At 43.5% G+C, this 144,179-nt stretch overlaps 1 protein-coding gene across 3 annotated transcripts; it reads left to right on the top strand.

Annotated features, from left to right (window-relative positions):
- Positions 1 to 38,983: 38,983 nt before the first annotated feature.
- LOC137321270 (SWI/SNF-related matrix-associated actin-dependent regulator of chromatin subfamily E member 1-related-like) lies at positions 38,984 to 80,753 on the top strand. 3 transcript variants are annotated; one of them, XM_067983620.1, is made up of 10 exons: positions 38,984 to 39,135; positions 44,925 to 45,006; positions 46,520 to 46,646; positions 48,929 to 49,135; positions 57,603 to 57,723; positions 57,974 to 58,011; positions 58,777 to 58,858; positions 65,093 to 65,308; positions 74,415 to 74,550; positions 76,483 to 80,753. In XM_067983620.1, the coding sequence occupies exons 2-10, from the start codon at positions 44,984 to 44,986 to the stop codon at positions 76,493 to 76,495; spliced, it is 963 nt and encodes a 320-aa protein (XP_067839721.1). In that variant the 5' UTR covers positions 38,984 to 39,135; positions 44,925 to 44,983; the 3' UTR covers positions 76,496 to 80,753. The 3 variants fall into 3 exon arrangements, with proteins under 3 accessions (XP_067839721.1, XP_067839722.1, XP_067839720.1); XM_067983621.1 differs by having other exon boundaries at positions 48,926 to 49,135; positions 58,780 to 58,858; XM_067983619.1 differs by having other exon boundaries at positions 48,926 to 49,135.
- The last annotated feature ends 63,426 nt before the right edge of the window (positions 80,754 to 144,179 follow it).

The following is a 144,179-nucleotide window of genomic DNA, read 5'->3' as shown; positions in this document are numbered from 1 at the left end:
ATGTAAAATTAAATTCTGCCTTCACCCATGGGGTTTCTTTTGGTGCTGATACTCACTTCCTTGTGAAAAATGAAAGAGACAGTAGTAGTAACTCGAACATTTGAGGGTATACATTAATAATCAGAACATCTCAAGGTCCAGGTCCAAGTCAGCTGCGATTCAAATGTGCCTAACTTAGTTGCCAGCGTTATCTCACTTCTGAGCTGTACTGCTGCATGGTTAGAAGGAAGAAAAGAACTTGCATTTATATAGCGCCTTTTACAACCTTAGGATGTCCCAAAGCACTTTACAGTCAATGAAGTACATTTGAAGTGTAGCCACCGTTAGAATGCAGGAAACAAGGCAATTAATTTGCCCACAGCAAGGTCTCACAAACGGCAACGTGATCATGACCAGGTAATCTGTTTTAGTGATGGTGGTTGAAGGATAAATATTGCCTAGGACACCAGCAAGAACTCCCCTGCTCTAATTTAAATAGTGTTATAAGATCTTTTACATCCACCTGAGAGGGCAGACAGAGCCTCAGTTTAACATCTGATCCGAAAGACAGCACAGCACTCCCTCAGCCCTGGAGTGATGGCCTAGATTATGTGTTTAAGTCTCTAGAGTAGGACTTGAACCCACAACTTTCTGATTTAGAAGCCAGAGTGCTACCCACTGAGCTACACTACATTGTATAAGTGTGGTGGAGGGAGGTGGGGATGGGGTTAAAAAAACTGATCTAACTCTGCTCATGAGGAGTTTGTTTACACTTATTAACCTTTTCGCAACGTGTTAATAAACTAGTCATTCAAAATATGTCAGCAAAATATTGGCTGATTTTGTTTCCATGGTGCCAACCAACCTTAGCCCCAAGTCACTGAACTAATGAACAAATTCTACTTGTACCAGAGACAAAATAATAGGGCCGATTTATGAAAGCGCACTCCCAGTAGAGAACCACCCCTACCAGGGAGCGCATATTGATCATGTGATTTGGGCTACTGTCAATTTGGAATGGCTACCATGAGCATTCTTCAGTTATTCTGATCTGTTCTTCAAATGCCATAGCACCTATTGGGAGAGAGATGACGGAGGGCTCAGATTTAATACTCTGCCTTAAAATCATTATTCCTGTGGAATGACAAGTCCAGTTTACTGACTCTGAAGCCCTGTCAGCTCTGTGAAGCCCCCAAATCAATGACTTTTTTTCTGGAATGGAAATGATTCCTTTCTTCCCTGTGAATCTTGGTCTCCAATCACACAGCTCAATATGATCAGTTGGTAAATATGTGTGAACAGAAGAATTGTGAGTGGAAAGTAAGAATTTTCAGTGTAAACACAAAGATCTCCCAGCCAAAAGTTTGTCTGAAAGAACTGAGTGCCCTGCTGCAATAACTCACCTTTTCTCCCCATCTGTCAAACAAGCATTTGAATGTCTGGCTGAAACACGTCTGGTAGAACATGGAATGTTTCCCACAGCACGGGAAACACACTGAGGATGTTTGAAAATTAGACCCCTGCCTCAATGTGGACAAAATTAAGTACTTCAAGTATCTAAGTGTCTTAACTGTCATCCCGCCGGCTTTAATTGCCGGTGGGACTCCCGCTTTCGTGAGGCGCGCCCACACCCAGACACGTCAGTGGGGAACCCGGAAGACTGTGGGTTGGAGCTGGGTTCCGAACCCCATCGGGATTTCCCCGACTTTCAGAGCCCCCCGCCCACAACGCACCCGCACTTGGATTCCAAAATCGAGCCCAAGGTGTTGTTTGTCAACTAAATTGATTAAATGCTGCCTCTGGTCTGAGTAATAAATACAAAAATAGAAGACAGATGTTAATCATGTTCAATTGTGGTTATTTTAGCCAATGTATTTGAATATAGAGAGACATTTCAATGAAACTTGAAGTAGACATCAGTAAACAGGGCCCCGAATATCCATAGGGCCAATTACGCCGGTGTAATGCTCAGGAGGCAGCAACTCCGGCCAATGATCCTCTCCAACGTCGACCCCATTGTAAATCACAGGGTCAGCTCATTTTTTGTATATAGTTTGGCATCCTGTGTAACACAGAAGTACTGCACTGGAGGAATGGAAATTGCAGGTGTGAACTTTTAAAGAGGCTAGAATGGCTGAAGATTGCAGCAGTAGGCTGGGGAAGCAGCAGATAAATAGTGAACAATTTGCCGGACTGAGGTTACTGTTGGGTATGTAGTATTAGATGGGTCATGTGAGTTTTTGTGCCACTTTTAAGGATATCTCAAGTGGAGGACCTGGCAGAGACACCGAAAGAAGGGATTAGGGCATTGGAAGGAGAGCACAAAATTTTAATGAGGCCGACCTACAAATCCTCCTGGACGTGATTCAGCAAAGGGGAAAAGGATTGCTGGGTGACCATGGGAGCTAGCCACAAAAAAAGTGTCTCGCATACCATGGAGGAAAGTAGCAGTGGAACAAAGTACCATATCTCTCACCCCTAGAACTGCAAACCAGTGTTCTGGGCTACATGGAAAGCAGCTGCCACTGTCTCTCTGAATTTCCAATTTCCTCAGAGTTTATGCCGGGCAACTGAATGAGAGAGAATTCCCTGCAGCTTGAACATAGTGGACACACGACTTGAACACATAATCTAGGTTGACACGTCCCAGTACTGAGGGAGTGCTGCGCTGTTGGAGGTGCGGTCTTTTGGATGGGACGTTAAACCGAGGCTCAATCTGCCCTCTCAGGTGGACGTAAAAGATCCCATGGCATTATTTCAAAGAAGAGCAGGGGAGTTTTCCCCAGTATCTGACCAATATTTATCCCTCACCCAAAATCGCGAAAAACAGATAATCTGGTCATTATCACATTGCTGTTTGTGGGAGCTTGCTGTGCGCAGCACCTCCCAAACCCGCGACCTCTACCACCTAGAAGGACAAGGGCAGCAGGTACATGGGAACAACACCACCTGCACATTCCCCTCCAAGTCACACACCATCCCGACTTGGAAATATATCGCCGTTCCTTCATCGTCGCTGGGTCAAAATCCTGGAACTCCCTTCCTAACAGCACTGTGGGAGAACCTTCACCACACAGACTGCAGCGGTTCAAGAAGGCGGCTCACCACCACCTTCTCAAGAGAAATTAGGGATGGGCAATAAATGCCGACCTCGCCATCGACACCCACATCCCATAAACGAATAAAAAAACTTGGCTGCTGCATTTCCTACATTACAACAGTGACTACACTTCAAAACTACTTAATTGGCTGTAAAGCACTTTGGGATGTCTCAAGGTCATGAAAGGCGTTATATAAGTGCAAGTCTTTCTCTTTTTTGTCAGGGTGCCGCTAGCTTCTGATGTATTCCAGAAATGATTAAAAGTACTTCAGGAAAGCGGTCCAGTTCACTGGATGCAGAAGCTGAAAAATCGCATTCCTCTGTTCGATCTAATATTAAGTGTAATTCCGTGGTGGATGGAATCCCTCCCACTCGGAGATCATCCCAATCAACGGCAGTGGGGGAGAGGGGCAGAATGTATAGGCCACAGTGTTGAAGTGTTGTTTGTTTGTATTAGTAGGAAGCAATTAGAAAACAAAATACACCAAGCTATAAAGAACCTGACTGAGGGAGCTATAAACCAGAGATATCATCACAGTATCTATTATTCTATTTACAATTCAGACCTTTACTTTCATTTTCTTAACTACAAGACTTTTATCAGAAAGATGTCATTACCAATTCTGTGCTTTCTCCAAGACATTCCTCTTAACTTTGCTTTGCATCCAGAATAACCTTGCCCTCCAGTATTCAGTTTTAGTTATGCATACTATCCCTGATATTCTTCTCCGTGCGTGGGCTTTAATGCACTTCACAAACAACACTTTTACAAATTTGTTAAAATGCATGTACAGAGGAAACACTGAGGCCTGTATTTCATCATTGATTAGTTGCTGTACCTTGGAAATAATGTTTACCTGACCTTCAATGCCACTTAGTACATGGATTGAAATGAAGTTGGAGACTGCAGGTATTATACAGAACACACATTACATTGGCTGCATGCTAAATAATCAGTGGTGGCAGTCATTTGGGAGAACACTGCAGGATTTATAATTAAATAGCTGTGGAGAATTTTAAACAGAAAGAAAAACTTGGCTGGAATTCTAAATGTATCAATACAGTACTATCTAAATTTTTACCCCATCAGTTCCTCTTCTCAAGGAATCAACACATGCTGGGGTGCAGTTATACAAGGGATGGTCGCTCTCCAGGACTTTGGCCCTTGCGGCCATTCTTCTAATGAAATAGTGGGAGGCTATTTGACTGTGGTGGGCATCACAGTCAAGCCAGATTCTGCTCTCAACTTTCCAGCAGGATGCATTAGATGATTTAATACCATACCGGGCAGTGTATTAACCACTCAGGTTACTTAAGCTGGTACTAGATTTTCCTTCTTGTGCCTCTGTTTAAATCAGTATGAGGGAGTGACATCATGCCATGTGATATTAGTGTATGAAATTCATTTCTCTAATATTTTTTATAATTCAGGTTTCTCCAGATATTTTTTCCCGGGCCCAGGCACAAAATCCAGCTGCTATAGTCAGGCTGCTATAGTGACTTTCTTTGAACTGAAGTGAGACCTTGTACGCAAAGTAATGCACCCTGGAAAACAATATACAAATTTACTATCTCTGAATTTACATGTAAGATTTCCATTATTTGTCCATATCACTTCAGCAGACAATTAATATATGAAAATGTTGGACAGGTAATGCCAGCTGGTCCATCTAGCCTGTCCCATGCAGTCGTGATGCCTCATCCTTACTTAGCACAGTAGATTAAGACTATCAAACGATTTGTTCACAGTCACTTCCAGTCAGCATGTACAGTCTCCACCGTTTATAGCGGGCGCGTTGGTAGCCAGTGTAATAAAAACAAACGATTGTGTGAAGTAGTGGGGGCATAAAAGAATGTGATCCTTCTGTTTTAGCACATACAGAGGGTGATTCAGTAGCCTGCATTGACAACCGTTGAATCTATCAACTTTGACTGAGATTAAAGCCCTGGAACCGTCAGGGTGTCTGTAGGGGCGTGAGTTAAACAAACCAGGTGCAACTCTCTCATCCAGAAACGGAGCCGGAATGTATCATCTCAATTCTTGGTTATTTCATAAGTTGTATCATACTTAACCCCAGAGAGAAAAAAAAACTCTTTCCAAAGTTTAAAACGTACCCGGAACGTGTCCAGCTCTTCAGCCGGTAAAATCCCTGATATAACATGGGAACCGACAGCTTCCCCATTCAGTAACTACTATGGCCATGAAATGTATTGGTAGGGTTCTCCCGCTGTAACCTCACGGCGAAACCCCCTGAGAAGCTTGTGACCCCCGATGTGAGACTCGCACTATTGTCACCCCTACCATTAAAAAAAACGCGAAATCATATTGAATGATTACTCACTAGTTCCGATCTTGTGAGACAGTCAAAAGTAGGATTGTGAGACAAAAACTGAAAATGCTGGAAACACTCAAGCGCAACGTTTGTTGAAAGAACAAATAAGTTAATGCTTCAATGTGTAACTCTTCGTCAGACCTGTAAAATATTACAGATGAATAGCATTTTAAGAAAAAACAGGACAAGGGGAAGGGGAAAAACACACACAAACAGTGGGGGGAAAAAAGACCTGTAAAGTGTTTAAGTGGAAAACAGGAGATAGTTGAATGGCAGAAGTGATATAAGCAATGAGACAATAGGAGGCATAGTGAGAGATAGTAAAGAAATAAAAAACATATACAAGACATAGATAGTGTATGAATGGCTAAAAGAATGGAAAATGGGCAGGTGAAAGGATAACATGGAAATAAATAAGGGAACAAAAAAAATATATACTTGCATTGGAGGCTGTTCAGAGAAGGTTGATTCCGGGTATGGAAGGATTGTCTTATGAGGAAAGATTGAACAGGTTGGGTCTATACTCATTGGAGTTTAGAAGAATGAGAGGAGATCTTATTGAAACATACAAGATTCTGAGGGGACTCGATAGGGTGGATGCTGAGAGGATGTTACCCCTCATGGGGGAATCTAAAACTAGGGGGCATAGTCTCAGAATAAGTGGTCGCTCGTTTAAGACGGAAATGAGGAGGAATTTCTTCTCCCAGAGGGTCGTGAATGTTTGGAATTCTTTACCCCGAAAAGCTGTGGAGGATGAGTCATTGAATACATTCAAGGCTGAGTTAGACAAATTTTTGATCAGCGAGGGAGTCAAAGGATATGGGGAAAGGGCAGGAAAGTGGAGTTGAGATAAAAATCAGATCAGCCATGATCTCATTAAATGGTGGAGCAGGCTCGAGGGGCTGAATGGCCTACTCCTGCTCCTATCTCTTATAGTCTTATGGTCTCTTATGGTCTTATGGAGCAGGCTTCAGTGTCCCAGGAATAAAAACAGAAAATGCTGGAAATACTCAGCACGTCAGGCAGCATCTGTGGAGTTAATGTTTCAGTTCAATAACTTTTAGTCCCACGAGCCTAGTAGAAGAAAAAAGGAGGTTGACAGCAAGGAGTTGAACTGGCCCAATATGCAGCTACACTTAGCACAGGGATGGGTCACACCAAATGTTGCGATATAAGGCCTGCAGCTGGGTCAGAGCCCTGTAACATTTCCCCTAATGTGTATACCACAGTTATTCCAGAAATCAGGATGGAAGAACCTGAAACGAATCCAATCCAAAAATAAAAACAACTCAGCCCAACTCAACTAAAATTAAGGCCATTTAAACCCCAGGCCAACAGAAAACGTATAATTTGTTGAAATTGCAGCTTTAGGGCTTTTGTTGGGAAACAGGAACTGCATCAATCTAGCCCAAAGTGAGTCATGATTCAGTATTAAAAATATACTGTGGTGCAATCTAGGCTTTGTGACAAGCAGCTCCTGAATTAAACATTCCCTGATTTGACACACATTATTAATGACTCCCTCGTTAATAGAGAAACTACATTAAATACTCTCTGCAGCATAAGCCTTGCATTCCACACTTCGGCAAAACTCTCAAAAGCCAGCTTGTATAAAAAAAACCTCTAGTTCATTGCCTTTTCAATTTTTATAAATCATGTATAAGTTTGAGGTTGTACAGCACTTGTACCTACAGCAAAAAATAAAACCCTGGATGGCAAAGGCATTACTTATCACAAAGAATGCTGGGATAGAACACTAGAGCCAAATATAAAAAGGCAAGAATCAGCTAAGTGATAATTAGAGTCATAGAGTTATACAGCACGGATAGAGGCCCTTCGGCCCATCGTGTCCGCGCCGGCCATCAAGCCCTGTCTAATCTAATCCCATATTCCAGCATTTGGTCCGTAGCCTTGTATGCTATGGCATTTCAAATGTTCATCCAAATGCTTCTTGAATGTTGTGAGGGTTCCTGCCTCCACAACCCTTTCAGGCAGTGAGTTCCAGACTCCAACCACCCTCTGGGTGAAAAAGTTCTTTCTCAAATCCCCTCTAAACCTCCCGCTTTTTACCTTGAATTTATGCCCCCTTGTTATAGAACCCTCAACGAAGGGAAAAAGCTCCTTAGTATCCATCCTATCTGTGCCCCTCATAATTTTGTACACCTCAATCATGTCCCCCCTCAGCCTCCTCTGCTCCAAGGAAAACAAACCCAATCTTCCCAGTCTCTCTTCATAGCTGAAGCGCTCCAGCCCTGGTAACATCCTGGTGAATCTCCTCTGCACCCTCTCCAAAGCGATCACATCCTTCCTGTAGTGCGGCGACCAGAACTGCACACAGTACTCCAGCTGTGGCCTAACCAGTGTTTTATACAGCTCCATCATAACCTCCTTGCTCTTATATTCTATGCCTCGGCTAATAAAGGCAAGTATCCCATATGCCTTCTTTACCACCTTATCTACCTGTTCCGCCGCCTTCAGGGATCTGTGAACTTGCACACCAAGATCCCTCTGACCCTCTGTCTTGCCTAGGGTCCTCCCATTCATTGTGTATTCCCTTGCCTTGTTAGTCCCTCCAAAGTGCATCACCTCGCACTTTTCCGGGTTAAATTCCATTTGCCACTGTTCCGCCCATCTGACCAACCCATCTATATCGTCCTGCAGACTGAGGCTATCCTCCTCGCTATTTACCACCCTACCAATTTTTGTATCATCAGCGAACTTACTGATCATACCTTTTACATTCATATCCAAGTCGTTAATGTAGACCACAAACAGCAAGGGACCCAGCACCGATCCTTGTGATACCCCACTGGCCACAGGCTTCCAGTCACAAAAACAACCTTCGACCATCACCCTCTGCCTTCTGCCACTAAACCAGTTTTGTATCCAAAGTGCCAAGGCATCATGGATTCCATGGGCTCGTACCTTCTTGACCAGTCTCCTGTGCGGGACTTTATCGAAGGCCTTACTGAAATCCATGTATACCACATCCACTGCGTTACCCTCATCCACACGCCTAGTAACCCCCTCAAAAAATTCAATCAAATTAGTCAGACATGATCTTCCCTTGACAAAGCCATGTTGACTATCCCTGATTAATCCTTGCTTCTCCAAGTGGAGACTAATTTTGTCCTTCAGAATTTTTTCCAATAATTTTCCTACCACTGATGTTGGGCTCACTGGCCTGTAGTTCCCCGGTTTTTCCCTACTCCCCTTCTTGAATAATGGTACTACATTAGCGGTTCTCCAGTCCTCTGGCACATCCCCTGTGGCGAGAGAGGTTCTGAATATATGTGTTAGAGCCCCCGCAATCTCCTCCTTTGCCTCACACAGTAGCCTGGGATACATTTCGTCCGGGCCTGGGGATTTATCCATTTTTAGGCCTGCTAAAACCGCCAATACCTCCTCCCGCTCGATGTTAATATGTTCGAGTATATCACAGTCCCCCTGCCATATTTCTATGTCTACATCGTCCTTCTCCATAGTGAAAACAGATGCAAAAAATTCATTTAGAACCCCTCCTACATCTGCCGGCTCCACACACAGATTGCCATTTTTGTCCCTAATGGGCCCTATTTTTTCCCTAGTCATCCTCTTACTCTTAATATACTTATAAAACAACTTAGGATTTTCCTTTATTTTGCTCGCCAGTGTTATTTCATGGCCCCTCCTTGATCTCCTAATTTCTTTTTTAAGTATCCCCCTGCACTTTTTGTACTCCTCTAGGGCTTCCTCCGTCTTTAGCCTTTTGTATCTGCCAAAAGCCCTCCTTTTTTTCCTAATCCATTCTCGTATATCCCCTGACATCCAAGGTTCCCTGGAGTTCTTGGAACCACCCTTGACCTTTACGGGAACATGTTGCCATTGTATGGTCTCAATCTCCCTTCTGAAAGACTCCCATTGCTCCGATGCGGATTTTCCTGCAAGCAGCTGATCCCAGTCCATTTTGGCCAGATCCTGCCTTATCCTATTAAAATCGGCCTTCCCCCAATTTAGAACCTTTATTTCCGGCCCCTCCCTGTCCTTTTCCATGACCACCTTAAATCTCACCGAATTATGGTCACTGTCACCAAAGTGCTCACCTACTAGCACTTCTTCCACTTGGCCGGCCACATTCCCTAGAATTAGGTCCAGTACCGCCCCTTCTCTTGTAGGACTTTCTACATGCTGGCTCAAAAAGCTCTCCTGGATGCACGTTAAGAATTTTGTACCCTCTAAGCCTTTTACACTCTGAGTGTCCCAGTTAATATTGGGGACATTGAATGTCACATACGGAAATTATCGACCCCACTGCCCACTTCATGCTGCATGCAAGATTCCTGCCCTGCTTGCCCATTTTTAGTGCTTTTTCTCATGCAAAATGTGCAAATGCTTTAGTAGGCAGCTGAATTTTATTCAAATTAGGGTGCAATTCTCCATTTTCCTGCCCATTTCTGCCCAGCATTTAACTCACCCATTTGAAATGGGCATAAAGGGCAACTAGGTCATTGCCTGTCAGGAAGGAGTGCCTTATTTATTTTTTCTTGCCATTCCATGGCAAGGTATGAAGATTGCTTTTAGCGTTCCCCTATCTCAGTATTTCATGCAAGAGGATGGCGAAAACAAAGAAGCCATGTCCAGCGGATTAAATGGCACTACAGTCAGACTGTCCACACTCTCTATAATGCAATCAATCATATCTACAGGTCTAAGCACTGCTGCCCTGCAATATTTCCACAAGCTCAGGCTGAGCAGGAGGCAGTTGCAGTTATGTCCTCTGCTGCAGGGAGACCTGTAGCTAACTTTCAGCGTAGGGATGGCACTACCAGTGACCATCAGTGTCACCTCTGCTCTCAAATTTAATGCCTCGGTCTCCTTCCAGGCTAGCACAGGGGACATCTGTAGAATCAGACTATTTGCTGGCAACAGACATATCAAACAGGTGACTAATGCATTTTTGAGGTGAACCAATGCTTTCATCTCCTTTCCCACTGATTAGCAACAGTAGCGTAGCACATCTACCCAATTTCACTGCAATCAAAGTACAAGGCCCCTTCAAACAGATCTTGCATTTCAATATAGTGTGTTTAATGTTTTGGTAGTTGAGTGTATGCCTCTGAGTGAGCAAGTGACTGAGTGAGTTGGGGGGTCAAAAAAATAACCAAAGCAGTACTAGCCCCTGGGCATGGAAGAGGCTCCAAATTCACCCCCCCCACCCTCCTCCCCACCTCTCTCCCCACTTCCTTGATGCTTTCATTGCTAAGGATGTCAAGAGAAGCCTCAAAGGGAATGAAGATCTTGACATTTATGGACCCTTTCCCAGTTCAGGTCTATTCTGTTTTATCATGTTTCATCTTTTCACATCAAGTTATATTGAGTCTACAGCAGAAAAACAGGCCATTCGGCCCAACTGGTCCATGCCGGCGTTTATGTTCCACACAAGCCTCTTCCCTCCCTACTTCATCTAACCATCCGCATACCCTTCTATTCCTTTCTCCTTTGTGTGCTTGTCTAGCTTCCCCTTAAATGCTATTTGCCTCAACTACTCTTTGTGGTGGCGCATTCTACAAGAAGAGAAGTAGTCTTGAGATGTTGCAAGTTTAAGGAGTACACACAATAACAGACATGTGCCCAATCTGCATCCCATGTTGTCACTAACTGAACTGCATCAGGCAGACAAGAATTGTTGTGAGACTTTGTTGTGTGAAGTCTCGTTAAGATTTTAGTGTGGCAGCAGTTTCAAATGTTGTCACTGGCTCAGTCAAAAGCACTCTTGCCTTTGAGTCAGAAGGTTGTAGGTTCAAGTGGAGATTTGAGCAGATAATCTAGGTTGACATTTTAGTGCAATACTGAGGGAGTACTGCATTGTTGGAGCTACTGTCTTTAGGCTAAGATGGTAAACTAAGGCCCCATCTGCCTGCTCAGGTGGGCTTAAAAGATTCTATGGCACGAGGTGGAGCAGAGGAGTTCTCAGTGTCCTAACCAACATTTATCCCTCAACCAATACCTCTAAAACTAGATTATGTAGTCTCAATTTCATTGCTGTTTGTGTAACCTTGCTGTTCACAAATTGGCATATGCCTATATTAAAACAGTGCCTTCACTTCAAAAAGCACTTGATTGTCTTTAGGATGTTGTGAGGATGTGAAAGGTGCTATGTAAATGCAAGTTCTTTCTTCCCTTCTATTTTATAAGACCCATTACTTCTAGATAGACTGAAGTACTATTGGTTGTCTCTCAGAGCCCACATAGCACAAGACTCTGCAACCCACCTTGTCTGTGTTACCATTGTTTAACTTAACAGCTCATCAGTCAATGAGAATTCAGGGAAAACAGCCAAATTTACAATTATTTTTTACTTACTTAAGAGTTTGATTCAGATTTTAATTTCGAGGGATCACCATAATAGGGCTTCAATGTTTAGATACATTTTTTTAGGTACTTAGTTTTGTGTCAGATTGACCTAATTTCCTACTCCTATTCTTATCCTGCTAGCCTTTAGTATAAAAATAAAAATTTGAGCAAAATTTTCCCCCAAGTTCAGTTTTTGGCAAATTGTGACACCAGCCATAGGATATTAGGAAATAAAACACATTTTTGCATCTAATATTTAAAAATCGTAAGTTAAGGGGGCAGTTAAGCACTATATTAAATTTGGGACTGTTGCATGATGGAAAATTTTACCTGAACATCCTTTTCCATTCAACAGTCACATTTATAATGTGGAACTTGCTACCACAAGGAGTAGTTGAGGCGACTAGCATAGATGCATTTAAGGGGAAGCTTAATAAACAAATGAGGGAGAAAGGAATAGAAGGATATCTTGATGGGGTTAGATGAGATAGAAGGATGGGAGGAGACTCGTGTGGAGCATACACACTGGCATGGACCTGTTGGGCTGAATGGCCTGTTTCTGTGCTGTACATTCTATGTAATTCTGTGCTTCTAATTGATAAATTAAAGCTCACCATCAAGCTCACCATGGACTACTCCTCAGAATCAGTTTCTTTCTTGGACACACGAATCTCCATCAAAGACGGGCACCTCAGCACCTCACTCTACCGCAAGCCCACGGACAACCTCACGATGCTCTACTTTTCCAGCTTCCACCCTAACCATGTCAAAGAGGCCATCCCCTATGGACAGGCCCTGCGAATAAACAGGGTCTGCTCAGACGAGGAGGAACGCGATGGACACCTACAGACGCTGAAAGACGCCCTAGTAAGAACGGGATATGACGCTCGACTCATCGATCGACAGTTCCGACGGGCGACAGCAAAAAATCGCATAGACCTCCTCAGGAGACTAACACGGGACGCAACCAACAGAGTACCCTTTGTCGTCCAGTACTTCCCCGGAGCGGAGAAACTACGCCATGTTCTCCGCAGCCTTCAACATGTCATCAATGACGACGAACACCTCGCTATGGCCATCCCCACACCTCCACTACTCGCCTTTAAACAGCCACCCAACCTCAAACAGACCATCGTTCGCAGCAAATTACCTAGCTTTCAAGAGAACAGCGTCCACGACACCACACAACCCTGCCGCGGTAACCTCTGCAAGACATGCCAGATCATCGACACAGATACCACCATTACACGAGAGGACACCACCCACCAGGTGCATGGTTCATACTCCTGTGACTCGGCCAACGTTGTCTACCTCATACGTTGCAGGAAAGGATGCCCCAGAGCATGGTACATTGGCGAGACCATGCAGACGCTGCGACAACGGATGAACGGACACCGCGCAACAATCGCCAAACAGGAGGGTTCCCTCCCAGTCGGGGAACACTTCAGCAGTCATGGACATTCATCCACCGACCTTCGGGTAAGCGTACTCCAAGGCGGCCTTCGAGACACACGACAACGCAAAATCGTCGAGCAGAAATTGATAGCCAAGTTCCGCACCCATGAGGACGGCCTCAACCGGGATCTTGCGTTCATGTCACGCTACACGTTACCCCACCAGCGAACAAATGTTATCTGTTTTTAATATAACGGGTCAGTTGCTGTCTTTTCTATGTTTCTACCTCTCTATCTCTGTTTTTTTTTGTTTGTTGTTTTTTTTTGGTGATTTGTATATTCTGAGACCTGGCAGGTAACACCTGTCTGTCTGCACACTGATTGCCTTGGCAACGGGCAGTTGAAAAAACTGTCTGTAATCACCAAGCATTGTTCTGTGAATTATAAATGCGATTTCATCTCGAGGATTTCATTTCCACATCGTTCACCTGAGGAAGGAGGTAACCTCCGAAAGCTTGTGAATTTAAAATAAAATTGCTGGACTATAACTTGGTGTTGTTAAATTGTTTACAATTGTCAACCCCAGTCCATCACCGGCATCTCCACATCATGATAAATTAAAAGGGAAGATTTTCCTGGGTCTGTGCTGAGGTTAATTGGATCATTTGGGTGGAATGAATATCTGAGATTTGGGTGGATCAGAGCATGCGCCTGTAAAAGGAACCTGCCTGATGGAAGGAAAATTGGGCAGATTTCTTTAAAGGCCTGCGCTCTAATACACCCGATTTTATAACACTCACTTGTGCCTCGGAGATCCAGTGCGCCTGAGCACAAACCCAGAAACATCTCCCTTACTTAATTAGCAAAGTGTCAACTGAAGTTGTGAACTGATTCCCATTAGTATTGTGAAGTGACAAATACAATATCAGCTATTCTAACACAAGTATACAAACAGGGGAATGTCTGAAACATTCACAGCTTGAACCTAATTAAAAGCCTTTAAGCTGACTAGAATGGTGGTGCTGTGTTTCTGCCAGTGTAGACGTAAGACTTAATCACCAGATGCCACCTGCTGAAATTCCGTAAAACTGCAAACACTCTTTTGGAATGATGTGAGCTACAGTAAAAGACCTTTTCTTCCTAAAGGCCCGAGTTTTAGTGGTCCAAAAAGTTAGTTCCTGACGTTTCTTATGTTCTTGTACAAACTGTGACCAGCCAGAAGGTTCTGTACTAATCAATTCAATAATAAATCAAAACAGCTGAATCTACAGCCAGAGCAGACAAACAGAGATTGGAATTAAAGGTGATTGTGCAATGTTTTAATTTGTTTTTGGAAAAGTCCCTAAAAGAGATTATTTGTGAGATTATTCTGTTCTTTGCATCACTTAAACTGGTTGTACGCAAAATAGTTCCTCATTTTTGATTGTTCTAAAAATGTGGAACGTACCACTTTAATTCCCCCCCTCCCCCCCCCCCCCCCCCCCCCCCCACTCAATGACAAAAGTCTTTGAGCCTGAAGTTCTGCTCTGGGCCAAAGACGATAAATAAATATTTTGTATTTGTCTTCACAGTAGAAGACACAAAAAACATACTGGAAATAGTGAAGAACCAAGGGTCTAATGAGTGAGGAACTTAAAGTAATTAAGATTAGTAAAGGAAAAGTACTGGAGAAATCAATGGGACCAATAGCCGACAAATCCCCTGGACCTGATGGCCTACATCCTAGGGTTTTAAAAAGTGGCTGCGGAGATAGTGGATGCATTGGTTTTGATCTTCCAAAATTCCCTAAATTTTAGAACGGTCCCCGTGGATTGGAAGGTAGCAAATGTAACCCCACTATTCAAGAAAGGAGGAAGAGAGAAAACAGGGAACTATTGGCCAGTTAGCCTGACATCAGTAGTAGGGAAAATGCTAGAATCTATTATTAAGGACACAGTAACAGGGCACTTAGAAAATCATAATATGATTAGGCAGAGTCAACACTGTTGTATGAAAGGGAAATCATGTTTGATAAATCTATTTGAGTTTTTTGAGGGTGTAACTAGCAGGGTAGATAAGGAGGAACCAGTGGATGTGGCATATTCGGATTTTCAAAAGGCATTCGATAAGGTGCCACACACGAGGTTGTTACACAAGATTAGGTCTCATGGGATTTGGGGTAATATATTAACATAGATTGAGGATTGGTTAATGGACAGAAAACAGAGAGTAGGAATAAACAGGTCATTTTCGGGTTGGCAGGTTGAAACTAGTTGGGGTGCCACAAGGATCAGTGCTGGGGCCTCAGCTGTTTACAATCTATATCAATGACTTAGATGAAGGGACGGAGTGTAGTGTATCCAAGTTTGCTGACGATAGAAAGCTAGGTGGGGAAGTAAACTGTGAGGAGGACACAAAGAGTCTGCAAAGAGATATAGACAGGTTAAGTAAGTGGATGAGAAGGTGGCTGATGGAATATAATGTGGGGAAATCTGAAATTATCCACTTTGATAGGAAAAATAGAAAAGCAGAATATTTTTTAAAAGATGAGAGATAAGAAATGTTGGTTGTCAGAAGTATTTGGGTGTCCTTGTATATGAATCACAGAAAGTTAACATGCAGGTACAGCAAGCAATTAGGAAAACAAAGCGTATGTTAGCCTTTATTACAAGGGGGTTGGAGTATAAGAGTAAGGAAGTCTTGCTGCAATTATATAGGGCTCTGATGAGACCAAACCTGGAGTACTGTGTACAGTTTTGGTCTCCTTACCTAATGAAGGACATACTTGCCTTAGAGGGGGTGCAACGAAGGTTCACTAGATTGATTCCTGGGATGAGAGGGTCGTCCTCTGAGGAGAGATTGAGTAGAATGGGCTTATATTCTCTGGAGTTTAGAAGAATGAGAGGTGATATCATTGAAACATATAAAATTCTTAGAGGGCTTGACAGGGTAGATGCTGAGAGGCTGTTTCCCCCATCTGGAGAGTCTAGAACTCGGGGTCATAGTCTCAAGATAAGTGGTCTTTTGGAATCCTCTACCTCAGTGGGCTGTGGATGCTCAGTCATTGAGTGTATTCAAGACTGAGATCGATGGATATTTGGACACGAAGGGAATCAAGGGATATGGGGATCGGGCGGGAAAGTGAAGTTGTGAAGTTGAGGTTGACGATCAGCGATGATCTTATTGAATGGCGGAGCAGGCTCGAGGGCCGTGTGACCTACTCCTGCTCCTACTTCTTATGTTCTTAAAGGTGGAGAGTGAGTGGATCAGGTGACGATTGTTGGAATTTGGAATGGATTCTGTTCCATTTTTATTGATCGTCATTTTCCAGTTGGGTGGGGGGAGGGTGATTCCTCTGCCCACCTTCCTCCACATCAAAGGGGTGTGACTGTGAGTGTCCCCTAGCTACCCTGAGAATTGCACCAGCGCACCCTTAAAAGGACACTGCAGAATTTTCGTTGCTGAGTGTTAGCTTGAGCACTGCCGATGCCCCAGCAAAAGACCCATACCTTTAGCAGGTAAAGGTAATCAATCTTGAAGGGTATCAATATCTTTGTTCTGCCAGGAAATCAGGAAATGGCTCCTTTAGGAGCTGAAGACACTTCAAACTGCCAGTTTTCTTTGGCTCAGAATGTCCCCTGAGGACTTCGAGGGGAGTGATTATGCAAGTGACCGAAACTAGGGTCCTAAATCTAAACAAAGGAAACTACGAAGGTATGAGGAGTGAGTTGGCTATGATAGATTGGGAAGCTTCATTAAAAGGCATGACGGTGGATAGGCAATGGCTAACATTTAAGGAAAGAATGCATGAATTGCAACAGTTATACATTCCTTTCTGGCGCAAAAACACAGAAGGACAAACAGCCCAACCGTGGCTAACAAAAGAAATTAAGGATAGTATTAGATCCAAAGAGGAGTCACATAAAGTTGCCAGAAAAAGTAGCAAGCTGAAGATTAGGAGCAGTTTAGAATTCAGCAAAAAAGGACCAAAAGATTGATTAAGAGGGGAAAAATAGAATATGAGAATAAACTTGCAAGGAACATAAAAGCAGACTGTAAAAGCTTCTACAAGTATGTGGAAAGAAAAAGATTAGTGAACACAAATGTAGGTCCCTTACAGCCAGAAATGGGAGAATTTATAATGGGGAACAAGGAAATGGCAGAGTAATTAAACGCATACTTTGGTTCTGTCTTCACGGAAGAGGACACAAATAACTTCCCAGAAATGCTAGGAAACCAAGGGACTCGTGAGAAGGAGGAATTAAGGGAAATTAGTATAAGTAAAAAAATTGTGCTGGAGAAATTAATGGGACTGAAAGCTGACAAATCCCCAGGGCCTGATGATCTGCATCCCAGAGTAGTTAAAGAGGTAGCCATGGAAATAGTAGATGCATTGGTTGTCATCTTCCAAAATTCTACAGATCATGGAACAGTTCCTGCGGATTGGAGGATGGCAAATGTAACCCCACTATTTAAAAAAGGAGGGAGAGAGAAAACAGGGAACTACAGACCGGTTAGCCTAACATCAGTAGTAGGGAAAATGCTAGAGTCTATTATAAAGGATGTGATAACAGGACACTTAGAAAATATCAATGGGATTAGACAAAGTCAGCATGGATTTATGAAAGGGAAATCATGTTTGACAAATCTACTGGAGTTTTTTGAGGATGTAACTGGTAAAATAGATAAGGGAGAACCAGTGGATGTGGTTTATTTGGATTTTCAGAAGGCCTTTGATAAAGTCCCACGTAAGAGATTAGTGTGCAAAATTAAAGCACATGGGGTTGGGGGTAATATACTGGCATGGATTGAAAATTGGTTAACAGACAGGAAACAGAGGCAGGCGGTGACTAGTGGGGTACCGCAGGGATCAGTGCTTGGGCCCCAGCTATTCACAATATATATCAATGATTTGGATGAAGGAACCAAATGTAATATTTCCATGTTTGCTGATGGCACAAAACTAGGTGGGATCGTGAGTTGTGAGGAGGATGCAAAGAGGCTTCAAGGCGATTTAGACAAGTTGAGTGAGTGGGCAAATACATGGTAGATGCAGTATAATGTGGATAAATGTGAAGTTATCCACTTCGGAAGGAAAAACAGAAATGCAGAGTATTATTTAAATGGTGATTGATTGGGAAATGTTGATGTACAAAGGGACCTGGGTGTCCTTGTACACGAGTCACTGAAAGCAAGCATACAGGTGCAGCAAGCAGTTAGGAAGGCAAATGGTATGTTGGCCTTCATTGCAAAAGGATTTGAGTACAGGAGCAAGGATGTCTTACTGCAATAATACAGGGCCTTGGTGAGACCACACCTGGAGTATTGTGTGCAGTTTTGGTCTCCTTATCGAAGAAAGGGTATACTTGCCATAGAGGGAGTGCAGCGAAGGTTCACCAGACTGATTCCTGGGATGGCAGGACTGTCGTATGAGGAGAGATTGGGTCGACTCGGCCTGTATTCACTAGAGTTTAGAAGAATGAGAGGGGATCTCATTGAAACATATAAAATTCTGACAGGGCTAGACAGACTGGATGCAGGGAGGATGTTTCCCCTGGCTGGGGGGTCCAGAACGAGGGGTCACAGTCTCAGGATACAGTGTAGGACATTTAGGACTGAGTTGAGGAGAAATTTCTTCACTCAGAGGGTGGTGAACCTGTGGAATTCTCTACCACAGAAGGCTGTGCAGCCCAAGTCATTGAATATATTTAAGGAGGAGATAGGTAGATTTCTAAACACAGAAAGCATCAAGGGGTATGGGGAGAAAGCGGGAATATGATATTGAGATAGAGGATCAGCCAGCTCGAAGGGCTGAATGGCCTACTCCTGCTTCTATTTTCTATGTTTCTAAGTGCACCTGTCTCCACAATTTAGGATGGGGTCTGACTCCTTGCGCATGGGTGGATGGGGTTCCACTTGCATGGACAGAGTGGGGCCTCTGGAATTTCAGCCACGTGGAGTGGCTCCTGAAAAATTTCCGGCCCATGTCCACTCAAGTTACAGCAGGTCCCCCTGTAAAATATCCACGCTACTAACTAAGGGGTCAGAGAAAACCCACCGTCCCATTCTATCTCCGTAACAATGATGGACCAGGGCTTCTGACTCACCCGAGAAGGAAGTGCCTGACCCTGTCATATTTCCTGTGGTCAGGCAACTGGTGGACATCTGAACCAATGTTGGTACAGCCTGGGCCTATTGCAGGCGTGCAGTATGGTGGAGAACTGGAGGCAGGACTAGCAGGATTTCCAGGATTGCCCCGTTAGCAACGTGAAGCTGCTGTCAGGAGTGTGATGGAATATTCTCCACTTGCCTGGATGGGTGCAGCTCCAACAACACTCAAGAAGCTCAACACCATCCAGGACAAAGCTGTCCGCTTGATTGGCACCCCATCAGCCACCCTAAACATTCACTCCCTTCACCACCGGCGCACCATGGCTGCAGTGTATACCATCTAAAGGATGCAGTGCAGCAACTCTCCAAGGCTTCTTCGACGACACATCCCAAACCTGCGACCTCTACCATCTAGAAGGACAAGGTCAGCAGGCACATGGGAACAACACCACCTGCACATTCCCCTTCAAGTCACACACCATCCCGACTTGGAAATATATCGCCGTTCCTTCATCATCGCTGGGTCAAAATCCTGGAACTCCCTACCTAACAGCACTGTGGGAGAACCTTCACCACACGGACTGCAGCAGTTCAAGAATGCGGCTCACCACCCCCACCCCCTTCTCAAGGGCAATTAGGGATGGGCAATAAATGCTGGCCTCACCAGCGACGCCCACATCCCATGAACAAATAAAAAAAAAAGCGGGTGGACACAACGATTTCCTGCTCCTGCCCCCAACAGTAAATGCAACGTAACTTTCAACAGGTCCTGCCCCAACCTCACTCGCCACTGTGTCCAGTGGTAAGGATGTAGATTTTCCAGATTAGATTTCCCTCATGTTTTTGCCTGTTTTTGAGTGGATTGGGATAGCTAGAAGAGGAAAATGGGTTAGGGAGGCTTGGAGCCCAATCCCCACTGGTAAAAATCTCAGGTAACAGCTGCCGATACTGGCAGCTAGCGAGCACCCACCCAAATACTGCCTGCCATGCGCAAATGTTACTTAAATGATTTGTTCATGTGATTCCTCCCTTGGCCTGCCTCTCTAAATTAGTGCCGATATAAAAGAAGTATTCAGGGTTGCCAGTAGGTTGAAGTGGATTCACAGGCCACCTCCTAATGATGCTGTATTACCTCCAACTTTGCTGCTGAAGACTCAGGTCTTTTTTGGCGCTTTTTCCATCGCAATCTTGCTGATAGGTTCAACATTGCTCCTCATGCTGTGGTCCTTCATTGTTTTCACCTCAGCACAGGAAACAATTGTATTTCCCTTAAAGAATCTCCTTTGCTATGAAAAGGAAGACGAGGAGGAGGGTGAGGAGGAGCATCAGAGGGAGGTCACAGCGATCAGGCACCAAAGCAGGTACCCACACCTCCATATTTACAGATCAAGTCAATCATATCTGAATCTCATCAATCAGCAATACTTAAGAAGGCTGCGCTTCCCTCAAGAGGCAGTAGAGCAATTGTATCCCCTGCCTGCCCTGGTTTGTACCCCAAGTCTATATTGCCAATGCCAAAGTGCTACTCAAGTTCAACATCACTAGTTCTTTTAAGACTGCTTTGGGGACATATATTGTAACAGGAAAATGACAGATGCATTATTTGTGAGAGCAGGCCAGTTCATTATCTTTTCTATGGACCAAGTGTATCAGCGTGAGAGGGCTGTCAATCTATAGAGTGGCAGGATTTCGCCAGGCGCGAGATGCAATCAACTGCCACCACATCACCAGTGGCCCCTCGAGGACCTAATCAACTTTGTCAACAGGAAAGGGATTCACTCCATCAATGCACAGCTGGTGTGTGATCACAACCATCTCATAATCCATTATGCAGGGACTTGCTATGATTCATCTATTTTAAGAGAGTCTTTAAAATGATGAAGCGGCTTGTTAGGTTAGATGTAGAGAAGATGGTTCCACTTGTAGGGGAGACGAAAACTAGGGGCCATAGATATAATTGCTGGCCAGTTCATTTAATCTGTTGAAGCCACTTAAATGCTACAGCAGTGTCATATTTTTCTACCTCTAAAGTTGAGCTCCCAATAGGAGGCACAAATACCACCCTCAATATTAAAACTGACCAGACTCATGAAAATGCAACTGGGTTAGAGCAGGGTTGCACTGCCAGAAAGCAATGCAATCCTGATGCATTTCTTACGTTAAACCTGCCACAGATAAAAATCCAGCTCGTGGTGTTGCTTGTCTTTTACAGAGTATTAGTAACACTTCCTTTAACCTATAAACCCCAAGGAAGAGATTCCATGGCTCTGTTGTGTCAATGGAAAAGCAATGGGGCAGGATTTCTGCCCACCGCTATGGCCTAAGAACATAAGAAATAGGAGCAGGAGTAGGCCATACGGCCCCACGAACCTGCTCCGCCATTTAATCAAATCCTGGGTGATCTTCGACCTCAATTCCACTTTCCCGTCCGATTCCCATATCCCTTGATTCCCCGAGAGTCCAAAAATCTATCCATCTCAGCCTTGAATATGTTCAATGACTCTGGAGTAGAGAATTCCAAAGATTCAGAACCCTCAGCGTGAAGAAATTCCTCCTCATCTCAGTCTTGGATGGCCGACCCCTTATCCTGCAACTATGCCCCCTAGTTCTAGACTCTCTAGCTCGGGGAAACAATCTCTCAGCATCTACCCTGTCAAGCCCCCTTATAATCTTATATGTTTCAAGAGATCACCTCTCATTCTTCTAAACTCCAGAGAGTATAGGCCCATTCTACTCAACCTTTCTTCATAGGACAACCCTCTCAACCCAGGAATTAATCTAGTGAACCTTGTTGCACCATCTCCAAGTATATGCTTCCTTAGATAAGGAGACCAAAACTGTACGCAGTACTCCAGGTCAGGTCTCACTAAAGCCCTGTACAACTGTACTAAGACTTCCTTACTCTTGTGCTCCAACCCCCTTGCAATAAAGACCAACATGCCATTTGCTTTCCTAATTGCCTGCTGCACCTGCGTACTAACTTTTTGTGTTTTTTGTACGAGGACACCTAAGTCTCTCTGAACACCAACATTTAATCGTTCCTCACCATCTGAAAAATATTCTGTTTTTCTATTCTTCCTACCAAAGTGAATAACCTCACATTTCCCCACATTCTACTTCATCAGCCACCTTCTTGCCCACTCACTTAATCTGTCTAAATCCCTTTGCAGACTCTTTGTGTCCTCCTCACAGCTTACTTTCCTACCCAGCTTTGTACCGTCAGTAAACTTGGATACATTACACTCAGTCCCTTCATCTAAGTCATTAATATAGATTGTAAATAGCTGAGGCCCAAGCACCGATCCTTGCGGCACCCCACTAGTTACTGCCTGTCAACCTGAGAATGACCTATTTATTCCTACTCTGTCCTTTAACCAATCCTCTATCTGTGCTAATATATTACCCCCAAACCCATGAGCCCTTACCTTGTGTAACAACCTTTTATGTGGCACCTTTTCGAATGCATTTTGAAAATCCAAATATACTACATCAACTGATCCCCTTTATCTACCCTGCTAGTTAAATCCTCAAAAAACTCTAATAAATTTGTCAAACACAATTTCCCTTTCATAAAACCATCTTGACTCTGCCTAATTATTTTCTAAGTGCCTTGTTACCACTTCCTTAATAATGGATTCCAGCATTTTCCCGACGACCGATGTCAGGTTCACTGGCCTGTAGTTCCCTGTGTTCTCTCTCCCTCCCTTCTTGAATAGCAGGGTAACATTTGCTACCCACCAGTCCACTGGGACCGTTTCAGAATCTAGAGAATTTTGGAAGATCAAAACCAATGCATCCACTATGTCTCCTGGTAACTCTGGCCCACATCCCAGCTGTCAATTGGGGGGGGTCATTACCATAATATGGATGGGTGAATTTGGGGTTATACTCACCTGTGACACAGTCAATTCATGCCCCATTGGTAGTAGGGAGAGCTGACCTTGCCGAATTTTGCATTGGAGGCTCTGTTGCAGGACGTGCAGTGAAGGAGGGTGACCCTTTTTGGGAACTGAAGGCCATCAACCTGTTAAAGCAGCCATATTGAGGTCGCAGATTGAGTCAATGGATCTTCCGGATGTCTCATACCTGGAAGCAAATGAGGACAAAGTTTGCTGGTATCAGGAGAAGTGTTAAGACATATGCGGGGTTAAATTGGGCCGTGTGGTGCCCGTTATGTAGGCGCTACGCAGACTCCCAAGCCCTAAAAATGGCGTCTCAGATGCGCACGCACAATTCCGGCGTGATGTGCGCAGGATGCCATTTTGGTAAAGGCAATTGTGCACGGGCACCTAACGAACACTGGCAGCATGTAAAGTTGGGAGATTATGACGTTAATCAGTGTGTAATGCTGATTTGAAGCAGCCCTGCCATTTTGGAACTCCACGCTCCAGCCAATGCACTGTCTTAACCTCGCACAGCCAAACAGGAGTTAAAAGGCATGAAGGAGCCCCCACCAGCACTATTTAAAGAGATCACGCAGGAGTTACAGGTTAGTTGCTGGATTAGTTATTCTGGCTGCTGTACAGTTGTGGGTGTTTGTGGAAGTTTCCCATACTTCGAGAAAGTTGCAATATTATATAGAGAGTGGTCTGGCTGGTCTTGCAGTACTACTGTTAGTGGCATTTAAAATATTGTGCTGAACAAGGTTGTTGCCAGACTTGGGTGGTCTGCTAGGGCTTCCTCTGGGAATTGAACATGACTGGGAGAATGAAGAGAGGCCAAGCAGAACAGGATAAGCTGCTAGAAGAGGGAGGAGGAGGAGGAGGAGGAGGAGGAACAGGGCACTCAGCAGGAGGCCATATCCATTGGCCTCAGGGACCAATCCTCTTACCTCAACTTCAGCGACGACCAGTGCATCCGACAGCTGCAGTTCACTAAAGAGGTCGTGATTGAAATTTGTCACCTGCTGCAGCCACAACTGCAGCCTCATAGCAGGGCAAGGACAGCATTGCCTGTGGCTGTCAAGGTAACCCTGGCGCTTACCTTTTATGGCTCTGGCTCCTTTTAGGCTGCTGCTGGCGATATAAGCAACATCTCGCAGTTTGCAGTGCACTGCTGTATAAGGGAGGTCACTGAGGCTCTGTACACACTCAGAAACAGATTCATCACGTTCCCTCTGAACAGAGACAAGCAGCGGGAGCGAGCATGACTGTTTGCTCGCATTGCAGGCTTCCCCATGGTGCAGGGTGCCATTGACTGCGCACGTATTGCCATGTGCTTCATATCTGAACTTGGCCATTTTCAGGAACAGAAAGGGATTTCACTCCCTCAATGTGCAGCTGGTGTGCGACCACAAGCAGGTCAATGCCCGCTATTCCGGCAGCAGTCATGACTCCTTCTTTTTGAGGCAGTCCAACGTGCCACCTATATTTCAACAAGCACGGCAAGTCAAAGGCTGGCTACTGGGCAACAAGGTTTATCCCCTCACGAAGTGGCTCATGACTCCGGTCCTGAATGCACGCACATGTGCACAGCAGGCGTACAACGAGAACCATGCTGCCACATGGAACATCGTAGAACACACCACAGGCAACCTCAAGCAACAATTCCACTGCCTGGTCCGTTCTGGAGGAGCCCTGCAGTACTCAGCTGAGCGGGTATCAAGATTTGTCGTTGTATGCCGCATGCTGCACAACCTCGCCAATATGAGGGAACAGCCCTTGCCACCGCCTAACCGGCGAGAACTTGAGCAAGAGTAGGAGGCAGAGGAGGAGGAGGACGAGGCGGAGGAGGAAGTGCAGCAGGAAGTGGAGGAAAAGGCAGGGAGGCAACAAGGTAGACAGGCCCCATCTGCCAGGGCTCTGCGTGATCAGATGATTAGTGAGCGATAATGGTAACCTCAATGTCAACATACGTTCATACGAATTAAGAGCAGGAGTAGGCCATTCGGCCCCTCGATCCTGCTCTGCCATTTGATAAGATCATGGCTGATCTGATTGTGATCTCAACCCTACTTTCTCATCTACCTACTATAACCTTTGACTCCCTCGTTAATCAGGAATCTATCTAACTCAGCCTTAAAAATATTCAATGACCGTGCCTCCAGCACTCTCTAGGGAAGGTCTCATGATCCTCTGAGAGAAAAAATTTCTCCTCATCTCCATCCTAAATGGGCGACCCCTTATTATTAAACTGTGACCCCTAGTTCTAGTCTTTCCCACAAAGAGGGGGAAACATCCCTTCAGCATCTACCCCTTCTAGTCCCCTCAGGATCTTCTATGTTTCATAAGATCACCTCTCATTCTTCTAAACTCCAATGTATACAGGCCCAACTTGTCCAACCTTTCCTCATAAGATAACCCCCTCATCCCAGGAATCAGACGAGTGAGCCTTCTCTGAACCGCCTCTAAAGCAATTATGTCCTTTCTTAAATAAGGAGACCAAAACTGCACATGGTATTCTAGATGTGGTCTCACCAATGCCCTGTACAACTGTAGCAAAACATCTCTACTTTTATATTCCATTCCCCTTGCAATAAATGAAAACATTCCATTTGCCTTCCTAATCACTTGCTGTACCTGCATACTAACTTTTTGTGATTCATGTACTAGGACACCCAGATCCCTCTGTACCTCAGAGTTCTGCAATCTCTCTCCATTTAAATAATATACTGCTTTTCTATTCCTCCTGCCAAAGTGGACAAGTTCACATTTTCCCACATTATAGTCCATCTGCCAAATTTTTGCCCACTCACTTAACCTATCTATATCCCTTTGCAGACTCCTTATGTCCTCTTCACAACTTACTTTCCTACCTACCTTTTGTCATCAGCATATTCAGCAACCATACATTGTAAATAGTTGAGGCCCCAGCACTAATCCCTGTGGCACTCCACTCGTTACATCTTGCCAACCTGAAAATGACTCATTTATGCCTATTCTCTGTTTCCTGTTAGCTAACCAATCCTTTATCCATGCTAATATGTTACCCCTTACACCATGAGCTCTTATTTTGTGTAGTAGCCTTTGACGTGGCACCTTGTCAAAAGCCTGCTGGAAATCCAAGTACACCACATCCACAGGATCCCCTTTATCCACGTTGCTTGTTACTTCTTCAAAGAACTCTAATAAATTAGTCAATTCACCTTCCCATTCACCAACAGTCTCACACTCCTTAGCTTTCCACTCCCACATGACCATCAAATCGTCCTCCTTATGATTACACATTGCTTCCTCCCTCAGCCCATTGCAGAAATGAAAACCACCACCAAATACAAATTCAAATCCAAATTTCTAAATTAACACGTCATCATTCAAACAAAATAAGTCTATTCATCCTTATGCATTCCCTTAGTGTCTCTTGTTCGTGTGCCTTTACCTTTCCTATAAGGTGCATCCCCAGTGGCTGGAGCATGGGTGGTGGGAGGCTGCTGACCTTCAATGGAGGAGCGTGCAGATGGCCTTGAGCAGCTCTGCCTGGAAGGGCCAGGCTGCAGATTACACCATCTTGGCCTGGGCTGCAGCAGTCTGGCCTGGCTGGCTGACAGGCAACAGCAAGAGCACTGACAGATTGGCAGGGGTGGGAGCAGGAATGCTGTCGCCCTGAGAGAGGACAGCAGGTTCGTCATCCATGGCGCCACTGCCACTCTCCCAGGGGCGGCGCCTCAGTAATCCTGGTGATCTGCTGTAGAACGGATTGCTGTGACGCTCTGGAAGTCCCGTTCCACAGTCGTACCCACAGCCACGATAGCAGCAGTCTGAGCTTCCAAGGCAGCAGTATGAGCTCCAAATGCAGCAGTCAGACCTTGGATAGCAGATGTTTCTACTGCAATGGAAGCTGTGACATCGATCATCAGATGCTGCATCACGGTGGGCTCCACAGGTGTGCTGACAGAGGTGACCACCCGTTCCACGTAGGAAAGGATGGGCTCCAAGCCCTGTGCAAAGCCCTGTGTCAAGTTGGAGCTGGACTCCTCCATGCCCCTGGACATTTTGCGCAGGCTTTCTGGCAGGTTTTCCAGTACACCAAGCATTTGGTGGTGTACGCCCATCAGACTTCTACTGTAGCCTGGCCCATCGAAGTCATCATCTGATTACTCTGCAGCAGAACTAGTGAGCGACCTCGCCCTCCGGTGAGCTGGCACCTGTGGTATCCGTTCCCCCCGCCCCGGCTCCTGTGCACTTGTGCTCGGTGTCTCACCATGTGCAGATCCCTCCTCTAACCTAGCCTCTAAAGTAAACGCAGTGTCAGTCTCTGAGCTGGTGGCTGCAAGTGTAAGATCGAGTGATGGTTTGTCTGCATCATCACTGTCCTCTTCCTCTGCCTCCTCTGATGGTACCAGGTTATAGTCCAACAAATTTGTTGGACTATAACCTGGTGTTGTAAGATTCCTTACATTTGTCCACCCCAGTCCATCACCGGCATCTCCACATCCTCTGATGGTGGCAGTTCCAGTTCTTGGGTATCTGAAATGACAAAGGGACACGGGTTGTGTTGTGGTGAGGGGAAAGGAGACAGGTGTGCTCACACCATCTGCAGCACATTCGTCAGAAAAGATTGTGGGCTGAGGGAGAAGTGGGAAGCAAGAAGGAGGATTAAGTATGCAGAGACCCTCATCATCGATACCTCCAGTGGCCACGGCCGCAGCCACGGCAACTTCATTTTTGGCAACTCATAAACTGACTGGTTAATGATTTCTCCGAAGCTACACATACCCCCTGCCCAATGATGGAGAGCACTGTCTCCTCCACGGGGATGAGGACGTGTAGGCATATCTGTCCTCCCCCGGGTCTTTCCTGCTGCCTGTTGTTATGCGCCACCTTCTCTTGCAAGGAAAAAAGAAGTTTCTCAGTGAATGTCCTGCAAGATATTTGGGTGATGTGGCTGTCATGGTTGAATAGCTGCCAGTGTGTGTGACCTGTAAGTTGTGGGTGTGTGGCTCGCAAGAGTGGTACTGTGTGCGGGTGAGATGCAACATCTGATTTGAAGAGTTGAGTACTGATGGAAAGATTTTGTTGGTAGGTGGGTGATGGGGGGGTGTAGTGTGTGGAGCAGTGGATGCGGTTAATGGTGCAGTTGGTAGGAGATGTCACTTGACAGTTGAAGCCACTCACCATGACCACTCGTGTCAAATCATTGAACATTTTCCTGCACTACATCCACATGCATGACGCGATGCTCCTGGCATTGACCTCGTCCACCACGACCACCCACTGCCTCTTCAGCACATGTCTGGAGGGCCTCCTGCGGGTAAAGGATGCCACTCCTTGGGGGTGATTTTAAAACCCAAGAACAGGTGGGTTGGGGGCGGGTGGGAGTTGAAAATAGTTGTTTTTTTGGGTCGCGACCGCAACGCGGCTTTATTTCCGGGTTTAACGTCGGCGCGGAAAAGTACAGGCTTCCCGCTGGGAATGCCAAGTCCAAAGATTTTGCGGTGGCGACCCGAGAAAACAACTGTTTTCAACTCCCACCCGCCCCCAACCTACCCGTTCTTAGGGTTTAAAATCACCCCTCTTGTGTCTACCTCTTGCACCAAGGCCTCTAGGGCGTCGTCGGAGAACCTTGGTGCACGGTCTCTCAAAGGCCCAGCCATTCCTCAGTATATTCCAGGATGTGAAGATGCCTTTTTCATTTCCACACCGCCTGAGGAAGGGGAAAGCCCCCGAAAGCTTGTGGGATTAAAAATAAAATCGTTGGACTATAACTTGGTGTTGTAAAATTGTTTACAAGTATATTCCAGCACAGAGATAGTTGCCACACCAATTCCAGGCCTCCCTGCAGCCACAGTGCACATCCCCTTTAAGAGATGCAGGCTGCCTTTAAGTGGTGCTAGCCACTCCCGGTATCAGGGCACCCTGCTTGTGCAAGCAGCCAATCAAAAACACAGGTAGCGCTGGCTGCATGCAGCAATCACTGAAATCACCAGGCAGCACGAATGTTACATGCTGCCTGGTGTCAATATTTTTGCCCTTTGGGAGATAACACATAGAAATCATTTACCCCTCCTCACAACACTCTTTCATAAAACAGATGGTGGAGGACACAATCATAGAGGGGGTACAGTAAAACTCTGCACATAGTAGATCATACTTAAACCCTCAAAGTGCCCGACCCTCTGAATGCACTCCAACTCCGAACCATTTCGCTGGGTTTGGGCTTTTTTCTGATGTACAGTGAGCTCCGGTGAGATTCCCACTGCCAAGATGGAGTCTGCCAGTGTCTGGCTGCAAAATTACAGCCAGCAGGACCATTGCAGTAGAACCAGAAGAAGCAGCTGGGCATTTAAAGGGGCAGAAAAGCCCTGGAGATTGGCACATCAGGAGGGTCCGAGGCCTACAAAGCAAGTTAAGTGGGGGACCTCAAGAAGATTCCCACCACTTTCCGGGGCCTACAGCCATCTTCTATATGGTGGACCCGGGAAGCAGCAGTAACTGGGGCGGCATGACAGAGGAGAATTCAGCCTGTTGTAGCGACCGTCTCGCTCACCATTCAAATCACCCACGCTGAGTCCAGAGAGCCTTTCGTATGCAGAGTTTATTCAAGCATATGCAGGGGAGAGCCTTCGTGAGCCAAGGATCTCTCTGATTAAACAATTACATCAGGCTTTATACACAGTACGGTTGATTCTGACAGGTAACAGTCTGTTGGCCTCAGGCATGTGGCCAACTAGGTCCCGCCTATACCTTGCCTATAGTCATCATGGAGTCTCGCACGTGCGCGGGAGCAGATGTTCCTGTTATCTCAACTGTCCCTGTTATCTCAACCATCTTAAGCTCTTACGTCTGCCTTACTATGGTTTACAATTCCCCTTACCTGGTGTCCGAGGTCTCCCATTATCATTATCTTAGTCCATTGTTCTTGTTACAAGGTTTCGTGAAAACATGTTTATGACAACGGCTATGGTTAAACTGCTGACACCATGCTTTAGTCCTTTTTGGTCAAGCTCCCCATTATGCCTTGCGGTCACACTGGTTGTCTCGTAGCTCGCGTAACGTCAGTATACATGTAAAGATTATACACTCACACCTCTTACACCAGCATTAATATCGCAAAGCCCGTAATTCTTTAGTTGCCACAACACAACCCCAGATGTTTCTTATCTCTTTTTATTTTTTTTTTTCCTTTTCGCTTCCGATAGGAGGCAGCAACAATAGAATCGAAAAGCACAGAAGGAGGCCATTCGGCCCATCGTGCCTATGCCGGCTCTTTGAAAGAGCTATCCAATTCGTCTCACTCCCCTGCTCTTTCCCCATTGCCCTGCAAATTTTTCTTTTTCACATATTTATCCAATTCCCTTTTGAAAGTTACTATTGAATCAGTAGCACCACAGACCCAGGCACATCACAGCATTTTGTGTCAAGCATTGCCCCTACCCCCATCACCAACACAGCTATGAGCACCCAGGAGAATTTTGGCAGTGAGTTTGAGGAAGGGGCACTGAGTGAATCACAATTCACAAGCGAGGAGGAGCTGGTAGAGGTGGCAGAAGAGGAAGAAGAAGGAATCTGACCAGGTTATGAGCCCATGTCCTTTGTTAATTTTAGGCACATAGGCATTAGTATCCTACTGGACTTAACTTAGGAGTTGGTGCAGGAGGAAAAGGGGTTTTCTACATCCTTTGTATCCTTCAGCAGCTGGTGGAGAATGCACCCAGGGCACCTCTAACATCACTGCAGTCCTACAGGAGAGATTTACTCGAATGCAAAGTATTATGGAGAGAACGGCACCTTCACAGCCACCTCAGGGGAGCCTGAAAGCAGTGAGTGAACAAGCCAGAACAATATTCTCTCAAAAGCCCTGTGATTGATGCTATTGAGACCTTGAACAGCAACTTACGTTGCCAGGTTTGGCAGATTGAGAGATCACTTGGAAAGAGCAGTGATGGCGGGCTTTATCCACATTCAAGAAAACTTACAGACGGCTCTCGCACGGATCATGGAGCTATCTTGGGACTTCCAGCACTGGAGGTGTTACAGGAGAAGGGTCCAATGAGGTGACATCCTCTCACAGTGTCTTCATATCCTCTTCAAATGATTGGCAAAGTGCCTGCTGACTTTTATGCAGCACTGGTTATTGATCCCAATCAGCAAGCCCCACAAAACATCACAGTGCAGATAGAACAAAGCCATTGCCATTACTAGAGTTACTGTGGTACATGAGGGATACTTAAGCAACAATTTCATTGTTTCGACTGCTCAACCAGGGAATTGCTCTACAGTCCAACCAAAAGCTCCAAGACATGCTGACCTTTATGCAACCAATGCTGCATAAAGGTCAGCATGTGACTCCAGCTGTTGCAAGGCTATCACGAACAGGGCTTAGAGCACCTCCGCACTGTAAATAGCACTGAATAAATAGAGATTCTTTGTACTGCCCCTTTGGATGAACTATATTTTTAGGGTTGGGCCGTGAAAAGGGAATCAACCGTTGGAAGAATTGAAAGATGGAGGGCCCGATTTTAGCAGGGCTGCGGGTTCTCGGCGGATGCGCTAGCGCGCCCGGTGAAATTAGTGGGTTTCCCGCGCGATTGTAGCAGGCAAACCACTAATTGGATCCACTTACCTGCTCCTCCGGGTTCCCCGCTGCTGATCTGCGCGTCGGGCGGGCTGCACATGCGCAGTAAGATCTGTCAGCTGGAGGCGCTCTATTTAAAGGGGCAGTCCTCCACTGACAGATGCTGCAACCAATAGCAAAGATGACTGCATGGAGCAGCCCAGGGGGAAGGCAGCTCCCAGTTTAATGATGCCTCACCCCAGGTATCAATACATGGGGTGAGGAGGAGGGGGAGGACAGAGATCTTCCACCCGGCGTGCGGGAGGAAGCGGCCTGCCTCCGCCACCAAGAAGGCCTGGCTCGAGGTGGCAGAGGGGGTCACCTGCGCCACCAACATATCGCCCACCTGCACACAGTGCAGGAGGCGGTCCAATGACCTTAGTAGGTCAGCCAAAGTGAGTACACGGAGTCTTTCCCCTACACTCCGTCTGCCACATCACTGCCCCCACCCCACATCTCCTTCGGCACTGCCAACACTACTCTGTCACATCACTCCTCACACCCACTCAAACCTCATCCTCATCTTACCTGCACCTACTCACCTCGCCAGTACTCACCCCGCCACTACCACGCAACCCAATCCTCATACAATCTCATGGCTCTATCCCATACTCACCCTCTAGTGCATCTCTCTCACGGCCAGCCTCACTCAACCTGCCACCACCTGTGCTGCAGCCACAGGGCATGCATCACATATGTGCAGTAGGCAGCGTAAGGCAAACGTGTCGTGAACATGAAGGGGATGCACAAGGGTGTTTGAGGGTTTGTCATGGTTGTTACTTATATTGAATTTCAGAACAACTCACATCACACATTATATTGGCACCACTACTTCCTGTCCGGTTTGTGCAATAATGCCCGCTCCTGGGTATCACTATGAGGACCCACCACTGATGCCACCCATTGTGTCACTGCAGAGTGGGTGTAGGTGTATTTGCAGGGCTCTTCTGTGCAGACGACTGAGAGACATCGGCGATGTCCCCGGTTGCACCCTGGAAGGCTGCGGAGGAGAAGTTCGGGAGGGCAGTGGTGACTTTGACAGCGACAGGTAGGAAGATGGTGCACAGGCCAGCCAGGAGCAGCTCGGCATGAAAGAGGCTGCAGATGTCCACGACTACATGTCGAGTGACTCTGAGCCTCCGTGTGCACTGCTGCTCAGAGAGGTCCAGGAGGCCGAGCCTCGTTCTGTGGACCCTGTGGCGAGGGTAGTGCCCTCTGCGACGCATCTCTCTCTGCGGTAGCCCTCCCTCCTGCTGTACAGGTGGATGTGTCACAGCACTGTGTTGTGGAGCTCCACGTGTCAGAGGTGAACGGCGTGGATGGCGAGGCTGGTGATGCTGTTCGCCCTCCGAGGAGGTCATGACTGCAGCTACGGCGGCCCCCATCCGCAAGATGTACATCTGAGGGGATCCGCAAGGTAGGTACATGTCTCCGGACCCCGGGGTAAGTGTGCAGGTTGGTGACTTTGACTGTCAGGAGGAGGGTGGTGGAGGCCAAACTTTGTCCCAAGTGACAGAGTGGCCTCCTGCAATGGGTGAGGGTCTCCTCCCCCCACCTGTCAAATGGACCTTTGCAGCTGCCACAGGCTGACAGCTGCAACACGTCCATTCGAGCTGGGAGTGTTTCCCCCAGTGTGGTAAACAGTCCCATGTTGTTCAAAAATCCCACATAGTCCCTTAATCAGGTCAGTTAATGACCTGAAATACCTAACTAAATATTGTCAAGTGGCATCCCGCTGGCTTTAATCGCCTGCGGGATTCCCACCAACGGGGGCTGCGCGCGCGAAGCCGGCGCATCAGCGGGGAACCCGGAAGTGGGCGGGATCGAGGCAGGATCCGGTCCCGCTCCTGGATTTCCCAATTTTCGGGGCCCCCCCGCCGAGAACGCACCCGATAGCGGGTGCTAAAATCGAGCCCGGAATGTTAGCTTGAGTGCAAGGAATGAGCACTATGTCCTTGGAGCTACAGTGTGTGGGTTTTCAAATGGAAGAGTAAAGTTGGTCAGGGACAGGTGGTGTCCATCATTGGAAGTAGTTCAATCTTCAAAGCTCCAGTCTTCCTGCCAGGGCATCCTCTCTATCCATGTCACCCTCTTCCTCTTCCTCTTTCTTTGGAAGCTCTTCCTCGGCTTGCTGCATGTTCACTTCTCTTCAAATGGCAAAATTGTGCAGCATGCAGAATAGAGTGATGTCTTGGAGATTTTGGTTGGACTGTAGAGCAATTCCCCGGTTGAGCAGTCAAAACAATGAAATTGTTGCTTAAGTATCCCTCGTGTACCACAGTAACTCTAGTAATGGCAATGGCTTTGTTCTATCTGCACTGTGATGTTTTGTGGGGCTTCCTGATTGGGATCAATAACCAATGCTGCATAAGCAGGGAGTTGGTCCAGTTACAGTGTGGGGAGAGGAAGTCTAGTTGTAGGGGAGTTGGTGGGATGACAGTGGTGATGGAGGGAGATGTATTTGTTGAAAAGCTTTTCTCATCAGTGAGGAAACTTGTATTACTTAAAATAAATGCTCAACAGTATTTATTTAAAAAAAGGTTTCCCCAGTCACTGAGGCAACCCTTTTTTTTTTATTCGTTCACGGGATGTGGGCGTCGCTGGCGAGGCCGGCATTTGTTGCCCATCCCTAATTGCCCTCGAGAAGGTGGTGGTGAGCCGCCTTCTTGAACCGCTGCAGTCCATGTGGTGACGGTTCTCCCTTGCCCCTTCTCTATCACACGCACCTCCCTCATTGTCCCCAGTACTCTCATACTCCAGGGCCTCAGTACTGCCACATCTTACAACCCCCTATAAACATTGCAAAACCACCTCCATCCCCCAAACTCATACACAATACCCACTTCTCCCACATCCCATCACCATTCTCCTCACATTGCTACATCTTGTAATCCTCTTTCTATCACTAACGCATTCCAACACATTACTCCCAGACCCAGCGATGGTCCTCCCACTAGTCAATAAATAGAATGGAATTTAAGGTAGTAAGGAATAGTTTAAACTGAATTAACCAACTATTTAAATATTGACCTCTATAAACACATACTCAGAGATTCCACCTATGAATCAGGGCAGGAAATTTTATGTAAATTGCCAAAATCTGGGCAGGATGCCAAGTACACAAAGTGGGAACTAGAACTTTTCATCGAGGAGGTCATGCCTAGAAGTACTTCTTCAATGACACAAAGGACCCAACAGCATATATGCTGTGTGAGTTGTATCACTGGTTGTTGCTCCCTTGTGTCCTTAAAGCAGCCAAAGAAAATAATTAAGCAATTTGGGAAACCTGCTCAGTAGAATTAATTGTACGTGACTGTTCAATTTTGGCTGTTGAGCGTAAAATATTCTCCCTGGCATCCTCCTCAGCAGATATGCATTTATTATTTCAACATTTCAATTAGCAACACTGAGGGTGGAAGGAGGAAAGTTGCAATGAAACTTGCTGATGCTTTGGTAAAAAATAATGGCTTTGGTTTTTGAGTGTAGTAGAAATTTTGTACATTAACTGCAAGAATTAGTCAACACCGTGTAATAATGCAGTGCTAGTAAATTAATAATGCAGTATAAAGGATGGTTCTAAATTAGATCTACAGAGCATGAGGTCTACATTGTTAAGAGTACAGGTACTGTGTTTATAACAGTTTAACGAAATTTCCTGAATCTTGTGTAATTCAGTTTCAGACCACATTTCTAAAAGTTTGTTTTTCTTGTCCCAGTAAAAGTAATGCTAACTTTATTTAATTCCACCATATCCTTACAATTTCATATAAGGCCAAATATATAGATTTAAAAATAGAGGTAATATCTTTTATGAGGCTATGGTTGAAAAATGATATTTGTTGGTTATAAATGCAAATGTTCTGTGATCTCAGAAAAATCATGCAACATATAATTCCACTTTATAGCCTTAATCTTTGACAAGATATTCCTCTCTACTAAGTACAACGTGCTTCACTGAGTGAGCAGTTTAATGATCCGGCCACCCGGCCATAAACCATTTGTGCTTCAGGTTAATGGAATGTACAAAATGATGACATCTGCTTTCTGAGCAAGGTGACTTTCCAATAAGTCGCTGTAGACGATCAGCACAATCTCTACCGACCCTACATTCAGAATGCTAGGAACACTGGCTATATAATACAAAGTGGAAAGTTACACCTTACACACTATAATTTTTCATTCAACATTGCAATTGTTTACAGTGAAAAGTATCAAATAAAGGTACTGGGAGCATTTCCACTTGAGCAGAGAGGTCTAAGAACAGATTTAATAGAGGATAATGAAAGGGTTTGATGGGGCGGTTAGGCATTAGTGACAAGGCGTCATCAATTTAAAATTATCACTAAGAGAATGTGGTGAGATGTTAGGAGAACTTTATTTATGCAGAGAGGTGTTGGAGCCTGGAATGCTTTGCCACATGGAATATATGAGAGAGAGACTGTTGCATCTTTTAAGAGAAGAGCAAATCAACATTTGAAGCAGAGGGAGATACAAGGCTTTAGGGGGAGAGAAAAAAAAGCAGAAAAAGTTAGAAACGCTCAGCAGGTCAGGCAGCATCTGTACCGAAGACAGAGGAGTTAACATTTCAGGTGTGGGCCCTTCATCAAAACGACAAGAAGAGAGCTAGATAGTGTAATTAGTTTTGGATTGCTGTAGCGAACAGTGGGCATGGACACAGTGGACCAAATGGCATTCCTTCTGTACTGTAAACTTCTACGGTACTAATTATTAGAATTAATTTCAGTTAGTTGATGCACTTTACTGCCATTTTAAACACCTGTCACCAGAGAAAGAAGTCCTATTGAACCATACTTTTTTTTTACCTTATGACAGACTTAAGCCAATATACTTGGCCTATTAAAAAAAAAATTCACAAAAAGCAGGATAAATTCAACCTGGCCAATTACTGCTCCACCAGCCTACTCTCAATCATCAGCAATTTGATGGAAGGAGTGATCGACAGTGCTATCAAGTGGCACTTACCAATGACCTGCTCACCGATGCTCAGTTTTGACAGGACCACTCGGCTCCAGACCTCATTACAACCTCGGTCCAAACATGGGCACAACAGCTGAATTCCAGAGGTAAGATGTAAGTGATTGCCCTTGCCATCATGGCACCATTTGACTGAATGTGGCACTAAGGAGCCCCAGTAAAACTGAAGTCATTGGGAATTAGGGGAAAACTCTCCAGTGGCTGGAGTCATACCTAACACAAAGGAAAATGGTTGTGGTTGTCGGAGGCCAGTCATCTCAGCCCCAGAACATCGCTGCAGGAGTTTGTCTGAGCAGCGTCCTAGGCCCAACTATTTTCAGCTGCTTTTTCAATGACCTTTCCTTCATCATAAGGTCAGAGTGGAGCTGTGCGCTGATGATTTCAGTTTTCAGCTCCATTCACAATTCCTCAGATAATGAAGCAGTCCATGCCCGCATGTAGCAAGACGTGGACAACATCCAGACTTGGGCTGATAATTGGCAAGTAACATTCACGCCACACAAGTGCCAGCCAATGACCATCTCCAATAAGAGAAAGCCTTACCATCTCCCCTTGACATTCAAAGGCATTCCATCGCCAAATCCCCCACTAACATTCTGGGGGTCACTATTGACCAGAAACACAACTGGACCAGTCACGTAAATGCCGTGGCTACTACAAAAGGTCAGAGGCTGCGTATTCTGCAGCAAGTGACTCACCTCCTGACTCCCCAAAGTCTCTCCATTAGCTACAAGACACAAGTCAGGAGTGTTATGGAATGCTCTTCACTTGCCTCGATGGGTGCAGCTGCAACAAGACTCAAGAAGCTCGACACCGTCCAGGACAAATCTGTACCCTATCCACCATAAACATCCACTTTCTCCTCCGCTGCCGTACCGTGGATGCAGTGTATACTATCTACAGGATGCAAGATATCAAAGTTTCTTCAGCAGCATCTCCTAAACCTGCGACCACCACCACCTAGAAGGACAAGGGCAGCAGATGCACCATACTGACTTGGACATATATCGCTGTCCCTTCATCGTCGCTGGGTCAAAATCCTGGAACTCCCTACCTAACAGCACTGTGGGAGAACCTTCACCACACGGACTGCAGCGGTTCAAGAAGGCGGCTCACCACCACCTTCTCAAGGGCAATTAGGGATGGGCAATAAATGCCGGGCCTTGCCAGCAACGCCCACATCCTGAGAATGAATTTGTAACAAAAATGGCTACTTAGATCATCAAACGTTTGTCCAGCATTATTGTAAGAGAAGTACAAATGGCTCTTCCATTGTGCATCACTGTGACAAATTAGATTTTGTTTTGGTCGCCTAAACTGGATCTTTATAGTTTATAATGTTTCTGTAGTGCTAAATTCAGCATTTTTCTCAATAATGAGAGTCAGGAGCATGGGATTGCTCTCAACAATAGTGAATTGAAGTTTAAATTAGGTTTTCAAATGGAAGGTCACTGTGTACAGTTTCTGACTATTGTGAGAAGATCACTCCTTGTGACACCTGAGGGCCGGGAGTCATTCCATTCCATTTTATACAACTTAACTAAAGGGGCTTAGCTAAAACAGACCCTTGAACCATCCCACTCACACATCACAGAATAGGCAGTCACTGTAGGTTAGTAACTGCGGTTGTCAGCACAGTGGACCAAACCGCCATCTCATAGATCTAATGCAAACTTTGGATAGTGGGAGACTAGTGATGCTGAACCCAAGAGAACATCAAATGCAAAAATCCAAAAGCTGTGGTAGTACATTACAGCACACTTGAAGTTTGAATATAAATAGCACATTCCAACATGTGAGCTATAACTCACGGAAATGAAAAAAATGTATTCATATTTCATGCAGAAGGATTTCCAAGCGTACCAACCACGTTTACTTTTACCATTAAGAGCCATGAAAACATTTTTAAATCAAGATGAGTGAGTGTCACTTTCAATGGCAAGGTCCATATGATTATTTGATTGGTGAAAGGGTGTTGTCTTACTGCGGTTGGGCCTTTATATGTAGGTTGAGATTGTGCCAGACAAAAAAAAAAATCAAGGAATGTAACTGCAAAAGTTGTATTTATACTTGTATAATTTGTTGCAAACATGCTACTGCTCACATGTGTGCCTATAGCAACAGTTAAAGCATTGCGGGCTGCTGGAGGGAAGGGCTCGGGTTCCAGGCACGAACTCCTCCCACCAGCAGGGGCGCTCGAGAGTCACTCTCTCTCTCTGGGGTTGCGGATCGCTGACCTTTGCCTGCCCGCCTTCCGGTGCCCCGGAAGTAAAACAGTTAGCTTGGCGGCGGCTGAGTTGTGTTGTTTACGGATGGATTTAAACAGAAAAGACCGGTAAAAGAGAGCAACGGCCGGGGAGTGAGAGAGAGTGAGGGAGAGAGTGAGGAGAGAGTGAGAGCCGCCCAGCCCCGAGCCACGGTGAGTGACCGAGTAACAGCCACATATACACATGGTGTACCGCTACAGTGTATATAACACAACAACAACACATGGAGAGAGGTGGAGTGCACATCACAGAGCAACAGAGCGTACAACACATACACATGATATAGCTCCAGTCTATGTAACATTGTGGCTTATAAACATGGATATAGTTCTGGTATATAAAACATAACAACATATACACATGGATATAGCACCATTGTATAAAACATAACAACATATACACATGGATATAGCTCCATTGTATAAAACATAACAACATATACACATGGATATAGCACCATTGTATAAAACATAACAACATATACACATGGATATAGCACCATTGTATAAAACATAACAACATATACACATGGATATAGCTCCATTGTATAAAACATAACAACATATACACATGATATAGCACCATTGTATAAAACATAACAACATATACACATGGATATAGCTCCATTGTATAAAACATAACAACATATACACATGGATATAGCTCCATTGTATAAAACATAACAACATATACACATGGATATAGCTCCATTGTATAAAACATAACAACATATACACATGGATATAGCTCCATTGTATAAAACATTACAACATATACACATGATATAGCTCCATTGTATAAAACATAACAACATATACACATGGATATAGCTCCATTGTATAAAACATAACAACATATACACATGGATATAGCTCCATTGTATAAAACATAACAACATATACACATGGATATAGCACCATTGTATAAAACATAACAACATATACACATGATATAGCACCATTGTATAAAACATAACAACATATACACATGGATATAGCTCCATTGTATAAAACATAACAACATATACACATGGATATAGCTCCAGTCTATATAACATTGCAGCATATACGTGTGGATACTGCAGTGGTGGATATAACATAGCAACATGTACACATGCATATAGTTCCAGTATATAAAACATGACATATACACATGGCTATAGCTCCAGTGTATATAACATATCAACATATACATGATATACCTCTGGTGTATATAATATAGCCACACATACACATGCATATAGTTCTAATGTGTCTTTAACATAGCAACATATACACATGGATATAGCTCCACTGTATTTGGTGTCAATGGTGACCCGCAGGATGTTGATGGTGGGGGATTCGGCGATGGTAATGTGTTGAATGTCAAGGGGTGGTGGTTAGACTCTCTCTTGTTGGGGATGGTCATTGCCTGGCACGAATGTTACTTGCCAATTATCAGCCCAAGCCTGGATGTTGTCCAGGTCTTGCTGCATGCGGGCTCGGACTGCTTCATTATCTGAGGGGTTGTGAATGGAACTGAACACTGTGCAATCATCAGTGAACATCCCCATTTCTGACCTTATGATGGAGGGAAGGTCATTGATGAAGCAGCTGAAGATGGTTGGGCCTAGGACATTGCTCTGAGGAACTCCTGCAGCAATGTCCTGGAACTGAGATGATTGGTCTCCAACAACCACTACCATCTTCCTTTGTGCTAGGTATGACTCCAGCCATTGGAGAGTTTTCCCCATGATTCCCATTGACTTCAATTTTACCTGAGCTCCTTGGTGCCGGACTTGGTCAAATGCTGCCTTAATGTCAAGGGCAATCACTCTCGCCTCACCTCTGGAATTCAGCTCTTTTGTCCATGTTTGGACCAAGGCTGTAATGAGGTCTGGAGCCGAGTGGTACTGGCGGAACCCAAACTGAGCATCGGTGAGTAAGTGCCGCTTGATAGCACTGTCGACAACACCTTCCATCACTTTGCTGATGATTGAGAGTAGACTGATGAGGTGGTAATTGGCCGGATTGGATTTGTCCTGCTTTTTGTGGACAGGACATATCTGGGCAATTTTCCACATTGTCAGGTGGATGCCAACGTTGTAGTTGTACTGGAACAGCTTGGTTAGAGGCGCAACTAGTTCTGGAGCACAAGTCTTCAGCATTACAGCCGGGATGTTGTCGGGGCCCATAGCCTTTGCTGTATCCAGTGCATTTAGCCGTTTCTTGATATCACGTGGAGTGAATCGAATTGGCTGAAGACTGGCTTCTGTGATGGTGGGTATATCGGGAGGAGGCCGAGATGGATCATCCACTCGGCACTTCTGGCTGAAGATGATTTTCAATCATTAAAAATTGCACCATTACTAGAAGGCCAGTGAGCAATGCTCCTTGTGTGCATTTGAATGTGCACATAAGAACTGCCCCCATCCCTCAACTTCACAGTGATGTAAGCATGTAGTGAAAGTAGTTTCCACTTGCACTGATGTGAAATGCATCTTTCCAGCTCCCCCAAAGGCTCATACAATCATAGAAAAGTTACAGCACGGAAGGAGGCCATTCGGCCCATCGAGTCCGCACCGGCTCTATGCAAGAGCAGTCCAGCTAGTCCCACTCCCCCGCCCTTTCCCTGTAGCCCTGCAAATCTTTTCCTGTCAAGTACTTATCCAGTTCCCTTTTGAAGGCCATGATTGAATCTGCCTCCAGAACCCCCTCGGGCAGGGCATTCCAGATCCTAACTGCTCGCTGTGTAAAAAAAGTTTTTCCTCACGTCACCTTTGGTTCTTGCCCCTTCCACCAATGAGAACAGTTTCTCTCTATCTACTCTGTTTAGACCCTTCATGATTTTGAATACCTCTATCAAATCTCGCAACCGTCTCTGTTCCAAGGAGAACAACTCCAGCTTCTCCAGTCTATCCACGTAACTAAAGCCCCTCGTTCTTGGAATCATTCTAGTAAATCTCTTCTGCACCCTCTCTAAGGCCTTCACATCTTTCCTAAAGTGTGGTGCCCAGAACTGGATACAATACTCCAGATGTGGCCGAACCAGTGTTTATAAAGGTTCATCATGACTTCCGTACTTTTGTACTCTCTGCCTCTATTTATAAAGCCCAGGATCCCGTATGCTTTTATATCCGCTTTCTCAACCTGCCCTGCCATCTTCAACGATTTGTGCACATGTATCCCCAGATCTCTCTGTTCCTGTACCCCTTTTAGAGTTGTGCCCTCTACTTTATATTGCCTCTCTTCGTTCTTCCTACGGAAATGTATCACTTCGCATTTTTCTGCGTTAAATTTCATCTGCCATGTGTCCACCCATTCCACCAGCCTGTCTATATCCCCTTGAAGTCTATCACTATCCTCCTCATTGTTTACTACCCTTTGAAGTTTTGCGCCATCTGCAAACTTTGAAATTGTGCCCTATACACCTAAGTCAAGAAAAGCAGTGGTCCCAGCGCTGATCCCTGGGGAGCACCACGGTATACCTCATCCCATATAGATGCCGAGTAGGTAAACCTTGCAGACTAGGCAGGTTTTGGGTTCAATCCCCCATCATTGTTGAGCTCGGAAACAACATGGCTGCTATGATTGACCTCCACGTCCCTCGGTTAGAGTGGGGAATCAGCCAAGGTTTCCAATCCTATTGCTATCTAGCGACCCCTGGTGGAGGTGTGGGTGTATGAGCCATTAGGTGAAGATGGGGTTGTTCTTGGCTCTTGTGTTTACTGTCATGGCATGTACATGAGTATAGGTCACTTAGGTAGGATGCTGGCGGGTGTGTGATTGTGAAAATGTGTGTCAGGCAGGAGTGAATGCTTTCAGAAGAGAATATAAAGAAAATGGTGAGGACAAAAAGTGAAAGTGTAGCATAAAAATGGTATTAGAAATATTTTTCTTCTCTCTCATCTTCCCTTCCTTCCAACAGCTTAAATGCAATTTACACTACATAGATTCTTACCATCACCAATTTAAGTATGTGTATATAAGTAATTTAAGTACATTTTCTTGACTAAAGTGCCACTAAGCTTGTTGAACACCAGTAAGGGCGTCTGTAGGTGAATAAATGTTCTCTTGCAAATTAACAGTCACTACCACCCACCTTGTTGACTTCAACAGCTTTACTGTTTGCAAAAGTACTGAAGTTACCAAAATAATGCATCATACACATTTCTTTCTTCTACTTATTTGCATTCATACCATTGTATATTTTAAGATGCTGTTTTAACAGAGTGCAGGATGAGAACTTCTTCACACTGATGCTCATGCACTTCTTTATTTTCATTGGTGAAATTTGTCATTGTTGTTGTGTTGCAATCAAAACAAGTATTTTTTGAGTTTGCCCTTTAGTCACCATTTTACATTGCTGGTTCTCACCTGCCATATCAATAGTTGGATCACTATTTTTGTAATATTCAGAAATAAATTGCAAAAAACACATTGGTTACTATCTAGATTTTCACAATTAGAGCTATGTATTTAAAATTAAGGATGATCCTTCTAAAGAAAGGCAATACAGTGCCACCTATGAGTAGTTGTACGGTTCACAATCAAAATTCAAATTAGTATTACTATGCACAAAAAAGTCCTTTTCTCTTGTTAGGTATTTTTGAGCAGGAGAATTGCTTTATTTAATTTGCTATCCACATATCTCTATATTAATCTAAAAGTGTTGCATCTGGAATGCACCCATAGTGTCACATCTCAATGTTTCACATTTTAAAGCGCCATACTGCAATAATGCCCATTAGGCTCAAACCACCACTGGCTGTTAAGTTAAACATACTGATTGGTTCAAGCACTGACTATATGCAAACCAATCAAAAACCAGTTCTACTCACTAGACAGGTAGGAAAAACTACCAATTAACAACCAGCATTCACTTCAAAACCAACCAACCAAATTGCTCATTTTTTAGTGGCCATCTTAGGTCACAAACCCCAGTACAAACACACACAAAATACAAACTCATTAAAATTTCTTCATTTTGGGGGGGGGGGGGAAACACTAAATTTACCCTTTGAGCTAGCTGTTGTATATCAGAAATGCTTTTAATAAAGTTTTCCCTGCATGTCCCTGCTCCACTTTCTGCAGCCTGGAGATTGAGCTGTGCAATGTTAGTGGAGCTTGGATTCTTTATAGATGGGGTGGGGAATTCCAGCTCCCTTTTAATTAAACCATGAGCGTGGTGTGTGTCTTTTGAGAGACAGGTGCATTATATCATTTTAATCCTTGTGTGGAACTACATTGCCCACAATGCACTGTTGCAGCCCACTGCATACATCACAGCCATGCAGAAAAGAATCCTTCTCCTGGTGTGGGTGAGACGTTCTTGTCCCGTTAATGAATTGTGTTTGTGGATTGGTAGCCTTTAATTCTAAAGTAGTAACACTTCTGTGTAGTAATTGTCCTTCTGTATTACTTTGGAGGAAGCTCGCAAACATATTCTGACATTAGAAGTAGAATCATACAAGTTATTGTGAAATCAAATGTATTTTAGGTTGCTGTTAACATCTAACACCTATTTCAAACTTTTTCGATGAGGGTGGCTGGTTTTATCGGTTTAACACAACCCGAAAAAGCTTAATCATGTCTAAATAAAAACCATATATGTCATGCAGTGTTAGAACAAAGGGAGCTGTACACAATTAATGAACGTATTCCCATAAAAACTGGTATACACATCAAATGCTTTTTTATGGTACTAAAATTACCCATTTTGCCCAAATTCTGCAGTATATTGTCATTCACCAGCAAATGTTAACGTGCCAAAATATTCAGTAGTAATTTAAATGAGCACTTTAAGTTAGATAAGGATTCACTTGTAGAACTTTTCCATATGCTTGAAAGGAACAACACAAACCTAATAGTTATGACTTATACACTTTATTTTATTGAACTATAACCTGGAAGATGAAACTTTAACCTTCAGGTAATAAGTTGTTTTAATATTCTCCTTCCAGACATTTTAAGGTAACCCCAACTTTTCTGGAACTTGTTGAAACGAGTGTTTTTACCAGTGATGGACAGCGCACCAGACTCTGGGTATGTTTGTTATTTATCATGGAAGTATCAGGGCAATTGCAAGAGTGATTGTGTGTGAAGTCTTAAAGCTTTGTTCATCTGTAATGTTTAATTGTTTTTATCTTGCATTTCACAGCTTTTACTGTACGATCACAAAACTACTTTGCCATATTGGACTTATTTGCTAAATAAACATCTCCTCCTTTAAGACCCTCCTTTAAAATCCACCCCTTTGATCGAGCTTTTAGTCACCCCTCCTAATATCTCCTTCCTCGCCTCTGTCAATTTTTTGGTCTGATTACGCATCTGTGAAGTGCCTTGAGATGTTTTCCTTTGTTAACATGCATTTATATAGCACATTTGTTGTTGACACATGCTACCTGACCTGCTGAGTGTTTCCGGCATTTTCTGTTGTTTTATAAATAGCCTGATTGAAAGTTACTCTTAAATTTTTTTTTAATGAATAACAGCAGGCTATTTGTTGGAACAGTCTGTCCATGAATCCATAGGCTATCACTTGCTTGACCTCAAAAATGCTCTCTAAATTACCCCAAACTTGACAAATTAAGAAACTCTCATTTCTGAATTGCCTGACCTTCCTTTTAAAAATGGGTCACTTGGGAAGTGACTAATCATCTTTAGTCATACAATCGCAATCTAAGAATGCATTATTATAGTCTTCATCAAACTTTTTTCTGTAAAATTTAATGCATTTCCATTATGTTACTTTTGCTTGCAAAATGAACATGCTGTCGTGTTTTTCTCATGAAACATTTCTCATGAAATATGAAACATTTATCCTGAAGTACGTAACCAGACTTGTATGTATAACTATTAAAGGAGAGGCACAATTTAATCAAAAAAGAGTCATCTTTTCTAAGCATGTTTTCAACAAGAGTTGGAATTGCCGGTCAAATACTCAGTGCCCAATGCAATAGTTTCTGTAGGACTCTATGCTTGGGAAATGGGATCTGACTGCAGCTGGGTGGGAATGTGTGGGTGTATATCCCTCAGCCCAGCAGCACTGCGAATAGTAACTCTAGCAGTCGCAGAATGACCCCTTTGCTTTTCCTGAAATATTTTTAAAGAAACTCTATTTGCTATATTGGTAGTAGGATTGCAATGTTAGGGATTTTGCTACCAACGATGCAGTGCTGAGGCATGGGACCTCACCGGCTTATATTTACAATTACATTTCGCTAGCCATGTATTCCCCATGTGAGTAATTTTTGAGAGTAGTGGTCACTTTTCCAGTTACTAAGTTTTTCTTTGCTAAATGATGTGTAAAATGTATTTTATTTGTTTTCATTATTAAGTTTGGTAAAAGTTACCGTGTTCCTGTAAAAATGCATTGAAAGACTGATTATACTTCAACGTAAAGCCGTATAAGCAAAAAATGACATTTATGAAGTGGAGCCTATTTAGATTTGGCATTGCAGCTTTCTTTTAATGTGACATTGAACATCTGAGTGTCTTTTTTTAATATCCATTGTGAATATGAAAGCACGATCATTCTGTTGCACTGGTTTTATAGATGCTCAACTACTCCAGGATCACCACATGGAGTGAAACAGGAAGGAAGCGAGCCATCCAAAGGCCAAGATACCTACTATAATGGATCACAGAAAAATAAAAAGTGTGGTGAAAAGAAAACTGAAGAGGCAAGTAGTGATATCTGAAGGGCATGGTCATCTGGCAGCTATTCTGGTGGAACATCATACAACCTATGTTACTTTTCTTGTTTTTGTTCCTCATTCTGCTTCTGTTCATTTGCATTTCCAGCAGTGATCCCTGGATAGTGAACCTAGGTGTTTTTTTTTAACTTCCTGAACATAGGGGGGCACACAGTGGTAGTGCTTCCATTCTCACCCTAAACAAATGGGTTAACTCAGCTGATGGATTTAGCCTAATCAACTGAGGACTGTACCCCACCAGGCCAGTGAACAGGATTTGTTTAGCAAAGGGCCTTACAACTCCCAGCTGTAGCTAAAACAGAGTGGGTGTTTTCCTCAGTTAGTTTTGCTCCTGATCTAAGACCAAATGCACACTGTTGCCATGTTTTTCTCGACGATTGCTTTCCAGTTTCATTTGGGTCAAAAAGTGCTCTCTCCATTTTGTCGACAGCCACATGGGTCAGAACTAGATTATCGATTCTGCTGTGTAGGCTCTTTAAGGACCCAGAGTTGTTATTTTCCTTGCTTAAACCAGCTAGCCGTTCTCAACGCTTGCTAGTTTCTAATGGTGAAGGGATTTAAGGCATCATATAGGTGAATGAATAGTTCAGTGCCACCGTCTTGCAGAGAAGAAGCCAGAAGGGCAGGCTAGGGATCATTCCCCTATTCTATAGCTGCTTCCTGGCCATCAGTCGATCAGAGTCCTATTGATAACATATGCAAGGCTGCCACATGGAACAATCCTCACACTTTTGCTATTCATAACTGTCTAGATTTAATAGCAGCACTTGATGGCCTTTGGCAGATTGCTCCTGAGAGTTGGTCTTGTGGTCGATGTTCAGGACCCTGCACCCTCCTCAATTTTCACCACTTCAATATGTTTCTGAGGAGATACAGAATTAAGAAGAAAAATGGATGAGAACCATCTGGTCCATCGTGTCTGTGCTGGTGATCAAAAAATAATCTCACCGCCCTGCTATTTTCCCCCATAGCCGTGTGCCTTTCTTTACTTCAAATGTTTATCTACTCTTCCTTAAAAGATGCAACGGTCTCTGCCTCAACTATTCCCTGTGGCAAAGCATTTTATGCTCTAACAGTTATCTGTGTAAAGAAATTTATCCTACATTCTCTCTTCCCTCAACCCTGTTACCTACCTGGTAGGATCATACTGATTTTTTGAATGATCTACACACGTTTCACACACAACTCTATCCATGCAACCCTCAGAGCTAATAGCTTGGGGTTAGTGTTAAGTGGTTGGTTAGTTTTAGGTCCAAATGAACTGGTGCAATGACTCAGGTCCTGGGGCTTTATAAGACACCTGAGTCATAACATTTTTGTGTGTGTTCTCAACACATTGATCCCTATAAACTATCAAGCTAGTTTTTCCTCTTGAGGTGTATGCAATAAAGTAAAAACTTAGTAAATTGGTATGAAATGTTGTGGGGAGAGCTGATAGTCCAAATACAGCTCATCAGATTATTACCTGGAATTTTCTTTGAAATGAGGATGGCAGTTTTGTCATATAGTCTGTTGAGGAGACTCTGTGGAACATTGGGTTGGCATGGAAAGCTGTCAACTCAATTTAACTCTGACGAAGGCTGATGGAATGATTGTCTCTCTCTGACTGTTGTAAGGGTCCTAAGTAAATGGAGTTTAGGTAGTCTGAATACAGTTCCTATTGCTGTGGGTCCACAACACAAATCTGTTTAATAAGTTCAGTATGAGGTTGTCAGATTCACAGAGTGGCCACCAGGACGGGAAATGTCGTATTCGTTCCTTGGGATGTTCTGAGATTGGAGTTAAAACGGTTATTGGGACAAAGTATAAGGAGTTTCACAAGGCAAATGGCCACCCTTTACCTGATCTTTGAAGACTTGCTGTTGTCGCTAAGTGGATAAAATGGATAAGCACAGATACTCGTCGTCTCCTCTTTTTAAAAAAAAAAAAATTTTTTAGTTTTTTTTTTGTATGGTTGAGCTGGCATTGAACATGTACTTGTTCCCTTGGCATGGATATGAACAGATGCACCTAATCAAATCAGTTGTAAAGATATTTGTAACGAATGCCAGTTGGTTTAGGTACTACTAGCAAAATTCAACTTGCGAGTACACAAATTAATTGATGTCCTCATCTGGCACCTTTTTATTTAAACTTAAAACTGTCATTTGTAGGACGTCCTGTTTTAAGTACAAAACACCAATCAAGCAAACATTTCACACCATGTTTTATGCTGGTAATTCGAACATTTTTTTCTTTCTTGTCAGCAGCGTGTGGCCAAGAAGAGAGGCTGGCCAAAGGGCAAAAAGCGCAAAAAGAATATGCCCAATGGTCCCAAAGCCCCACTGACAGGCTACATGCGATTCTTGAATGAACGGCGTGAACAGTTACGGGCACAGCAACCAGATTTACCTTTTCCAGAAATCACCAAGACATTGGGCAGTGAATGGAGCAAACTCCCACCTGAGGATAAACAGGTTTGTGGCATTTAGTGTAGTATCTGATTGTACCACAGCGCTCTTTGTTAGCTACCAGAAGTGGTGGTTATAGATAGTTTTAATTCACTAGGCAGTGTGCATAATACTGGAAATTAATCCTTAGCAATTTTCTTTTTGGTTATGGGTTCTGCCTGAAGTTGCAACTTTTTCAATCCCTTCAAAAATTTTGTCGTCTTTCTCTTAACACGAGAGTGGTTTCTTAATTTTTGTATGGAAAATGCCATGGGTGTTGAACTAAAGCTTTTTTTAAACTTCATTCTCAGGATGTGGATGTTGCTGGCAAGGCCAACATTTATTGCCCATCCTTAGTTGTCCTTGAGAAAGTAGTGATGAGCCGCCTCCTTGAATCGCTACAGTCCCATGTGGTGAAGGTGCTCCCACAATGCTGTTGCATAGGGAGTTCCAGGATTACAAGTCAATGTTGATCCAGCGATGATGAAGGAACGGCGATTTTATGTCCAAATCAGGATGGTGTGTGACTTGGAGGAGAACTTGTAGGTGATGCTGTTCCCTTGCACTTGTTGCCCTTGTGACTTCAACCACCCAGAAGGTCGTGTTTGGGAGATGCTGCATAGGAAGCTTGCTTCTGTCCATGTTCACACCAGAATTTAGGTTCGGCATATCCTATCATGGGGAATTTGCTCCGAGGATCGTCAGCGTTGCCTGTCTTGTCTTCCATAAGGCATAATTTAGTTTCACCAGAGTAGCAAGTTGGGAAGGATTGAAAGGGTGGAGTATGTCCTTTGAGAGCAGGATAACTTTCCAACTAATGTTCAGAGACCATGATGACCTATAATTGGACAAGAATATTGGCCTCTGAGTAAAATCCTTCTTTGTGGAGTGACTTTCTTTGATGCCAGCGGTTGTGAAGGATTTGATATCTTATAAAGCTATACAGTTCTTGGCCTTGGTATCACTGATTCCTTAGTATTAGCTTCAGCATCTCCAAATTGATCTTTGTCAGGGCTGGATGAACCCATTGCATAGTGTATTCAGAGGTATCTAGATCTTCTGAATTTTGGCAGCAATAGGCGTTGTTACAGGTTGCTTCAACACCCTGGTCCAAGGAGAGTAAGAGTGGAAGAAGATTCCTCAGCCATTCATGTGCCAATAGCTTCTGAGCAGAACTTATTTAATTAACTCTGTGCATAATTAACATTCATTTTGTGTGTGCTTGCCATTGCTAACATTGTAGTAGACCATGGACTTACTCGAATTTCCTATGACCTTTGGATTCCCAAAAATTTCTCTCCTGCGTCCTTCGTATTTGTGCCTAATTTTCCTAAATTCTTACTGGTGTCAATGAAGATCTTCTTGTATTGTTTCAGATTCTTCTTATATTGTATTATTTCATATTCTTCTGCATTGTATTGTGGTATCCTCTGTAATATTCTTTGTACAGACAAAGTATAGGAGGTGCCTCGTAAAGGCTCTGTCGTACGTACCTCCCCACCACTTCCTTAATCATCTGTGTGCTGTCGATCTGACTGTCTGACCTGAAGTTGTAGATGAGTCAAACTTTCCTCCAACTAAATATTGGAAAGACCGATGCCATAATTTTCAAACCAAGCCATAAATTCTGCTCTCTTGTCACTGACTCCTTCCCAGCCTCTGACTGGTTCAGCCTGAGCAAATGTGAAACCTTGGTATCGTGTTGAGCTGAGCTTTAAACTCCATATCCATACCATCAACAAGACAGCTTATTTCTATTTCTGCAACCTTGTGCACTTCTGTCCCTGCCCCGAACCCTACAGTGACTAAAACCCTTATCTACACATGATTTCTCCAATGTTCTCCAAACTCCCATCCTGCTCTCTCCATAAATTCTAACTTGTTCAAAACTCAGATGTCTATCCTGTGCTCTACCAAGTACCATTGGTCATCACTCCTATCCTCACTGACCTAAATTGACTCCCAGTCCCCCAACACATTTCATTTAAAATCCTTGCCCTGATTTTCAAATCTCTGTGGTCTTCCCCCACCCTATCTCTGCAACCTCCTGCACACTTAGTCTTCTGACTCTGGCATTTAATGCATTCCCCTCCCTCCCTTTGCTCCATCATTGATGACACAGGCACCTTGTTCCTCGCTCTCTGGAATTCCCTCCGCTTCTTTTCTCTCCACCTTTTAAAAAAAAAAATCTTCTCAAAACCCATCTTTTTGACTTAAACTTTTGGTCTTCTCTCGTAACTCTTGCACCATGGCTTGGCATCTGCTCCTTTATCCCTTTTATCTATTTCCCAGCCTCCCTACCCCGATGAAGCAACTTGGGACATTTTCTACATTAAAGGTGCTACATAAATGCAAGTATTTGTTACCACTCCTTGGAAACGCAATGTGGGGAACATCTAACTTAGGCGGGGGCATAAAACTGAGTTTATCAGACCGGCTGCTCGTTGTACGCTCCGCCTGATTTAATTTTTTTCAATGGAAAGGAAAACCAGGTTGAGTGTACAACGTGCAGCAGATCCGATACCGCCAGTTTTACACCCCTGCTGAAGTTGAATGTGTAGGGCAGGAGCATGTACTTCGGGCTGTCATACAAAAGAGGGTGCTGCATGCCAAATGCACCAGTAATTGGCACATATTCATTCTGTTGCCAGGCCAGCCCATGTGCTATGAGGGACAAAACACTTCTTCTGGTGCATAATACTGTGTTTATTTTTTTCAGTTCATGTTTTGCTCCCCATGCGGGGAATATGGTTTGCTGCTCGGGGCGTTCTGTTTCAAAAGCATGTCCAATTATGTATTTGACGTCTGCTTGTGCCCCTCCGTGTGAAACAATTGTAATTCTTTTATAAGGGAAACAAGTTCAGAAGATGCCAGAGCTCTTTAAGAAACGCAACAAAGGACTACCCCATTGAGTAAATGCATCACATGGTGTGATACCAAGATATACAGATCAGGGACATCCCAGGTTCCATCCATGTCTGCACTGGTGTTAACTCATCTCAGTTGGGAAACTGTTGTTGGCCACAGTGCCTCTGTACTAGGGAGGAAAATATCAGCCAAGATTTCTGCTCCATATTGCTATCTACAGACTCCCTGCTTAAAAAGTGCACACTATGGACATGTGATGAGACCAAGACTACAATGTCACCTTTGGTTTATTGGTATGCCAGTGGTAACTACCTAGATCATTAATGAAGAATTACCATTTGGGCAAGGTACCAGAGGGCTGCTGGTGCACTAGGAACTGTACCCGGCACGAGCAGGCACCTTCAGGAGAGGAGGGGACAAAAGAACAATAAAAAAGGAAAAGAAACACCAACACAACCTCAAAATCTGGTATCACCTGATAAGGGGTGACCAGCTTCTAAAATTATTTGCTACTAACCCCGAAGACCAAAATGCTGCTTTTCTGGGTCAGAAAGGCTCCTAGCTTGGGTTTGGGAGGTCTAAGGTGGAAATACCTACAATGTGTTTAAATTAAAAAGAACCTCCTTACCCTCCAGTCTTCCTACCATGATACTCATTTACTACTATGTGTTATTCTAAGTTTCTTGCAGGTACATAAGAACATAAGAAATAGGAGCAGGAGTAGGCCAATCGGCCCCTCGAGCCTGCTCCGCCATTCAATAAGATCATGGCTGATCTGATCCTAACCTCAAATCTAAATTCATGTCCAATTTCCTGCCCGCTCCCCGTAACCCCTAATTCCCTTTACTTCTAGGAAACTGTCTATTTCTGTTTTAAATTTATTTAATGATGTAGCTTCCTGGGGCAGCAAATTCCACAGACCTACTACCCTCTGAGTGAAGAAGTTTCTCCTCATCTCAGTTTTGAAAGAGCAGCCCCTTATTCTAAGATTATGCCCCCTCGTTCTAGTTTCACCCATCCTTGGGAACATCCTTACCGCATCTACCCGATCAAGCCCCTTCACAATCTTATATGTTTCAATAAGATCGCCTCTCATTCTTCTGAACTCCAATGAGTAGAGTCCCAATCTACTCCACCTCTCCTCATATGTCCGCCCCCTCATCCCCGGGATTAACCGAGTGAACCTTCTTTGTACTGCCTCGAGAGCAAGTATGTCTTTTCTTAAGTATGGAGACCAAAACTGTATGCAGTATTCCAGGTGCGGTCTCACCAATACCTTGTATAACTGCAGCAATACCTCCCTGTTTTTATATTCTATCCCCATAGCAATAAAAGCCAACATTCCGTTGGCCTTCTTGATCACCTGCATACTAACCTTTTGATTTTCTTGCACTAGGACCCCCAGATCCCTTTTTGTACTGCAGTACTTTCCAGTTTCTCGCCATTAAGATAATAACTTGCTCTCTGATTTTTCCTGCCAAAGTGCATAACCTCACATTTTCCAATATTGTATTGCATCTGCCAAATCTCCGCCCACTCACCCAGCCTGTCTATATCCCCTTGTAGGTTTTTTATGTCCTCCTCACTCTCTACTTTTCCTCCCATCTTTGTATCATCTGCAAACTTTGATATGTTACACTCTGTCCCCTCCTCCAAATCGTTAATATAGATTGTAAAGAGTTGGGGACCCAGCACCGACCCCTGCGGAACACCACTGGCTACTGGTTGCCATTTATCCCAACTCTCTGCTTCCTGTTAGATAACCAATCCTCCACCCATGCCAGAATATTACCCCCAATCCAGTGATTCTTTATCTTGAGCAATAATCTTTTATGTGGCACCTTGTCGAATGCCTTCTGGAAGTCTAAATACACTACGTCCACTGGTTCCCCTTTATCCACCCTGTACGTTATGTCCTCAAAGAACTCAAGCAAATTTGTCAGACATGACTTCCCCTTCATAAAGCCATGCTGACTTTGTCCTATTAAATTATGTTTATCCAAATGTTCCGCTACTGTCTCCTTAATAATAGACTGCAAAATTTTACCCACCACAGATGTTAGGCTAACTGGTCTATAATTTTCAGCCTTCTGCCTACTACCCTTTTTAAATAAGGTAAGAGGGGAGAATCTGAAACCTTAAGACTGAATGAGACCTCATGTTTCAAGTTAATGGGAAATTTTCCCTATTCTATTCTAAAGCGCAATTTTCACTGGTCAGCCTGTTGCTTACAAGTGGTTTGTGGCCTCCGAGCTAGTGACTTTACTGCTTTCCGAGCTATAGGAAAGGTTCCTTAAGGTCATATATTAACACAAATTACACAAATACTTGGACCGAAATTATTAGAGATTCAGTGAGCAGGGGGTAAATTAGCACAAAGTTGCATTAAGTGCTGATCAGTAGTATGGCAGTCTTCAACTGGCACCTACATTTCATCTACTTGTTAGGTTATTAGTTTCAGAGGTCTGCCCAGAATATCTCTATCACTAGATCATTCAGGACAATTCAACACCATGTGCACTAAGTGCCAGTGCCAATTAAGTCATAGGGAGAACTTGAACCTTCTTGCTCGGTGGCCTCTAAAACACTCTTATTAACTCAGAATTTGAAGATTAACCTGGAATCAGTGAATGGCTGACCTGCTGGTCTCAAACGACATGTACCAGGCTTATTGAAATTACAGACTCCACAGTGACTCTCAATCTGGTAATGGATGCTTTCTTCAAAAGTTGGAATGGATCTTCAATTATCTCATTATTGTATAAATTCTCTTTGATCCTGAGAATTCTGCAGAAAGTTCAGTCAAACTTATGACTCCCACGCTGATCTAGGAGAGTTTATTTTCAGAAAATATAGGCAGGTGTCAGTTACTCGCAAACACTTGAGTTCTTCGATGAAGTAACGGAGAGGGTTGATGAGGGTAGTGCGGTTCATGTGTATATGGACTTTCAAAAGGCATCTGATAAAGTACCACATAATAGACTTGTTAACAAAATTAAAGCCCATAGGATTAAAGGGACAGTGGTAGTGTGGATCCAAAATTGGCTAATGGACAGAAAGCAGAGCGTAGTGGTGAACGGTTGTTTTTCAGACTGGAGGGAAGCATACAGTGATGTTCCCCAGGGGTCGGTATTAGGACCACTGATCTTCTGATATGTATATTAATGACCTGGACTTGGATATAATTTCAAAGCTTGCAGATGACACAAAATTCGGAAATGTAGTAAACAATGCGGAGGATAATAACATATTTCAGCAGGACATAGACATCCTGGTGAAATGGGCAGACACATAGCAGATGAAACTTAATGCAGAGAAGTATGAAGTGATACATTGGTAGGAAGAATGAGGAGAGGCAATATAAACTAAATGGTACAATTTTAAATGGAATGCAGGAACAGAGAGACTTGTGGGTTTATGAACACAAATCTTTGAAGGTTGCAGGACGCGTTGAGAAGGCTGTTAAAAAGCATATGGGATCCTTGGCTTTATAAATAGAGGCATAGAGTGCAAAAGCAAGGAAGTTATGCTAAACCTTTATAAAATACTGGTTAGGCCAAAGCTGGAGTATTGTGTTCAATTCTGGGCACCACACTTTAGGAAGGATTTTAAGGCCTTAGAGAGGAAGCAGAAGAGATTTACTGGAATGGTTCCAGGGATGAGGGACTTCAGTTCATGTGGAGAAGCTGGAATTGTTTTCCTTAGAGTAGAGAAGGTCAAGAGGAGATTTGATAGAAGTGTTCAAAATCATGAAGGGTTTAGATAGATTAAATAAGGAGAAACTGTTTCCAGTGGCAGAAGGGTCAGTAACCAGAGGACACAGATTTAAGGTGATTGGTAAAAGAGGCGTGAGGAGACAGTTTTTTTTTATGCCACAAGTTGCTATGATCTGGAATGCACTGCCTGAAAGGGTGGTGGAAGCAGATTCATTGTAACTTTCTAAAAGTAATTGGATAAATACTTGAAGGGAAAAAATTTACAGGGCTATGGGGAAAGAGCAGGGGAGTGGGACTAATTGGATAGCTCTTTCAAAGAGCAGGTATGATGGGTCGAATGTCTCCTACTGTGCTGTATCATATGATACTTCTAACAGTTTGGATCTGTTGTCTCAGATGGACAGATGTGATCTACAGACAAGATGTCAGGTTCCACATGTGTGCTGAAAACACCCAGCTGTAGCTCACCTCCACCTCTCCTCTGCCTCTGTGTTGTCAGACTACTTGTCCGACATCTAGCCCTGGATGAGCCTCAATTTCCTCCACGTAAACATAGGGAAGACCGAATCCTTTGCCTTCGGTTCCTGCCACAAACTCCGTTCCCTCGTTACTGATTCCATCCCCCTCCCTAGCCACTGTCTCAGGCTGAACCAAACTGTTCACAACCTCGGGGTTCAATTTGACCCTGAGCTCAATTTCCGACCCCATAATCGTCTCCATCAGAAAAACCCCCGACTTCCACCTCTGTAACATCGCCTGTCTCCACCTCTGCCTCAGCTTATCTGCTGCTGAAATCTTCATCCATGCTTTCGTCGCCTCCAGATTCGAATATTTCAATGCTCTCCTGGCCGGCCTTCCATCTTCCACTCTCCATAAACTTGAGCTCATCCAAAACTCTGCTACCTGCACCTAGCCCCATTCACCCATCACCCCTGTGCTCGCTGACCTACATTGACTCCCGGTCTGCCAATGCTTTGATTTTAAAATTCTCATCCTCGTGTTCAAATCCCTCCATGGCCTTGCCTCTCCCTATCTCTCCCTACCTTCTGCAGCTGGAGGTAGAACTCCTCCGAGAACTCTGTATTCCTCCAACTCTGGCCTCTTGTGCATCCCCCACTCCCTTCACCCTATCATTGTCTGGCCGTGCCTTCAGTCGTCTAGGCCCTAAGCTCTAGCATGCCCTCCCTAAACCGCTTCACCTTTCCTCCTTTAAGACTCTTCTTAACACCTGTATCTTTAACCGAGCTTTAGTTATCTGTCATAATATCTCCTTCTTTAGCTCGGTGTTGCTATTTGTCTGATTAGGGCCTTGTAAAACATCCCAAGGTGCTTTACTATGTTAAAGGCGCTATATAAATGCAAATTGTTGTTGTTGTTTAAGTAATCCCATGTCTAAGCAATGCACTGCTAGATGTGTAGTGGATTATACAAGAAATGTTTTTTTCTTGTGCCTATCTATTACTTTCAGAAGTTTAAATTCCCAAATTTCCTACACCTTTTCCCCTCTTCCTGTGGGGCAAGAGGTATATTTGTTAGAACTCCTGGCTGTGTCATGCTTTTTTTTTGTTTTCTTTTAGCTTGCATTCACTTTGGTCTATACCACAAATTATTTTGAGCAGATTTATTTTTCTTGAGTTTTATTCTCAGCCTGTGCAGCCACTGGTCCTTCAAACCAGTGAGATGTTTTCTCTTTTTACATATGAGCTAAAACAGCAGGTCCTGGATATGGGAATCAGTGGAATATGGGGATAGGGCAGGAAAGTGGAGTTGAGGTGGAAGATCAGCCATAATCTTATTGAAAGGCGGAGCAGGTTCGAGGGATCGTATGCCCTACTCTCTGCTCCAGTTCTTATGAATCTTTACCCCCTGTACATATATTTTTTTAAGTGTGTCTTTTGTTCACTTGTAAGTGCTACCTTGATGAAGCTGAACGGGAGAAGCAACAGTACATAAAAGAACTACAGGAGTATCGACAAACAGAAGCTTACAAAATGAGCACGAATGCAGTCCAGGAAAAGAAGTTGAAGAAAGGTAGCCCTGCCTTTTGTTTTAGCATTAATACAATCTACTAACTACAAAATATTTGATTCGTTTAAGAACTGGATTGTTAGTAGCAAACTAAAAATAGATGTTTACTGATGCGTATCTTTTCATTGTATGTCAGATTGCAAAGAAAAAAAAACTAAGGTACAGTAAGACACTGGTGGAAATTTTATGGATCAATGTTTTTCCATGATTGTGTTTTTCCCAATTAACTAGCATCCTATGCCTTTTTTTATAGAAACCTCTCATTCAATGTCAAATGGTATGCATGCTGAGGTAAGAGCTTTTAGAATGTATTTCTTTATTATAATAAATGGCTCAATTGGATTATTTTTAAAAAGAAAGTTCAGCTTTATTTTAAAATACTTGGTAGTGTTTTTTGCTTATGGTATCTTAAAAAAAAAACTTGAACGATCTTGGGGCATCTTCACCTCCTGCCAAACATTATTTGCACTAAAATCTACATTTAAGTATTGCAAAATTGTGTCTAAGCTAAGTTGCAGCTTAGGTAGGCAATTACAATTGCTAGCTCACTGAAATGTGCAGTAATTGATAATGCACTATAGGAAACTGACTCCAGATGGCTCTATAACACAAGTTAATTTTGCCTAGAAAGGAAGGGTCCAAACAAAGAAAGCTATGTATCTCAGCTAATACGCAGAATTGTAACCTTTTCTAGATTAAGTGAGTCCTTACAGAGAACACACAGGGCAATGACCGTGAAGTAAACTATGTCCTACAGCTGCAGCATGTGTCTAGTGCTTGGTACTGCCGAACACAGCTTTTAACTCTGTGGTTAGGCCAGAAGTACATAAAGAAAACAGCATAGAAAGACTGCAAAAGTGGTATAGGCTGCTGTTAAAAGTCAGTCTTGCATAGCAGTAGAAATCAGCTATAGTAATGTGCGAAGCATTTTCAAAAGAATTGAATACTCAGCTAGCTTTCAAATTGAGAAACAAGACCCCGATACATTAAATAGGCTTATGATTTTTTTTAAAAGAACCCCTTCTTTGAGTTAATTTGCCTGTTTTCTTCCCTCAGAAGCACGACAACGAGCAGCAAGGAAGAATGTCTATGTTTAATATTCCAATATTTACAGAAGAGTTTCTCGATCATAACAAAGGTAGGGAATGGTGTCTGTCAATTAACTTTTTTTAGCTTACGCATTTGTATTCAAATACTTGAAGTCCAAAAAAAACCCAACTTGCATTTATATAGTGCCACTGATGGCAAAAAATGTCTTGAAGTGTAAGGAAAATGGACACTGAGCCAAAGGAGGAGGTGGTCAACAAGGTGGGTTTTAAGGGTGGTCTTAAAGGAGAAGCAGAGGTAGAGAGTTGGAGGTGTTTAGGGTCGGCATTATGGGATCCCTGTGGCTGAAGGCATGGTTGCGAATGGTGGGGCAAGAGGGGGAGGAATGTACGAGGCTGGAATCAGGGGAACAAAGAATATGGGAGGCACTAATGTAGCGATAGAGGAGGGTAGAGAGATAGGGAGCAGTGTGGCAATGGAAGGATTTAAATATAAGGGTGTAAATTTTAAATTTGAAGCATTGGGGGACCAAGAGCCATTATAAGTCAGCGAGAACAGGTGTGATGGGCAAGTGTTACTTGGTGTTGGATATGGGCAGAAAAGTTTTATAGAATCATAGAAGTTACAACATGGAAACAGGCCCTTCGGCCCAACATGTCCATGTCGCCCAGTTTATACCACTAAGCTAGTCCCAATTGCCTGCACTTGGCCCATATCCCTCGATACCCATCTTACCCATGTAACTGTCCAAATGCTTTTTAAAAGACAAAATTGTACCCGCCTCTACTACTGCCTCTGGCAGCTCGTTCCAGACACTCACCACCCTTTGAGTGAAAAAATTGCCCCTCTGGACCCTTTTGTATCTCTCCCCTCTCACCTTAAATCTGTGCCCCCTCGTTATAGACTCCCCTACCTTTGGGAAAAGATTTTGACTATCGACCTTATCTATGCCCCTCATTATTTTATAGACTTCTATAAGATCTCCCCTTAACCTCCTACTCTCGAGGGAAAAAAGTCCCAGTCTGTCTAACCTCTCCCTGTAAGTCAAACCATCAAGTCCCGGTAGCATCCTCGTAAATCTTTTCTGCACTCTTTCTAGTTTAATAATATCCTTTCTATAATAGGGTGACCAGAACTGTACACAGTACTCCAAGTGTGGCCTCACCAATGCCCTGTACAACTTCAACAAGACATCCCAACTCCTGCATTCAATGTTCTGACCAATGAAACCAAGCATGCTGAATGCCTTCTTCACCACCCTATCCACCTGTGACTCCACTTTCAAGGAGCTATGAATCTGTACTCCCAGATCTCTTTGTTCTATAACTCTCCCCAACGCCCTACCATTAACGGAGTAGGTCCTGGCCCGATTCGATCTACCAAAATGCAGCACCTCACATTTATCTAAATTAAACTCCATCTGCCATTCATCGGCCCACTGGCCCAATTTATCAAGATCCCGTTGCAATCCTAGATAACCTTCTTCACTGTCCACAATGCCACCAATCTTGGTGTCATCTGCAAACTTACTAACCATGCCTTCTAAATTCTCATCCAAATCATTAATATAAATAACAAATAACAGCGGACCCAGCACCGATCCCTGAGGCACACCGCTGGACACAGGCATCCAGTTTGAAAAACAACCCTCTACAACCACCCTCTGTCTTCTGTCGTCAAGCCAATTTTGTATCCAATTGGCTACCTCACCTTGGATCCCATGAGATTTAACCTTATGTAACAACCTACCTTGCGGTACCTTGTCAAATGCTTTGCTGAAGTCCATGTAGACCACGTCTACTGCACAGCCCTCATCTATCTTCTTGGTTACCCCTTCAAAAAACTCAATCAAATTCGTGAGACATGATTTTCCTCTCACAAAACCATGCTGACTGTTCCTAATTAGTCCCTGCCTCTCCAAATGCCTGTAGATCCTGTCCCTCAGAATACCCTCTAACAACTTACCCACTACAGATGTCAGGCTCACTGGTCTGTAGTTCCCAGGCTTTTCCCTGCCGCCCTTCTTAAACAAAGGCACAACATTTGCTACCCTCCAATCTTCAGGCACCTCACCTGTAGCGGTGGATGATTCAAATATCTCTGCTAGGGGACCCGCAATTTCCTCCCTAACCTCCCATAACGTCCTGGGATACATTTCATCAGGTCCTGGAGATTTATCTACCTTGATGCGCGTTAAGACTTCCAGCACCTCCCTCTCTGTAATATGTACACTCCTCAAGACATCACTATTTATTTCCCCAAGTTCCCTAACATCCATGCCTTTCTCAACCGTAAATACCGATGTGAAATATTCATTCAGGATCTCACCCATCTCTTGTGGTTCCGCACATAGATGACCTTGTTGATCCTTAAGAGGCCCTACTCTCTCCCTAGTTACCCTTTTGCCCTTTATGTATTTGTAGAAGCTCTTTGGATTCACCTTTGCCTGATCTGCCAAAGCAATCTCATATCCCCTTTTTGCCCTCCTGATTTCTCTCTTAACTCTACTCCGGCAATCTCTATACTCTTCAAGGGATCCACTTGATCCCAGCTGCCTATGCATGTCATATGCCTCCTTCTTCTTTTTGACTAGTGCCTCAATCTCCCGAGTCATCCAAGGTTCCCTACTTCTACCAGCCTTGCCCTTCACTTTATAAGGAATGTGCTTACCCTGAACCCTGGTTAACACACTTTTGAAAGCCTCCCACTTACCAGACGTCCCTTTGCCTGCCAACAGACTCTCCCAATCAACTTCTGAAAGTTCCTGTCTAATACCATCAAAATTGGCCTTTCCCCAATTTAGAATTTTAACTTTTGGGCCAGACCTATCCTTCTCCATAGCTATCTTGAAACTAATGGAATTATGATCACTGGTCCCAAAGTGATCCCTCACTAACACTTCTGTCACCTGCCCTACCTTATTTCCCAAGAGGAGGTCAAGTTTTGCCCCCTCTCTAGTCGGGCCATCCACATACTGAATGAGAAATTCCTCCTGAATACACTCAACAAATTTCTCTCCATCCAAGCCCCTAATGCTATGGCTGTCCCAGTCAATGTTGGGAAAGTTAAAGTCCCCTACTATTACCACCCTATTTTTCTTGCAGCTGTCTGTAATCTCCTTACATATTTCATCCTCAATTTCCCGTTGACTGTTTGGGGGTCTGTAGTACAATCCGATCAAAGTGATCTCTCCCTTCTTATTTTTCAGTTCTACCCATATAGACTTAGTGGGCGAACCCTCGGATATATCCCCTCTCACTACTGCCGTGATGTTCTCCCTAATCAAGAACGCAACTCCCCCTCCTCTCTTACCTCCTGCTCTATCTTTCCTATAGCATCTGTACCCTGGAACATTGAGCTGCCAGTCCTGCCCCTCCCTTATCCATGTTTCAGTAATAGCTATAACATCCCAGTCCCATGTACCCATCCATGCCCTGAGTTCATCTGCCTTGCCCATCAGACTTCTTGCATTGAAATAAATGCAGTTTAATCTAGACTTCCCTTGGTCTTTGCCCTGCTTTCTCAGACCATCTGTCCGGTCATGTTCTGTGCACTCTCCCTTACTGCCTTTTGTTTCTGTCACCACTTTATTTCCCACTGACTTCCTGCATCGGTTCCCATCCCCCTGCCACATTAGTTTAAACCCTCCCCAAGAGCACTGGCAAACACTCCCCCTAGGACATTGGTTCCAGTCCTGCCCAGATGCAGACCGTCCAATTTGTACTGGTCCCACCTCCCCCAGAACCGGTTCCAATGGCCCAGGAATTTGAATCCCTCCCTCTTGCACCATCTCTCAAGCTGAAGTGTGTGTAAAGTGGAGCATGGGAAGCCAGCCTGGAATAATTGAGTCTGGAAGTGACAAAGACATCAATGAGACAGATGGGCTGAGATAGGGACAGAGGCGGATGATGGAGGTGGAAATAGGCAGTCTTTATGATGAAGAGGATATGTGGTTGGGTGCTCAACTTGGGAGTAAACGCGACACTGAGGTTGTGAACAGTCTGGTTCAACCTGAGACAGTGACCAGGGAGGGGGTTGGAGTGAACGGTGGAGGTGCAGCGTTTGTGGTGGGCACTGAGGACGATTGCATTGATCTTCCCAATGCTTAGCTGGAGGAAGTTATGGCTCAGTTAAAACTGAATGTCGGGCAAGCGATCAGATAGCACAGAGGCAATGGAGGTCCATGCAGCATTCGTGGAATTCAGGATAGTCTAGCAATTTGGCAAATTAATTGTATGAGAACTTTTTATAAGACCTCTAGAAATCCACCCTAACTATAAACTGGATTACCTGAATATCTTTTTTTTTTATAAAATATTTATTTTACCTGCATTCAACAGAACAATTTATGTTAGGTTGATCATCATGTCGGTACCACTCTTGCCTCAGTACTAGGCAGTGCTGCACTGTTAGAGATGCCATCCGTCAGATGAGATATTAAACTGCGGTCTTGTGAAGCCTATTCCACTGGTTCAGGTGGATGTTGACAATCCCATGGCAATATTTGAAGAAGAGCAGGGAGTTCTCCTGGTCTATGTTCTTCCCTCAACAAACACTACCAAAAACAGATTAACTAGTCATTCATTTCATTGTTGTTTGTGAGATTGTATGATGGACAATGGCTGATGTGTTTGCCTACATTAGAACAGTCATTGTACTTCAAAATAACTCATTGTATGCGATGGGCTTTGAGATGTTTCTGAGAGGCATAAGATGCTATATAAATGCAGGTCATCTTTTTGAATAATGTCCTTGGGAACCACACAAAACCATATGATAAAGGAAATGTTTAATAGGCATCCTTATTTGTGGGGAATCCTAAAAAGCACGACACACTTGGAGACGTTGATATATCGGAAGGTTATTGTTCCATACAATGTCAAAATCGATCTACTATAAATGAAAATCCGACGCATGTAATGTTTACCAAGGTCCAGGTTGTTCTAGCAATGTGTTGTACAAGTCATTTTATAATCACTTTGTAAGTATGTCCTCATCTGTTGAAAATGCATCCATATTAAATATGTTCTTTACAAATTTATGATTGTGACAATTTAAATGTATTTCTGAAATGGTACGTACAAATCATGTGCTCCATGAAATTTAATTCAAAGATCTTGGCATTAAAGGACAGATGAGTCAGATGATTCTGGAAAGTTGTCAATAATTAAACATTGCCATTGTACTGGAAGGTATAATTCATGAAGATCATTTACATAAATTATGAAGAATAAAACTATTGTGGCCAAGAAAGAGGATGCAAAACAAAGGAGTGAATGATGCAACTCTATTTTAAATAACATAGGAAGTGTTTATGGTAAGTGAAAAAACTTGCTTAATAAGCTGATCAAAATTAGATGAATTGTGGCATTATTTAATTTTTAAAAATATATAAACAAGAGTGAAATCTTATAAATATATTTTAAAAATCTGAAACAAAAATAGAAGACGCTGGGAATGTATACATTTTATCTATAACCTATTGTCAGAACTGAAAATTGAAATATAAGCAAGCCCTTAAGTAGAGTTGGGGGGTAATCAAAGAGGGGAGGTGCAAAAACAACCGATACTCCAGTGACAGAAAATTAATGGATTGAATGGTCTGTAAACTGATTCATTTTTTTTTTAAAAACTGATTGGTGATATAAAAGTTCATCTCAGTGTGGCAATGGTAGTACATTAAATAAAAAAAATGTGCAAATAGCTAAGAGGGTAAAAAGACAGAGGCAAACACAAGAAAATAGTGCTAATTGGAGAAGGAAAGAATGGGGAGCAAAAGTGTAATTGTAGGAGGCCTGAAATGAAAATAAAAATGCTGAAACCACCCAGCTAGTCTCGAGAAGAGGGAAAAAAAAAACAGGCCAACATTCTTGTAAAGAATCGCTCACCCCTGCTAGAACTGTGTTCTGATGAAGGGCCTACACCTGCCACCCCTCACCAGGCACCGACAGACTCATGCTGCATCACCAGTAACCCCATCTGTAAAGAAAATGAGGGATATAGTTATGGTCTGATGCCACTAAAGTCAATGATCAGACCAGAGGACTGCAATATTCCTAGCAGAGAGATGTGATACAGTTCCTGAAGCTTGTGTTGAGCCTGGTTAGAAAAGTGTAGGAGGCCAAAGACTGAGAGGTCAGAGTGGGAGTGGGAGGGGATGGGAAATTAAAGTGATGAGCCACAGGCAGTCAGGTTCACACTTGTGGACAGATGGAGGTGTTTGGCAACGTCCCAGTCAGTGTTTGGTCTCCCCAATTTAGAGGAGGCCACACTGTGAAGAACAAATTAAAAACGCTAGAATTTGCTGAATTATTTTATTTTACAGCTCGAGAAGCAGAGTTGAGAAAGTTACGAAAGACTAATATTGAATACGAAGAGCAGAACGCAGTCCTACAGAAGCACATTGATAACATGAGAAGTGCTAAAGAAAAGCTGGAGGAGGAGCTGGCTGAAGAACAGAGCCAGAATGCAACTCTACACAAGCATCTCGAGAATTTACGGCAGATGTTAACAACGAGCTTCACTAATGTCTCTCTGCCAGGTCAGAACCAAGAATATGTCAATATTCTTCTTCACACTTCTTCACACAAAGTGGAACTCTGGACCTCTCCCTCAAAAAGCTGTTGAGGTTAGGTCAATTGAAGCTTTCAAAACTGAGATAGATAGATTTTTGTTAGGCAAGGGTATTGAGGGTTACGGAACCAAGGCGGGTAGATGGAGTTGAGATACAGATTGGCCTTGATCTAATTGAATGGTGGAACAGGCTCGAGGGGCTGAATGGCCTTCTGCTATGATCCTATGTAACCCATCCAACCACCACACATTTGCATCCTGTGTAGAAAATGTCAGGTATCGGGGGTTTCAGTGATCTCACTAGTTACATAAGCTCTTTTTGTACGACAAAAGCCAGGTAGAGAGATGCCGGATTTCATAGAATCATAGAAAGGTTACAGCATGGAAGGAGGCCATTCGGCGCATCAAGTCCATGCCGGCTCTATACAAGAGCAATCCAGCTAGTTCCACTCCCCCGCCCTATCCAGTTTATCCAGTTCCCTTTTGAAGGCCATGATTGAATCTGCCCCCACCACCTCGGACAGTGCATTCCAGATCCTAACCACCTGCGGCGTAAAAAAGTTTTTGCTCATGTCAACCTTTTGTTCTTTTGCCAATCACCTTAAATCTATGTCCTCTGGTTCTTGACCCTTCTGCTAATGGGAACAGTTTCTCTCTATTCTGTCTAGACCCTTTATGATTTTAAATATCTCTATCAAATCTCCTCTCAACCTTCTTTGTTCCAAGGAGAACAACCTCAGCTTCTCCAGTCTATCCACGTAACTAAAGTCCCTCATCCCTGGAATCATTCTAGTAAATCTTTTCTGCACTCTCTCTAAGGCCTTCACATCTTTCGTAAAGTGCGGTGCCCGGAACTGGACACAATACTCCAGTTGTGGTCGAACCAGTGTTTCATAAAGGTTCATCATGACTTTCTTGCTTTTGTACTCTATTTATGATGCCCAGGATCCCGTATGCTTTTTTTAACCGCTTTCTTAAACTGCCCTGCCACTTTCAACTATTTGTGCATGTATACCCCCAGATCTCTGTCCTGTACCCCTTTTAGAATTGTGCCCTCTAGTTTATATTGCCTCTCCTCGTTCTTCCTACCGAAATGTATCACTTCGTGTTTTTCTGCGTTAAATTTCATCTGCCACCTGTCTGCCCATGTCACCAGCCTGTCTATATCCTCTTGAAGTCTATCACTATCCTCCTCACTGTTCACTACACTTCCAAGTTTTACCAGACTTCTTTTTAGAGCTGAAAAAGTTTGTCATATGCTTGATAAAGCTTCTCTCACCACTAGTCTCCATCCTCTCTCTTTTTTTCTTCCTTTGACAGTCTTTCTTGTCATTCTTTATTTTATCTATACCACTATGGTCAGTACTCCTGTTCACCAATACCATAGTTGCATTCTCAGCCACACGAAGGGCTGCACCACTAGAACCCCTATCCTCACCAAACTCTATTGGCTCCAACGTCCCACTGAATTACCTTTTAAAATCCTTATTCTTAATTTCAAGTCCCTCTATGACTGCCCATCCCACTACCTCAGCAATCTCCTCCAGCTACATGTCTGTGCACACCTTGAGTCCTCTGGCACCATCCTACTCCTTTTTATGCACTCCCTCTCCTCCACCATTGGTGGCCACTCCCCTCAGCACTGTGCTTCCACCCTCTGGTATTCTCTCCCCCACCAGTTCTACCTTGTTGCCAACCTCCCTGCCTTCAGAAATCTCCTTAAAGCTTTCTCTTCGACTAAGTCTATTTAATCTCTATCATATTTGAGTTAGCGTAGCCAGACTCGTGGGACAAAAAGACAATGCTCAAAAATCATCAAAAATACAACAAATTGCAGTTGTGTAGTCCTCCTCAAGTGCAGGAAAATGTCTCTGAGCATGTTACAATTAGGAGAAAAAGGATAGTTGATGCCAAGCACAGCAAAAGGGAAAAATATAGAGAGGCTAGAATGAGGAACCAAGTACATGGTGGAAGAAGGTGGTTTTGAGGAGATTTTTAAAAGCAGAGAGGAAGGTGGCAAAGCAAAGGCAACTGTGTAGAAAGTTACAGAGGGCAGATTTATAGTGGCTGAACATACAGTGGCTGCCAATGGTAGAATGGAAAGGGCAATGTGTGAGACGATCTGTTAGAGGAGTAGAGGGTAAGTACAGGCATCTAATATTTTTTATTAAGAAGGACCAAGAACCATTGTGTGGAACCCTACTAAAGCAGATAATAGTAGGACAGAAGAGACAGTATATCAATACGTTTATCTAGGAGAAGAATTTGTTTTAAATGCATATGCAAATTTAGGACTCGATTGTATGTGGAGAGCGTAGATATTTTAAATATATCCATTCTATTAATGTTAAAGTATGGAGTTTTTGCTACTAGAAAATCTTCGTGAGAATAACAGTTTCTTCTTGTGGTAGAACACAGTCTTCCAGCATTACAATTTACCTTACCTGTTCCTTATAGTTTTTTTTATGCAAAATGTTTTCTGCTTGTCTTTGACTTTTGATGTGGCATTTTCTATCCCTGGATATAGCCATCCTTACATTGACTTCTTTTATACAGAATTAGTAACACTTGATCCTGGTCCAGGCAAAATGATTATGTATCTTTTTGGCGTTTTTACTGCTTAAATCTGACTGCAAGGGACCATCTTGTAAATAGTGATCATAATATTGAATAATTTGATACTAGGTTTGAGAGGGAAAGGAAGAGTCAGAAACCAAGGTTTTAAATTTAAGTAAGGCAAACCACAAAGGGATGAGAAATGAATTGACCGCAGTAAACTAGGCTGAACTGTTAATGGATAAACCTACAGACAAACAGTGCGAAGTGTTCAAAACTGTATATGATATGATACAAAACCAGTACATAACCTTAAAAGTCAAAGCTCCACTTGTGTGGTTCAGCAACCGTAGTCAACAAACAAGGCAAGGGAATGTTGCAGATTTTCCTGGGGTCTTTACTGCATATGGGCCCATGAATGGCGCAGAAGAAAGAGTAGGTTACTTACGCCACGCCATATTTTCCTGTGACTATTGCTTAAATCTGACGATAAGGGAACATCTTGTAATTTGTAACAACTGGTCCGTCGTTAACCCTTGCAGAAACAGCAACAACTTGCATCTATATAGCGCCTTTAACGTAATAAAACCTCCCAAGGTGCTTCACAGGAGCGTTAGCAGACAAAAATTGACACGAGCCAAAGAAGGTGACTTTAGGACAGGTGACCAAAAACTTGGTCAAAGAGGTAAGTTTTCAACAGTGCCTTAAAGGAGAAGAGGTGGAGAGGCAAAGAGTTTTCGGGAGGAAATTCCAGAGCATAGGGCCTAGATGGCTGAAAGCGTGGCTGCTAATGGTGGGGCGAAGGAAGTGCATGATACATAAGAGGTCAGAGTTGGAGGAACGCAGAGTTTTCGGAAGGTTGTAGGGCTAGAGGAGGTTACCAAGATAGGGAGGGGTGAGGCCATGGAGTGATTTGAACATGAGGATGAGAATTTTAAAATTGATGTGTTGGTGGACCGGGAGCCAATGCAGGTCAGCAAGCACATGGATGATGGGTGAACGGGACTTGGTCTGAGTTAGAATAGGGGCAGCAAAGTTTTGGATAAGTTGAAGTTTACGGAGGGTGGAAGATGGGAGGCCGGCCAGGAGAGCATTGGAATAGTCGAGTCTGGAGGGAACAAAAGCGTGGATGATGGTTTCAGCAGCAGATGGGCTGAGATGGGCGGAGAAAAGTACTAATACGAAAGTGGAAGTGGGAGGTCTTTGTGATGGAGAGGATATAGGGTCGGAAACATAGCTCTGGGTCAAATGGGACGGCGAGGTTGTGAACAATCTGGTTTAGCCTGAGACACTGGCCTGGGAGGGGGATGGAATCCGTGGCTCAGGAACGGAGTTTGTTCAATGGGCCAGAAATTGCTCCCGAAATAACGGAGGAGCTCAACGGCGTTCTCTGTCTTTAATGGCGAATTAAAGGAGCAAATTCCTGCGTTGGGACATGTGAACTAAAACACGAAAATCATGAACTTGCTGGCAATTCGACAACTTTGAATTAAAGGGCCATCGCACACTGCAATCGGAGAAATCATTGAAAAATCGCCAACTTGCTTATCTGCCCAGCTGGAAAGTAACTGATTACGCCACCAAACAGGTACGCGTAAAAATACCAGGTCTAAACTAAGTTTCAAAAGCCCGGTTAGTCTTAATGACTGCCAAACAACTAAAAATTAAATTTTTAAAATGTGGAGTGTCATATTACTTCTTATTTTAATAGTTTTTGGTCATTTAAAAAAAAGTTTAAAAAATTAAACTTTTTTTTATTTCTCCTTTCTGTCTCTTTACTTTAGTTCAATTATTTCTTTGGCTTTTTATAACAAAAATGTTAAGTTTTTATTTACAATGACATCCAGAATACTAACTTTAAATGAATGAAGCCTGCCGGCCTGCTTGGGCAACGCAGCCTGAATTTGTGGGCGTGACTTCTATTCTCACAGACTGTTCCATGCACGTCAACTCGTGCTGCTCAGAGGCTGGGTTGATAGCGCACAATTTTTTAAAAGTTCAAAATCAAGCAATTCAATGCTTCAGAGCCCGCGGTAAATATTTTCGTTACTTTAATTCGCAGGAGCTGCGGTGAGCGTTGCCTTGCCGCTCTGCATGATTTCTGGCCCAATGGCTTTGGTCTTCTCATTGTTTAATTGGAGGAAATTTTGGCTCATCCGAGACGGTCAGTCAAGCAGTCTGACAACACAGGCTGGGGAGGTGGTGCTGAGAGTACAGCTAGGTATCTTCATGAAAACAGTGAGAAGATAATGGCGATGACTATTTTCCTGCATTTAAGTCAGTTTTCATGCCACTACCACTTGGACTTAAAAATAATGGTGCTGGAGACCTGGCAGCGGTGTGATTAATGGACTTGAGGGAACAGGAAGTTTTATTTCCCAGGCTTTGAGAGTCTTTGCCGAGCTCAGCAGTACAGGCCGCACACAAATTCTTGCCTATTGACCAAATTACGTAAGAACATAAGAGATGCGAGCAGGAGTAGGCCATTTGGCCCCTCAAGCCTGCTCCACCATTCAATGAGATCATGGCTGATCTGATTCTGGCCTCAACTCCACTTCCCTGCATGTTGTCCAAATGCTTTGACTCCCGTGCTGATCAAAAATTTGTCTAACTCAGCCTTGAATATATTCAGTGACTCAGCCTCCACCGCTCTTTGGGGCAAAGAATTCCAAAAGTTAAGAAATTAGCATGTAATGAGAAATGATACAAGCAATCCTGATCTTTCTCTTAATCAATACAAAGCTGTCGACTCAGGAAGTAGCCAGATTCTTTGTGAGATATATTCGTGTCTCCTAAATCCAAGAAAAATCCTGATCACAACACGTCACTTTTATGCTATTGGCCACTTGAAACCCTGCCCTTAAGGAGACAGTAGCCATTTTTTATGTGACCCAACGCGCTGTTGGAGATACCTGAAATTAAAAATCTACACACATAAGTAATCATTTTAATTATTTATCAGATTTTTTAAAACTATAATTTTCATCTCGGTGGTATGCATCCAATTTCAAGAAAGCAGCACGTAAACATATATAATTTCTAAATGAAGACAGATACAAAATACCTTAGCAATAAAATTGAATTATTTATCTCTTTAAAATGTTATCCACAGAACTAAATTTAAGTGGTACATTTCTAATTACTGTAGCTGAAGATGTGAGGCAGGAATGAAATTAGCAGTAATTACTTGTCTTTTAACTGTGTGGTCCTTTTGATCAGCGGTAAATTAGCTTTCGCTCTATCAAAGCCTGTACAGCAAGCAGCTGTAAATAAGACTGCTCGACCTCCCTTAATATCTTTTCCGTTGTCAATCACACCTCTGAAATTCATTGCTAGATTAACCTTTATGTGCAAAATTCTCCCCCAAAAATCTTTGCCTACTGTAAATTAAATTTCAGTTTAATTAACCAAAGTGTCAGAAATCCAGCCCAGTTTTTCAATCAATTTCAAATGAGTTTGCGCCTTGATAGTAGAACAAGTAATAATGTGGGCAAGATTTTTTTTAAATTAGTTTTTCCCCTTTTCAGCCACTCCGGTTTGCTGCTATTATACTTTAAAACACGCATGATAAACAAATCGCCTTACTTTATGTACTTTGGTCTCATTTTTTATCACATTTCGGAAGAAAGACATTTTTCATAGTATTGCTGATGAGTTCACAGATAAATCGCGCCATTAGCGAGGATTGGTACGTTGTCCGCTTCTGATTCACCGCTATGCTCATTGCGGCATATTCTAATTAGAAAGGCAGGAAACTATGGAGTAAGTTATTGATGGTGAGATTGGCGTAGTAGACGGCGACACTTATGGTCTACGTTGCCCATCTGACTGTTGCAGGAAAATCTGGGCCACAGTATCAAGCTAAAAGAAAAGGCTTACACAAACGCAAGGAAAAGTGGAACTGCAGCAAACTGGGCAAGCTATAAGAAGCATCAAAGGGATAAAAAAGAGACCAATAAGGGCAAAAAGGGAATATGGAAAAAAAAACTTGCAAGGGATATCAAAGCTCACGGCAAAAGTTTTTATGAATATATTAAGAGAAAGAGAGTGATGAAGGGGGAATGTGGGTCCATTAAAGACAGATGAAGGCGAGACTGTAATGGTCAATAAGGAAATGACAGACTTGTTACAATGGAGAAAGAGGGCAAAATATCAGGAGTATAAGGGAACCTAAAAGTAAGTCAAGGGGAGAAACTTAGTGGATTTAATATGTTAAAGAAATGATAAATAAAATAATGGGACTTAAAATTCTCCAGGACCAAAGAAGGTTTCCACCCCAGAGTATGAACAAAAAATAGTTGAGGTAATTGCAGGTGGATTCGTTATAATTTTCCAAATTTCTAGATTCAGGAATTGTGATTCGAAAGTTGCGAATGTATCTCCATTATTTAATGAGGGAGAGAGATACCGGGTAACTACAGATCCGTCAGTTTAACATCAGTTGTGGGGAAGTTACTGGAATATATCATCAGTGACTGAGCACTTGGACAGGTATGAACCAATCAAAGAGTCAGTGTGGATTTGTGAAGGGTAGGTCATGTCGGACTAATCTAGTTGATTTTTTTTGAGGAGGTCATTTGCATGATGGATCGGGCTGTGCCTATGGATGTTGTCTCTATGGACTTCCAGAAGGCATTTGATAAGGTTCCGCACAAGTGATTATTAGTAGGGGTAAAAGGAATGTTCTCTGATTGGCAGGATGTGATAAATGATATTCCCCGGGCTTCTGTACTGGGGCCTCAGCTTTCACCGTATAGTAATGACTTGGATGAAGGGATAGAAAGTTGTATATCCAAGTTTGCAGATGACGCTAAGTTAGGAAGCATAGTAAATTGTGTAGAAGGGAGCAGTAAGTTACAAAAGGACATAGACAGACTAACTGAACTCCATCTGCCACTGTTTTGCTCAATGTGGGGAAGTGTGAGTCATCCACTTTGGTTGCAAGAAAGATAAATTGGAATTATTTCTTAATAGTGAGAGACTAGGAGGAGCAAAGGGATTTAGGAGTCCATGTACACAAATCAGTAAAAGCTAGTACATAGGTTTAAAAAAAAGTAATCCAAAAGGCTAATGAAATGTAGGCCTTTATCTCAAGGGGGTTGAAATACAAAAGTGAGGAAGTGAAGCTTCCATTGTACAGAGCCTTGGTCAGACCCATCTGAAGTACTGTGTTTAGTTTTGGGCACAACCTCAGCTGAGATATATTGGCTTTGGAGGGGGCACAGTGCAGATTCACCAGGACAATATCAGGGCTTAAAGGGTTCAATTATGAGGGCAGGTTTCATAAACTTGGATTGTACTCCCTTGAGTTTAGAAGATTGGGGAGTGATATAATTGAGGTCTTTAAAATTATTAGATATGGTAGATACAGAGAAACGATTTCCTCTATTGTGAGAATCCAGAACAAGGGGGAAAAAAACTTTAAACTGACCCATAAATATTTTCCCTAACTAAATTTATGTGATGCTTTGCTGCTGACCAACCCATGGAGTCGCTAGTCTTCGTTTATTTATGAAGGCTTCAGAATGACTTCTAAGCAGGTCAGAGGCTGCCAAATGTAAACCTACATCAGGCAGCTCCTGGCTACAGAGCTTTGTCAAATAATCCATCCCTCCTCTCCTTACAAACCTTGACTCAGGACAAAAGGGATTTAAAACAGTTTCTGCCAACACAAATACATCTTCCACTTGCAGTAGCGTTCAAAGATATTTCTCGGTTTGAGCTTGAATTGAATGGCTGTAACCTATTTCTGGGAAATAAGTTAATCTATGCCAAAACACTCTGGATGGCCTTTGAGATGGGTCCCCATCTGAAAACGATAGCACCACTAAACATCTGCATTTGAAGGCCATCCTGAATGATACTACTTCTCTGCCCTGTCTTGATGTATGTATCAGCCAGATGGGGTCATATTCTGCAAGTAAGCCTAATTTTAATTACATATGATCAGCTAGATAACGGTCAATAAATATAATCCATCAAAGACAAAAATGTTTAATTTTCATCGCGAACAATTTTCAGAGAGTGTATTATATGTCAGTCATTTACCAGAGACTTCTGTTATAATCCCGGAACATAAGAACATAAGAAATTGGAGCAGGAGTAGGCCAATCGGCCCCTCGAGCCTGCTCCGCCATTCAATAAGATCATGGCTGATCTGATCCCAACCACAAATCTAAAGAACACAAGAAGTCGGAGCACCTTCTCCCAAATGTGACCAAAAACCTTAGTTTTCAATCCTACTGAATATTTTTCTGTACGAACAGATCACAGAATAATGAAGACTAACCTATTAATAATGAGGATTAATTGACAACAAAACACAACAAAGAAAGTCTGGGAAATACTTAGACTGGTCATGAGAAATGAACGTTTCATCGTTCTTAAGGAAAGAATTGTGGATAAAGCCTATTGCAGATCAACACCATTTTCAAGAGCCATGAGTTATGTTTATTATTGTTTTTCTACTGCAACACATTCCAACATAACTTGATTTTGTGTCTTTCCTCAATCTTTAGGTAGTGGAGAAAACGTAACTTTAGACACGGTTGACTCCTATATGACCACACTCCACAGTATCATAGATGAAGACCCTCAGCAGAATGTGAAGCTTGTGAGAAAGGTGCAAGAGATAGTCAACAGTCTAGACAACAGGTAAATATATCTAGGCATGGACAGCAAAACTTTAATCAAGTTAGTTGCCGTCCCCATTTGTTCAGTTTACGCAAGACTGCCAAGTGTGCTGCAGTTAATAAACTTTTTATATTTTCTTTTCCGCAGAGCTCTTTTAGGAAAGGCTGAAAAGCATGCTCTTTGTATTTTTTTATGCACTGTTAATTGAGGGATGGTCTATGATTCCATATCTTTCTGCTAACCCACTTTGTAACATCAAGATTTAGAAATTTACAAAAGAAGTTCTTGTACCTGTTTTTGATCAAAAACAATTCAGCATTAAAAGAAGTTAGGGAAGAGATAGCAGAGGCACTATTTTATAGGAATAGTGCCAGAGGACTGGTGGACAGCTAGTGTGATTCCTATATTTAAAAAAAGGTGATAGAACAAGTCCAGGGAACTATAGACCAGTTAGCTTAATGTCAGTGGTAGGAAAGATAATGGAATCCTTACTCAAAGATGTAATAGACAAATATCTAGAAACCGAAAACATAGTAAAGAATAGTTAGCACGGATTTCAAAAGGGAAGGTCATGCTTGACCAACCTTATTGAATTCTTTGAAAAAGTAACAAAGAATAGACAAGGCTAATGCAGTAGATGTAATATATTTGGATTTTCAAAAGGCCTTCGATAAGGTACCGCATTGTAGACTCATGACAAAGGTCAGAGCATGTGGAGTCAGGACAAGTAGCAGAATGGATAGCAAGCTGGCTACAATACAGAAAGTAGGGGTTAAAGGTAATTACTCAGACTGGCAAAAGGTAGGAAGTGGTGTTCCATGAGGATCGGTACTGGGACTGCTGTTGTTCACCATTTATGTAAATGATTTGGACTCTGGAATCGGAAGTAGAATCTAAATTTGCAGATGACTCCAAATTGAAGTGGGGGGAGGCATGGTTAATACTGAAGACTGTGACAAAATACAAGATGATATTAATAAACTGCAGAATGGGCATGTAATTGGGGATTGAATTTCAATATAGCTAAGTGTGAGGTGGTGCATTTTGGTAGGAAGAATAAGGAGGCCACACACTCGGAAAATAAGAGTCCAAATGTGGTAGAGAAACAAAAAGGCAAACAAAACACTGTGGTTCATTTCTAGAGGGATAGAATTGAAAAGCAGAAGTTATGTTAAACTTATATAGAACCCTGATTAGACTACACTTGGAGTATTGTGCACAGTTCTGGTCTCCATATTATAAAAAGGATATAGAGGCACTGGAGAAGGTGCAAAAAAGATTTACTAGGATGATACCTGGTAGGTATAACCTCTCAGTTCTATCAGGAAGGATGTTGATGCATTTCATTTGACGTGGGTAGAATCCAAATGTCCACAGATGTTTTCAATTCCATTTTTATTTACAGTTTTGATGTGCTGTTCCAGAAAAGGTATGGAAACACATTTTATTAGGTGTAACTTAAAAAAATACAATTAAGGGAGGCCATTTGACTCATCTAGCTCATCCTTCATCAGAGAAACTTCTGATTAGCTCATCATAACATCTAGCTGCTTCTTGAATGGCTCCACTTTCCCACCTGAAAGACTATTCCAGGTATTAGTCACTATTTGTGTGACGAAATTCTTCTAACATCAGTCCTGAACTAGCCTTTTGCCACTTTGTACCTATAATCCCCAATTCCTGCAGTTGTAGTTTAATTTGAAATATTGCACCAGATTAACCTTTTCTATTCCACTTTGTATCTTGCATAAATATATAAAGTTTCCTCGAGGACAATGTCAAACATGGTAGTTTATTAATATGCTGTATCTAACACTACATCAGACCACCAGATTTTTCTCTCCTGAGACATTACGAGGAATTAAGAATATTTCGATCCAAAAATGTTTAATTTTTGATTTATTCAGATACTTATGTTAATGTATTGCCTCAAGTTATCTTTTCTTGTTTTAGCGATGGGCCTTAAAACACCATGAACTTCATCAGAGAAGATGGTACTCAGATGTCCATGTTGGCTGAAATCCCAGACTCCTTATCTTTTTAGAACTTTATCAAGAGAGAGCTGCAGCCCGCTGAAGAAGGTGCAGTTATTCCTTTGGACTAGGGGCTAATTTTACAGACCTACAAGCCTACATATTGTTCAAGATCAAAGCAAGGGGATTTAAATGGAATAACCGACTACTCACTAAATGCTTTTAAGAAGAAAGCTAAAGTTTAATTAAAAGAAACAGATAGGATTATTGGTTGAAGTTATAGTGACTAGGCTACTGAAAGCAATTTATTATTACGTTTACAACTTTTTTTTGTCAACTATGGCATCATGCAGGTTGTGACATCAGAGTTGATTTTGTAGTTTTTCTTAACTTTTATAATTAGTATGTCTTTGTGCTTGCACATTCTATAGAATTAGAAACTGCATTGTAAAGTTGATTGTTACCATTTTACTATGGTTAAGTTACATTTGTATTAACGGTTTGTGGACAAATCTGAAACTCTGTTCGATAAGGAAGAGAGTGTACCAGGTTTGAAAGCAACTATTAGTCGTGTGAAGGGAGGGGATGTAGGCAGTGCCATTTCCATGTCGATATAGTCATACTTGTAACAGATAAATAAAAGCTAATCTTTTATTTCTTGGAGCCAGCTTAAGAGAGAAATTCTGGTAAGGTGAAATCCATCACAAATTCATTCCTTTTTCAAATTTCAATCCTAAAATCAAATTATTGTTGAGAATAAAATTTTCTTTAGTAAAACAGAGTTGATCATCTTACACGCATCCTGCGTGTACAGTAACAGTTATTTGCATGTGTGGGGTCTCTATAGGAAAAGCTCATATTTTGGATTATTTTGCAAAGTGATACACACTGAGGTCTGGTGACACCATAAAGTATGAAGGTGAACCTAGAGTGGTTTTCCAACTTTAGCAGAACTCTGACATGTGTTGCTATCTTGAGACCAATCCTTTCAAGTATTCTGTTAAACTAAGATACTTATTTTATTAAAGTCAATAGCACAGTTCAGCGATAAGTTCCTTTGCAGAGTCCTGCAAATAATGCTGTTCTACCATGTAACTCATATGTACCACTAGGTGGACCTTTATTTCAATGACGCATACATGGTAGTTCCATAAAATGTAGTAGAAGGCCGTGATCCAATTTGAGGAGGTTGTGAAATAGAAGGAGACCAAAACTCAATTAGTTTGTTTCTGTCTGAATCTTCAGATTCTGTTACAACCATTAAATAGTGCCAGTTAGCTGTTGTTAAATATAATTTATACAACGGAGTTCGGGAATGTTAGCTGAAAAGATGAACTCTACAGCAAGTTGCTATTCACAGCTGGGTCATCTCTGGGATGGGTACTTTACAAGCTGAATGACAGGTCACTGTGCAGTCACCTAATGTTGTTTTACATGTCATAGAATTCTGTTACAGAGAGACCGAAGCCTTGCCTGTATCTGTTGAGTCTTGCTGAAGTATGGTTCCATGGGCGTTGAACAACTATCTGGTACCTCGCCTAAGTGCTCATTCTTCATGTTAGCCGAGACAGAGGGCCATCAGATTATTTAAATGTGGGGCATCGCAGCCAAGTGTAATTCTGTTTTCTTTTGACATGTGTGCATACACGTTCCAGCATATGCCACTGGTTAGATTTCAAGAGTAGAACCCTGGATATTTTTTTTTTCCCCTTTCCCAGCTCAAGGGCACTGAGGTCTGTAATGATGCTCTTGCTTTCTCAGCCGAGATCAGCCAACTCTGCAGAAACCAGCGATCAGACATATTAACTTCCTGCTGCTGTGATGGTGGAAAGCACTGATCAGAACTCTGCCCACGGGAGAGGGAAGGAACATTGCAGTGACAGTTGACCGTAGGATTCTGTCGTGTTTCTCCTCATGTCCAGCTCACAGAGGTCCGGGAACAGATCACCCACCTTCAGAGCCTCACTCCGTGAATGGCCTTAGGACAGCAAAAAATACAGAGATTTTATTCTTGGGAAAATAACAACAATTAAAAGGATGTTCTTAAATGCGATAACAACACTTAAAAGGATGTTAAATTCTGTAATAACATTTTAAGGATGTCCTTAAATGCTGTGATAACATTTTAACAAGAATAATTACTCTTTGTGTAACTCCCACCACAGTCAGGCACTTGTGGAGTAGTGTCTCACAGATCCGCTTTAATAGGCCTTTTTTCCAATCAACAAGTAGCTTCAAATTAAGCAGTTTATTGATATGAATTATTCAAAAACAATCTTTGAATTCATGGAACAAGATATTTTAAAAACTTGGAAGTGGAGGTTGAAATGGCCCGATGGCTTTATTACCTTGTTTTAACGTGACACATGAAGTGCAGCAATATTATTGGAATATTAAAAATAAGTGGAAAAAGTAGATTAAGACCTCTTGTATGAAGAGTACACAGTAAGGATGGTGAAATATCCAACTTATTCTACTACTTTCCATCATGCCTCCTTGTACAATGTATAAGTTACCATGTTAATGTTTACTTTCTGTTGAGCAGTATGTTTTGTTTGTTTTACCACTGTAGAGAATGTTTCCAGTTTTGGTTCATATCCTCTGCTACTGCTGCAAAGTTTTGCCACTTGGATTATCTGTTACGACCATGAGATTTTTAAAAATAAAATCAAGCAAATTACAGCAGCGAGGGAGGCCATTCAGCCTATTGCACCTCTATTAGTGCTTGCTATCTAGCTCTAATCCCATTTCCTGTACCCTTTTAGTTTCTTCACTTTTAAATACCAATCTAATTTCCTTTTAAGTGATGATATTGCCTGCCTGAATAGCCACTTTTTGTAATTTTTCCTGACTTTCGACAATCCTGAGTCTTGTTAATAATTCCCCAACACTACATAACACCTCAAAAAATGTCATAAATTTTAAATCCTGTATTGGGTCCCTCCATAACCTTTGTTGGAGAGGGGATGGGGTGTGGGGGGGGGCGGAAGAACTAATAATTTTTGAAACATAACTAATCTAATTTCTAATCTAATCTGAATTTTGCTGCACCCTTTCTATGGCTAACATCCTTCCAATAACGAGGTGCCCGTAGCTGCATGCAGTATTCCAACTGCCGACCTAATTCATGTCTTATACAAATTCAACTTTTTCATAATCCCCGTGACTCCGAACCCCATTTGCCTTTTGTATGGCCTTACATACCTACACTCACACCTTTAAAGATCTGTGCATCTGCATTCTTAGATCGTTGGGCAGATTTTCCTTTTTTGGTGCTTGGGTGTGAAGCATCACCTTGGTGGAACACACAGAAAAAAAACATAGGACGGGGAGGGTAGCAACCAACAATGGAACCCATATGATTTTTTTGTCCATTTTAGATGGAAAATCAGACAGGCTCTATTGCAGGTTTGTGATCCATCCCACCTGATCTTCCTCTTTGTGCTCTGCCCAGAAAATGCTTTATCCCCAAGAGCTAGAAAGGAAAATCTGCCACCTACTGCTTAGGTTATGTGTCCTTTCCTTGCTCTTATTTCCAAAAATATACGACTTCACATTTTTCTACATTGAACTGCTGTTGCCGCCTGTCTGCCCAATCCACTACGCTATCTATCTCTTCCTGCAGTATCTTCCTTTCTTCTTCACAGTTTGCCATGCCTTTAGTTTGGTATCATCACCAATCTTCAACATCATTCCTCTTTTGCCTATTTCCAAATAATTTAGACACATGTAACTTTAGACCTTGTGATGGGTTAAAAGAGGGGTAATATAAACCTAGTAGTAAAAACCTTTGATTTATCTTGATTACATAATGGGAGCAGAGAGAGTGCTGCAAGATGACTTGTTATTGTTACATTGTTTTTTTTAACAGGTGTATTCACTGCTGTGTATGATGTAGTATGTACATGACACGAGGAAGACTTGACTACATAGCAAGTAAAGTTTGCTTGTGACCACAGTGTAATCTTTGGGATCAGTTGTATAATCTCTAAGATTAATTATGTTCTGTTTTGCATTCAGTAAGAACACCATTCAGTCTTGTGATTGATGTACTGTTCGAGGAGTGTAGTGCATTTGATTAATTCCAGTTAAGTGAATCTCTTTTACTTCAAGCTTACTGGTGTTCATATTAACAAACTGTTTTATTAGAAATATTTGTCTATTAATTTTCTAATGTAGTTCAGTATGTTGGTAAAATGTAGCAGTTGGTTATACAACATGCAATAAACATCTGATACTGTTTGTCTCATCTGTGCCAGGCTTGATGGTAGAAATGAATTATACTCAAGTCCAATTATATATATATTTTTTAAAAACACCTTTTGATAAGCCTAGTACAATAACTATTGAAAGAAACAAACATAGATGTCTACTAAGGTTAATACATGAATGATTACCTAGTAGAATGGCGATCTTTCCTGGATTTTGTTTGGTTTGATTTACTGAGGCATAGTTAACCCATTTTTCCTAGTTAAAGTTGTAATGCTGTGACGAGCCTCTTTCACTCAGTGTTTAGTATTCCTCGGGATTTTCTATTTCTTTATGCATAAGGTTCGTTCTTTGTTGTACTGATTTTCATCAAAATAACATCTACGGTTGCCAACCTTGTACGATTTCCCACTAATCTTTAGACTGTTGTGTGTATGGTACACACTGCAGCCACAGTGCACCAGTGGTGAAGGGAGTGAATGTTTAGGGTGGTGGATGGGATGCCAATCAAGCGGGCTGCTTTATCTTGGATGGTGTCAAGCTTCTTGAGTGTTGTTGGAGCTGCACTCATCCAAGCAAGTGGAGAGTATTCCATCACACTCCTGACTTGTGCCTTGTAGATGGTGGAAAGGCTTTGGGGAGTCAGGAGGTGAGTCACTCACCGCAGAATACCCAGCCTCTGACCTGCTCTCGTAGCCACAGTATTTATATGGCTGGTCCAATTAAGTTTCTGGTCAATGGTGACCCCCAGGATGTTGATGGTGGGGGATTCGGCGATGGTAATGCCGTTGAATGTCAAGGGGAGGTGGTTAGACTTTCTCTTGTTGGAGATGGTCATTGCCTGGCACTTATCTGGCGCGAATGTTACTTGCCACTTATCAGCCCAAGCCTGGATGTTGTCCAGGTCTTGCTGCATGCGGGCTCGGACTGCTTCGTTATTTGAGGGGTTGCGAATGGAACTGAACACTGTGCAATCATCAGCGAACATCCCCATTTCTGACCTTATGATGGAGGGAAGGTCATTGATGAAGCAGCTGAAGATGGTTGGGCCGAGGACACTGCCCTGAGGAACTCCTGCAGCAATGTCCTGGGGCTGAGATGATTGGCCTCCAACAACCACTACCATCTTCCTTTAAAATAAAAACTGCTTTCTCCCAGTGGCATGTGGCGGATGCATACAGGGCAAGAAGATCCCTGGTTCGATTCCCAGTCTGCTGAGTTAGCTTATCTCAGCTGGGATGATTGTAGGATTGCTAACATTGGCCTCAATGACCTTGCGCTAGGAAGAAGGAAAGTCAGCAAGGTTTTTCCTTCTCGTCATTATTCAGTGACCAGTGCTGGAAAGGGAGGACGAAATCAGGCTGAGCTATGATACCCGCACAAGCAAATAGTCTGTTAACACATGAAGAATGGCCACTTCGGAAATGTGCCTGTGGGTTACAGTCACCTCTGGAACCTCACCTAGGAAGGAATCAGTGTCTACAAAAGAGAACAAAATTGGTAAAAATACAAATAACTAATTAGAATAAAAAAATTCTGGAATAAAACCTATTCAAAAAATGCCAGGACCTTGTGAATACATTGTTTCATCTATATATAACACATGAAGGGGCAAGCACAGGTTTGAAAACAGGATGGTTGTAGTACTTAACAATACTATGTACAGGTATTCAAGTAGTATTTCTCCCTGGGAATTGTTGATGGGAGAATCCGGGTAAGATCCTCAATGTTTTAAATGGCAACAAAGTATGGATTTTCCTGTATTTTGAATTGTAGCAGAAGCATTAGCAATTAAATTCTGAATTACATTTCATTTAGATTTCAATGTATCTATTATTCTGATCATAACAGGAGTGTCAGTTTGGCTTAATTGGAAGTAGCTGAGTCAGAAGTTTCATGGCTCCATAAACTTGAGCACATAATCTAGATTAACATTTCAGTGCAATACTGAGGGAGTGCTGCATTGTTGGTGGTACCATCTTTCAGACAACTGCAATGAGGAAACAGGCATGAGGCAATGTGCATGAAGATGGCGAGTAAGAGATCGTCCTCGTCTCTGAAAACAAAACTTAAAATCATCAATGATTTGGACCATAAAGGAAAATCCCAAGCCAAGCCAAAATCTGCAAAGAACTTCATCCGTGTGGGCCAACGAAGGAAAAATAAAGCCTGCAATCTTCGAAGATGAAACGTTAATCCTGAGTCAACAAATCCGTACTGTGACTTGATGGAGGAGCCTATCGCTGGTTAAAAACAAACAGTCAGAGAGAGTAACATTCCAGTGTTGGTCGACATGTTACACACAAAGGCCGAAAAATTTGCCTGTTCTTTAGGTATCGAAAACTTCAAATGTCCAAGTGGTGGCTGGATCACTAAGCAGCAGCATGATTTGAAATTTAAGACAGTCATTGGTGAAAATGGATAATATGGAGGTGACCAGCACACGGCAGATGGATGTTTTTCCATCTCTCGTACAGCACTACAATCAAAGAGATATTTATAATGCTGACAAAACTAGACTTTTTGAACAGCTCTTTCCCAATAAAACTCTGGCCAATGCTGGTGATGGTGACCGGAGACATCTGGACTGAATGGATCAGATCAATTGGCAGAAAAATGCAATCTCAATGCAGTAAAGTGCTGCTTTTCATCAACAATGCCCCTGCACATCCGAAAGGCAACAACTTGAAAGCAGTCACCGTGCACTTTCTCCTACCCCCTGCAACGCAACAAGTGTTCTACAGCCCATGGACTAGGGTGTTATTCAGTGCTACAAATCGTGGTACAGAAAGGCCCTACTGAGGGAGATAAGATGCATTGACAGCGATTAACAAAATCCAGATGGACATTCTGCAAACCGTGCACTTCACACTCATCAGCTCTTATGCAATATCAGAAGCATTTTTTGTGAACTGCTGTCTGTTAGGAATAGGAAAATGACAGGAAGTTGAATTTGAAGAAAACCAAGCCCCTACACAAGCAACTATGAACAATGTGGACGTTATTGAATCGGTGACATTGAGTCGAGGAGGATGAGTATGCTTGTAGTGATGAAGATGCGGAAGGCACAGAATCAGTTATCCCTTCGCTGGATGAGTTCAGAAATACAATCGCAACTGTATGAAATTATACACACTCATTACCTGGAACTGAGGATCTTTTTGGACTGGTTAACAAGATAGAAACAGTGTGCATTGAGAAAAGCATGAATAATATGAAGTAGTCTACACTGCAGTTTTAACAGAATAAAATGATGTTCAATTTAAATTGATCATTTCTTCATTTTCCTGATGCAGTAAATTGCCAAACCCTACTATAGTGAACATCCTGATATAACGATTTTCTGTTGGTCCCGAGAGGGTTTGTTATCGTGAAGGTCGACTGTATATAATATCACATGGGTCCTATTTGCCTGAACATGTAGGGTTTATAGAAAGCAAAGGAAATATTAGAACTTTTTCATCAGCATCTATCACATATTACAGATGTAAATCAAATTGATAAGTGGGGAAATGATGGATGGCACAATTGTCTTAAGACATTTGAACACAGGCTTGTTGCTACATTGTCTTCTGGTCTCATGCCTTCTAAAGAACTCTCTCCTTGGCTGATGCACCATCTCTTCAGCACTGTAGGCAGTTAGGCAATCTTTAGATCATTCACGTATAAGGAAAATTGATTGTTTTTTCTCCTGACAATATGTGGGATCCACTGAACCTGCTTTTGAAGATGGTAGATTCATTTAGTTCCAACTGCAAGCACAATGCTAAATGCTCCAAAGCATTTACAGTGGCAGATAGCCATTTGTTTCTCTATTAGGCTTGGGCTGGTAAGTGGCTCCCCAAAGCCTTTCCACCATCTACAAGGCAGAAGTCTGGAGTGTGATGAAATACTCGCCACTTGCCTGGATGAGTGCAGCTCTAACAACACTCAAGAAGCTCGACACCATCCAGGACAAAGCAGCCCGCTTTATCAGCACCCCTTCCACCACCCTAAACATTCACTCCTTTCACCACCACCAACGCACCAGCAGGCGCATGGGAACACCACAACCTGCACGTTCCCCTCCAAGTCACACACCGTCCTGACTTGGAAATATATCGCCGTTCCTTCATCGTCGCTGGGTCAAATCCTGGAACTCCCTACCTAACAGCACTGTAGGAGAACCTTCACTACATGGACTGCAGCGGTTCAAGATGGTGGCTCACCACTACCTTCTCAAGGGCAATTAGGGATGGGCAATAAATGCTGGCCTTGCCAGCGATGCCCACATCCCATGAATAAATAAAATAAAAGCTTGAACATGTATCTTCAGTGTTGGGAAGCCATTGTAAACATAATATTTGTGTTGACCAGAGCAGCTTGTGTACTTCCAAGTACACTCTAGCTGTAGCCCTTTGTATATCCATTCTTTCAGTAGTAGGAACATTGCTGTCTTGTTTCCTGTCATCAAAGGATTTGTTAAGTTGTCTCTGAAAGTAGGGTAGTAAAAGTCAGGGATGTTAATTCTGGAGAGTAGGAAACCATAGGAACCTAAATAAAACGATGAACTTGTACAGCCCGATTTACTGGCGTGGCCAATCCTGGATTTTGAAGAATGGATTTTCAGATCTAGAGTTATTTGAAGTAAAGTATCGGCTCTTATATGTGTAATCATCCTCGAATTTAGAAATCAAAACCAAAAATTAAACAGCATGGTGAAAATGTTGATACGGCATCAGCCCCAATAGTGCTGCATTACTATCTTTGTCAGGAGTCTATATCTTAAATATTATGTACAATATTATGTACAATCCCTGACTTCATCTGATATGATTTTAAATCTGGGATATTACTGGATGTGAGACAAGTATTTTCTTTGTACGTTCCTGCTTATATGTACACAAGAGAAATACAGAATGAGAGTGGGCAGCATTGGGGTTACCACTGACACCCATACCCAAGCAAAGGCAGGTAAAAGGACCTGAGATACAGATTAGCAATGATCTAATTGAATGGTCGAACATGCTTGAGGGGTTGAATGGCCTCTTCTAGTTCCTATGTTCCTATATCCCAAGAATGAATTTTTAAAAAGGGAACATTGATTCTTGGATTTTTTTTTTATATGCTGTCCTCTTGGACCAAATGATGATTCACCTTCAGTGCTAAACATCATAGATATCAGGACTGTTTTTAACTTTGGGCAGTGAGGGAAGATGGGCGATGGCAGATCAGCCCCCCCCCCCCCCCCCCCCGTTTTGCATCCTACCCAATTTTCCATTCCTTGACTTCAACTGGTGCAAGAGGCGATTAGTTAGCTGGCTCACAGATCCTGCATACTTTCGTCCATGGCTGCAATCGCTTGAACGAACCTGTCCAACCGTGCTCTCCCAGCTATAAGCATAGGTACTAAAAGCAGAACGTGTTTAAACAGGCAGTCTCTATGATTTTAAAGTCAGCTGAGATTAGGGCTGTGACGAGCGCTGACAGTGGAGGCGAGCGCAAACTACGTTTTTCGTGCTGGGGGACTGTGGTTGACAATGGGGAGCATTTTTGGCTGGCTGTCTCTATGGGTATAGCAGCTGAAGCCATGGGTGGGTTAATGGAGGAGCAACTAGCCCTGAAGCTGATCCACTGCTGCAGTGCAGTGCCAGCATATCTTAGCATCGGGAGTAATGGCGATGAGTGCTGCTGGACCGAATGGGTGGGGAGAAATATAGCAATCAACAGCGTACTGTAATTTGGGGATGCTGTACCAATTTTTTTTTTTGAAGCATTTATTTCTGGCTCTCATTCTGTGAGTTGAAAACTGAAAAATGGCTGGACCAGAGAGCCTCGAATTGCTGTGCACCTGCTAGCCCTTCAAGGGTTAAAATAAAATCTGAATCCAACTAACTCAATAAAACCAGGTCAGGTATAACAGGTTAGATATAAAGTAAATTCACGTCTGCACTGCCTCAGTGACTTAACCCCAATTTCAGAGGAGCACTTGTGAGAATTTTTCTATTTTTCACAACGGTCATCTTTGTGACCTTTCTGATTCAGCCTGGTAATTTGGTGCTAGATTGTGAACAATTCTGTGCTGTTGGTCAGCATTCAAGATGAACTGGGTTACGACTGCGCCAAACTCATTTTAGGTTGGACTCTTTAAGCAAGCAATCTGGGCTGGATTCAAACACGAACCCTAGAGGTATTGTATTAATTGACTACATCACCCCACTCTCCATTCACAGCAGTTGTTAAGTGTTTTATTTTCTTACTTGCTGCTCCACCAGAATTCAGATCCATATTTGCTATTTCTTTGAAGAAAGCCTGGGGCAGAGATAAAGGTAATGGAATACGCCTGTCCATGCTGACCTCTAGTCCCATATCTTCAATCAACTGTACCACATTGTTGTGAGCCTTACTGTCACAGATTTCATATGTATTGAGTAGCTTTGATTTTATGTCAGGCAGCAGACTGAAATTGTAAGACACGGTGACAGCAATCTGCATGCAGACATAGAGAAAAATTTGTGATTACTTCATTCAATAAAAACATCTTTATTTTGCATGTTGCAGAAACTCCACTCTCACACAGAAATCGCTACCACAGAACCAGAGGAATTTGCAGCACAGGAGGAGGCCATTTGGCCCACTGTACCAGCTCTTTGCTAGAGCAATACGGAACTAATCAAACAGCTCTGTCTTCTCAAGCTAGCTTAGTATCTTCCGGCGATCCAAATATATGTACACTTTTTTTCCTTGAAAGTTGCAATGGTCTCTGCCTCAACCAATAATTCTGTAAAGAAATTTCTCCAAGCTCTCTCCTCATTCCGTTGGTGACAGTTTTAAATTGATCACCCCACGTTACTGACTCACCAACCAGGGAAATAGCTCTTCACTATTCGCCCTATCAAAACCTTTTGTAATTTAAAAACCTCGATTAACTCTTCTCGTAGACCTCTCTTGCTTCAGTGTTCATAATCTCAAACTCTCAAGCGTCTCCTCATGACTACCGTTTCTCATCCCTGGCGTCATACTGTTGGATTAATGCTGTACAGTCTCTATTTTTATTATAATGGGATTCCCAAAAGTGCAGATGGTACAAATTTATCATCATTCCTTTGCTCTTGTACTCTATACCCCAACTATAAAACCCAAATTGCTACAAGCCACTTTATCTACCTGCACAATCAGGGAATTATGTATTTGAACCATTAGCTGTCTATTCATCAATACCCTTCAGCATTTTTCCATTGAATGTATGTTCCCATTTCCTCATTTTTCCTCCCAAAATGTATCACCTTACACTTCATTGCATTAAGTTGCATGTACCATATATCTGCGCATTCTAGTAACCTGGCTATGTCCTCCTAAAGTCTTTTACACTCCACCTCACTTTTTTTCCCAAACCTACTACTTTTGTGTCATCAGAAAATGTTGATATTTGCTCCCTGTGCCCAAGTCAAAATCACCAATATAAATATCAAGAACAAAAGCAGACCCCTGTGAGTTACCACCTCCAACCCTTCTCCAATCCAAGCAAAACCCATTTATCCTAACTCTTTGTTTCCTATCCATCAGCCATTTCTTATACTATACTCCAGATATTTTTGTAATAAGCATCTTGTGACACACCTTACCTGATGCCATCTGAAAATATAAACACCTTTATCTATCTAATTGGCATCACTCCTTCAAATAAAACTCTAATAAATTTGTCCAAAACCATTTACATAGAATAAATCCATGCTGGCTGTTCTTTTTTATCCCATGCATTTCTAAATCCTCACTAGTTTGATCTTGAATTATGGATTCTTAGAGTTTGCCCACAAACTGGTCTATAGTTACCCAACTTACCCTTTCTCTCATTTGTTGAATAAAGTTGTTAAATTGACTACCCTCCAATCCCCCAGCACAATTTGCATACTTAAAGGGGTTTGAAAAATTGTGGTTAAAGCCTCTGTTATCTCCTCTCTGAATTCCTTCAACACCCTAAGGTACATCTCATTAGGGCCTGATGACTTAGCCACCTTAAATTCTGCTACTTTTTTTTTCAAAACCAATTATTTTTCTTCAATTATCTCTAGCTATTGTTCCACATCTTTCTCTAATACACCTCCATTTTCAATTCTTCCATGATTTGTAAAAACAAGTAAAATATATATTTAATATCTCTGCCATACCTTTATCCTCCACAAACTGATTCCCCCTTTCATCTGAGTTTTCCACATTCTCTAATTATTCTTTTACTTCTTTGATGCTTGTGGAAGTCCTTACTCTTTCATTTTATATTATATGCCAGTCTTTTTCTATATTCCCTATTAAACATTTTAATCTTCCACATGTTCACTGAGGACTCCCAGTGCTACCCTCTACAGCAGCTTTCTTGCCCCCCCCCCCCCCCCCCCCCCCCAACTGCCAGTCTTTAATGAACCACAATTTCCTTCAGCTAAGCATTGGGAAGATCAAAACCATCATCTTTGTTCCCCGCCACAAACTCCATCTCTCTCCTGGCCACTGTCTTGGGCTGAATTAGACTATTTGAACATTGGACATCCCCTTTGTCCTATTCAACTCTGAGCTGTGCTTCCAAACCTATATGCCCTCCATAACAAATATCACCTACTTCCACTTCCAAGATATCACCTGTCTTCATCCCTACCTCAACACACCTGTCGCTGAAGCCCTCATCTATGCCTTTATCATTTCCACACTTAATTATTCCAATGGTCTCCAAACCACCCTCCCACGGCAAAGTTGATTCAAGTGGGCAAATGCGTACACAAGATCCCCATCAAGTTTTCAACTGCTGGTCACCCGTTTTTCAGGCGAGGAAGAGGCGGCTGCCAGTTGAAAGTCTCTGCCAGTATGTCACGGTTCCGTGGCATAAAATAAAAGGTACGCTAGAGAGATTAGCAGGCACCAGAACCAGACTGCCCACACCCGACATTATGCTGCCAACCATATCCGCAGGCCTTGGCACACCTACCCCGCGATAACTCAGGGGAATTGGCTCTACAGGCTCTGGAGTAGCAGGAAGACGTATGGAAAACTGTATCATCTGCTGCATCGACCCTTATAACCAGCCTGCATCATAGGGATTCCACTGCCAGGGGCAGTCAAAATCACTCCCTCCTTTAGCTGGAGTGCCTCTGGCTCCTCCAAGGCTAACTGCAGTATCAGCTAATGTGCTGCCCTCACAAGCATCAGACAAGTGACTAATGCATGGATATATATGAAAAGCACATTCATCTCCTTTCCCATTGAATAGCAACAGGCAACGTGACATGGCGGCCCGTGTCACTTAATTCCCTGAAGGCAAGGGGTCATTGATGGCAGCCGTGTGGCCATCTGTGCATCAGCTTTCTGCTCCTTCTGAGGAATCGCCACTTATTCCCCGTCACCTCTGCAATCTAACTTATCCAGTGTTACTTCCTCAAGCTCACTAATTGCATCCTCTAGAATGTGCGTAGCTGTGCTGGTGCTTGCGACAGGGACGTAGCGTGCTGTGAGGCGCTGCCTGGTTCTGAGCTCCTGGCAGAGTTGGCAGGCTACTCCTCCAAACCTTCAATAATAGAAAAGGAACAGATATCAGAATGCTAGCTCCAAGACACACCTTCAAATCCAACCTGTATTATAAGATACTGCGGGGTAGATTTTTGCTCTTTGTGCCAGGGTGGAAGGAAATTCTGATGGGCTCCATTATGGGTATATGATCCTCCTTGCCCAGTTTTCCTCTCTAGTACAGTTGGATAGTCTTACCGTGACAACTTCCTCGAGGTCTATCATCTTCTGTACCTGTTCTCAGGTCATGCAAGTAGTGTCCACAGCAATGAGCTTAGCCGCCACCTCCTGCCAAGCATGCTGTATTACTGTCCTCTGAAAAGCATTCCTTGGAGTGCCAAGGGTCTTCATTCTCACCTCAAGTCTGCAGCACCTCCACTTTGGCAGCTATCATAGGAACAGCAGTGTTAATTGTATCATGTGATTTATATCAATTAGTGTTAATTGTATTCAGGTGGTGTGTGTCAATTGGGGATGTGCTTGTATCCTTTTTATATGAGAGCTTATCTAGGGTGTGGTGTGTGTGTGTGTAAGGGGAATTTCTGGTGAATAAAGGCTTGGAAGCAACTGAATACCAGGCTCTAGTATTCTATCCTTTATCACTTGGCTATCCAATTAATAACAAGGAGTGGGCCATTCAGCCCCTTGAGCCTGTTCTGCCATTCAGTTAGATTATGGCTGATCTGTACCTTAACCCCATTTACCTGCCTTGGTTTTATATCACTTAATATCCTTACCCAACAAAAATCAATCAATCTCAGGTTTGAAATTTTCAATTGACTTAGCTGCAACAGCTTTTTGAGGGAGAGAGTTCCAGATTTCCACCAGGTCTATGCCACTATTTATGCTCCACACGAGCCTCCTTCCACCTTACTTCATCTAATCCTATCAGCATATCCTTCTATTCCTTTCCCCCTTAAATGTATCTATGCAAATCTCCTCAACCATTCCTTATGGTAGCAAGTTCCACATTCAAACCACACTCTGGATAAAGAAGTTTCTCCTGAATTACTTATTGGATTTATTAGTGACTATCTGATATTTATAAGAACATAAGAAATAGGAGCAGGAGTAGGCCAATCGGCCCCTCGAGCCCGCTCCGCCATCTAACAAGATCATGGCTGATCTGATCCCAACCCTTATATTTATGACCCCTAACTTATTTATATTTACATTTGAAATATTTTTACAATTTTTTTCCAAGTGCCAAAAAGCACTCCATCCTATTCCTTGGTTTTAAAGGTCAAACTGAAAGTTTCCATGATCTTTAATGGTTGCGACATATCCAGCTGTATGCAGGAGTCTATGTTAGAAAAATGTATGCCCTTCTCCATCTGGGAAAGAAATAATATTCTGATGTTCTGATGAAAGGTCATTGACCTGAAACGCTAACTCTGTTTCTGTCTCCACAGATGCTGCCTTTCTTTACCTGCTGAGAGTTTCCAGCATTTTCTGTTTTTATTTCAGATTGCCAGCATCTGCAGTATTTTGCTTTTGAAGACATCGTGCTCATAGATTACATGTCGCAACCAAATTCTTATTTAACTTTTGTACTGCCGAGGAAATGACTACCTCACTGGGACAAACGGTATTTCAAGTTTTCAGCTCATGTATGACGATGCTGAAACAAACACTAATTGAATAATAAATGCCAAGAGCAGCTTTATTAATGGTCCAGAGACTCAGCTGGTCAGATCATCGATGCAACCGAGTCAATCTCTGAGGGGTTTTCACACACCATATAGAAGAGGGTTGCTAATGATTGGGTGTACTTGGACCAATATTCCCAGATGGGTAAACTTGTCCATGGCACATTGAGGGTCAATAACTACTGAGCTTCTAAAATAAAAATGCTTAACGCTACTAGAGAGACGCTAGGCTATTGTACACAAGCTGGCAGATTCCATCCTGGAATAGAGCATAACTAGAATATTTCAAAAGGGAGGAACTAAGGAGAGTGAATATCATGCAACATTTGTGAATATTGAGCACATGTGAAAATCTTGATTATGATTAGAAAAAATCAAATGAGGACCAAGCACAAATAGCTGTAATGCCATCAGGAGAGGGCACTCAGGTGAATTGGGAATTAGATTTGGATGTGATAGCTTCAACAAGAGCCAGAGTCCATGTTAATCTCTTGATTGCCAAATAACATAAATACTTCTTTCCTTCCACCATGTACACTCAACAACAACTTGCACTTATATAGCACCTTTAACATAGTAAAACATCCCAAGGCGTTTCACATGAACATAATCAGACAAAAATGGACACCAAGCCAAAGAAGGAGACATTAGGACAGGCAACCAAATGCTTGGTCAAAGAAGTAGGTTTTAAGCAGCGTTTTAAAGGAGAACAGAGAGGTGGAGAGGCAAAGATGATTGGGGAGAGAATTGCAGAGCTTAGGGCCTAGAGGGTTGAAGGCACAGCCACCAATGGTGGGGTTTTTCAATTCGGGGATGCATAAGAGGCCAGAATTGGAGGAACACAGAGATTTCGGAGTGCTGTAGGGCTAGAGGAGGCTATAGAGATAGGGAGGGATTGGAACACTAGGATGAGAATTTTAAATTTGAGGCGTTGATGGACTAGGAGCCAATGTAAGTCAGTGAGCACAGGGGTGATGGGTGAACGGGACTTGGTGCAAGTTAAGATACAGACAGTAGATATTTTTTATTATAGTTAGAAGAATTCATGTAAAGGACCAAGCACAAATAGCTATAATAACATCAGGAGAGGGCACTCAGATTAATTGGGAATTAGATCTGGATATGACAGCTTTATAAAGAGCCAAAGTCCATGTTGGTCTTTTGATTGCCAAATAACATAAATGCATCTTTCCTTCCAGAGAGAAGTTCTGTCTGCTCCGTTGATGGCATGATGTCAGGAAGGAGATGGAGTTGGTGGGAAGGCATCATCTGCCAGAATTTCTATTGCTCCCACTTCCTTTTCCCCAAGCTACCTGTGCACCCCCACCATTTGCCCCATTGGCTGCTGTTTCTTCAGCCACGTAGGTGTCATTCTCTGAAATTCCCTCCCTAAACCCTTCTGCCTCTCAACCGCTATCCTCTTCTTTAACACTCTCCTGAAGATCTACTTCTTTGATTAAGTTTTTGGTCACTCCTCTGAATCTTTCCTTATTTTGCTCGGCATGCATTTTTCCTCACGACTCTGAATTGCCTTGGAACATTTTCCTACGATAAAGGCACTAAATAAATCATTTGTTGATGAGTCACTGGACAGTGATCAGAAGTGGGAACCCTGACTGATTTCCCTATGTCTGGGTGCTGATACCAATTGTAGCACCCTGACTGAAATCAGCTAATTCAACACAAACTCGGAATCAAACCTGGGACCTTCTAGACTGTGGCTTAATAAAATGTACTGTAAGGTGCATTTCACAATAGCTGTTTGAAGACTGTCACTTATTTGCAATTGCTCTATGGATCATAATTGCCTTTCTATATGTTATGGTGTCAGCTTTGGCTTAGTTGGTAGCCTCTGAGTCAGAAGGTTGTGGGCTCAATTCCTAAATCCAGAGCTTGAGCTTAAAATCTATGCTGACACTCCAGTACAGTTCTGAGGGAGTACTGCATTATCGGAAGTGCTGACTTTCAGATAAGGCGTTAAACTGAGGCCCCGTCCGTCCTCTCAGGTGGACGTAAAAGATTCCATGGCACTATTCGAAGAAGAGCAGGGGAGTTCTCCCCAGTGTCTTGGTCAATATTTATCCCTCAACCAACATCACTAAAACAGATTATCTGCTCATTATCACATTGCTGTTTGTGGGAATTTGCTGTGCGCAAATTGGTTGCCATGTTTCCTATACTACAACAGTGACTACACTTCAAAAATACTTCACTGGCTGTAAACAGCTTTGGGATGTCCTGAGGTCATGAAAGGTGCTATATAAATCAATGTTCTTCTTCTTACATTAGTTGCAATGGAGCTTCAGAAGATAAAATAAATAATAAAATCACAATTTAATTTTTGTTTTTTTAAAATTAATTTTATACAGCCTGCTGCTCACTTAAAACAAATTCAAATATTATCAGTTAGTTGCAATGGAAGCTGTGGAAGCTCCTTATGGATTTGCAATGTATTACATTGCTGCTTGATGGATATTGTTGAGCATGAGATGAGACTGCTTGCCCCTTTCGTGTTGCATGATAAATGACCAACACCTCCTTTCATTTCGCAGAAAGAAATGGTCATGAATGAAAGGTGAAGGTAGAGGTGGTGACATCATTACTGACTGCAAAATTAAAACAACACCAATAAAATTGGGATGATGACAAAAACGGTGGATTATTGTTAACTTCTAACATTATTGCTAACTGTATTTTTAAGCAATTCTGTTTCACAGGAGCAGAGAAAAAGTTATTTGACTGGAACTGATGCGTTTTGGGGTAGCTTTCCATTATTATCACCTCTCCACATGACTTTTTAGTACTCTCAGAATCTTGCAGAAGTTAAACAATACCAGCCCTTTTTTTGCTATCTGTAAGGAGTTATGATCTGGAATGCACTGTGAATAGGCGGTAGAAGCTGATTCAATGGTAACTTTCAAAAGGGAATTGGATATATACTTGAAAAGGGCCAATATTTATCCCTCAACGAACACCACAAGAACAGATTATCTGGTCATTTATCTCATCGTTGTTTGTGGGACCTTGCTGTGCGCATATTGGCTGCCGTGTTTCCTACATTACAGCAGTGACTACACTTCAAAAGTACTTCATTGGTTGTAAAGCGACTTGGAACGTCCTGAGGACGTGACAGGTGTTATGTAAATACAAGTCTTTTTCTATGGCTGTGATTGAGTTTTCTACATTATATCATGGGCAAACTGAACATTTAGCTCACCACCAGGCAGAAAATCAACAGTGGAATGTGCCGCTGGTGGTCACTTGTTTATATGTATTGATGGTGCCGCGATTACCTCTGGTGGAATAGCTAAGCACCATTGCTGGGATGTAATGGAAGCTTAAGTGCAGTCACAGATGGGTAGTGTGATCATTTTCAAAGGAATATTTTTTCTGGTTTAAAATTCATACCCCGTCTAACTTGAGTAAGCCTTACCTCAGAGGTACAGGTGTTGCCTCTAAGTCAGAAGGTTGTGGTTTCAAGTCCCACTCCAAGAGTTGAGCACGTACTCTAGGCTGATACCTCAGTGCAATACTGAGGGAGTGCTGCACTGTTGGAGATGCCATCTTTCAGACGAGATGTTAAACTTACCCTCTCAGATGGATTAAAAGATTTGAAGAAGACCTGGCTAACATTTATCCCTCAGTAACACCATCCCCCCTAAAAAACAGACTAACTGGACATTTATTTCATTGTTGTTTATAGGAATTTCCTGTGTGCAATTTGGCTGCTGCATTTCCCTACCTAACAACAGTGACTATATTTCAAAAATAATTAATTGGTTGTGAAGTATTTTGGGACATCCTGAGGATGTGAAAGGTGCTATATGAAGGCAAGTTATTTTTTTCTTCATTGCAAATCACTGCACAAGATATTAAATTTGAGTTTTGCATGTGTTAGTTAAATTTATATTTTTGTAACTGCAATGACAGTACGTACAATACATATCAAATTAACAACTCATTCCTCTCTTTGTTAATAAAAATGATTGCATGAATAAAACCTATTTTTAAAAAAAGACGACTGTAACTATATTCAATTGTTTAGGGTTGACTAGAATAGGTGTTTCCAAGTGTAATTAACCTCGGCACTCAGACTATTATCTTTGCACAGAGTATAAGAACATAAGAAATAGGAGCAGGAGTAGGCCAATCGGCCCCTCGAGCCTGCTCCGCCATTCAATAAGATCATGGCTGATCTGATCCTAACCTCAAATCTAAATCCATGTCCAATTTCCTGCCCGCTCCCCGTAACCCCTAATTCCCTTTACTTCTAGGAAACTGTCGATTTCTGTTTTAAATTTATTTAATGATGTAGCTTCCACAGCTTCCAGGGGCAGCAAATTCCACAGACCTACTACCCTCTGAGTGAAGAAGTTTCTCCTCATCTCAGTTTTGAAAGAGCAGCCCCTGATTCTAAGATTATGCCCCCTCGTTCTAGTTTCACCCATCCTTGGGAACATCCTTACCGCATCCACCCGATCAAGCCCCTTCACAATCTTATATGTTTCAATAAGATCGCCTCTCATTCTTCTGAACTCCAATGAGTAGAGTCCCAATCCACTCAACCTCTCCTCATATGTCCACCCCCTCATCCCCGGGATTAACCGAGTGAACCTTCTTTGTACTGCCTCGAGAGCAAGTATGTCTTTTCTTAAGTATGGACACCAAAACTGTATGCAGTATTGCAGGTGCGGTCTCACCAATACCTTATATAACTGCAGCAATACCTCCCTGTTTTTATATTCTATCCCCCGAGCAATAAAAGCCAACATTCCGTTGGCCTTCTTGATCACCTGCTGCACCTGCCTACTAACCTTTTGATCTTCTTGCACTAGGACCCCCAGATCCCTTTGTACTGCAGTACTTTCCAGTTTCTCACCATAAAGATAATAACTTGCTCTCTGATTTTTCCTGCCAAAGTGCATAACCTCACAAAATGTATATATGTGTCGCTTTGGTATGCATTATACTCTTGTATCAAAGTAAAAGTTGACAGAAGCGCACCTATACCCATTTATTTGCTTTGCTTAAACAACAAATAAAAAATGTCCTCCCAGATCAATTCTGTTGCAGGGATTGTAACTAAAGTCAAATAATCTTTAATTGTGTGAAGGTGAAAGGCAATAGGCTAAACATTTTCCAAATGCCATCTGCAGGTAAGAAGATGATATAGTTCAACGCAATGCATGTCTTTAGACTTTCTAGCACACCCTCCCCTGACCAATCTGTGCCTTGGGCTTTTCCATGACCATCATCACTATCTGGAGACTTTCAGGAAACTCACCCAACTAAAGCAGGTGGATTTGAGTGACAGGATTTCTTGCTAAGCAAACACTAAAGCTTTCTGTCTGGGAGGCAACACTCCACCACTTGCACAACTGCACCTGAAAGGTCCTAGGTATGACTTGAGATGGAACATTGATTTTCCACAGTACAACTCAAACCAGAGCAGCTTTCCATCCCTCACCTTTCCAAACATCAGGCCACACTTTCATTCTTCAGACTCTTTATCCTCAGGGCATCACTGAATCAGACGCCAAATTGGTGGGTGTGCCCAACAGTGAAACTATTCGGATGTCCAGAACTCAATGCACTTTTGAAGTTTAGACATCAGTGGAAGGAAATCCAAATCCCTTTTCCGTCAGCTGGATTTTCAAGAGTTACAACAACTCATTATAATAATGCGTGACCTGGGAGGCAGCCAGAAATGCTCAAGAAAATTGGCATCTAGTGGCTTTATTAAATCGAGACAACCAGAACTCAATTCACTTAGGAACCTCGGCAGACAATAAAAAAAGACCCAAATCTTCTTTCAATTAGACTTCCAGTAATTAAAGGATAGTCTATCCATGTTATAATAATGCACTCTGTGAGACTCAGCCAAAAACACTTTGAGAAGTGTATTATAACTAAAGGCTTCAATAGTGAGCCATAGGACAGGAAAGGACATTAGTTCAGTCTTAGTTTTAAAACCTAATAATTAAGTAATTTTAACCCATGAGTCAATTAACGTGGAACAATTGGACCACTATATGCCCTTTCTATCAATTATTACACAGAACTGAATATTTTACTATATTTTGTACAGAGTGCTGCCTGTAAAATCTTCCACAGTGAAAAAACAGTTTGAGAATTGCCTGACACTGTCTCCTTAGTGTTCCACAGTCATTGATTCATGGGTAAAATGTTTTACTTTTTAATCAATACGCTTTAAAATTGAATCAGAATTATCGAGCAAAAGCAGAATGTGGTGGACACACACAGATTGGTTAATGCTTTGGATAGAGCCACTTCATATGAAATGAGAAAAGGCAGACAGGAGTTCTTGCTAGGACTGGCCAATGTTATATGTCAAATCTGCTAAATACTAAACCCATTAACTTTTTCTTTGTCCAGCTACTTAATGTATTTGAGTCATGAGCAGCACTTTCTGTTATTATTTAAAATTCACAGCATTTACAGTTTCTTCTGTTTTTGGTTGTGAAGACCACTATATGCCCTTTCCACTCATTAATTGTTTTACTGTATGTTGCGCAGTATTTGGTGTCTTATCTCAGATACAACAAATGCTGTCTGTGAAATCCTCCAGAAATAAAGATTATATATGAGGTAGCACATCTTCCATGGCGTTACTCACGGTGAGTTAGAGAGTATCCTGTTTTCTAACCATAAGGATGTTATGCCATGTAATACAGGGCCACTGGTTTATGGTATTTGACATGGCATTCTGCCCCAGCGAGCAGATCAGAGCTTCGGCCTGTGAATACTGGGTTGTCATCCAGTGGGGTACTCGTGTTCAATAGGAGTGGAGTGGCGACCCCTGACCCACTTCGTATCTAGCCGGTCCTCCCCGGTAGGAGGTTGTGAATCAGGCTAACGACCTGAGTATGTAAAAAGGGTCTTCGTCAAAGAAACAACGCAGAGCACAGTCCCTGCTGGATGTAAAAGCATTAGAAGAAATGGGTTGGCTCGTGTGCCACTAGGCATGGAAGAAAGAAGAAGAATGGTATTCTAGAATTTTTATTGCTGATTTGAGCATTGAACTTTATGACTGTTCATTTTCCTGTGAAAACTGCCTTCTTGTATTCACAAATGCGTGGTGTGTGTGTGTGTTTTCCACATTTCAAATCTACTATTACCCGCCTCTTTAACCTCCCCCTTCCCCAGCCCTTCTGTCACTGCCAACTATTGCCTTATCCTGAAACTCCTTTTCCTCTCTAAGGCCCTTAAAGTTATCATTGCCTCCCAGTTCTGTGCCCATTTCTCCTATGACTCTCTGTTTGAATCTTTCCGGTATGACTTCCACCCTCTCGCAGCATCAAAATGGCCCTAATCAAAATCACAAGAAACATCCTCTGTGTTTGTGTACATGGTGCTACGACCTCTCTGTAATGCTCGCCATGGTTGACCATGCAATCCTCCTCTAGCATCTGTCCATCCAGCTTTATGGGATTGTTTCCAATCTTAACTATCTGAACGTAGCTTGCGCGGCTCCAGCAACGGCTTCCCTTCCCTCCCCTGCACCGTTCCCTCCAGAATGCATCAAAGCCCCCCCTTCCTTATCTATACGCTGCTTCTCAGAGACATCATTGCAAATATGGGGTCAGCTTCTACATGTATGTCGATGACACTCAGCTCCATCCTTTTAGCATTTCCCTCAATCCCTCAACTGCCTCTGCACCATCAGACTTCTAGTCCAACATTGAGCTTTGGATGAGCCACAACGTCCTCCAGCTCAACTGGAAGACTGACGCCATTGTCTTCGTCCATCTCCACAAACTCTGCACCATTGCCACAGATTCTTTTCTCCTCCCCAAACACTGTGCCAGGCTCAACCAGAACATCGGCAATGTTGGCATCCTGTTTGATCCTCTGCTGAGTTTCAGAAGTACAATTTTAAATTTGCAGATGTCACCAAATTGGGGAGTGCAGTTAATACTGAAGAAGACTGTGACAAAATACAAGAAGACATTAATAAACTTACAGAATGGGCCGGTAATTGGCAAATGATTTTCAATACAGATAAGTGTGAGGTGGTACATTTTGGTGGGAAGAATAAGGAGGCCACATACTTCTTGGAAAATAAGATTCTAAGTGGGATAGAGGAGCAAAGGGATCTGGGGGTACAGATACACAAATCACTAAAAGTAGCGACACAGGCTAATAAGGCCATAATAAAAGCAAATAAAGCACTGGGGTTCATTTCTAGAGGGATAGAATTGAAAAGCAGAGAAGTTTTGTTAAACTTGTATAGAACCTTGGTTAGACACCACTTGGAATAATGTGCACAGTTCTGGTCTTCATATTATAAAAAGGATATATAAGTACTAGAGAAAGTGCAAAAAAGATTTACAAGGATTATACCTATCAGGAAAGATTGAGCAGGCTGGGGCTCTTTTCTCTCGAAAAAAGAAGGCTGAGGGGTGACCTGATAGAGGTCTTTAAAATTATGAAAGGGTTTGATAGGGCAGATGTAGAGAAGATGTTTCCACTTGCGGGGGAGACCAAAGCTAGGGCCATAATTATGAGATACACCAATAAATCCAATAGGGAATTCAGGAGAAACTTCTTTACCCAGAGAGTGGTTGGAATATGGAACTCGCTAACACAAGGAATAATTGAGGCGAATAGCTTGGGTGCATTTAAGGGAAGCTAGATAAACACATGAGGGAGAAAGGATAGGATTAGATGAAATAAGGTTTGAGGAGGCTCCTGTGGAGTATAAACACTGGCATGGACCATTTGGGCCAAATGTACTTCCAAGTAGTTCTATGTAAAATCACTTACTTTCACCTCTCCAACATTGCCCGTCTCTGCCTCTTCTTCAGCCCCTTCACAGCAGAAATCCTTATATGTGCCTTTGTCACTTCCAGACTTGACTACTCCAATGCACTTTGCCTTCCTTCTCCCAACCTCCATAAACTCCGACATGTCCAAAATTCTGCTGCGTGCATCACACTTAATCCCACTTACTCATCACCCATGTCCTCTTTGACTTATTTTAGCTCCCATTCCATCAACACCTTAAATTTAAAAATCACATCATGTCTTTAAATACTGGCACAGTCTTGCCCCACACTGTGTCTGCCACATCTTCCAGTTCTATATTCCCCATCTGAACACTCCGTTTCTAACTCTGGTCTTTTGTACATCTCTTTTTCCTTTTCTTCACCATCAATGGAAAAGCCTTCAGTTGCCTGGGCCCTACTCTCTGGAATTCATTCCCTAAACCCCTCTGCCTTTCCCTCCCTCTCCTCTTTTATAAACCTTCAGAAAACCTATCTCTTTGAGCAACCTTTTGGACACCCCTCCTTTGCTTTGCATCTGTTTTTCTTATGCCTATCTATGAAGTGTAAAGGTGCTATATGAATGTAGGTTGTTGCTGTTGAAATACTCCTTTGCCTATGTATTTAATTTTCATCCCTTTCCTGCAGTGAGTGACTCACCTCCTGACTCACCTCACCTCCTCCATCGACAAGGCACAAGTCAGGAGTGTGATGGAATACTCTCCACTTGCCTGGATGAGTGCAGCTCCAACAACACTCAAGAAGCTCAACACCATCCAGGACAAAGCAGCCCGCTTGATTGGCACCTCATCCACCACCCTAAACATTCACTCCCTTCACCACCGGCGCACTGTGGCTGCAGTGTGTACCATCCACAGGATGCACTGCAGCAACTCGCCAAGGCTTCTTCGACAGCACCTCCCAAACCCGCGACCTCTACCACCTAGAAGGACAAGGGCAGCAGGCACATGGAAACAACACCACCTGCATGTTTCCCTCCAAGTCACACACCATCCCGACTTGGAAATATATCGCCGTTCCTTCATCGTCGCTGGGTCAAAATCCTGGAACTCCCGACCTAACAACACTGTGGTTATGTTACTGGGCTAGTAATCCAGAGGCCTGGACTAAAATCCAGAGTCATGAGTTCAAATCCCGCCACGGCAGCTGGCGAATTTAAATTCAATTAATTAATTAAATTCAATTAATTAAATAAAAATCTGGAATTAAAATACTAGTATCAGTAATGATGGCCATGAAACTACCGGATTGTCGTAAAAACCCATCTGGTTCACTAATGTCCTTGAGGGAAGGAAGCCTTCCGCCCTTACCCGGTCTGGCCTATATGTGACTCCAGACCCACAGCAATGTGGTTGATTCTTAATTGCCCTCTGAAATGGCCTAGCAAGCCACTCAGTTGTAAAATCTCGCTACGAAAAGTCATAATAAGAATAAAACCGGACGGACCACCCGGCATCGGACCACTAGGCACCGGACACGACAAAGGCAAAACACCAAGCCCAGTCGACCCTGCAAGGTCCTCCTTACTAACATCTGGGGACTTGTGCCAAAATTGGGAGAGCTGTCCCACAGACTAGTCAAGCAACAGCCTGACATAGCCATACTCACAGAATCATATCTTTCAGCCAACGTCCCAGACTCTTCCATCACCATCCCTGGGTATGTCCTGTCCCACCGGCAGGACAGACCCACCAGAGGTGGCGGTACAGTGATATACAGTCAGGAGGGAGTGGCCCTGGGAGTCCTCAACATTGACTCTGGACCCCATGAAATCTCATGGCATCAGGTCATACATGGGCATGGAAACCTCCTGCTGATTACCACCTACCGTCCTCCCTCAGCTGATGAATCAGTCCTCCTCCATGTTGAACACCACTTGGAGGAAGCACTGAGGGTAGCAAGGGCACAAAATGTACTCTGGGTGGGGGACTTCAATGTCCATCACCAAGAGTGGCTCGGTAGCACCACTACTGACCGAGCTGGCCGAGTCCTGAAGGACATAGCTGCTAGACTGGGCCTGCGGCAGGTGGTGAGCGAACCAACACGAGGGAAAAACTTACTTGACCTCGTCCTCACCAATCTACCTGTCGCAAATGCATCTGTCCATGACAGTATTGGTAGGAGTGACCACCGCACAGTCCTCGTGGAGATGAAATCCCGTCCTCGCACTGAGGACACCATCCAACGTGTTGTGTGGCACTATCACCGTGCTAAATGGGATAGATTCAGAACAGATCCAGCAGCTCAAAACTGGGCCTCCATGAGGCGCTGTGGGCCATCAGCAGCAGCAGAATTATATTCCAGCACAATCTGTAACCTCATGGCCCGGCATATTCCTCACTCTACCATTACCAACAAGCCAGGGGATCAACCCTGGTTCAATGAGGAGTGTAGAAGAGCATGCCAGGAGCAGCACCAGGCGTACCTAAAAATGAGGTGCCAACCTGGTGAAGCTACAACTCAGGACTACATGCATGCTAAACAGCGGAAGCAACATGCTATAGACAGAGCTAAGCGATTCCACAACCAACGGATCAGATCAAAGCTCTGCAGTCCTGCCACATCCAGTCGTGAATGGTGGTGGACAATTAAACAACTAACGGGAGGAGGAGGCTCTGCAAACATCCCCATTCTCAATGATGGCGGAGTCCAGCACGTGAGTGCAAAAGACAAGGCTGAAGCGTTTGCAACCATCTTCAGCCAGAAGTGCCGAGTGGATAATCCATCTCAGCCTCCTCCCGATATCCCCACCATCACGGAAGCCAGTCTTCGGCCAATTCGATTCACTCCACGTGATATCAGGAAACGGCTGAGTGCACTGGATACAGCAAAGGCTATGGGCCCCGACAACATCCCAGCTGTAGTGCTGAAGACTTGTGCTCCAGAACTAGCTGCGCCTCTAGCCAAGCTGTTCCAGTACAGCTACAACACTGGCATCCACCCGACAATGTGGAAAATTGCCCAGGTATGTCCTGTCCACAAAAAGCAGGACAAATCCAATCCGGCCAATTACCGCCCCATCAGTCTACTCTCAATCATCAGCAAAGTGATGGAAGGTGTTGTCGACAGTGCTATCAAGCGGCACTTACTCACCAATAACCTGCTCACCGATGCTCAGTTTGGGTTCCGCCAGGACCACTTGGCTCCAAACCTCATTACAGCCCTGGTCCAAACATGGACAAAAGAGCTGAATTCCAGAGGTGAGGTGAGAGTGACTGCCCTTGACATCAAGGCAGCATTTGACCGAGTGTGGCACCAAGGAGCCCTAGTAAAATTGAAGTCAATGGGAATCAGGGGGAAAACTCTCCAGTGGCTGGAGTCATACCTAGCACAAAGGAAGATGGTAGTGGTTGTTGGAGGCCAATCATCTCAGCCCCAGGGCATTGCTGCAGGAGTTCCTCAGGGCAGTGTCCGAGGCCCAACCATCTTCAGCTGCTTCATCAATGACCTTCCCTCCATCATAAGGTCAGAAATGGGGATGTTCGCTGATGACTGCACAGTGTTCAGTTCCATTCGCAACCCCTCAGATAATGAAGCAGTCCGAGCCCGCATGCAGCAAGACCTGGACAACATCCAGGCTTGGGCTCATAAGTGGCAAGTAACATTTGCGCCAGATAAGTGCCAGGCAATGACCATCTCCAACAAGAGAGAGTCTAACCACCTCCCCTTGACATTCAACGGCATTACCATCGCCGAATCCCCCACCATCAACATCCTGGGGGTCACCATTGACCAGAAACTTAACTGGACCAGCCATATAAATATTGTGGCTACGAGAGCAGGTCAGAGGCTGGGTATTCTGCGGCGAGTGACTCACCTCCTGACTCCCCAAAGCCTTTCCACTATCTACAAGGCACAAGTCAGGAGTGTGATGGAATACTCTCCACTTGCCTGGATGAGTGCAGCTCCAACAACACTCAAGAAGCTCGACACCATCCAAGATAAAGCAGCCCGCTTGATTGGCACCCCATCCACCACCCTAAACATTCACTCCCTTCACCACCGGCGCACTGTGGCTGCAGTGTGTACCATCCACAGGATGCACTGCAGCAACTCGCCAAGGCTTCTTCGACAGCACCTCCCAAACCCGCGACCTCTACCACCTAGAAAGACAAGGGCAGCAGGCACATGGGAACAACACCACCTGCACCTTCCCCTCCAAGTCACACACCATCCCGACTTGGAAATATATCGCCGTTCCTTCATTGTCGCTGGGTCAAAATCCTGGAACTCCCTTCCTAACAGCACTGTGGGAGAACCGTCACCACATGGACTGCAGCGGTTCAAGAAGGCGGCTCACCACCACCTTCTCGAGGGCAATTAGGGATGGGCAATAAATGCCGGCCTTGCCAGCGACGCCCACATCCCGTGAACGAATAAAAAAAAAACACATGGACTGCAGCGGTTCAAGAAGGGGGCTCACCACAACCTTCTCAAGGGCAATTAGGAGTGGGCAATAAATGCTGGCCTCGCCAGCGACGCCCACATCCCATGAACGAATAAAAAAAAGCAAACATACCATACGGTTGTTAAAGGTGCCTAACAGTTTGATGTCAGACGGTGCGATGCAGTACAGTCATGCGAACGTTTCATGGTGCTGTAACAACCTTAGCACTCTGACTGTGGTCTCTGAGCTTCTTGTGGACTGGAAGCTAGGTGCTTTGGGAATTGCTATATGCATTGACATGGGTTGTCGTCTCCTCCCATGCAACTTGATTCACTTTTCTCTGGGGCTTTGAGTGATAAAGGTGGCTGCCCACATGAGATGCACTTGCACCAAAGGGACCTTAATGCCGGCATCTGAGGACCCTGGGGCTCTTGGCGTTGCTCCTTCAGGCCATTCCATTTTCTGTATAATTGATGTACAAAACATGCCTTCACAAACCTTTCTCTTTAAGATGCTGGATCTTTCACCCACAGATCTCCCTTGTGGATATTACATATGCTGGGAATTCACTTGCCGAATATTAATGAGGTGGGACATGGACGTATGGCCCACTTCTCCGGATTGTGCCCGGACAAGGAAGATTTATCCCATCCTCACTTCTATACTAACAGGGAAAACAGACACATGTGAGGCTGTCTGAGATTAAACGTCACCCTCTAGACCATCCAGGAAAATGGATGCATTCTAACCATTGGACGTAACAAAAAACTATCTTGGGGTAGAAATTAGTCTGGACTCGTTATCGGGCTCAGATTCGGCGCTGCGCAAACAGTTGATATCCGAACAGAAAGGCCTGAGGCTGTCCCAAAATTGGGCCTGCGGCCTCATCTGCACCTTCGGGGGGAGCTGCCAGCACCTCCACCGCCTGGTCGACCCACGAGAGAAACTAATTTCTCAGGTAAGTTCCAATCCAACAGGGGTCAGCTCGGGCAGTGGTGGTGGTGATGGTGGTGGTGGGTGGGGGGGTTGCTGAGTACCAGGCTTGTGGAGTCGGGGGAAGCGCTCCTGCTCTACACAAAGTTCTTTTCAAAATTGTTTTAGAAACTTACGCAGGGGCCGCTGAAGAATCCTGAGCGGAGCAGGCCTGACATCTGCCCAGCTCATTGGGAACATATTTTGTAGCTGGGTCCTTCAACCGGCGTTAAGCCTCAAATTTACATATTTAAGGGGCCCAACGCTTGTTTTAGGCATCGGCCCGGAACGCCTAAAATATGCTCCCCACGAATTTATCAGTGGGACCAATGCCTGTGCAGATTGGCTGCAGGCTGCTTCACGGCTATATTGGTATGATTTGCACCCATTTTATGCCCAAAAGATGGGCACAACTTGTACCAATTTCAACCCCTCTTTCTATGTTCTAGCAAATCAGCCCTTTCAAAGGGCCGGCACAGGCACAGCGGGCCGAATGGTCTCCTTCTGCGCTGTAAGGTTCTATGATTTTATGATTCTAATCTATAGGATAAGTACTCTGAATAATCAACGTTAACATGGGATAGGACTTCACCGAAATGGTAAATCACTTTTGACTTTATTAGATTGTTTCATTGTTCAAAGGTTTATTTTAATAAAGTTTCATATTATTTTCAATTTGATTGGCATTTGTACTTTTTAATTCTCGTGCGTTCACCTTTACTTCCACTCTATAGCTCACTTTGTTCTTACTTTGCCTGTACTTTAGACATTGTTTGGCACTTCTGTTTATTTCCCTTTTTTTCACCATCCCCGATTTTCATCGCTCCACCATTGGCGGCCGTGCCTTCAGCTGCCGAGGCCCTAAGCTCTGGAATTCCCTCCCTAAACCTCTCCACCTCTCTCTCCTCCTTAAAGACACTCCTTAAAACCTACCTCTTTGACCGAGCTTTTGGTCACCAGTCCTAATATCTCCTTATATGGCTCCGTGTCAAATTTTGTTTGATAATCATTCCTGTGAGGTGCCTGGGGACATTTTACTACGTTAAAGGCACTATATAAATGCAAGTTGTTATTGTTATTCCATCCGGTACATTAACTTACATTTTTCACCCACTCTGGGGACTTTTCGGGTTTTTTTGTTGGATCCAGTAACAAGATGGTTTCTTTAGCGATGCTTAACAGCAGGCAGCAATTTCTTGCTGAAGCCATTTCCTCTATTTGGAAGGGCCAATTTAATCTGGGGATGATATTGATGTAATAGGCAGCCTTCTATCCATAGCTCTCTTACACTTGTTCCTTTGTCTTCCTGTAATTTGCTCTCTTTAATCTGGTAAATTATCCTCTAAATCTGTTCTTACACGAGAAGTATAGTCTATCAAACTGTCCCGCGATAAGTGTTACATCTGGAACACGGCATAACATTTATCAGCAGCTTTCAATCACCTCTTACTGGCCCGTTTAATATGTTAGTAGTACCTGGTTGGACAGAGACTGGGAACAGACATTTTGTACAGAATCCTTCCTCCAGTGATGTAATGGATATGATGAAAGGACGGTGGCTTGTGTGTAGAATGCAAATTGCTGAGAAACAGATTACTGGTGTCCAACCTTTAGGGTTATTCACAACTAATGTGATGCTTTTGAATCAGAAAATTCCTGATTAATCACTATATCCAACTATCAGTATGTTTGGTGCTTTGTGAAATTATTTGACCAAGCCATTCCACCTCTTCTACTCCTCTCTTTCCTTCATTTCAGTCTCTCGTCCTTCACTTAACATTCTCTCTCAACAACAACAACTTGCATTTATATAGCACCTTTAATGTACTAAAATGTCCCAAGGCGTTTCAGAGGAGCGATTATCAAACAAAATTTGACACCAAGCCACATAAGGAGATATTAGGACTGGTGACCAAAAGCTCGGTCAAAGAAGGTAGGTTTTAAGGAGCGTCTTAAAGGAGGAGAGGGAGGTAGAGAGGCGGAGAGGTTTAGGGAGGGAATTCCACATCTTAGGGCCTAGGCAGCTGAAGGCACGGCCGCCAATGGTGGAGCGATTAAAATCAGGGATGCGCAAGAGGCCAGAAATGGAGCAGCGCCGAGATCTCAGAGGTTTGTAGGGCTGGAGGAGGTTACAGAGATAGGGAGGGGCGAGGCCATAGAGGGATTTGAAAACAAGGATGAGAATTTTAAAATCGAGGCGTTCCCAGACCGGGAGCCAATGTAGGTCAGCGAGCACAGGGGTGACGGGTGAACGGGACTTGGTGCTAGTTAGGATACGGGCAGCAGAGTCTTGGATGAGATCAACTTTATGCAGGGTGGAAGATGGGAGGCCAGCCAGGAGAGCTTTGGAATAGTCAAGACTCGAGGTGGCAAAGGCATGGATGAGGGTTTCAGCAGCAGATGAGCTGAGGCAGGGGTGGAGACGGGTGATGTCACCGAAGGTGGAAGTAGGCGGTCTTGGTGATGGAGCTGATATGGGGTCGGATGCTCATCTCAGGGTCAAATAGGACGCCAAGGTTGTGAACAGTCTGGTTCAGCCTTAGACAGTGAGAGGGATGGAGTTGGTGGCCAGGAAATGGAGTTTGTCGCTGGGACTGAATGGCTTTCTCTCCTTTCATTTCCATTTCTCTGCCTCCCCTCCTTCATTTACATCTGCCTCACATTCTTCACTTCTATCTCCCTCCTCCATTTCTGTTTATATCTGTGGAATTTGCTGCCCCAGGAAGCTGTGGAAGCTACATCATTGAATAAGTTTAAAACAGAAATAGGCAGTTTCCTAGAAGTAAAGGGAATTAGGGGTTACGGGGAGCGGGCAGGAAATTGGACATGAATTTAGATTTGAGGTTGGGATCAGATCAGCCATGATCTTATTGAATGGTGGAGCAGGCTCGAGGGGCCGATTGGCCTACTCCTGCTCCTATTTCTTATGTTCTTACATCTCCCTACACTTTTAATTTTCTTAGATTTATTTTCACTTTTCTGCTTCTTATACTTCCACTTTCACTTCTCTCTCCAGTTTGTCTTCGTATCTGCAAGGGAGGGAGAGGCAACAGTGCCAGAATCCGGGTGGTTTAGCGGTTGTTTCATTAGGGCCCAGCAAGGTTAGAGGCAGCAGTTCTGGAGCAGGTGGATCACAGGCAGCAGCAGCAGGACTGAAGTGGTCTGGCTGGTCGGTTACTGCAGCCTCAGTGGTACTAGGTCCAGTGCTTAGTGGGAAGGGATGCTGGAGACACTGCTGAATACGGGAGGAGACCCTAAACTCTGGAATTCCCTCCCTGCACCTCTCCATCTCTCCTCCTTTAAGATGCTCCTTAAAACATACCTGACCAAATTTTTGGTCACCTGTCCTAATACCTCCTTATGTGACTTGACATCAAACTTTGCTTGATAAGGCTCCTGTGAAGTGCCTTCGGATGTTTTCACTACATTAAAGGCGCTATATAAATGAAAGTTGTTGTTCTTGAGGTTGGGGTGGGGGAGAATCTGGGAGCCCCCCCCCCCCCCGGTTTCTGGCCTTATGTTTAGGCAGGAGTGCTCAGGCACTCCCTGTGCGAGTCTTTTTAAGGGATGTTGTGAGGCAGCCTGGACAAACCCTGAAATAATTTTCCCCCTGCTCCGAGCACAAAGTCACAGGTGAGTAAGGTAAATGGTAAGAGGGAACAGCGGTCGCCTCTGAAACAACCGTTCACAAAAAAACAGCTGATCTGCTGGCTGCGAATAAGAAATAACCTTGGCCCGGAATCTCCTCGGGCAGGACAGGGCAGCTGGGGCCTCGGTTTGACGTCTCTCTCCGACAGCGCAGCGCTCCCTCAGTGAAGTGTTCGCCTCGGTCTGCTGCTGTAAATTCGCTGGAAGTGAGGTGGAAACCCCTGTTTAAGCGCTTCCCGCTGCGACTGAGCTGAGAAGTTATGCCAGCGGAGCGGGGACAGCTCCGTGGAAATCCCAGGCCATTCAGACGGTACTGCCAGCTCTCACAGGAGCAGCGCCGTGGGCCGATATGTGCCCCAAGCTCTCATCAGCGCCACTCTCCCTGTCCAGTTGGGGTCTGCGATATCAAAGATTCCTGAGACGGGTCCTAACTGTGGGGGGGAGGGGTGAAGTCCAACACTGCTGGAAGCACGGGGCACCTGCCAGCCTACTGTGGCTCCCCCTGTGAAAACCAACAGCACTGTCTGGATGTTATTTTTATTGCTCATTAGAAAAATAATGTTTGGTAAGGGGATCAAGGGATATGGAGCAAAGGCGGGTAAATGAAGTTAAGTTACAGGTCAGCCATGGTCTTAATGAATGGCGGAATAGGCTCGAGGGGCCGAATGGCCTCCTCCTGTTCTTACGTTCCTGTGTTCCCTTCTGCAACCACCTGCTTAGGCTAAATGAGATCGTTTTACATGATCTCATTGGTCCAGAGTTTTACACCCCAACATCCTATCTATTACCAAGTCAGCATTTTTCCATCACTGCAACATGGCCGCTTCTACCCCTACTTCAACCGCTCCACCACTGAAACCCTTACCCGTGCTTTTGTCTCCTTTAGACTTCACGTCTCTAATGTTCTCTTCACTGATCTCCCATCCTCCACCCTCCATTAACTCCAACTGATCCAAAAGTCAGCTGCCTGTATTCTGTCCCGTGCTAAATCCCACTCGCTCATCACCCTACATCCTTGCTAACCTACATTAGCTCCCAGTCTCCCAGCACATTAACTTTAAAATCCTTGCCTTCTTATTTAAAATCTCTCCAAAGGCTCACACCATCCTATCTCTGCTGCCTACTCCAGCCTTATATGCCCTCCTGCACCCTTCAGTCATCCGACCCTGGTCTTTTGTCCATTCTCCAACCCCCCCATTGCCATTTACCCCATAGCCTTCAATTGTCTCAGCCCTGCTCCGTGGAACTCCCTCCTCAAATCCTTCCATCTCTCCTCCTCTCTCCATCTTTTTGATCCATCCAGATACCCATCCTAATCTCTCCTGCCGTGGTTTAGCATCTTCTCTTACATGTATTTATCGTTTTGTTTTTCCCCACTCTGCAAAGCACTTTGGCACATTTTCTACGTTAAAGGTACTATGGGGGAAAGGTTCGATAGAGTCTATTATTGGGCGTAGGTAGCGTGATCCGCCATTGACCCGTGCACAATGGCCCCTGCGCAGGCAGGACGAGAACTTTGTCGGGCCTCAGTACTCACCGTCAGTCTGCATTGAAATCCAGGCCTTCCACGTCGATTCAATGCAATTCGCACTTTCCACCAGCAGGGAGAGCCCCAGTCTCTTAAAGGGAGGATGTCTCTTAAAATCTCTTAAAGGTAGCCCGAACCTGTTATTTGCTATAAATGACAGTCTGCTGTTTGCACAGAGTCTGAACGGAGATCAGACATCGCTCCCATAAAACACAGATGCAGGTCCCATCCCTATGTTTACACACTGATGAGTTATGTTAAAACATTGAATAAAGGTTGTGCACTACTAAATCCCACATCCTCCAATCTTCACGCCAGACCTCACCAATCTGCCGATCTGAGTTGTTATCAGGCCTGCGAGAGAGTGCATGCACCAAGGTTCTCTGCTGATGCACCTTGGTGCAAGAGGTGGACAGAAGGAGGGCCATCCTATATGCATAGGGGGGGCAAGAGGCCCTCTAGATATATGGCCAAAAGACAGTGGGAGGCAGCGGGGAACAAAGTCAATGCCAGGCGCATAGCGCCAAGAACAGGGGCGCAGTGCAGGAAGAAGTTCAATGCTTTGACATGAGTGGTCAAGTTGAGTGAGGTCAACTGTCAAGTGACGTCTCCTACCAACTGCACCATGCACTACACCCCCCATCGTCCACATACCAACAAACTCTTTCCATCAGTTCTCAACTCTTCCAATCAGATGCTTCCTCTCACCTTTACACATTACCACTGTTGCAAGCCGCCCACCCACAACTCACAGGCCACACACATTGGCAGCTATTCAACCATGACAGGCACATCACCCAAATACACGTCCCGCTTTCTTGCAGAAGAAGGTGGCGCATAACAGGAGGCAGCAGGTGGCAGTGACATTTAGCCCCTCGAGCCTGTTCGGCCATTCAATAAGATCATGGTGGACCTGTGACCTAACTCCATATACCCGCCTTAGCCCCATGTCCCTTAATACCCTTGGTTCACAGAAATCTATCAATCTCAGATTTAACTTTCACAAGTGAGCTAGCATCAACTGCTGGTTGCAGAAGAGTGTTCCAACTGTCTCCCACCCTTTGCGTGTAGAAGCATTTCCTAACTTCACTCCTGCACGTCCTGGCTCTAAATGTTAGGATATATCCCCGCGTCCTAGTATTCAAGCATAGGAGACCTCCAAGAACAGTTACAAATGTCTCGGCAGCCAGAAGCAATAATCCAGCCACTAACCTGTAAATCCTGCATGGTTCCTTTAAATAGCACCGGTGGGGGGTCCTCCAGGCACTCTAAGACACGTTCAGATGGTCAGGGTTAAGACTGTGCGATGAATTGAGCATTAAGTGCCAAAATAGTGTCTATCACTTTAAATCAGCGTTGCACACTGATTGTATCCATTTTCTCCCTCCTTTACATGCTTCCAGCATTTGGTATTTGCGCCTGCACTAACTCCTATACCAAGATGGCGTCCGGCGCACGTCACGCTGGAAACGTGCGTGCGCAGCCAAGCCGCGATCTTGGATTTTGAGAGGCCTCATAGCGCCGTAACAATGGGCGCTACATGGCCCAATTTAGCACCCTATATAAATACAAGTTGTTGCTGTAATGATAGCTCCCTTTTTTCATTTAGTATGATAAAGCAATGCAGTAAACTGCAGTTCCCCTTTAAGACAGAATTTATAGACAGACTTCCTACCTGATTCTATGAATAACTGCCCTTTAACCATCCGAGTAATCCCAAACAAAATGTAAAAAACTGGTGATGTTGGAAAGCTGAAACCAAAGCGTAAAATGTTGGAAACACTCGGATCAGCAGCATCTGTGGAGGGAACATAAGAGATGACGTTTCGACCCAAAACATCAGCTCCTCTATTTTCTCCACAGATGCTGCCTGACCTGCTGAGTGCTTCTAGCTTTTTATGTTTGTGTTAATTAAACATGCTCTGTTGTACTTAAAGATATGGCTTTGTATTTTGTTTCAATGTTTTAGTAGGAGTGGATATTTATCAGTTAAAAACCCTAAGAATGTAACCAGGTGTGTATATTTTTTTAAAATTCTATGCCCCCAGATACACTATTAGGAGTACTGTAGCAACAGACTTATAACTAGAACGTGAGACGCCCTAACATGATTAGTCTCTGTATAGGGACTCAGTGGTTGTAGCTAGTGAGCAAATACCCTCTTCAGCTCTGCTTGGACCCTCTAGCTAGGATTCGAATATACCCTTTGTTCAGTGGAGCTCATCTTACTGACTCCCAAGAATGTTTAGTTTTTCTTACCAATAGAATGACACCAAAAATTACAGTAGTAAAAATGCCAGTGGATTAGTAACTCATGCCTCCTGTACTGCAAAGCTAATTGTTATGAGTTTTCACATAATGAATGGAACAAATCCATATTTATGATTAACAGAATATGATGTCTGAATTCCAATATAAATGATTTGCTGTCTCTCCACTCTTCACACAATGATGGGTTTGCCACAGGATGGCACCAATGCACAAGATACAGCGATGGTCAGTTTTTTTTTTCTGAACTGCGTCTCCCCAGCTTCAGATTATATGACGAAATGCTGAAAGGTGAAGGAGGTTAGGGGAGGTGGTGCAGGCAGACGCTACCTAGGACAAGGCAGGAGTGGATGTCCGCAACATCCACCTCTACCTCTGCTTCTCCCCTCCCACTCCAGGCTGCGAAAGGGGTCACCGAAGTCAGACAAAAATTCAATAGCCCAGCCTGGGAGATGGATGGAGGGGATGCTTAACTCCCAGAACACCAGACACATTGATGCTTCGGACACACGACCACAGAAAAAAATAAACTAAAGGCAGCTTCCATTAAAATGGTTGTACTACAAGGATAAATGGTTTTAACATACTGGATAAATGTTGTTTTCAGCAACTACAACTTGCATTTATATAGTGCCTTTAACATAGGAAAATGTTTCAAGGCCCTTCACAGGAGCGATTATCAAACAAAATTTGACACCGAGCCACATAAGGAGATACTAGGACAGGTGACAAAAAGCTTGGTCAAAGAGGTAGGTTTTAAGGAGTCTTAAAGGAGGAGAGAGAGGTGGAGAGGTTTAGGGAGGGAATTCCAGAGCTTAGGGCCAAGGCAGCTGAAGGCACGGCCGCCAATGGTGGAGCGATGAAAATTGGGGATGTGCAAGAGGCCAGAATTGGAGAAGCACAGAGATCTCGGAGGGTTACATAAGAACATAAGAAATAGGAGCAGGAGTAGGCCAATCGGCCCTTCGAGCCTGCTCTGCCATTTAATAAGATCATGGCTGATCTGATCCTAACCTCAAATCTAAATTCATGTCCAATTTCCTGCCTGCTCCCCGTAACCCCTAATTCCCTTTACTTCTAGGAAACTGTCTATTTCTGTTTTAAATTTATTTAATGATGTAGCTTCCACAGCTTCCTGGGGCAGCAAATTCCACAGACCTACCACCCTCTGAGTGAAGAAGTTTCCCCTCATCTCAGTTTTGAAGGAGCAGCCCCTTATTCTAAGATTATGCCCCCTAGTTCTAGTTTCACCCATCCTTGGGAACATCCTCACCGCATCCACCCGATCAAGCCCCTTCACAATCTTATATGTTTCAATAAGATCGCCTCTCATTCTTCTGAACTCCAATGAGTAGAGTCCCAATCTACTCAACGTCTCCTCATATGTCCGCCCCCTCATCCCCAGGATTAACCGAGTGAACCTTCTTCGTACTGCCTCGAGAGCAAGTATGTCTTTTCTTAAGTATGGAGACCAAAACTGTATGCAGTATTCCAGGTGCGGTCTCACCAATACCTTATATAACTGGTTGTAGGGCTGGAGGAGATTACAGAGATAGGAAGGGGCGAGACCATAGAGGGATTTGAAAATGAGGACGAGAATTTTAAAATCAAGATGATGCCAGACCGGGAGCCGATGTTTATGATAGAGATCCCCAAATATTACACAGACTAGATTCCAGACCTAGTCAGTAATTTTAAATGGAGAAAAGGAAAAATAAAATAAACAAATTAAACAGGATGGTGCAAATCATGTTGAATGGTATCATGTTTTCGGAGTTTAGGAATTAGAATACCCAGAAGCTTCCACATTATGAATAACCCTGGAAATGAAGGTGGATTGTTCAATAGAACTACAGTAAATTCCTGTGACAACTACATTATATTATTCTCAAGCAAAATCTTTGGGAAGGTCAAGTAAGCAAATGGGACTACAGGAGTCAGTCCTTGAAGGCACCATTACAAAATAATCTATCTCAGTTCCCAAGGAAACGCCTTTCTATTTCCTGAACTAGAAGGCAATAAGGATAATGTAAATTGGGGAATTATATGGCCCCGGCAGAAGACAAGCAGCCCACTTGTTATTACCCCTGTTGGTGGTGCTGCCTTTGTGCTTGTTTGACACCAGATTTTACATTCCGGCATAGTCAAATGAGCTCTGCATAAGTTTCCGTCGGCAAGATTGGCGTAGAAATCGGCGTAAATTTAGGCCTAATTTCTGCGTGAATGGGATTCAGGAAATTCAAGGACTCTGAGTTCGCGCTAATAGGCCTTTCTTCCATTACTAACTGATGTCTACAATTTTCTTTCCATGCAAAAAATTGTTAAGGGAAATGTGGGGGAAAAAATCTGCCTTGTCAAAGGCTGATCTGCACAGACACACATTGGGTTCTCAATTTAAGCTTATAAAGGAAGTTTAGTTATTTATTCACAGAAGACTCTTCTGTCCTCACTCAGTTTTTGTATTGAATGACTCTTCATCCTTGTCAGCTTTAATCTACACCTGAACTCACCTAATCTCCACAGTTTTCTCTGCCATCCTCACCTTCAACCCCACCTTCCAAATAAACGCCTTCACCTGCAAACATGACCATCCTCTCGACCTTGTTGTCACATGAGGCTTTGTCGCATGAAAGGTCTCAACTAGATAATTTCCACTTTACTGGATAATTTCCAATCAAAACCTCATCTTTTCTTCTCCTACGTATACACTTGCTCACCCCAAACCCTTCGACACTTTCTTTCCGACACTGATAAGGAACTAAACCCTTAATTCCGTCACAAGTGCTCTTTCTATTTCCCAAATCACTCTCCCTGATAGGTCACAATGTCTATATTTCTGTCATTCTGCTTCACCACTGCCTTGTCTGTACTTTTGATACCATTGTCTTTACCAGATCTCGAGTGGTCTCTGGCCACCACCATTCTTTGGTACGAAAGCTAACTCCATGGACTCAAGTCCATATATTGCAGACTGAAGTGCATAAAGTGTACGACGAGTCCACCGCCAGATTTAGTGTGACCACCTGAAGCAATACCACCACTTCCTCTCTGTGGCCAAATCTTCCCATTCTGGAGACAGAATAACCCCAAATTCGTTGGGCTGGATTTTTCTCTAAATTACCGCCTGTGGTTTTGGCACTGTAAATGGAGTAAAATGGAGCAGTAATTCCTACCACCTCAAAACTGCTGTCCTAACATTGCATATCCTTCCAAAAGAAGTTCAGTCCACTTCATGGATAATTAAGAACACCAATTAGGAATTCCAGAGGCAGATATTACATTAAGAAGGCTATTTTGTTTGCTGCAACTGACAGTTGAGGTTACTTTGCCTGCATATTGATCTGTTTGGTGCTTTGGAGGTTCTGTCAAAAATTGTGCTGCTATTTTTAATTAGCTCTGGATATGGACGTGGATTTCCCAATGGGAATCACTCAATTCCTATGTTATGAAGAGGAGGAGGATAGACTAGGCTAGATTGGAAGATCTTAGAGTAACATCAGTGAAGATGTTTGTTCCCTACATGCAGATATCCACTCACCAACTTTACAGATCAAGAAGACTTTTCTGACTGTTAGTGCCTCAGGAGGCTATACCTACGCACCCCGCCCCCCCCCGCCCACCACCACCCCCACAGAGGATCTTGGAGAGAAATATCAACTGCTGGCTGAAAACCTGCAGCCCACTTCCACCAAGAGGACAGCATTGTCTATACCAGTCAAAGTCGTCACCACCTTGAATTCCTTTGCCACGGGATTCTTCTGGGCAGCACGTGGTGATCTTTCCCACATTAGTCAGGGCAGCACTACATCAAAGAGGGAGGGCCACGTAATTTATATCCTTCCCAATTGAACCAGAGAAGCAAAGAGAAAGAGAGTTATTGGCAGGATTCTTACTGTGCAAGGAGCAATTGACGAACTGCATGTGGCACTCAAAGGCCCATATGACAATTTTATGAACAGGAAAGGCATTAATTCCATTAGGGCACAGTTAGTGTGCAATGCCAATCTCCTATCCTGCTCGTGAATGTCCAATTCCCCAGAAGCTGTCATGACGCTTCAGTCATACAACAATCTATCATACCAGCTCTCATGACATGGAACCATGTGTCAGGGTTAAGGACCCCTTAATTACCAAACCCATTAACGACCCCTTAATTAGTATTAAACAGTGGACATTAAAAATAACACATTAGCACTAATTTTTCACAAGGCAGAAAACTCAGAATAGCACTAAAACCACCAGTTCACTCTGCTAACTCTTTTTTCCCTTTACAGCATTCAATGGGAATGGTATGTAGTGAGGAGATTCTTTGCTTGGGATTTAAAAGGTTGTAGGAGAAAGGGAAGAGCTTATGAGGAACGAGAGAAAATTTCAGAGGAGCATTAGCCATAGTTGCATCAATAAAATAGAGAAGGAGGTTGCAGACTAGAGTTGAGAGGAACATAAGAAATAAGAGCAGGAGTAAGCAATACGGCCCCTTTGAGCCTGGTGATATATGTATACGTGATACATATATATGTTTTGATAGCTGCAATGGAAATTTTGTTTTTTAAGTTGACATATTAAAATGGTGGTGGAATTCTGCAGAACGAGTTGGTTGATCTGACATTGAGACAATAGGGGCTAACATCAAGTGAATGGGCTAACATTAGGGCTGTGCTTTCTGATGTTTAGTTTAGGCTGCATTAGGCTCTGGTATCTCAGCACCTGTGTCCATTTTTAGTTCTCGCATAAGGAGAAGGTTGTTGAGACTCTGGAGGGTGTGCAGGGAAGGGTGACCAGGTTGATATCAAATCTTAAAGCTTTTAGTTATGGGGATTGGCTCCAAGACTGGAAGCTATTTTCTTTGGATACACAGGTTTAGAGGGGATATGACTGAAGTTTAAAGAAGGATGAAGGGATTGGATTCTATCCATTTAGAGAGGTTATTTCATATGGATTCAGATGGTAGGACTAGAAGTCATGCTTAGAAAATCTGTAGGGTAAGAGTTAGGTTAGATGAATTGCAGAGTGTATTATATTAATGCAGTGTAGGATGTATTATATTAATGAACTGTAGTGTGTATAATACTAGTGAATGGTAGCGCATATTATATTAATAAATTGTAGGATATATCACACTAATGGTCTGTATGTTGTATTATTGTGATGAACTGTAGGGTGTATTATAATCATGAATGGCGAGGTGTATTATAATAATGAATGGTGAGGTGTATTATAATAATGAATGGTAAGGTATATTATAATAATGAATGGTAAGGTGTATTATAATAATGAATAGTAGGGTGTATTATTATTAATGAATGGTGAGGTGTATTATATTAATAAATGGTGAGGTGTATTATAATAATGAATGGTGAGGTGCATTATAATAATGAATGGTGAGGTGTATTATAATAATGAATGGTGAGGTGTATTATATTAATAAATGGTGAGGTGTATTATAATAATGAATGGTGAGGTGTATTATAATAATGAATGGTAAGGTGTATTATAATAATGAATGGTGAGGTGTATTATAATAATGAATGGTGAGGTGTATTATATTAATAAATGGTGAGGTGTATTATAATAATGAATGGTGAGGTGTATTATAATAATGAATGGTAAGGTGTATTATAATAATGAATGGTGAGGTGTATTATAATAATGAATGGTGAGGTGTATTATATTAATAAATGGTGAGGTGTATTATAATAATGAATGGTGAGGTGTATTATAATAATGAATGGTGAGGTGTATTATAATAATGAATGGTGAGGCGTATTATAATAATGAATGGTGAGGCGTATTATAATAATGAATGGTGAGGTGTATTATAATAATGAATGGTGAGGTTTATTATAATAATGAATGGTAGGGTGTATTATATTAATGAATGGTAAGGTGTATTATATTAATGAATGGTGAGGTGTATTATAATAATGAATGGTGAGGTGTATTATATTAATGAATGGTGAGGTGTATTACATTAATGAATGGTGAGGTGTATTATCATAATGAATGGTGAGGCATATTATATTAATGAATGGTAGGGTGTATTATAATAATGAATGGTGAGGTGTATTATAATAATGAATGGTGAGGCGTATTATAATAATGAATGTTGAGGTGTATTATAATAATGAATGGAGAGGCGTATTATAATAATGAATGGTGAGGCGTATTATAATAATGAATGGTGAGGTGTATTATAATAATGAATGGTGAGGTTTATTATAATAATGAATGGTAGGGTGTATTATATTAATGAATGGTAAGGTGTATTATATTAATGAATGGTGAGGTGTATTATAATAATGAATGGTGAAATGTATTATAGTAATGAATGGTGAGATGTATTATATTAATGAACGGAGAGGTGTATTATAATAATGAATGGTGAGGTGTATTATATTAATGAATGGTGAGGTGTATTATAATAATGAATGGTAGGGTGTATTATAATAATGAATGGTGAGGTTTATTATAATAATGAATGGTGAGGTGTATTATAATAATGAATGGTGAGGTGTATTATAATAATGAATGGTAAGGTGTATTATAATAATGAATGGTAGGGTGTATTATAATAATGAATGGTGAGGTTTATTATAATAATGAATGGTAGGGTGTATTATAATAATGAATGGTGAGGTGTATTATATTAATGAATGGTGAGGTGTATTATAATAATGAATGGTAGGGTGTATTATAGTAATGAATGGTGAGGTGTATTATAATAATGAATGGTGAGTTGTATTATAATAATGAATGGTGAGGTGTATTATAATAATGAATGGTGAGGTGTATTATAATAATGAATGGTGAGGTGTATTATATTAATGAATGGTGAGGTGTATTATAATAATGAATGGTAAGGTGTATTATATTAATGAATGGTGAGGTGTATTATATTAATGAATGGTGAGGTGTATTATATTAATGAATGGTGAGGTGTATTATAATAATGAATGGTAAGGTGTATTATGTTAATGAATGGTAGGGTGTATTATATTAATGAATGGTGAGGTGTATTATAATAATGAATGGTGAGGTGTATTATAATAATGAATGGTGAGGTGTATTATATTAATGAATGGTGAGGTGTATTATAATAATGAATGGTAAGGTGTATTATAATAATGAATGGTAGGGTGTATTATAATAATGAATGGTGAGGTGTATTATAATAATGAATGGTAAGGTGTATTATAATAATGAATGGTGAGGTGTATTATAATAATGAATGGTGAGGTGTATTATAATAATGAATGGTGAGGTGTATTATAATAATGAATGGTGAGGTGTATTATAATAATGAATGGTAAGGTGTATTATAATAATGAATGGTGAGGTGTATTATAATAATGAATGGTGAGGTGTATTATAATAATGAATGGTGAGATGTATTATAATAATGAATGTTGAGGTGTATTATAATAATGAATGGTGAGGTGTATTATAATAATGAATGGTCAGGTGTATTATATTAATGAATGGTGAGGTGTATTTTAATAATGAATGGTGAGGTGTATTATATTAATGAATGGTGAGGTTTATTATAATAATGAATGGTAGGGTGTATTATATTAATGAATGGTGAGGTGTATTATAATAATGAATGGTGAGGTGTATTATAATAATGAATGGTAGGGTGTATTATATTAATGAATGGTGAGGTGTATCATAATAATGAATGGTAGGATGTATTATATTAATGAATGGTGAGGTGTATTATCATAATGAATGGTGAGATGTATTATAATAATGAATGGTCGGGAGTATTATATTAATGAATGGTGAGGTGTATCATAATAATGAATGGTCGGGTGTATTATATTAATGAATGGTGAGGTGTATTATAATAATGAATGGTCGGGTGTATTATATTAATGAATGGTGAGGTGTATTATATTAATGAATGGTGAGGTGTATTATAATAATGAATGGTGAGGTGTATTATAATAATGAATGGTGAGGTGTATTATATTAATGAATGGTGAGGTGTATTATAATAATGAATGGTGAGGTGTATTATAATAATGAATGGTGAGGTGTATTATAATAATGAATGGTGAGGTGTATTTTAATAATGAATGGTGAGGTGTATTATATTAATGAATGGTGAGGTTTATTATAATAATGAATGGTAGGGTGTATTATATTAATGAATGGTGAGGTGTATCATAATAATGAATGGTAGGATGTATTATATTAATGAATGGTGAGGTGTATTATCATAATGAATGGTGAGATGTATTATAATAATGAATGGTCGGGTGTATTATATTAATGAATGGTGAGGTGTATTTTAATAATGAATGGTGAGGTGTATTATATTAATGAATGGTGAGGTGTATTATCATAATGAATGGTAGGGTGTATTATAATAATGAATGGTGAGGTGTATTATAATAATGAATGGTAAGGTGTATTATAATAATGAATGGTAGGGTGTATTATATTAATGAATGGTGAGGTGTATTATAATAAGGAATGGTAGGGTATATTATACTTGCCAAATCCACGGTAATGCCTAATGAAAGTGTGAAGGTTACATCACTTAGCTTCTTGGCAGATACTATCCATGGAGACCTGTTTAACATTTGCCCAGGAGGTCAAGACCAGAGACTGATTGGCCATGATAGACTTCAAAGATGGAAGGGAGCGGGCCTTAGGTGAGCCTGAAGGATTTTTCTGCTCGATGGTAACAATGAGAATGCTTTTATCAACCATTCATACGAAACATTCTAAATGGACGTGCAGGAAACGGCCAGTTGGTCCATCAAGCCTGGCCCACACTCATGATGGCTAGAGCATCCTGACTAGACACTTCCTACACCCCACCCCCCTGCAGACATGTAATCTCTTGGGAGGGGCAAAAAAGCAGAAAAAAACCCAGGGTCAATAAGGGAAAAAAACTCTCGAAAATTCCTCTTTAACGAAGAACTTTTATCGTTATATTAGGATAAAGAGGATGGTCAGGATCAGTGTTGGCCCCTTAAATACTGAAAGTGGGGATATTGTCATTGACAATGGGGAAATGGCGGACATGTTGAACAATTACTTTGCGTCAGTATTTACAGTAGAAAAAGAGGATAGCATGCCGGAAATCCCAAGAAAACTAACATTGAATCGGGGACGAGGACTTGATAAAATTAACATAAGTAAAGCAACAGTAATGAAGAAAATAATAGCACTAAAGAGTGACAAATCCCCAGGACCAGATGGTTTCCATCCCAGGGTTTTAAAGGAAGTAGGTGGGCACATTGCAGATGCCCTAACTATAATCTTTCAAAGTTCTCTGGATTCAGGAACTGTCCCTCTTGATTGGAAAATTGCACATGTCACTCTGCTTTTTAAGAAAGGAGAGAGAGGGAAACCAGGGAATTATAGACCAGTTAGCCTAACATCTGTTGTGGGGAAAATGCTGCAGTCTAATATTAAGGATAGGGTGACTGAACACCTCAGTTAATCAGAGAGAGCCAGCATGGATTTGTGAAAGGTAGGCTGTGCCTGACAAACCTGATTGAATTTTTTGAAGAGGTGATTAAAGTAGTGGACAGGGGAATGTCAATGGATATTATTTATATGGACTTCCAGAAGGCATTTGATAAGGTCCCACATAAGAGACTGTTAGCTAAGATAGAAGCCCATGGAATCGAGGGAAAAGTACGGACTTGGTTAGGAAGTTGGCTGAGCGAAAGGCGACAGAGAGTAGGGATAATGGGTAAGTACTCACATTGGCAGGATGTGACTAGTGGAGTCCCGCAGGGATCTGTCTTGGGGCCTCAATTATTCACAATATTTATTAATGACTTAGATGAAGGCATAGAAAGTCTCATATCTAAGTTTGCCGATGACACAAAGATTGGTGGCATTGTAGGCAGTGTAGATGAAAACATAAAATTACAAAGCGATATTGCTAGATTAGGTGAATGGGCAAAACTGTGGCAAATGGAATTCAATGTAGACAAATGTCAGGTCATCCACTTTGAATCAAAAAAAGATAGAACAGGGTACTTTCTAAATGGTAAAAAGTTAAAAACAGTGGATGTCCAAAGGGACTTAGGGGTTCAGGTGCATGGATCATTGAAATGTCATGAACAGGTGTAGAAAATAATCAATAATGCTGGCCTTTATATCTATAGGACTAGAGTACAAGGGGGCAGAAGTTATGCTGCAGCAATACAAAACCCTGGTTAGACCGCACCTGGAGTACTGTGAGCAGTTCTGGGCACCGCACCTTCGGAAGGACATGTTGGCCTTGGAGGGAGTGCGGCGTAGGTTTACTAGAATGATACCCGGACTTCAAGGGTTAAGTTACGAGGAGAGATTACACAAATTGGGGTTGTATTCTCTAGAGTTTAGAAGGTTAAGTGGTGATCTGATCAAAGTTTATAAGATATTAAGGGGAACAGATAAGGTGGATAGAGAGAAACTATTTCCGCTGGTTGGGGATTTTAGGAGTAGGGGGCACAATCTGAAAATTAGAGCCAGACCTTTCAGGAGTGAGATTAGAAAACATTTCTACACACAAAGGGTGGTAGAAGTTTGGAACTCTCTTCCGCAAACGGCAATTGATACTAGCTCAATTGCTAAATTTAAATGTGAGATAGATAGCGTTTTGGCAACCAAAGGTATTAAGGGATATGGGCCAAAGGCAGGTATATGGAGCTAGTTCGCAGATCAGCCATGATCTTATCAAATGGCGGAGCAGGCACGAGGGGCTGAATGGCCTACTCCTGTTCCTATGTTCCTATGTTCCTATGACCTCCTCAGGCGATCAAAACCAGTCCAGAAGATTATGTTGACCATGCATATGTCATCTGTTAATCCACTAATCTTCTTCATGATGCGATCTCTGCCCCAGACAAGAACCAGTCCATTTTCCCTATTCAGCTTGATGTTGCTTTGATAATAGTTTTTCCCATGATCTGAGGTATGTGAACCATAAAAAAGCTGCTGACAGTCCCAGAAAAAAAATCTGCTGCTACCGATATAAAATACCAGAGCTCTATGTAATGAAGTCTTCGATCCAACTTAGCCAGAGGAGATTGTGGATAAAAGGTCAGGGTGCTGATTGTATTTTGAAGATGGGAATGTGAGACCATTTACGGCAGAGCGCTAACGTGAGGTGATATATCAAAACGGTAGGTTTAAGTAGATTCCAACAATGGAGAGGCAGTTCATGGAATACAACTGGGGCTGAGGGGAGGCCATATTGGAGACTTTTTCCATTGAAATTGAACCTTAGGAACTTTCTGTGGTTTTGCTATGGACGTCTATCATGGCCAGTCAGTCTCTGAGTGACGCTGACTAATGATGACCTGTTCAGACCTCCAGAGCCTCTGACAGATACAGGAGATAGTTTACAGTCATGTAATCGGGTCTATAATAGCTCGTCAGAGTGAAAAAAGAAGCAGTCTCCCCTTTTTTAGTCGGTGGGAAGGTAGAGTGGGAGAGGGGATAAAGTGGGAAGACCTAAAGTGAAAAATAAAAAAAATAGTTAATTAATCAAGTCAGAGATATGCATTAAACTGGATAAATAATATTCTACCTTGTGCTGGTATTTTTTCCAAAGCTACAAACAGAAAGGTCCTGATATTTACAGGGAGACGGGGAGAGTTCGGGGGAGGCTGAAAATGGCCGAAGAACCCGGCTGGGCCAGGGTATGGAGGTGCTGCCGAACTTAATGGCAGGACCTCATTAACATTTTTTAGCTCCGTTTCCCACCCGGCAGCCGGCCAAATGGACAACCTGGCTGGCGGGCGGGAGGGAAGACCAGAGGCAGGAGGCCCCAGTGGGGGACCCTTAGGGGTGGTCACTGACAATCGGTAGGGAGGAGAGGCCTGGCAATCGGGAAGAAAGAAAGAGCCCACGATCGGAAGTGGAGAGAGAGCCCGTGATCGGGAGGGGGGGAAAGAGCCCACGTTCGGGAGGGGGGATAAAGCCCGCGATTGGGAGGGGTGAGAGAGCCCACGATCATGAGGAGGGAAAGACCCCAGGTTTGGGAGGGGAGAGAAAGCCTGTGATCGGGAGGGAGGAGAGAGCCCGCGATTGGGGGTGGGGGGAACAGCCCGTGACCAGAGGTGGGGAGAGAGCCTGCGATTAGGAGGGGGGAAAGAGCCCGCGATCGGGAGGGGGGAGAGAAAGCCCATGATCGGGAGGGGGGAGAGAGGCCAACAATCGGGAGGGCTGCGGGGATGGGGGGAGGTTGGTGATCGGGGCTGGGGGAGGTCGAAGGCTTCCTTAAGGGGTTAGGGGAGCACCCCTGCTCCTCCTGGCTTACAAGGAGTGCTGAAAGAGGTGCTTTACTTGTGAAGCCAGCAGCTCCCGCCTCCCTTTCACTCCCAGGTGGGAAACCTGTGCAGCAACAGTCAATTTTAAATCATCACGCTCCCAATTGCACTGTAAGAGCCAGATTTAAATATGTTAATATGTGTCCCACCTCTCCACAGTGGGCACTCAGACGTCCCGTTATCCACCGCTGTAAAATGGCGGCGGGCGCGTGCGTGGCATGTTGGGGCCACATTCCCCGTATTTAATTCTTTAACAACCCTCCCCCACCGACCCTCTCCCACCTGTGTGGGGGGCTAATATCGAAGCCAAAGTCCCCATCAATCACTTCAATCAGATCTGTGAGCTTCATGACCTGTGAGTCAATAGCTGTCTGCAGTACATCCAAATCCAATGCATCCATCTGCAGAAATGTTCAGTCAACACCCCATGTGATGTTGACCTAGAAGAAAGGTTTAAAATAACAAAATGTCAGTATTGATGTCATCTCCTACTGAGTTCAGATGACTTTGTTTGCCTTGATTGTTAGCTCTGTTTTCCAACTTCGCCTACAGGAACCCATCTGAAATTCAACCTCCTATAGCTGGGATGCTGAGGTAGTCCGTGCTATACACCTTCTCCATTATCTGCACTCAGCAAAGAAATGTGCTTACAATAGAATAACTCCTTCATCCTTACCTCCCCACTCCCCAAACATGAAGTGTTTGACCATAATTAGGGATTTCCTTCGGAAAAATTTCCAAATCTTTTTCAGGCCTCCAACTGGTAAAAAATAATTTCCTCATTTCGAGGGAAGAAAAAGCTAAAATCGCTCCCAAAAAAACCATTATAAATAAAATGCGCATACTGGGACAGGAATCTAAGATAAGAGATCGTTTGTAACAAAAAAATAATGCTGTTTGCCCCTGCTTGCTATGGGGAAGTATCTCTTCTCTGTTAGTCACTCCTTTGACTGCAAGGCTGAAATAAGGAACTTGCTACACTGAGAAACACAAGTATAAACTAATATCGTACCCCTCTGTGGCACAGTACTTCGAAGCACCTATTACTTTGACTTCTTTTTATTATAATGGGAGATTCCCTGAAATTCAGCCTCCATATCCATCACTTTCTCCCCCACTCTAATATAAAGAACTGTATACCATATGAAACCCTCACTGTATTTACCTGCAAGTATTCTGACGTGCGTATTATGGTATGTGCTCTGTATAAAATCATGTCCTGAGAAAGCGTGTAAACTTGTACAAAATAAAGAACTATCTTAAGAAAAAGAGACATCACTTTTAACTTGCAGTTCAGTAGACTATAGAAATAATAAATTGAAGTATACTCAATCTGCATAAAGTGCGGTCATGAATCGGCAGGCCTTCCAGCACATTCTCGCCATAACACTGGCGGGAGTGCAGCAGAAGGCATGAAAACTGGGCCAGGAACCAGATAATCCAGGGGCTGACCTAGATTTTCCAATGACCTTGTTTGCAAGTGCATTAAGTGACTCAATTCCTGACTCCCCAAAGCCTTTCCACCATCTACAAGGCACAAGTCAGGAGTGTGATGGAATATTCTCCACTTGCCTGGGTGAGTGCAGCTCCAACAACACTCAAGAAGTTTGAGAGGTGAGGTGAGAGTGACTGCCCTTGACATCAAGGCAACATTTGAACCAGTGTGGCACCAAGGAGCTCAGGTAAAATTGAAGTCAATGGGAATCAGGGGGAAAACTCTCCAGTGGCTGGAGTCATACCTAGCACAAAGGAAGATGGTAATGGTTGTTGGAGGCCAATCATCTCAGCCCCAGGGCATTGCTGCAGGAGTTCCTCAGGGCAGTGTCCAAAGCCCAACCATCTTCAGCTATTTCATCAATGACTTTCCCTCCATCATAAGGTCAGAAATGGGGATGTTCGCTGATGACTGCACAGTGTTCAGTTCCATTTGTAAACCCTCAAATAATGAAGCAGTCCGAGCCCGCATGCAGCAAGACCTGGACAACATCCAGGCTTGGACTCATAAGTGGCAGTAACATTCGCGCCAGACAAGTGCCAGGTAATGACCATCTCCAAAAAGAGAGAGTTTAACTACCTCCCCTTGACATTCAATGGCATTACCATCATCGAATCCCCCACGATCAACCACCATTGATCAGAAACTTAACTGGACCAGCCACATAAATACTGTGGCTACAAGAGCAGGTCAAAGGCTGGGTATTCTGCGACAAGTGACAACCACTACCATCTTCCTCACCTCCTGACTCCCCAAAGCCTTTCCACCATCTACAAGACACAAGTCAGGAGTGTGATGGAATACTCTCCACTTGCCTGGATGAGTGCAGCTCCAACAACACTCAAGAAGCTTGACACCATCCCGGACAAAGCAGTTTGATTGGCACCCCATCCACCACCCTAAACATTCACTCCCTTCACCACTGGCGCACCGTGGCCGCAGTGTGTACCATCTACAGGATGCACTGCAGCAACTCGCCAAGGCTTCTTCGACAACATCTCCAAAACCCGCGACCTCTACCACCTTGAAGGACAAGGGCAGCAGGCACATGGGAACAACACCACCTACACATTCCCCTCCACGTCACACACCATCCCGACTTGGAAATATATCGCCGTTCCTTCATCGTTGCTGGGTCAAAATCCTGGAACTCCCTACCTAACAGCACTGTGGGAGAATCTTTACTACACGGACTGCAGCGGTTCAAGAAGGCGGCTCACCACCACCTTCTCAAGGGCAATTAGGGATGGGCAATAAATGCTGGCCTTGCCAGTGACGCCCACATCCCATGAATGAATAAAAAAAAACATCCAGGACAAAGTAGCCCGCTTGATTGGCAGCCCATCCACCACCCTAAACGTTCAATCCCTTCACCACCGGCGCACCGTGGCTGCAGTGTGTACCATCGACAGGACGCAGTGCAGCAACTCACCAAGGCTTCTTCGACAGCACCTCCCAAACATGCGACGTCTACCACCTAGAAGGACAAGGGCAGCAGGCACATGGGAACAACACCACCTGCACGTTCCCCTCCAAGTCACACACCATCCTAACTTGGAAATATTTCGCCGTTCCTTCAATGTTGCTGGGTCAAAATCCTGGAACTCCCTACCTAACAGCACTGTGGGAGAACCTTCTTCACATGGACTGCAGGGGCTTACCTCCACCTTCTCAAGGGCAATTGGGATGGTCAATAAATGCTGGCCTTACCAGTTATGCCCACATTCCATGAACGATTAAGGAAAAATAATCTCTGCCTGCCTCAAACAAGGCCATTGATGCCGAGGGAGTGGGGCTGAACGCAGAGAAACTCCCTATGTTGGGGGTTCCTGCTTCCCCAGTTGCTCAGCTCCGTAGTGCTTCCTCGGTGGCTGATATTACAAAAAGAAAAGGGCATACAAGCTTCTTCAATGGCAGAAATGGGGATCCAGATAGGAATTGAGACCTGGCACCCAAGGAGGGGGTAAAACTTTAAATAAATTATTTTACAGCAGCTCCCTTGCAAAGAAGGGCCACTAGGTCCCCCAACAACTCCTGATTTGGGCATGAAGGTCGCATTTTCTAGCCTTTGAGGGTAGGCGGGCACCTGAAGCATTCCTGGTGCCCGCCAGCTGCATGCAGATGAGGTGGCCTCCCACTGACCCCGCATAATCTGGCAGCTTCAGCAGCAGAGCTGCCTGGTGGTCCAAGGAATTTGGGGGCTAGTGATTGCTACTAATTTGCAAATGTACATCGTGAAATATGTGTTGTCTGGGCAACAGAAGCGTTCATTGGTAAATCATTGGCAGGTAAAAGCTGGCCATTCTAGATTTTCAACTTCCATTCATGTAGGAAGATTCACCTGTCAGAATACAACTACTCACTTACGTGGAGTAAAATGTACATTCATCCAGGAAAGTGCATTGGGAGCTCTTAATGTATAATACGAGTGCATATAAAAGCAGCTTCTTTTGGAGCTGGTCTGGATTTTCGAATTGCTTTGAGATATTGTGCATACAGGTAAAAATGGATTTATGAACGAACAAGCATCGATCTAAAGTAGAGCAATGAAATGTATAACAAATGAGCATTCTTCTTTTATATTTTTATTCCACTTGCCCATTAAAAATTAATAAGATGTTGAACAGGCTCTAATACAGCATCAGCCATTGTGCTCTCTCTAATATGAAGCTGAGGAACCTTTATGAAAACTAAACACGTTTCTGCTCAGTGTCTGACACATAACAATGCCTCACCTATTAAATGAGCAACTGTGCTGTGTATTCATCGTGACATGAAGTCTACTTGTCAGTGAATAAAAGGACCCTTCAGTCTAACATTAATAGCTTAAAAGATGAGTCATATGATGGGCATTTCTTTGGAAAAAAAAAGAAGGCTGCAAGGTGATCTCATTGAAGTTTTCAAGATTACGAATGGAATTGAAAATATTGATCAAGACAGATTGTTCACTGCAGGAGAGGATTCAAAGCGGGGTCCTGCTGAAGAATCCTGAGCGGATACTTAAATGTAGCTGCATTGCCAGACCGATCACTGCCTGCCCTTGTCAGAAGAGTCTTGGATCTGCCACCTCCACAGAATTGTGCCATTTTTATTTCTTTATTCTTGGGATGTGGCCCACACTTGGGTAGATTTTCCCCTTTTCGGTCGATTTGGGCCGGCTGGCCTGCGGACCGCACCGGACGATAGTCCCAACGAGAGGGGCTGATTCATTAGTGAGGGCCGGGTCTCGTTATCATAGGGTCAGCAGGCTGAGCACGATCGGCCAGGGGCAGCCCGCTGGCTCCAGGTCGCCACAATAAAGGTAGGTCCGTGATGGGTCCATTCTCAGGAGGAGGGCGCGGGGGGGGGGGGGGGGGGGGCAGACACAGTGCGGCAGTGGCCCAGGCTGTTTTTGTGGAACTCCGAGGAGGACTCCTCCTCCTGGCCCCACAAAAATAATTAAAACTTACCTTCTGGACGACTCGTTGGTTGGACTGCCAGCTGAAACTCTGCGTAGGGCAGCGCACCCTCTGCCCAACAGAGTCCTAAAATGGCAATCGGGGTCCTATCTATGCCCTAGGACCCCCAATTTGCAAATTAAAAAGGCCTGATCCAGGCAGGTGCTCTGGCCTTCCAGTGGTAGGCTCTTGGGGAGATTGGACACGGCCACACCATCGGCAGGCAAGTCGTTCTCCATTTTCGGGGTGCTGCTGCCCCATTTCTGCTGGGCGAGAGGCCTCAAAATCTCACCCATGATGTTTATTGCCAATCGCTAGTTGTCCTGGGAAGGTGGAGGGTCTTCTTCTAGCAATTGTGTGCACTACCGAGAGGCTTGCTAGGCCACTTCAGTGCGGTAATTACCACTACCGTACCCTACAAAACCGTGCTTTACTGCTGCACACAATATCTAGATCAGGGAAGGCTCTTTCTATGGAAGTGAAGGTCACTATAGATTACAGCTCTCATTTCAGCAGATCCTTTGGAACCACTGCAGGAGAAATCTGCTACATTAGGTAGTCTGCAATGTGCACAGGTGCCAGGAAAGTGGCAACTACCATGTTTGCATGAGGCAAAACCTTAATCACTTTTCCTGGGTAAAGGAGGCATCGGCAGACAGGAATCACTGTGTTCATAGTTAGCAGGGTTCCCTGAGGTACAGAGTCCCACATGGTACCCTCTGCATCCATGGCTGCTGGCCCCAATGAGAAACCCCTCAATAGTAGAGGAGCACCTCAGCTTGGATATATAAATGGTGGTTGTTGTTGTTGTTGCTGTTGTGTTGTTGGTGGAGGTGGTGGTGGTGGAGGTGGAGGTGGTGGTAATGGCGGTGGTGGTGATGGAGGTGGAGGTGGTGTTGGTGGTGGTGGTGTTGTTGGTGTTGGTGGTGGTAGAAGTGTGTTGGAGGTGGTGATGGCGGTGTTGGTGTTGGTGGTGGCTGCCACCTCTACCTTCAAGAAGAGTGTGCCATGTAGCTTGGACACAATGGAAGAGTGTTTGTCAAAGGGCAATGGTTGTTCACAATAAATCAAGTGGCAACTTCCAGAGAGTGTGACAGTTCCCAACTTCGGATTCTGCCCTGTATGCCGGGCCCCACCAGAAACATGTACAGGAGTGAGGAGAACATTCACTTGAACCTTCTTTCTGATACACAGCACACTTTTTCCTCATTTGCAGCCAATTACAAGGAAGCTGGGTGACTACAGTGACTTGGTTGGTGACCTCCCTTCATGAAGATGGTACCTGTGCTTTTACTGGAGAGTGGCCTCCAGCCCTAAATAGGATCACCTTCCTTTGGGGCACTTCCTGCAGCAAGCCTCCAACTGTTCAGCATCAAAGGGAGCTGTGTCACCGACATGCTTCTGCTGTGCAATTATGTACAACTAGTCCAGGTTTGTTCCACTATCATAACTTCCTCTTTTATGATAAGCTGCAGCCTTGTAAAAGCTGCTGCCTTGCCATAATTTGCAGTCCCCAAGCCAAGTGTTGTTGCAGCCTATTCAAAATAAGGAGTTGACCTTGGATTGCAATATTCGTCACAATTCTACTTCCCTTGCTATGGTTGCAGTTAACGCTGAACCACTTGTGTGCATAGACCACCCCACCGATGGCCGGGAGAGAGTTGGGGGCAGAGGGAGGGAGGATGTTAAAATATCAGGATCGAGCTACCTTACCCCATCCCGACCCCATTCCCGCCTGCTTAAAATTTAACAAACACAAATCAGGCCATCAACATTAAAAACGCTGTACAGTTGCAAATAGTTTTGTTCTATTGTGTCAAACTAAACATATATGTAAATAGATTTGTTGCTGACCATTAGGCAACTGTTAAATCTCTGTAACGCTGAAGTCAGTTCAAGGCTTGAATAATGCTTCTATATCTGGGGAGGTGTTTCTAGTTTATCTCTTACATGTGTGGAAAGAATATACATTTTTAAAAAACACTTCTTGCCTGATAGTTGACCTTTTTCGCACCTCCAGTAAGAAAATCTCTTTCTCTCTCCATCACAAACTTTCTTGTTTTTCCCTATTTTATCAACATTGCTATGGTAACTGCTCCTCTGAATTTTCCTCTCTTGCTCCTCCTAATCTCGAAATATGTCATCCTGCATGTTTTTACTCCTCCGCTCATCATCATTGTGTTGAACCCAAGACACGTCTCTTACTCGAACTCATTCTTTCCCTGTACCTCAGATCGGAAGAACAGTGGAGCATAGGAACAGGAGTAGGTCATTATTCAGCATCTCGAGCCTGTTCCACTGTTCAATTAAATCATGGCTAATCAGTATCTTAACTCCATCTACCCGCCTTTGTTCCGTAACCCTTAATACCCTTGCCTAACAAAAATCTATCAATCTCAGTTGTGACATTTTCAATTGACCCCCAGCCTCAGCAGCTTTTTGAGGGAGAGAGTTCCAGATTTCCACTACCCTTTGTGTGAAGAAGTGCTCTCTGACATCACCCCTGAACGGCCTAGCTCTAATTTTAAGGTTCTGGACTCACCCACCAGAGGAAATTGTTTCTCTCTATCTACCCGATCAAATCCTTTATTCATCTTAAACATCTCAATTAGACCAACCGTTAATCTTCGATACGCAAGGGAATACAAGCCTAGTCTATGCAACCTGTCCTCACAATTTAACCCTTTTAACCCCTGTATCATTCTGGTGAATCTGCGCTGCACCCCCTCCAAGGCTAATATATCCTTCCTGAGGTGCGGTGTGCAGACCTGAATGCAGTACTCTAAATAAGTACTGCGGTTCAAGAAGGCGGCTCACCACCACCTTCTCAAGCGCAATTCGGGATGGGCAATAAATGCCGGCCTAGCCAGTGACTCTCACATCCCATGAACGAATAATAAAAAAACATGGGTTCTAACCAGAGCTTTATACAACTGTAACATAACTTCCACCCTTTGTATTCCAGCCCCCTTGGGATAAAGGCCAACATTACATTAACCTTTTTAATTATTCTTTGTACCTGTCCACTAGCTTTTAGTGATTTATGTTCTTAGACCCTTAACCCTCTCTGCTCCTCCATAGTTCCTACCTTCTCACCATTTAGAAGATACTCCGATCTACCTTTCTTAGGTCTAAAGTGGATGATCTCATGCCCCTTACATCCCTCAGTCTTCCCTTCCTCCTACAATCGACAGGCTTTTAAAACCCAAGCTTAATATTACCTAACCGTTACTTCTTGATGTGTCACATCTTCTCTCTTTTACGTTTTCCAGTCTTGGGATTGCCCTTCACTGTGAGCCTCGGTCCCTCACCTACGTTTCTCAATTTAACAACGAAACAACTCATTTCAGAAATGAGTGAAGAAAGAGAAAAATTAACATTGGCCCATCATTGCGGCAGCATCACGTAACAACTTCAGGCACAAATTTAAATACCGAAACCATGTGCTCATAGAGAGCAACTTTTTTAGCAGCGCACTACAGGTGTGTCACAGCAATTAGAATGTTGCAAAATAAGTGGTGTATTTTGACCTCCCAGTGGGCATTAGAGCAGGGTTTTTGTACTGTGCATCTAATCATCTTGGAACGTAATACTATGCAAATAAAAGCTAATGCCATGCAAACGAATGTGCATCACTTTGCATTTATCTACAGTCAACACAATTTGCAATTAATTTCCCGTCCCACACCCCATCGACTACACTTAATCACATCCTCCAAAAACAATAAACTTAGGAATTACAGGATCTCATTCATATATCAGTGCTCTTAGAATGATAGAATCATAGAATCTTACAGCACAGAAGGAGGCCATTCGACCTATCGTGCCTCTGCCAGCTTCTTGAAAGAGCTATCCAACTAGTCGCTATGCTTTCCCCATAGCCCTGTAATATTCTCCCCTTCATGTATTCATCCAATTCCCTTTTGAAAGTTATTATGTTTTTCATTCGCTCATGGGATAAGGGCATTGCTGGCAAGGCCGGCATTTATTGCCCATCCCTAATTGCCCTTGAGAAGGTGGTGGTGAGCCGCCTTCTTGAACCGCTGCAGTCCGTGTGGTGAAGGTTCTCCCACAGTGCTGTTAGGAAGGGAGTTCCAGGATTTTGACCCAGCAACGATGAAGGAACGGCGATATATTTCCAAGTCGGGATGGTGTGTGACTTGGAGGGGAACGTGTAGGTGGTGTTGTTCCCATGCGCCTGCTGCTCTTGTCCTTCTAGGTGGTAGAGGTCGCGGGTTTGGGAGGTGCTGTCGAAGAAGCCTTGGCGAGTTGCTGCAGTGCATCCTGTGGATGGTACAGACTGCAGCTACGGTGCGACAGTGGTGGAGGGAGTGAATGTTTAGGGTGGTGGATGGGGTGCCAATCAAGCGGGCTGCTTTGTCCTGGATGGTATTGAGCTTCTTGAGTGTTGTTGGAGCTGCACTCATCCAGGCAAGTGGAGAGTATTCCATCACACTCCTGACTTGTGCCTTGTAGATGGTTGAAAGGCTTTGGGGAGTCAGGAGAGGAGTCAGGAGGTGAGTCACTCACCGCAGAATATCCAGCCTCTAATCTGCTCTTGTAGCCACAGTACTTACGTGGCTGGTCCAGTTAAGTTTCTGGTCAATGGTGACCCCCAGGATGTTGACGGTGGGGGATTCGGCGATGGTAATGCCATTGAATGTCAAGGTGAGGTGGTTAGGCTCTCTCTTGTTGGAGATGGTCATTGCCTGGCACTTGTCTGGCGCTAATGTTACTTGCCACTTATCAGCCCAAGCCTGGATGTTGTCCAGGTCTTGCTGCATGCGGGCTCGGACTGCTTCATTATTTGAGGGTTTGCAAATGGAACTGAACACTGTACAATCATTAGCGAACATCCCCATTTCTGACCTTATGATGGAGGGAATGTCATTGATGAAATAGCTGAAGATGGTTGGGCCTAGGACACTGCCCTGAGGAACTCCTGCAGCAATGTCTTGGGGCTGAGATGATTGGCCTCCAGCAACCACTACCATCTTCCTTTGTGCTAGGAATGACTCCAGCCACTGGAGAGTTTTCCCCCTGATTCCCATTGACTTCAATTTTACTAGGGCTCCTTGGTGCCACACTGGGTCAAATGCTGCCTTGATGTCAAGGGCTGTCACTCTCACCTCAGCTCTGGAATTCAGCTCTTTTGTCCATGTTTGGACCAAGGCTGTAATGAGGTCTGGAGCTGAGTGGTCCTGGTGGAACCCAAACTGAGCATCGGTTGGCAGGTTATTGGTGAGTAAGTGCTGCTTGATAGCACTGTCGACGACACCTTCCTTCACTTTGCTGATGATTGAGAGTAGACTGATGGGGCGGTAATTGGCTGGATTGGATTTGTCCTGCTTTTTGTGGACAGGGCATACCTGGGCAATTTTCCACATTGTCGGGTAGATGCCAGTGTGGTAGCCGTAGTGGAAGTTTGGCTAGAGGGGCAGCTAGTTCTGGAGCACAAGTCTTCAGCACTACAGCTGGGATGTTGTCGGGGCCCATAGCCTTTGCTGTATCCAGTGCACTCAGCCGTTTCTTGATATCAAATGGAATGAATCGAATTGGCCGAAGACTGGCTTCTGTGATGGTGGAGATCTTGGGAGAAGGCCGAGATGGATCATCCACTCGGCACTTCTGGCTGAAGATGGTTGCAAATGCTTCAGCCTTGTCTTTTGCACTCACGTGTTGGACTCCGCCATCATTGAGGATGGGGATGTGCACAGAGCCTCCTCCTCCCGTTAGTTGTTTAATTGTCCACCACCATTCATGATTGGATGTGGCAGGACTGCAGAAGTTTGATCTGACCCGTTGGTTGTGGAATCGCTTAGCTCTACCTATAGCATGTTGCTTCTGCTGTTTAGCATGCATGTAGTCCTGAGTTGTAGCTTCACCAGGTTGGCACCTCATTTTTAGGTACGCCTGGTGCTGCTCCTGGCATGATCTTCTACACTCCTCATTGAACCAGGGTTGATCCCCTGGCTTGTTGGTAATGGTAGAGTGAGGAATATGCTGGGCCATGAGGTTACAGATTGTGCTGGAATACAATTCTGCTGCTGCTGATGGCCCACAGCACCTCATGGATGCCCAGTTTTGAGCTGCTAGATCTGTTCTGAATCTATCCCATTTAGCACAGTGGTAGTGCCACACAAAATGTTGGATGGTGTCCTCAGTGTGAAGACGGTACTTCGTCTCCACAAGGACTGTGCGGTGTTCACTCCTACCAATACAGTCATGGACAGATGCATTTGGGACAGGTAGATTGGCGAGGATGAGATCAAGTAGGTTTTTCCCTCGTGTTGGTTTGCTCATACACCTGCCGCAGTCCCAGTCTGGCAGATATGTCCTTCAGGACTTGGCCAGCAGTGGTGCTACTGAGCCACTCTTGGTGATGGACATTGAAGTCCCCCACCCAGAGTACATTCCTGTGCCCTTGCTACCCTCAATGCTTCCTCCAAGAGGTGCTCAACATGGAGGAGGACTGATTCATCAGCTGAGGGAGGGCAGTACGTGGAAATCAGCAGGAAATTTCCTTGCCCATGTTTGACCTGATGCCATGAGGTTTCATGGGGTCTGGAGTCAATGTTGAGGACTCCCAGGGCCACTCCCTCATGACTGTATATCACTGTACCGCCACGTCTGGTGGGTCAGGACATATCCAGGGATGGTAATGGAAGAATCTGGGACATTGGCTGAAAGGTATGATTCTGTGAGTATGGCTATGTCAGGCAGTTGCTTGACTAGTCTCTGGGACAGCTCTCCCAATTTTGGCACAAGTCCCTAGATATTAGCAAGGAGGACTTTGCAGGGCCAACTGGACTTGGTTTGCCTTTGACGTGTCCGGTGCCTGGTGGTCCATCTGGTTTTATTCTTATTATGGCTTTTTGTAGCAAGATTGTACAACTGAGTGGCTTGCTAGGCCATTTCAGAGGGCGATGAAGAATCAACCACATTGCAGTGGGTCTGGAATCACATATAGGCCAGACCAGGTAAGGACGGCAGGTTTCCTTTCGTGAACCAGATAGGTTTTTACAACAATCCAGTAGTTTCATGGCTACCATTACTGATTCCAGATTTTATTTAAGTTATTAATGGAATTTAAATTCCCCAGCTGCCATGGCAGAATTTGAACTCATGACTCCTGATTATTAGTCCAGGCCTCTGGATTACTAGTTCAGTAACATAACCACTATGCTACCGTACCCAGTAGTTGTTATATCTTCTTCCACCACCCTTTCAGGCCGTGCATTCCAGATCGTAATAACTCGCTGCTTAAAAAAAGTCTCCTCATCTCACCTCTGGCTTTTTTGCCAATTACCTTAAATCCGTGACCTCAGGTTACCGACCCTCCTGCCAGTGAAAGCAGATTCTCCTTCTTTACTCTATCACAACTTCACTGATTCTTCACTGATGATAATCATTTTCAGAAGAAAATCCTGAGCTGTATCTTTTACAATGTCCTCAGATATCTTGCAGTAGTGAGCACTGACCTATAATCCGTGTCATGACTTTTATTGTGACTTTAAAAAAATTGTCAATGCTACTTTAGCCGCCCTGAATGAGCTACTGAATACTCCTCACACATTTTCAACTTCTCTTGTTTTGTTTCGTTCAGAATCATTCCATCAGATTATGCCAATTATTGAAATAACTCTTGCTCTGTTGATATGTATCTATGTGTCATCTTAATTGTGAGCCTGGGAATATTGCTACACCCCTTTTGACAATTGTGAAGAACCTTTTTAACTTCATCTCTTGCTCTAATCTCCTGCAACTAATTTTTGTTCCTTCTGAGACCCAATTTATCCAATATTCTGACTACTATGAACTTGCCTTAAACAATTGTTAAAAGAGGTCTGTGGGAATACTGGAATTACAATTTCTCTTCTTAAGCATTCATATCTTCACATGACACTATTCTCTTCTTTTAATTTTCTCCTACGATCTCAGGGTGTGTCGCATTCCTTTATGCATGTCTCAACTCTGCATTAAGGAGCACAATCTAATAAAGATGGAAATTAGCAACTTGCGCATAATTTCTTTGGGCTATTTTAATTAATAATATCTCATTCACATGTTTTAATTATGCAAGATTTCCCCAGCGTCCAATGCAACAGAACATTTAAATGAGAATCCTCCGCCGACTTCAATTTAAAAGTCTCTGGTTGAAGTCTGGCAGAGAATTCTGTGCAGAATCCAAGGCCAGTGCCATGTACGACAAACCTTTGGCAGGTCCCAGACTTTGATCATTGCACTAGGCTGATTTTATTTGTTGTTCTTTCAATATATATTAAAAAGACGCTACTTCTGAGGACTGAAGGGATCCTGTGGAATGAGTATTAGCAAGTGTAATCACAGAGGTATTTACCCCCATTTTGCAGTATTGTTTAAATCACATTCCATCAGATGAGAACTCTTGCATTTCCGATGCTGCTTTCAAAAATGTGATTAAAAAAAAAATCTTTATTCCTCATGCAGAAAACTAAATAGCTTTCAAAGGTAATGGAAAAGTTGTCTCTTGTGACCAGAAAACCATGAAAGGAAGAAACACGTGCTCTAACTTACTATTGTCCCTGATAATGACATTGGGATTTTAGACATACTGTCAATATGCACTCATTTAGGATAAAATTCACACGTTTAGAAATGTGGAATTATTATTAGAATTCCCATTTTATCATATTGCACGGGTTGAATGCTTCAGATATTTGCAACCCGACAATACACCTCTACAAGCAAATGGGATCTTGATTTTTCACTTTTGACACTTAACCTAGCTCATAAGTAGAATCTTCAATGGACCATGCAGTGCTAATGTTATCCTGCAACTTATGGATACCCACTGTGTATATATATATTGTCAGCTGATGTTAAAACTGGTCAAAAAACAGTGATGTCCATAGAGGTACTCCCTAACATTAACATGACCTGGAAAGAATTTATAATTCTAAAGCCCCGGCCCCTACCCTTGATCCCAAACACAGCACACCGATACACTAAAGGAGGAGTAAGGACAATTTTTTTAATTATCTGGTTTGCTATGGCTTATGTTACTTTTTTTAAAGTCACAGTAAAATCAAAAGTAAGAAAAATAAACAAGTGTAAGACAGGAGAAAAAGGAAGGAACAAATGAAAAGCAGAAATTAGAGAAACAGGGAAAAAAAGAACTGAAGGAAGAAAAAAACACTGCAAACATTTAGGGCGCTAAATTGGGCCGTGTAGCGCCCGTTGTTTCGGCGCTACACGGCCTCTCCGACATCCAAGATGGCGTCTTGGATGCGTGCGTACGTTTCCAGCATGATGTGCGCCAGATTCCATTTTGGTATTTTTTTTTTATTCGTTCACGGGATGTGGGCGTCGCTGGCAATGCCAGCATTTATTGCCCATCCCTAATTGCCCTTGAGGAGGTGGTGGTGAGCCGCCTTCTTGAACCGCTGCAGTCCGTGTGGTGACGGTTCTCCCACAGTGCAGTTAGGAAGGGAGTTCCAGGATTTTGAACCAGCGACAATGAAGGAACGGCGATATATTTCCAAGTCGGGATGGTGTGTGACTTGGAGGGGAACGTGCAGGTGGTGTTGTTCCCATGTGCCTGCTGACCTTGCCCTTCTAGGTGGTAGAGGTCGTGGGTTTGGGAGGTGCTGTTGAAGAAGCCTTGGCGAGTTGCGGCAGTGAATCCTGTGGATGGTGCACACTGCAGCCAAAGTGCGCCAGTGGTGAAGGAAGTGAATGTTTAGGGTGGTGGATGGGTTGCCAATCAAGCGGGCTACTTTATTTTGGATGGTGTCGAGCTTCTTGAGTGTTGTTGGAGCTGCACTCATCCAGGCAAGTGGAGAGTATTCCATCACACTCCTGACTTGTGCCTTGCAGATGGTGGAAAGGCTTTGGGGAGTCAGGAGGTGAGTCACTCACCGCAGAATACCCAGCCTCTGACCTGCTCTCGTAGCCACAGTATTTATATGGATGGTCCAGTTAAGTTTCTGGTCAATGGTGACCCCCAGGATGTTGATGGTGGGGGATTCGGCGATGGTAATGCCGTTGAATGTCAAGGGGAGGTGGTTAGACTCTCTCTTGTTGGAGATGGTCATTGCCTGGCACTTATCTGGCGTGAATGTTACTTGCCACTTATGAGCCCAAGCCTGGATGTTGTCCAGGTCTTGCTGCATGCGGGCTCGGACTGCTTCATTATTTGAGGGGTTGTGAATGGAACTGAACACTGTGCAGTCATCAGCGAACATCCCCATTTCTGACCTTATGATGGAGGGAAGGTAATTGATGGAGCAGCTGAAGATGGTTGGGCCTAGGACACTGCCCTGAGGAACTCCTGCAGCAATGTCCAGGGGCTGAGATGATTGGCCTCCAACAACCACTATCATCTTCCTTTGTGCTAGGCATGACTCCAGCCACTGGAGAGTTTTCCCCCTGATTCACATTGACTTCAATTTTACTAGGACTCCTTGGTGCCACACTCAGTCAAATGCTGCCTTGATGTCAAGGGCATTCACTCTCACCTCACCTCTGGAATTCAGCTCTTTTGTCCATGTTTGGACCAAGGCTGTAATGAGGTCTGGAGCCGAGTGGACCTGGCGGAACCCAAACTGAGCATCGGTGAGCAGGTTATTGGTGAGTAAGTGTCGCTTGATAGCACTGTCGATGACACCTTCCATCACTTTGCTGATGATTGAGAGTAGACTGATGGGGCGGTAATTGGCCGGATTGGATTTGTCCTGCTTTTTGTGGACAGGACATACCTGGGCAATTTTCCACATTGTCGGGTAGATGCCAGTGTTGTAGCTGTACTTTAACAGCTTGGCTAGAGGGGCAGCTAGTTCTGGAGCACAAGTCTTCAGCACTACAGCTGGGATGTTGTCGGGGCCCATAGCCTTTGCTGTATCCAGTGCACTCAGCCGTTTCTTGATATCACGTGGAGTGAATCGAATTGGCCGAAGACTGGCTTCCGTGATGGTGGGGATATCGGGAGGAGGCTGAGATGGATCATCCACTCGGCACTTCTGGCTGAAGATGGTTGCAAACGCTTCAGCCTTGTCTTTTGCACTCACGTGCTGGACTCCGCCATCATTGAGGATGGGGATGTTTGCAGAGCCTCCTCCTCCCCTTAGTTGTTTAATTGTCCACCACCATTCACGACTGGATGTGGCAGGACTGCAGAGCTTTGATCTGATCCGTTGGTTGTGGAATCGCTTAGCTCTGTCTATAGCATGTTGCTTCCGCTGTTTAGCATGCATGTAGTCCTGAGTTGTAGCTTCACCAGGTTGGCACCTCATTTTTAGGTACGCCTGGTGCTGCTCCTGGCATGCTCTTCTACACTTCTCATCGAACCAGGGTTGATCCCCTGGCTTGTTGGTAATGGTAGAGTGAGGAATATGCCGGGCCATGAGGTTACAGATTGTGCTGGAATACAATTCTGCTGCTGCTGATGGCCCACAGCGCCTCATGGATGCCCAGTTTTGAGCTGCTAGATCCATTCTGAATCTATCCCATTTAGCACAGTGGTAGTGCCACACAACACGTTGGATGGTGTCCTCAGTGCGAAGACGGGACTTCATCTCCACGAGGACTGTGCGGTATTCACTCCTACCAATACTGTCATGGACAGATGCATTTGCCACAGGTAGATTGGTGAGGACGAGGTCAAGTAAGTTTTTCCTTCGTGTTGGTTCGCTCACCACCTGCCGCAGGCCCAGTCTAGCAGCTATGTCCTTCAGGACTCGGCCAGCTCGGTCAGTAGTGGTGCTACCGAGCCACTCTTGGTGATGGACATTGAAGTCCCCCACCCAGAGTACATTTTGTGCCCTTGCTACCCTCAGTGCTTCCTCCAAGTGGTGCTCAACATGGAGGAGGACTGATTCATCAGCTGAGGGAGGACGGTAGGTGGTAATCAGCAGGAGGTTTCCTTGCCCATGTTTGACCTGATGCCATGAGATTTCATGGGGTCCAGAGTCAATATAGGAGTTAGCGCAGGTGCAGATAACGAACGCTGGAATCATGGAAAGTAGGGAGAAAATGGCTTCAATCAGTGTGCAATCTGATTTAAAGTGATAGACACCATTTTGTGACTTAACGCTCAACTCAACGCACAGTCTTAACCCCGACCATCTGAACGTGTCTTAGAGTACCTGGAGGACCCCCACCAGTGCTATTTAAAAGGATCATACAGGATTTACAGGTTAGTTGCTGGATTATTGCTTCTGGCTGCCGAGACATTTGTAACAGTTTTTGGAGGTCTCCTAGACTTCAATACTAGGACACGGGGACATAGCCTAGCATTTAGAGCCAGGACGTGCTGGAGTGAAGTTAGAAAATGCTTCTACATGCAAAGGTTGGGAGACGTTTGGAACGCTCTTCTGCAGACGGCAGTTGATGCTAATTCACTTGTGAAAGTTAGATCTGAGATTGATAGATTCCTGTGAACCATGGGTGTTAAGGGATATGGGGCTAAGTGGGTATATGGAGTTAGATCACAGGTCCACCATGATCACATTGAATGGCAGAACAGGCTCGAGGGGCTAAATGCCACCGCCACTTGCTGCCTCTTGATATGCGCCACCTTCTCCTGCAAGGAAGCGGGACGTGTGTCTGGGTGATGCGCCTGTCATGGTTGAATAGCTGCCAATGTGTGTGGCCTGTCAGTTGTGGGTGGGTGGCTTGAAACAGTGGTAATGTGTAAAGGTGAGAGGAAGCATCTGATTGGAAGAGTTGAGTACTGATGGAAAGAGTTAGTTGGTATGTGGGGGATGGGGAGGTGTCGTGCATGGTGCAGTTGGTCGGAGACGTCACTTGACAGTTGACCTCACTCACCTTCACTACTCATGTCAAAGCATTGATTTCGTCCCCCGCTGCCTCCCACTGTCTTTTGGATATATGTCTGGAGGGCCTCTTGCCCTCCCCCCACCCCCCGCAGATATAGGATGTCCCTCCTTCTGTCCACCTCTTGCACCAAGGCCTCTAGTGCATCAGCAGAGAATCTTAGTGCATGCACTCTCGCAGGCCTGGTACCAACTCAGGTTTGGCGTGAAGATTGGAGGATGTGGGATTTAGTAGTGCGCAACCTTTAGGAACATAGGAACAGGAGTAGGCCATTCAGCCCCTCGAGCCCGCTCCGCCATTTGATAAGATCATGGCTGATCTGTGATCTAACTCCATATACTTGCCTTGATTTAATATTTTGACGTAACTCATCAGTGTGTAAACATAGGGATGGGACCTGCTTCTGTGTTTTACATGTGCCATGTCTGATCTCCGTTCAGACTCCGTGCAGACAGTCGACTGTTATTTTCAGCAAATAACAGGTACCAGCTACCTTTAAGAGATTTCTAAGAAACATCCTCCCTTTTAGAGATTGCGCTCCACCTGGTGGTGGACAGTGCAAATTACACTGATTCCACTTGCAAGGCCAGGAATGAACACTGATTGCAGGTGAGTCCTCCTCCTGCCCGCTGAAACTTGTGTCCTGCCT

The sequence above is a fragment of the Heptranchias perlo genome, chromosome 4 (genome assembly GCF_035084215.1).
Source record: "Heptranchias perlo isolate sHepPer1 chromosome 4, sHepPer1.hap1, whole genome shotgun sequence".
Classification (NCBI taxonomy): domain Eukaryota; kingdom Metazoa; phylum Chordata; class Chondrichthyes; order Hexanchiformes; family Hexanchidae; genus Heptranchias; species Heptranchias perlo.
Note: the sequence above shows the minus strand (reverse complement) of the source record. Positions and strands in the feature narration are given on the sequence as shown.

What these genes read in the sequence shown, in the direction of transcription:
- LOC137321270 (XM_067983619.1), top strand. Translation starts at nt 44,984, where the DNA reads ATGGACAGCGCACCAGACTCTGG. An exon ending in GGAAAAGAAGTTGAAGAAAG is followed by an intron (nt 57,724 to 57,973) that starts GTAGCCCTGCCT and finishes CTTTTTTTATAG; the next exon opens with AAACCTCTCATTCAATGTCA. An exon ending in CAAATGGTATGCATGCTGAG is followed by an intron (nt 58,012 to 58,776) that starts GTAAGAGCTTTT and finishes TTCTTCCCTCAG; the next exon opens with AAGCACGACAACGAGCAGCA.